Source organism: Hordeum vulgare, chromosome 3H, assembly GCF_904849725.1.
Source record: "Hordeum vulgare subsp. vulgare chromosome 3H, MorexV3_pseudomolecules_assembly, whole genome shotgun sequence".
NCBI classification, from domain to species: domain Eukaryota; kingdom Viridiplantae; phylum Streptophyta; class Magnoliopsida; order Poales; family Poaceae; genus Hordeum; species Hordeum vulgare.
This window is the reverse complement of record NC_058520.1, coordinates 45,156,726-45,300,904: the sequence shown is the minus strand read 5'-3', so window position 1 is coordinate 45,300,904 and position 144,179 is coordinate 45,156,726.

The following is a 144,179-nucleotide window of genomic DNA, read 5'->3' as shown; positions in this document are numbered from 1 at the left end:
TCTTTGCGTGACTTGACTACGATATCGTCCATATATGCCTCCACATTTCGATCGATCTGGTCAAGGAGGCATTTTTGGATTATGCGCATAAAAGTTGCTCCTGCATTCTTCAAACCGAATGGATAGTGATGTAGCAGAAACACCCGAATGGGGTGATGAAGGCTGTTTTTAATTCATCCGGACCATACAGACGGATCTGATGATAGCCCGAATAGGCATCAAGGAAGGATAAACGCTCGCAACCCGCAGTCGAATCGACAATTTGGTCGATGCGGGGGAGTGAGAAGTGATCTTTCGGACAGACCTTATTGAGATGCTTGAAATCGATGCACATACAGAGAGACTTGTCCTTCTTGGGCACCATGACCACATTAGCGAGCCACTCGGAGTGGTGCACCTCGCGAATGAAGTTGGCTGCCAAAAGTTTAGCCACCTCCTCTCCGATTGCCTTCCTCTTGTGCGCGGCGGACCGATGCAGGCGTTCTCGGACGGGTCGAGCAGCAGGATCCACATGCAGTCGGTGCTCAGCCAACTCCCTGGGTACACCTGGCATGTCAGCGGGCTTCCATGCGAAAATGTCCTAGTTCTCACGGAGGAATTGGATGAGCTCGGCTTCCTATTTTGGATCAACGGTGGTGGAGATGTTCGTCGGGGCGGCGGTGTCGTCTGTCGGGTGGATGCTGACTTTATTCGTGTCGCCCGCCGACTTGAACGCGGACTCGGAAGCTGGCTTCTTTGAACGCATCAGGTCAGCGGGGTCGGCGGTCTTCTTGTACTCATCCGGCTCGAGAATAGCCATCTGTTGATCGGCAATCCTGACCCCTGCTGCAAACACTCCTCGGCTCGCTGCCGATTGCCTGTAACCGTGATCACACCTTTGGGGCGTGGCATCTTCAGCTTCAAATACACGTAACATGGACGGGCCATGAAACGCACATACGCTGGACGGCCCAGAATCGCATGGTATGCACTCTGGAAATCCACCACCTTGAATGTCAGCTTCTCCTTGCGGAAGCTCTTGTCAGAGCCGAAGACGACATCCAACGCGATCTGGCCGAGTGACTTGGCCTTTCGTCCTGGGACGACTCCGTGGAACTGCATACTGCTCTCGCTAAGCTTGGACATTGGAATGCCCATTCCCTTGAGAGTGTCGGCGTACATGATGTTCAAACCGCTCCCACCGTCCATGAGGACCTTGCGCAGTCGGACTCCTTCCACCACCGGGTCGACGACCAGAGCTTGCCTCCGTGGGGTGGGCACGTGTGCTGGATGGTCCGACTGATCAAAGGTGATCGCAGTCTGTGACCATTTGAGGAACGTGGGGGTGGCTGGGGTTGCCATGTTCACCTCCCTATTCACCAGCTTCAGTCGACTTTTGCTTTCCACATCAGCAAAAATCATCAACGTTGCATGGACTTGGGGGAACGGATCCTCCTTGTCCTCATCATCCTGCTCGGTGCCCTTTTCACTCGGTTTCCCTTCACCGAATCCTTGGATCAGGAGACGACACTGCCGAGTGGTATGCTTCGGGAATATGGCGTTGCCTTCCTCGTCCATCTTCGTGTGGATTGGACACAGCTGATCCAGGATGGAATTTCCTGACTGCCTCTTCTTGGGGGTGCACTGAGCCTTCCCCTTGCCTTTGAACTTGGCATTTGTAACGGCTGCTGCCTCTGCCTGCGGAGTCGATTGAGCCTTCTGCTTCTGCTTCCGACTGCTGTTCCCATCTCCATCGGCGACTGACTTATGCTTGCCGCTACGTATGCGGTCCTCCTCTTCGCCATTTGCATAGCGTGCTGCTATCTCCATCATCTTGCTCATGGAGATGTCGCTTGTCCGACCGAATTTCAGGTACAGATCCCTGTACCGCACGCCTGCCTTGAAGGCGCAGACTGCTCGATGCTCCGTGACGTTCTCCACCGTGTGGTAGAGGGTTGTCCAGCGCTGGATGAAATCGCGCAAGGGCTCATTCTGATTTTGGACGCAGTGCTGGAGCTCCACGAGACCAGCAGGGCGTTTGCACGTGCCCTTCAAGGTCCTGATGAAGACTCGGGACAGATCTGCCCAGCTGTAGATGCTTGACGGAGCCAACTGGTTCAACCAAGCTCGCGTCGAGCCGTCGAGCATCAGGGGGAGATGTTTCACGGCGACCTGGTCATCTCCGCCACCGATTTGGACCGCCACTCTGTAGTCGTCCAACCACGTTTCTGGCTTGGACTCTCCCGTGAACTTGCTGATTCCCGTCGCCAATCGGAAGTTGGGAGGGATGTCAGCTGAACGGATGGCCCGACTGAAGCACTAGGGGCCCGAGACGACGGTCTTAACTCCTGTCGACCTTCTTCTGGGCGATGTACCCTCTTGCGTCGGGCCTTGAATCATGCGTGTCGCCGACTGAACGACGATCAACGTGATGCCGAGGTCCGCAGGGCCCACCCCGCGGAGGGGTGCGTGAACGGCGACGATCTTCGGGATTCCTGGAACGGCTGCCCCCTGTGCGTCGCTGATGAGAGTCGGGGCTGAAAACCGACCGATGCGTGTTCGCGTGAACATAACTGTTGTGGATTCTGTTGTGCGACTGGGAGACCACCGAATTTTGCTTCTGCGCCGTATGCAACAGGGCACGGATCTGCTCGATCCCTCTGCCAGCCTCCGAATCAGTCGGCTGGAGAGAATCGGCTATCCTGGCAGCCGCAGCCAGGTTGAGGACGGGTGTGCGGAACACCTCGACGTCGCTCTGGCGAGTGCGTCGACTGACAGAACGACGGTGTTGACGACGAGCGTCGGATGATTCTCCGACCTCATGCTCGTTCCGACCAGTCCGGAGGGGACTTTCATGGGAATCGGCCATGAGAACTTCGGTTGCAGGCCCGTGACGAGGTACTCGGAAGGTAGCTCAGTCGGAACCGAGTCCAAGCACTGGGATGGTGGCGCGACCACAACCGATTCGAGCACCGCCACTTGAGAGGACGCGCTCTGTCGCGCATGGGCGTGTCGCACCCAACGCTGGAGCTGGGGGCGACGGGATCGCTTGTTGCGACGCGTGACGGGGGCGAGGATCGACACCGGGGCCGATGGCTGGAGAAGAAGGATGCCGCGGGAACCGGCACAGAAGTGCGTAGCCCCGCGACTGGGGAGCGCCTCGACGTCGAGGGGCGCATCCCGAAGCCATGCCGAATCGTCGACGATGAAGGAGAGTGTGCCAAAGAGGATCTCATGACCCATGCACAGATCTCCGCCGGACGACATGATGAAAAGATGAAATCGCAAACTCGTCGGAAGTCGCTTAGACGCCTGCCCCACGGTGGGCGCCAACTGTCGTGGGTATAAGTCTGACAGTAGAAGTGTAGGGTACGAAAGGATGGGCAGAGCCTTAGCTACGGCGAGGATGTATGAGTTCAGGCCCCTCTACGGTGGAGGTAAAAGCCCTACGTCTCAGTGCTCTTGGGAGCTTAGTGTCGAGTGGAATATAGGATTACAGTAAAAGCCAACCCCCGCACCAGTGGGGAAGGGCAGCTTATATAGAGTGCGCTGCCCTTCATAATGGCCCGGTGGACAGGGGTGGAATAGTGGCGAACAAATGCATACGTTACACGTAACGTAAGCCTTAAATGTTAATAATGGTGTATGAAAACGTATGACCGTTGCCCTCGTGGAAGGTTACGATGTACAAAGTGGAATCCAGTCGGTACGTTAAATATGCTCCGAGTGCTCGTCACCGACTGGATGATGGGGGAGTCCTTAGTTCAGTCGGAACTGTCCAAGGGTCTCGTCCTCTATGAAGGGTAGTCCTTGGGTAGGACCTATAGGGCAGGCCTATGACCCTATCGTGGGACTATAACCCCATCAATGTCTATCTTGTAGAAACCATGAATATTATAGTGTATATGCCATGGCAAATCAACATGTGTCGAAGTGACAAATTTATTTTTTGCGTGTATGAACCATCACTTTTTTTTGTGTGTAATCCATGCAAAAATTATGTTCATTTTGTAGAGCACTATTTTTGTTAGTAAGAACATGATTTTTTTTAATTTAAAGAGCATTTCATGTTTTGTTAGAAAAAGCATTGCATTTTTTTACAAACTCATCACTTTTATTTGTAAGGAGTGTGCCTTTTTTTTAATTCTGAAGAGCATGAACGTTTTTATTTCAATGAGCATGCACATTTTATTACAAAGAGCATAGTTGTTTCATTTTGTAGAGCACGCCATTTTTTAGTTTAAAGAGCATGGCTTTTTTTATTACACAAAGCATGTCATTTTTTGTACAAGCTTGACACATTTACTTTTTTAAAGTTTGGCATTTTTATTACAAAGCGCATGTCATTTTTTTATACAAGCATGTCACTTCTATTTCTTAAAAGTGTGGCATTTTTATTACAAAGAGCATGTAATTTTTTTTTCAATTTTGTAAAGTATGACATTTCTCGTTAGTAAGAAAATGGCATTTTTTTTAGCCTATCATAGTAAAAAAATATTTTAATCATAAACATCAGGACCATCGTTTTTGTGCGCATAAGACATTTTCTAAATTTGATAGGGCAATTTTGTGTATAACACACCTACAACATTATATGACAAACTAGTGGACCTTCTGCACATTTTTTTGCAATTGTTTTGTTGCCACATGATCATTAGATACATTCGCTTTAAATTCTTTCCATGTTATCTCGTGAACAAGCTTTTCAATTCATAGGATTATTGTTTGTCACAAATAGACTACATTGTATATTGTTTACCATGGCAATTTATTGTCTTGTACAAGTTGTCAATTCTTCTAGTAATGCATGTTGTTTTTGCATACATCATGGCAAAAACCATTTTTTATTCTATTTTTTCAAAATCTGCATGTGGATCTATGACTGGCCGGGAGGCCTATAATATGGCCCGTGCGAACCGAAACGTTCGCTGGGATGGTTACACCAATGAACTTTGTTCTACTAAAAAAAACAATGAACTTTGTGTTCGCATTGGCCTCCCCAGAGGGGGATGTATTTGGTGCATCGGGGCAATTGGTGCTACCGGTGCACCGGAACACCGTTACACATATTAACATGTTTGAAAAAATCCGAGAAAAAAATAGTACATCTATACAATATCATTGCTTGTTGTAACAAAAAATTAAAATAAAATTCAAAACATTGCTGAAGATATAAAAATGAGAAATTCGGCATCAATGTGCTAATGGATCAAATCTGAAGCCTAACTTGTGTTATGTACTATTCAGTGTTAAATTTGTATCTCAAGCGATATTTCAAATATTGATTTGAATTTTTATGACAACATATATTGATGTTGTGTCAATGCACTAAATCTTTTTCAGATTTTATCAAATATTTTAAAATAGGTAACGATGACCGGGTGCACGGGTAGCATCAATTGGTCCGAGATACACTTCTCCCTAGAGGGAACGTCAGCTATCTTGCAAAAATGTAATAAAAGCAACAACGCTTTTTTTTTTTCTCGTCGGGGTAAAACAAACAACCCGTTACTCTTACGGAAAACGATTTGCTAGTGACCAAGTTTCAAGAAAGTGAAAGTTGCCCCATAATCCAAGGGTCCCAATCGGGACAGCGCCCGCAAGCGCCAAACATTCATTCGGGGCGGGAAACCATGCGCCACACGTAGGCGCCGCTCCCTCCACTCCATACCGCGGCCACAGCATCCGGCCTACGTCCGTGTCGCCACGCAGGTACGTGGTGTGATCTTCTTAAAGACTAAAGTTAGGAGCCAACAGATTAGGCAAGTCATCGGCTTAGCCACCATCTCCTGATTTCTCTCCCAGGTTTCGAATCCTCGTATTGACAAGGACATGCTAATTGATCTACTATCTTCTACGGAAGTGTAAAAAATAAGCATGACATGCGAATTGAGTTACGGAATCGACGCAGCAGGAGTACGCCACACTTTACGCTTTACGGGTGGAGTAGCTAACGTGGTGGAAGGGAAGGGAAGGGAGCCAAAACCGTCCGCCAACCGGCCGCGGAGCCGTGCACCGTACCGCCAGCCGGACACGACGCGTTCCCCCCCGCCGAAACGGACGCAACCAACAGTGGCGGGCCGCATTGATGGACGTACGTGACCAAAGCAAGACGTCGGCCCGGATGGAACGCCACATACACACCACCATAGAGAAAGAAACGAGACGGAACGCCACATACATACCATAGAGAAACGAGACGGAACGCGACAAAGCGAGCGAGGCAGCCGCACGGCGCGAAAACTCTGGAGCAGCAAGGCGTGGTGTGGTGTAGTGTAGAGTAACGAGGTCCAAAGAGAGGCCGGAGAAGGGCGAAAGCTCCTGAACGGTCCAATGGCCGAGAACGGACGTGTACGCACGCATGCGCAGGCAGCCAGTCCCGGACCACCGGCCGGCCGGCCAGCCAGCAGGACGTGGCATGTCATGCCATCATCTTCTTATCCTCATTTACAGTGCCCGTAACAGGGAGGGAACAGATCTGCCATGATGGAGAATTGGAGATCCAATCTACTCCGGCAGAGAAGATAGAGGAGAGAGGCGAGGAAGAAAGGGATCGTTCGACGCGGGGGAAGGCGGGGTTGGGGCGACGAGGCGTACGTCGTCGCTCCACGCGGCGCGGCCCATCACGAGATGTGGCGCGCGCGCGTACGGCCGGGTCCCTCCCTCGAACCACTCCCCCGAGGCCCGACACGGCGCCTGGCGTGTTCTCTCCCCCATAGCCCGCTGCTGTTGCACCCAGTCCCGGTGCCGCACGTCTCTCCGCTCCGCCCGTCGTTTCTTTCTCTTGGCCTCTACTGTTTACGATCATCCGGGCCTCGTTTTACGCCGCTCGTTCCACGCCGACGTCCTGTGCGGCGAACTAAAATGTCTTCCTGGTCGCTCTCGGTGCCCTGCTCGCTTCCGGGGTTTGCGTGATAGTTTCAGTTTTCTCGGCAGTGGCGGTGCACGAGGTTCACGCCCTTGGAACTGATGAGAAACGTCGTTGCTCTGCTGCTGATAGCCATAGCCCCGGCGCTGTGCGGTGCTGTCAGAGTTTTGACACAGGCGCGCCGTGCTGCCATAAATCGGACAGCCCGAGATAACTGTGGACTGTGGATGGATGGATGGATAGCTGGGGAGCAGCAGCGCGGACATTAAGAAGATCGGGGCCATGTTCACTGCTCATCTTCAAGACTTTGGTGCGCCACTAACTAAGCTCGCGGACCGAGCCCACCCACCGCGCGTCACATGCATCCTGAGCACCCCGTCGGTGCACTTCGTCCTGCTCCCCGTACGTACGTCAGTGTAAATTTTGTAATCAGATTTACTCCCTGGCTAGCTACTTTGCCATCTGTGTTTGTATACGCTAACCATGCATGCGATGCCAAGGGTAGAGACGAGCTCGAACACATACTACTGCTTTAGATGGATGGTATGCGATGTGGCTAGAGCACGGCAAGTACTGTACCTGGCTAGCCGGTAGAGGCTTCGTCAAGCAGCTAGATAGTTGGCTTTGGCTTAATTAGCAGTGACGTGCTAGTATCCAGCAACAGCAAGCAAGCAAGGCACCTTTGCTTGGCTGGCTTTGCTCCCTTGCGTAGAGCCTGTCCCCTCATTCCCTAGCTACGATCTAGCCCGTCCTCATCATTCCCACCCCGTTCGTTCTTTGCATCTTTGTCTCTCTTTCCCAATCTTTATCCCTGCGCTGCACCCACAGGCAGGCGTGACCGATCTGCGGCTTGATACACAAGGCTGGCTGGTGAGTGACAGTACAGAAGCGGTACCGCTGGTGATGCACATATGCATGCAGGTGGTTGCTTGCGCGGAGCCATGTCTCCCGAACCTTCATTTGCCCGGACGTTTCAGGAAAAAGCCCGTGTTCCCTTCCCTCCACACGCATATCCCGTTCTCCTTTGTTTCAAGGATGTGCGTAGTACGTCGAAGCGATCGGCAGTACATGTTGCGCCACCTTTCCTTCTTTGCCTTCTCTCTCCCGAGCCGAGTAACAACAACAGCACTGTTACGACGACAGTACATGGCCGTGCGACGGGTACGTACGACGGTACTGTACGAGTACGCACGGTTGTTTATTCACGTGCAAACGGTGCATGCACGAGCACGATGGCTCTGCTCTGTCGACCCGTCTAGTCCGTCGTCTGGATAAGCGCGCCTCCGTGTTTCGCGTACCCGGGAGGGAGCGGTGCGGTGGACGTGGACCGGGCACCGAACGAGGAAACGAGCCGTCCGTATCTGAGTCCAGGTACAGTGCTCCTTCGCCCCCCCGGCCTGCTGCTTTATTCAGAGTGGAGCCACAAGAGGCGATGGGGTGCTCTTTATCCTTAGCTTAGGCCTTTTGTTATGTCGAGCTGGGGGGAAATGCTTGCCCAGATTTGTTCGTGGCCAGGTTAGGTTCCGCCAGCTGCGCCCCCCCGTGCGGGGAACTTCAATATGAGTAATTTGATTCATGGACATGGCTCAAGATTTATTGGGTTCGCAGAACAATTTGATTCATGCAATTTTAAAGACGTGCAGGGAGTTGTAGTCCCACTTTTTTTTGAGAGAGAGGGCAGTCTCACTTAGGTATTTGTAAAACCGATCATTTATAACTGGTAACTTGAATAAAAATACCATTTTACTCCGTTAACCGACACCTAGCTGATCCCCAATCCGTTGTAAGGAAGTGTTTTTTTTTTAAAATTTCGACCGTAATTTTCTTCCCAAATATACTCTATTGCTTGGCGGCCCCATCGTCACCGCGTGAATCAAGGTTAAACGCCGTTGTCGTTTTCATTGTTGATTCGTCGGATTGCTTCGTTGCTTTTTCTTTTTGTGAACCGCCACATTTCATCTTGCTTGCACACGGCTACAAGCCATTCTTTCTCGTTGCCGCTGGCTTGATTGGTCTTAACGACACTGCCCGGTCGGTGCATCACCATCGCATCGCAAGTGTTTGAAGAATTACGTATGTGAGTTTTCTTTGTTCGTTTCTTTGTGAATCGGGTCAATTGGATTGAATCTAGCCATTTGAATTGTAGGCGAAGAGGTTGAGCGAGATGGTCTAGAGGACTCGTGGTCATTTGAAGAGGAATAAGACGGACGATGGCTTTGACACCATTTGACCTGTTTAAATTTGAATAATTCTTTTGTAAACTTTGAATTCGGTTTGTAAATTGGAAGATTTTACGGTACATTATAACATACGATAGCACGTGTATTATATAAGCGATCCAACGAATGATATTAATTGGACTTTATTAAAGCCCAAGGGTATTTTTGACCTAAAAATATTAAAGTTTAGGGTGGCCTAATTAAGTCTAGGGTTATTTTTATCCTAAAATTTCAAATTAATAATTGCATTAACATAAAACTTAATTATAACTAAACATCATCATCATCATCATCGTGCATGGACATTTGAATTACCATCGCAGCGGTTCGTCAGCTCCTCTCGAACCCTAGCCTCCGGCGAACACATCGCCGCCCTCGATCACCGTCGTGCACCACGCGCACTCATCGTCCCACTCCGTCCTCCTCCTTCTCCTCCTTCACCCCCTCATTCGCACCCGTCCCTCCTTCTCCTTCTCCTGCTCCACCCCCTCGCTCGCAGGCGACCCCCCTCGGGTTATGTGGCGCCATATCTTCCGAGGAGCCGCCTAATCCCTTCCTTTCCCGATTGGACGCCCCTTTCCTGACGCGAGGCCAGATCATCGTCATCGCCGTCCATCGCGCCGGATCTTCGCAACCACCTCTGAGATGTAAGTGTCGCTGAGATCTCTCATCTTGTCTGGTCCCTTTTGCATAGTACCAATACAATCATATTTGATTAGGGTTTATGCTTTCAGAAAATTTTGACGAGATTTTGATTGAAAGGAAGTGTAAATCAGATTTAGCTAGGACATATTGATGGAGTTTGTTAGGGTTATGTGGCATGAGAAAGTTGTAAGCAAATTTGGATTCAAATAAAGTTATTTTGGATTTAGTTAGGAGATAGGATTTAGGGGGGGGGTCGGATTTGATTAGGGTTTAGGATATGTCATGTGAGGTTTAGGGTTTATGGTTTCAGAAAGTTGTGACGAGATTTTGATTGAAAGGATGTGTAAGTCGGATTTAGCTAGGACATATTGATGGAGTTAGTTAGGGTTATGTGGCATGAGAAAGTTGTCAGTAGATTTGGATTCAAAGAAAGTTATTTTGGATTTAGTTAGGAGATACTTTTGAATTGAGTTTCCAGATATTTTGAATTTAGTTAGGAGATAATTAATATTGTAGGGAGTTTGGAGTTATTTTGGATTTAGTTAGGAGATAATTTGGATTTAGTTAGGTCATGATTTTGGATTTAGTTAGGAGGCAATTTTGAATGGAGTTTGGAGATAATTGATCTATGAGGGGACTTGAAGGATCCGTGGACTTTGGATTTAGTTAAGAGATCATCAATTACATCAACTACAATCAATTAAATATTTATGGATTCCATCATGGCATATTTTATACTTGCTTACATATTTTGAAGGAATGAGTTAGATACATGAATCTGATATGAAAAATTAAATCAATTATTTATGCAGAGTAATGCATAATTATTACTTATGCTATCCATCCGTAACATTGACTATCTATTTTCGTTGGCAGCATAACGACATGGATGATAAAGGCAACGATGACGAAAATTTGGGTGATACACGCAAGGATGACAAGGACATGGGTGATAGAGGATACGAAGGCAAAGGCATGGATGATAAGGATAATGATTTTGTAGCCATGGACCCCAAAGGAATGGATGGTACGTGCACGGATGATAATGATGAGGATGCATGTAAGGATGGCATAGACATGGATGGTGTACACTTGCAAGGTAAATGAATTGATAAAAAAGGCATGGCTGGTTCAGACCTGAATGAGTATATAGAATACTTAGAGATTGTGAATAAGACTTTCAGGACTGAGGAATAAGCCTACATGTTTTACGTAGACTATGCCAGAATAAAAGGGTTTGGTGTTAGAAAGGATGATCTGAAGTATAGGGGTTCGGGTCCGAAACAAAATGCATATAGAAGGACATACACGTGCTGCAAACAAGGATGACGGGCCCATAAGAACTTTAACAGAGCTGAAAGAAAAAAGAACACCGAGGGGTCTTTCTCGGTGTGGGTGTCCCGCTCTTTTTCAGGTTGAGCTACAAGATAGCACTGACCTCTGGTTCGTCAAGAATTTTGTGGACAAGCATAACCATGTGTTTGTCCCTGCTAACCAGAGTCCCTACTTATCGGCTCATCGTAGAATGACTGACGCACAAAAGGCCGATGTCATCGAGTATGTTGTCGGTGGACTTCGAACACATCATATTATGAATGTAATGGCGAAGAATACGGGAGGTCCCGACAAGTTCGGATTTATATATTGAGACCTATACAACCATGTTTCAATCCAGAAGAAGCGCAAGAGAAGGCAGTGACGCTAGATATTTGCTCACTAATACGTCTCCAACGTATCTACTTTTCCAAACTCTTTTGTCCTTGTTTTGGACTATAATTTGCATGATTTGAATGAAACTAACCTAGACTGATGCTGTTTTCAGCAGAATTGCCTTGGTGTTATTTTTGTGCAGAAATCAAAGTTCTCGAAACGTCCTGAAAATTTACGGGGAGCAGTTTTGGAAAATACCAAAAATATCTGCGCCAAGTTCCACCTCAGGGGGTGGGCCAGTGGGCCACAAGCCCCTTCTCCGCCACCACCACCCTGGTGGCGGTGGGCAGGCTTGTGGGGCCCACAGGCACCTGCCGCCCCCAACTCCAGCTCTATAAGTTGCCTTTCGTCCGAGAAAAAATAAAAAGAGAAGTTTTCGTCGCGTTTTCGATAAGGAGGCGCCGCCACCACCTGTTCTTCATGTGGAGGGCAGATCTGGAGTCCGTCTTGGGCTCCGTAGAGGGGAAATCGTCGGCATCGTCATCATCAACCTTCTTCCTTCTCCAATTCCATGAAGCGCTTCATGGTTCGTGAGTAATCTATTCGTAGCCTGGCTGGGCAGTGATGAGTAGGATGAGATCTATCTTGTAATCGAGTTAGTTTTGACGGGGATTGATCCCTAGTATCCACTATGTTCTGAGATTTGATGTTGCTACTACTTTGCCATGCTTAATGCTTGTCACTAGGGCCCGAGTGTCATGATTTCAGATATGAAATTATTATGTTGTCACCAATATATGTGTGTTTTAGATCCGATCTTGCAAGTTGTAGTTACCTACTATATCTTATGATCCGGCAACCCCGGAGTGACAATAACCGGAACCACTCCCGGTGATGACCATAGTTTGAGGAGTTCATGTGTTCACCAAGTGCTAATGCGTTGGTACGGTTCTTTATTAAAAGGAGAACCTTAATATCCCGTAGTTTCCTTTTGGACCCCGCTGCCATGGGACGGATGGACAATAGATGTCATGCAAGTTCTTTTCCTTAAGCACGTATGACGACACACGGAATGCATGCCTACATCACATTGACGAACGGGAGCTAGCCACTTATCTCTCCGTGTTATAGCTGTTGCATGATGAATATCATCCAAACAAATCACCGACCCATTGCCTACGAGTTTGTCCTACTGTTGCTACTGCTGTTACTTGTCTTGCTCTGCTGCTGCTACTACTGTTGCTACTGCTGTTACTTGTCTTGCTCTGCTGCTGCTATTACTGTCGCTTGCTACTGTTGCTACTTGCTACTGCTGTCACTACTGCTGTTCCTTGCCACCGCTATTGCTCGTTACACTACTGCTACCTGCTACACTGTTGGTTCACCTATCATTGACGGGAATTGACAACTTCCGTCAACGCGGCAAGAAGGCGCCATTGATACAATTGTTAGGAATAGTCTGCCGTGAATAGATCGTTTCTAACACCGTTGTTATCATACTACTTTGTTGTTACTACTGTGCTTGCATATACTAATCTTTCAGGTGTGGTTGAATCCGACAAATTCAGCTGCTAATACTCGAGAGTATTCTCTCACCTCCTTTAGGCGATCTACAAATTTGGGTCGAATACTCTACCCTCGAAAACTGCTACGAACCCACGCGCTGGTGGGCCGTCAACAACATTCTTCTAGTTTCATTACCGGGGAGTGCTATCAGCATTCTTCTGGTGCCGTTGCAAGAGAAGGTCGTTGTCATAAGCATTCGTCTAGCTAACGCCAGAGATTGTGCGATCAACATTTTTTTGGCGCCGTTGCCGGGGAGGTATTGCTATATTCTCCGAGTCACTTGGGATTTATATCTTACGATCACTATGAAGAATATGAAGGATCCGAAGACCAAAGTCTTGCCCTCAACTACGAGGTGAGGTAAGGAATTGCCATCTAGCTCTGCACTTGATTCACCTTCAGTTATGAGTAAGTTTGCGACATCACCTCCTGCTAGAAATCTTGATATGTCGCATGTGCTTGATACTATGCCTCATACTGCTAGAGATACAATGCCTGATACTACTAGAGATGCTGTGCCTGATACTGCTTTGCTTGATGATGCTAGAGATGTTATTTTGCCTGATTATACTATGCTTGATACTATGCCTGATACTGCTAGAGATACTATGCTTGATACTGCTAGAGATGCTATGCTTGATACTGCTTTGCCCGATGATGCTAGAGATGCTATTTTGCCTGATGATGCTATGCTTGATACTGCTAGAGATACTCCTTTGCCTGATGTTCCACTAGGAGTGTTCCTTGATGCTCATATTGCTAGAGTTACTGCCAATGCTCGTGATGCTTCTGAAATTGCCGATGCTATTGAGATATAACCTGCTTTTGCTCCTGTTAGATCTAGCTCTCCTAGATATGAATTGCCTGATATAACTGAGGGTTACGTTATGGAGGGAGAGATACCTGAGGATTTTCTTGCGTGTAAGGATGCCTATGACGCTGAGAAATTACTTCTCAAGTGGAAGGAAAAATCTCGTGAAGCTAGGATGAAAAATGACCTGAAGTTTGCCACTTCGCCTATCTTTGTCACCGATAAGGATTATGAATTCTCAGTCGACCCTGAGATAATCTCTCTAGTCGAATATGATCCTTTTCACGGTTATGAGTCTGAGACGGTCATAGCCCATCTTGCCAAACTATCCGAAATAGCCAACCTTTTCACTAATGAGGAGAAGATCCGCCACTACTATATCCTTAAGCTGTTTCCTTTCTCTCTAAAGGATGGTGCTAAAGCCTGGTTCACCTCTCTTGCTCCTGGATGTGTGCGTAGTCCCCAGGAGATGGTCTATTACTTCTGTGAGAAATATTTCCCTGCCCATAAGAAGCAAGCTGCCTTGCAGGAAATATACAACTTTGCTCAACTCCAAGAAGAGAGTCTTCCACAAGCTTGGGGGAGGCTCGTCCAGCTACAGAATGCTTTGCCTGATCACCCTCTTAAGAAGAACGAGATACTTGATATCCTCTATAACGGACTTACCGATGCCTCTAGAGACCACCTAGATAGTTGTGTCGGTTGTGTTTTTAGGGAACGATCTGTAGAACAAGCTGAGACCCTACTGAATAATCTCTTGATCAACGATAGTGCTTGGGTTATTCCCGAACCACCTCCTAAGCCAACTCCTAAGAAAAGAGGTATTCTATTCCTCAGTCCCGAAGATATGCAAGAAGCCAAGAAATCTATGTAAGAGAAAGACATTAGATCTGAAGATGTCAAAAATCTACCACCTATCGAAGAGATCCACGATCTCGATAACCCGATACAGGTAGTAGAAGTGAATTCTCTGCGTAGGTTTGATGAGAGTGATATTCCTTTTGATAAACCTTCTAGCCTATGCTTTGATGAATTTGACAACTTTGTTGCCAAACAACAGAGTTTCAATGATTATGTTAGCACACATTTGGAACAAAGTGCTCGTATGCTTAGCCATCTAAGTGCTTGTGTAGACAGAAATGTCAATGCTCTGAAGCTTCTGAGTAAACATGCCTCTATGATTACTACTCAGGTAGAACAAGTACTTAAAGCTCAGAATGACCTGCTCAATGAACTAAATGACAACTCTGTCAGAGTCATTACTAGAGGAGGCAAAATGACTCAGGAACCTTTGTATCCTCAGGGCCATCCTAAGAGAATTGATCAAGATTCTCAAGGAATCAATGCTGATACACCTAGTCATCCTAAGGAGAAGAAGAAGGATGATAGAAACCTGCATGCCAGTTCATCAAATACTGTCACACCTGAAGAACCTAATGATATTTCTGCGTTTGATGCGGAAACACAATCTCGTGATGAACATGAACCTGGTGACAATATGGACAGTGATGTTATATTTGACGGGAAAGCTGAGGATTTTCTTGCGTGTAAGGATGCCTATGACGCTGAGAAATTACTTCTCAAGTGGAAAGAAAAATCTCGTGAAGCTAGGATGAAAAATGACCCGAAATTTTCCACTTCGCCTATCTTTGTCATCGATAAGGATTATGAATTCTCTGTCGACCCAAGTGGGCTATTTCAGCCAAGAAGAAAAAATCAAGGAGAAAGAAAAAAAAGGAAAAAAAAGAGGAGGTGGGAAGGAAGGAAGGGACTCCTCCCTCTAAACCGACTTGGAGGAGGATCCCTCGTCCCTTCGGCCCGTGCCCCTAGGGCAAGCACCACCCCTTGGCTCCTCCTATATATACTTGAGGTTTAGGGCTTTTTGAGACACAACTTTGCCACGTGCAACCCTAAACCTCTACTTCGTAGTTCTTCCTCTAGATCAGTTTTCAGCGGAGCTCGGGCGGAGCCCTACAGGAATAGATCATCACCATCACCGGCGCGTCGTCATGCTGCCGGAGAACTCATCTACTTCCCCGTCTCTCTCGCTGGATCAAGAAGGCGGAGATCGTCATCGAGCTGTACATGTGCTGAACGCGGAGGTGCCGTCCGTTCGGCGCTAGATCGAAACGGATCGTGGGACGACGGTGATTTGCATCACGAAGCTGTTCCACTATATCAACCGCGTTTCTTAATGCTTCTCGCTTAGCGATCTACAAGGATATGTGTTGGAGCATATATTGAGCATATATCTCCATATGTGGTTTTGGTACTTGATGACAATTCCTATGGACTAATGGTTGCCTTAAGTTACATTTATAGGATTTGTCCATAGGCACTTCTTGAAGTCCATCTGTTGGGTTCAAGGAGTTTATATGATGACCAAGATGGTATCCAAGGTATTATCCAAAGAATGGTCATAGAGAGACATGGTTGATCAAGATCTCAGACAAAGAGTAAATCAAGATGATCAACACACAAAGCGTACAAGATGTACCGAGAGGGATCAAGTGATCCCATGGTATGGTAAGCATTGTCCATTACGTGTTTGTGTACTAACCCATGGTCTTCGTGAGAGTTCTATGTGGGGGTTAGGTGTGTTTCCATGAGCTTGCGTCAAAGGGAAGATCTCATACAACCCATGGAGTATGACGTCAAGTTGTGATCGTCATCAAGATTGCAACATGCAAGTTCACGAAGATAGCATGCTTGAAGCTTGCCGTCCATTATGGTGGCAATGGACTTGTTAAGATATGCTGAAGAGTGGCTCACCCATAGTGAGTATGGGGGAGCAATCAACTAGTATTCATCAAGCCAACACAATCAAGAAAGGTGGTCCATCCTGAGGAAGCCAAGATCATCATCATCTAGCTCAAGAGGATGAGGTGCAAGGTATAGGTTTGCCCTTGATAGGTTTTCTGGTTAGGATAGATTGTTGTTCTATCAAGGGGGGCTCTCAAGTGAGTAGCTTGATCGTATCGTTCGTTCAGAGCTCAAACCATTTGCATCCTTGCATCATACTTCTTGGTTCTTAGTTGGTGTTTCTCTTTGTGAGTTTTAGAGCTTATGGTCATCTTCATGACAAGCTCGAGTTCATCGAAAACGGAGTCCATATGCATCTACTATGATGTTTTCGATGTTGGAGTTTTTGCCGGTTCTTCATTCATAGAGATCTCACATCTCTATATCTTTGGCATATTCATAACCGCATGGTCTTAAGATTTCCAGTCGCTGTTTGGATAGCCCTTGTCATCCTGAATCCAACAAGCTTGGGTTTGCTCGATTCGGAGCTCGTATGCGAAAGTTATGGCTGTTTCAGTGGCGAGCGGTAGTACCGCTGGACCTAGCGGTAGTACCGCTCGACCTAGCGGTAGTACCGCTAGAGTTGGCGGTAGTACCGCTGGCCCTAGCGGTAGTACCGCTGGCTCGCGGTAGTACCGCCCCTGGTCAGCGGTAGTACCGCTCCAGGAGCTTAGTACCGCCTGCCTAGCGGTTGTTCGTGGACGGACCTTTTTGCGAAGACTTTCTTGGCGGTGGTAGTGCCTTTGCACTACCAGGGGCCAGCGGTAGTACCGCTGGAGTGCCAGCGGTAGTACCGCTGCAGCTAGCGGTAGTACCGCTAGCTGGCGGTAGTACCGCTGGAGTAACAGCGGTAGTACCGCTGGAGTGCCAGCGGTAGTACCGCTGCAGCCAGCGGTAGTACCGCTGGAGCTCGGGCAGAGAGTGGGGGTAACGGTCTGATTCTTCCCCCCACTATATAAAGGGGGTCTTCTTCCCCCTTGCCTGACCCTATCCGTTGAGCTCTTGTTCTACCTCCATTGTTGACATTCTTAGAGCTTGATTACTCTCAATCCCTCCAATGATTCTTGCTTTCTCTTGAGGGAAAAGAGAGAGGAGATCTAGATCCACATCTCCACCAATCACTTTCTCCTCTATGTGAGGGGAACCCCTTGGATCTTGATCTTGGAGTTCTTTGTGAGCTCCTTGTTCTTCCTCTCATATTTCTCCATAGCTTTTGTTGTTGTGGAGGGATTTGAGTGTGAGGGACTTGACCACTTCGTGTGTTCTTGCCATTGCATTAGTTGCATCGGTTTGAGTTCTCCACGGTGATACGTGGAAGTGAGAAGTTGAGAAGCTTACTACCTTCGGTACTTAGTACCCTTGATATTGTTCTTCGTGGATGCTTTGGCGTCCTAGAAGCTTGGTGGTGTCTCGGAGCTCAATCATTGTGGTGTGAAGCTCCGGGAAGCGTCGGGGTCTCCAATAAGGTTGTGGAGATTGCCCCGAGCAATTTGTACGGGTACCGGTAACCGCCCCCAAGGGTTGCCACGTGTACGGGTTCGGTGACCGCCCCCAAGGGTTGCCATTTGTACGGGTTCGGTGACCGCCCCCAAGGGTTGCCATTTGTACGGGTTCGGTGACCGCCCTCAAGGGTCCCTTAGTGGAATCACGGCATCTTGCATTGTGCGAGGGCGTGAGGAGATTACGGTGGCCTTAGTGGCATCTTGGGGAGCATTGTGCCTCCACACCGCTCTAACGGAGATTAGCATCCGCAAGGGTGTGAACTTCGGGATACATCATCGTCTCCCCGTGCCTCGGTTATCTCTTACCCGAACCCTTTACTTATGCACTTTACTTTGTGATAGACATATTGTTTATTGTAATATATCTTGCTATCACTTAGTTGTTTATCTTGCTTAGCATAAGTTGTTGGTGCACATAGGTGAGCCTAGTTGTTTGTAGGTTTTGTGCTTGACATATTAAACGTCAGTTTTATTCCGCAGTTGTTCAAGCCTAAACCTTAACTATTTTAAAGCGCCCATTCACCCCCCCCTCTAGGCGACATCCACGTCCTTTTCAATTGGTATCAGAGCTAGGTCTCTCTTTATCAGGTTTAACCACCTAGAGAGTAAGGATGTCGACTAAGGGTTTAGGATTCACTGACACTCTTAGTTTCGATGGCACAAATTTTGATGTTTGGGTAATTCGCATGCTTAATCACTTTAGGGTCATGGACCCAAATTTAGAGCGAATTGTAGATATGGGTTTTTCTCCTCCAAAGGATTCTCAAAGTATATCTTTAGAGGATGAGAAAAACTCTTATCTCAATGCTCAAGCTTCTAATGTGCTTTTTGATGCTTTGAGCAATGTAGTTATATTTCAACTCATGCCATTCCGGGATGCTCATGAGTTGTGGACAAAGCTTCAAGACAAATATGGTGTGTCCAAGATTTGCAGGGATGATTGTTCTCCATCCACCTCCGGTCGTGTGGTCTTCTCAACTTCATCTACTTCACCTACATGTGGATTGCCACAAGGTAATGATATGGTGAGTAGTGGTGACCATTGCAATAATGAAAGTGGGTTTATTGTTGATGATCCCTCATCACTATATTATTGCAATGCTTCATCTTTGGGCGTTAACACTTCGAGCACTCTAAATGTTTCACATGCTTGTGTTGATAGTCCGTGCATATCATGTAAAAACTGCCTGTCTAAATCTCATGATGATATGCCTCCTATATCTTGTTGCCATGATAAAAATGTATATATTTCCTCGAGTTGTTGTGCTAACAATGTAGAGGAAATTCATCACTCCATGGAACAAGATGTGGCCTTGAATGATGCTTCAAGGGATCCTACATCATCATCTATTGTGACTCACTTTTGCCTTATGGCTAAGGCTTCAAAGGTATCTCCTACTTTGAATTCCAATATATCTCATGATGATGATGTTGATGATAATGGGGATGAGGATAATGATAAAGAGAGTGATAATATTGCATCCTTAAAAATTAAGGGTGAAATGATTTTTAAATCTCTTTATAAGAATAAACTTGCTTGTTCCAACTTCTTGGAAATCATGTCTATTGCCACTGAGGGCAAGAAATACATTGAGGAGTTGGAAGCTCATCTTGAGGAGCATGAGGCCACCATTGAGACAATGCAAGGTCATGAGCGTGATTACGCTAATGAGATCGCAGAGCTATCTCAAGCTCTTGATAATGAACAAACCACCAAGGAATCTCTTGAGGAAACCTTTGCTCTAGAATTATCTAGATTAAAGGGATCCTATGATAGAGCTCTCGTGGTGGCTAATGATTTTCGAACTAAAAATGATAAGCTTCAAGTTGCACATGCTAAACTCCTTGAGGACTATGAGCACCTCGGAAATGGCTCAAGGGCTATTAAGAGCTCTCTCATCGAACTCACCGAGTCTCATGCTCAACTATACGAATCCGTTTCACTACTCATAGTTATTCAGATTAGTGTCAAAGCTTGCATCGACGTAACCCTTTACGACGAACTCTTTAACCACCTCCATAATCAAGAAAAATTCCTAAGTCCATCAGTTACTAAGGATAAATTTTGACCGCTGCTAGTGATTCAATCATGGATCACTCTCTGTACCTCTCAACAGACTTTGAGTCAAGGCACACATCAGGTGCGGTACCCAGCATGGCATAATTCAGATTCTACGACCAAGGCATAGAAGACGACCTTCGTCTATTCTCTTTATTCTGCCGGGGTCGGGTTTTGAGTCTTACTCAAATTCACAACTTACAACGCAACCAAGAACTCCTTCTTTGCTGATCTATTTTGAACTCCTTCAAAAACTTGTCAAGGCATGCATCTTGTTGAAACTTCTATTAAGCGCTTTCGATCTATCTCCATAGATCTTTGATGCTCAACGTTCAAGTAGCGCAATCCAGGTATTCCTTGAAAAACTCCTTTCAAACAACCTTGTATGCTTTACAGAAATTCTACATTACTTCTGATCCACAATATGTCAACCACATATACTTATCAGAAATTCTATAGTGCTCCCACTCACTTCTTTGGAAATACAAGTTTCTCATAAACCTTGTAGAAACCCAAAATCTTTGATCATCTCATCAAAGTGTATATTCCAACTCCGAGATGCTTGCACCAGTCCATTGAAGGATCGCTGGAGCATGCATACTTGCTAGTATCTTTAGGATCGACAAAACCTCCTGGTTGTATCACATACAATGTTTGCTCAAGGAAACCGTGGAGGAAACAATGTTTTGACATCCTATGTGCAATATTTCATAAATAATGCAGCAACTACTAACATAATTGTAACAGACTTTTAGCATTGCTACGAGTGAGAAAGTCCCACCATAGTCAACTGTTTGATCATGTCGGAAACATCTTTGCGACAAGTCGAGCTTTTCTTAATAGTGACTTATCACCATCGTCGTCTGTCTTCCTTTTAAAGATCCATCTTTACTCAATAGTCCTATGACCATCAAGTAGTTCTTCCAAAGTCTACACTTTGTTTTCATACATGGATCCTCTCTCGGATTTCATGGCCTCCAGCCATTTTTCGGAATCCGGGCCCACCATCGCTTCTCCACAGCTTGTAGGTTCATTATTGTTCAACAACATGACCTCCAAGACAGGGTTACCATACCACTCTGTAGTAGTACGCGACCTTGTCGACCTACGAGGTTTGTAGTAACTTGATCCGAAGCTCAATGATTACCATCATCAGCTCCCACTTCAATTGGTGTAGGCGCCACAGGAACAACTTCTTGTGCCCTGCTACACACTAGTCGAAGTGATGGTTCAATAACCTCATCAAGTTCTATCACCCTCCCACTCAATTCTTTCGAGATAAACCTTTCCTCAAGAAAGAACCCGTTTCTAGAAACAAACACTTCGCTTTTGGATCTGAGATAGGAGATGTACCCAAATGTTTTGGATATCCTATGAAGATGCATTAATCCGCTTTGGGTTCGAGCTTATGAGACTGAAACTTTTTCACATAAGTGTCGAAGCCCCAAACTTTCAAGAAGCGACAGCTTAGATTTCTCTAAACCTTAGTCTATACTGTGTCATCTCAACGGAAATACGCGGTGCCCTATTTAAAGTGAATGCGGTTGTCTCTAATGCATAACCCATAAACGATAGTGGTAATTCGATAAGAGACATCATAGTATGCACCATATCAAATAGGGCGTGGCTAAGACGTTCAGACACATCATCACACTATGGTGTTCGAGGTGGCATGAACTGCGAAACAATTTCCACATTGTCTTAACTGCGTACCAAAACTCGTAACTCAGATATTCATCTCTATGATCATATCGTAGACTGTTTATCCTCTTGTCATGACGATCTTCACTCTAAAATAGCTTTGAACTTTTCATCATTTCAGACTTGTGATTCATCAAGTAAATACTCCTGTATCTACTCAAATCGTCAGTGAAGTAAGAACATAATGATATCCAGTGCGTGCCTTAGCACTTATTGGACTGCACACATCAAAAATGCAGTACTCCCAACAAGTTACTCTACTTGTTTCATGTGGCATGTTTTGCATGTCTCAAGTGATTCAAAATCAAGTGAGTCCAAACGATCCATCAGCATGGAGCTTCTTCATGCATTTTACACCAACATGACTCAAGTGGCAGTGCCACAACTAAGTGGTACTATCATTATTACTTTTTATCTTTTGGCACTAATATTATGAACATGTGTAACACTACGATCGAGATTCAATAAACCATTGGGGGTAATTATTCAAGCAAATAGAATAACTATTATTCTTTTAAATGAATAATCATATTGCAATGAAAACGATCCAATCTTGTTCATGCTCAACGCAAACACCAAATAACAATTATTTTGGTTTCACCACCAATCCCGATGACAGAGGGAGCGTGCGATGTTTGATCATATCAACCTTGGAAACACTTCCAACACGTATCGTCACCTCGCCTTTAGCTAGTCTCCGTTTATGCCGTAGCTTTCATTTCGTGTTACTAATCACTTAGCAACCGAACCGGTATCCAATACCATCGAGCTACTAGGAGTACTAGTAAAGTACACATCAACATCATGTATATCAAATATACTTCTTTCGACTTTTGCCAGCCTTCTTATCTACCAAGTATCTAGAGTTGCTCCGCCTCAGTGACCGTTCCCCTCATAACAGAAGCACTTAGTCCTGGGCTTGGGTTTAATCTGGGGTCTCTTCATTAGTGCAGCAACTGCTTTGCCGTTTCACGAAGTATCCCTTCTAGCCCTTGCCTTCCTCGAAACTTAGTGGTTTTACTAACCATCAACTATTGATACTCCTTCTTGATTTCTACTCTCGCAGTGTCAAACATCGTGAATCGCTCAAGGATCATTGTATCTATCCTTGATATGTTATAGTTCATCATGAAGCTCTCACAGCTTGGTGGCAGTGACTTTGGAGAACCATCACTATCTTATCTGGAAGATCAACTCCCACTTGATTCAAACGATTGTCGTACTCAGATAATCTGAGCACACACTCAACGATTGAGATTTTCTCCTTTACTTCCTGGACAAATAATTTTGTCGGAGGTCTTATACCTCTTAACAAGGGCACAAGCATGAAATCACAATTTCATCTCTTTAGAACATCTCTTATGTTCCATGATGTTTCAAAACGTCTTCGGCGCCTTGCTTCTAAGCCATTAAGTATTTTGTACTGAACTATCGTGTAGTCATCAGAAACGTGTATGTCGGATGTTCACAACATCTACAGACGATGCTCGAGGTGCAGCACACGAGTGGTGCATTAAGGACATAAGCCTTCTGTGCAGCAACGAGGACAATCCTCGGTTTTACAGACTTAGTCTGCAAAGTTTGCTACTATCAACTTTCAACTAAATTTTCTCTAGGAACATATAAAAACAGTAGAGCTATAGTGCAAGCTACATCGTAATTCGCAAAGATCATTAGACTATGTTCATGAAAATTAGTTCAATTAATCATATTACTTAAGAACTCCCACTCAAAAAGTACATCTCTCTAGTCATTTGAGTGGTACATGATCCAAATCCACCATCTCAAGTCCGATCATCACGTGAGTCGAGAATAGTTTCAGTGGTTAGCATCTCTATGCTAATCATATCAACTATACGATTCATGCTCGACCTCTCGGTCTCATGTGTTCCGAGGCCATGTCTGCACATGCTAGGCTCGTCAAGCTTAACCCGAGTGTTCCGCGTGTGCAACTGTTTTGCACCCGTTGTATGTGAACGTTGAGTCTATCACACCCGATCATCACATGGTGTCTCGAAACGAAGAACTGTCGCAACGGTGCACAGTCGGGGAGAACACGATTTCGTCTTGAAATTTTAGTGAGAGATCACCTCATAATGCTACCGTCGTTTCTAAGCAAGATAAGGTGCATAAAGGATTAACATCACATGCAATTCATAAGTGACATGATATGGCCATCATCAGGTGCTTCTTGATCTCCATCACCAAAGCACCAGCACGATCTTCTTGTCACCGGCGTCACACCATGATCTCCATCATCATGATCTCCATCAACGTGTCGCCATCGGGGTTGTCGTGCTACTCATGCTATTACTACTAAAGCTACGTCCTAGCAATATAGTAAACACATCTGCAAGCACAAACGTTAGTTTAAAGACAACCCTATGGCTCCTGCCGGTTGCCGTACCATCGACGTGCAAGTTGATATTAACTAGTACAACATGATCATCTCATACATCCAATATATCACATCACATCGTTGGCCATATCACATCACAAGCGTACCCTGCAAAAACAAGTTAGACGTCCTCTAATTGTTGTTGCATGTTTTACGTGGTGACCATGGGTATCTAGTAGGATTGCATCTTACTTACGCAAACACCACAACGGAGATATATGAATTGCTATTTAACCTCATCCAAGGACCTCCTTGGTCAAATCCGATTCAACTAAAGTTGGAGAAACCGACACTCGCCGGTCATCTTTGAGCAACGGAGTTACTCGTAGCGATGAAACCAGTCTCTCGTAAGCGTACGAGTAATGTCGGTCCGAGCCGCTTCGATCCAACAATACCGCGGAATCAAGAAAAGACTAAGGAGGGCAGCAAAACGCACATCACCGCCCACAAAAAATTTGTGTTCTACTCGAGATTACATCTACGCGTGAACCTAGCTCATGATGCCACTGTTGGGGAACGTCGCATGGGAATTTTTTTTTTTCCTACGCGCACGAAGACCTATCATGGTGATGTCCATCTACGAGAGGGGATTTCCGATCTACGTACCCTTGTAGATCACACAACAGAAGCGTTAAGAAACGCGGTTGATGTAGTGGAACGTCCTCACGTCCCTCGATCCGCCCCGCGAACCGTCCCACAAACCGTCCCGCGATCCGTCCCACGATCCGCTCCGATCTAGTGCCGAACGGACGGCACCTCCGCGTTCAGCACACGTACAGCTCGACGATGATCTTGGCCTTCTTGATCCAGCAAGAGAGACGGATAGGTAGATGAGTTCTCCGGCAGCGTTACGGCGCTCCGGAGGTTGGTGGTGATCTAATCTCAGCAGGGCTCCGCCCGAGCTCCGGAGAAACGCGATCTAGAGGTAGAACCGTGGAGGTATGTGGTCGGGCTGCCGTGGCAAAAGTTGTCTCAAATCAGCCCTAAAACCCCACTATATATAGGAGGGAGGGAGGGGAGGAGGCAGCCTCAAAACCTAAAGGTTTGGCCGAAATTGGAGGTGGAGGAGTCCTACTCCAATCCTACTTGGAGTAGGATTCCACCTTCCCACTTGGAAACTCTTTCCACCTTGTGTTTTTTCCTTCTCAAACCTTATGGGCCTTAGTGGGAACTTATTCCAGCCCACTTGGGGCTGGTTTATCTCTTCTCATAGCCCATGAGACCCCTTGGGGCATGATACCCCTCCTGATGGTCCCCGGCACCCCTCCCGGCACTCCCAGTACACTACCGATGAGCCCGAAACTTTTCCGGTAATGCACGAAAACCTTCCGGTAACCAAATGAGGTCATCCTATATATCAATCTTCGTTTCCGGACCATTCCGAAAACCCTCGTGACGTCCGTGATCTCATCTGGGACTCCGAACAACATTCGGGAACCAACCATATAAATCAAATACGCATAAAACAACGTCGAACCTTCAGTGTGCAGACCCTGCGGGTTCGAGAACTATGTAGACATGACCCGAGAGACTCCTCGGTCAATATCCAATAGCGGGACCTGGATGCCCATATTGGATCCTACATATTCTACGAAGATCTTATCCTTTGAACCTCAGTGCCAAGGATTCATATAATCCCGTATGTCATTCCCTTTGTCCTTCGGTATGTTACTTGCTTGAGATTCGATCGTCAGTATCCGCATACCTATTTCAATCTCGTTTACCAGCAAGTCTCTTTACTCGTTCCGTAATACAAGATCCCGCAACTTACACTAAGTCACATTGCTTGCAAGGCTTGTGTGTGACGTTGTATTACCGAGTGGGCCCCGAGATACCTCTCCGTCACACGGAGTGACAAATCCCAGTCTTGATCCATACTAACTTAACGAAAACCTTCGGAGATACCTGTAGAGCATCTTTATAGTCAGCCAGTTACGTTGCAACGTTTCATACACACAAAGCATTCCTCCGGTGTCAGTGAGTTATATGATCTCATGGTGATAGGAACAAATACTTGACACGCAGAAAACAGTAGCAACAAAATGACACGATCAACATGCTACGTCTATTAGTTTGGGTCTAGTCCATCACATGATTCTACTAATGATGTGATCCCGTTATCAAGTGACAACACTTGCCTATGGTCAGGAAACCTTGACCATCTTTGATCAACGAGCTAGTCAACTAGAGGCTTACTAGGGACAGTGTTTTGTCTATGTATCCACACATGCACTGTGTTTCCAATCAATACAATTATAGCATGGATAATAAACGATTATCATGAACAAAGAAACATAATAATAACTAATTTATTATTGCCTCTAGGGCATATTTCCAACATTTATCATGTCACCTATTAACTTTTTCTTTAAACCACTTGGCATTTTCATATGCCCGAGTTCTCCATTCATCAAGTGAGCTAATATCAAATAACCTCTTCTCACCAGCAAGTTTAAAATCAAAGTTGAGCTCTTTGATTGCCCAATAAGCCTTATGCTCTAGCTCAAGAGGTAAATGACATGCTTTACCGTAAACCATTTTGTACGGAGACATGCCCATGGGATTCTTATAAGCAGCTCTATAAGCCCACAATGCATCATCAAGCTTCTTAGACCAATTCTTTCTAGACATATTAACAGTCTTTTGCAGAATTAGTTTAATTTCTCTATTACTTAGCTCTACTTGACCACTGGACTGAGGATGATAAGGAGATGCAATTCTATGGTTTACATCATACTTGGCAAGCATTTTACGGAAAGCACCATGAATAAAATGTGAACCACCACCAGTCATTAAATATCTAGGGACTCCAAATCTAGGGAAAATAACTTCTTTAAGCATCCTGATAGAGGTGTTATGATCATCACTACTAGTTGGGATAGCTTCTACCCACTTAGTAACGTAATCAACAGAAACTAGGATATGAGTATACCCGTTGGACTTTGGAAAAGGTCCCATATAATCAAAACCCCAAACATCAAATGGTTCAATGACAAGTGAATAATTAATAGGCATTTCCTGACCTTTACTGATATTACATGTTCTTTGACATTCATCACAAGACAAGACAAACTTACGGGCATCCTTGAAGAGAGTAGGCCAATAAAATCCGGATTGCAATACTTTGTGTGCAGTTCTATCTCCCGCATGGTGTCCTCCGTAAGCCTCGGAGTGACACTTCTGTAGGATCTGTCCCTGTTCATGCTCATGTACACAACGTCTAATAACACCATCTACTACTTCTTTATAAAGGTGAGGATCATCTCAAAAGTAATGTCTCAAATCAAAGAAGAATTTCTTCTTTCGTTGGTATGTGAAACTAGGTGGTATATATTTGGCAACAATATAATTTGCATAATCAGCATACCAAGGTGTACTACGTGAAGCATTGATGACATTCAATTACTCATCAGGAAAGCTATCATCAATAGGTTGTGGGTCATCAAGAATATTCTCCAGCCTAGACAAGTTATCTGCTACGGGTTCTCAACACCCTTCCTATCAACAACATGCAAATCAAATTATTGTAGCAAGAGAACCCATCTGATAAGTCTAGGTTTAGCATCTTTCTTTTCCATGAGATACTTAATAGCAGCATGATCAGTGTGAATAGTAACCTTGGAATCAACAATATAAGATCTGAACTTTTCACATGCCAACACGACTGCTAAAAATTCCTTTTCAGTAGTAGCATAGTTTCTTTGGGCAGTGACTAGAGTATTACTAGCATAATGAATAACATTCAATTTCTTATCAACTCTTTGTCCTAGAACAGCACCAACAACATAATCACTAGCATCACACATAATTTCAAAAGGTAGGTTCCAATCAGGTGGTTGAACAATAGGTGCAATTATCAAGGCCTTCTTAAGTATTTCAAATGCTTCCTCACAATCATCGTCAAAAACAAAAGGAATATCCTTTTGCAAGAGATTGTTAAGGGGCCTAGAAATCTTAGAGAAGTCTTTAATGAACCTTCTATAGAAACCAACATGACCAAGGAAACTTCTTATACCTTTGATGTGTGTGGGGCATGGCATTTTCTCGATCGCATCAACTTTAGCCTTATCGACTTTAATACCTCTTTCAGAAATTTTATGTCCTAAGACGATACCTTCATTAACCATAAAGTGGCACTTCTCCTAATTCAAGACAAGGTTGGTCTCTTTACATCTCTACAAAACTCGATCAAGGTTGTTGAGGCAATCATCAAAAGAAGACCCGTAAACGGAAAAGTCATCCATGAAAACCTCAACAATCTTTTCACAAAAGTCAGAGAATATAGCCATCATACATCTTTGCAAGGTGGCAGGTGCATTACAGAAGCCAAAAGGCACACGTGTGTAAGCAAAGGTACCGAAAGGGCAGGTAAAATTGGTTTTCTCCTAATCAAATTGTGCAACTGGTATTTGGGAGAAACCAGAATAACCATCTAGAAAGCAGAAGTGTGTGTGTTTTGACAATCTTTCTAGCATTTGGTCGATAAAAGGCAAAGGCTAATGATCTTTCCTAGTGGCTTTATTGAATTTCCTAAAATCAATTACCATCCTATAGCTAGTAACAATCCTCTGTGGGATCAATTCATCTTTATCATTAGGGACAACGGTAATACCTCCCTTCTTAGGGACGCAATGCACCGGACTTACCCAATCACTATGAGCAAAAGGATAGATAATACCTGCTTCCAGGAGCTTTAGTATTTCTTTTCTTACTACCTCCTTCATCTTAGGATTTAATCTCCGTTGATGATCGACAACTGGTTTGGAATCAGGATCGGTTTTAATTTTATGCTGGCATAGAGTGGGACTAATGTCCTTAAGATCATCAAGAGTATATCCGATAGCGGCACGGTGCTTCCTCAGAGTTTTCAATAACTTCTTTTATTCATGCTCTGAAAGGCTAGCACTAATAATAACAGGATATATCTCTTTTTCATCAAGATAAGCATACTTAAGAGTATCAGGTAACTGTTTAAGCTCAAACACAGGATCATCCTTTGGTGGGGGTGGATCTCCAAGTAGTTCAACACGCAAATTATTCTTAAGGATAGGATGTTGATCAAAGATAACTCTGTCTATCTCATTCCTTTCATCCATATGGATATCATTTTCATGCTCAAGCAAGTATTGCTCTAAAGGACCAGTAGGAGGCACAACAATAGAAGCTAGGGCAATAATTTCATCCTTACTAGACAATTCCTTTTCATGAGGTTGTATACCAAACTTGGAGAAATTGAATTCATGTGACACACCTTCAAAGCCAACAGTGACAGTTTGCTTTTCACAGTCAATGTGAGCATTGAAAGTATTGAGGAAGGGTCTGCCAAATATGATGGGACAAAAGCTATCTTGTGTGGTATCAAGAACGAGAAAATCAGCAGGATACTTAGTTTTACCACACAAGACTTCAACATCTCTAACAATTCCCAAAGGGCAGATAATATCTCTATTGGCAAGCCGAATAGTAACATCAATAGGTCCCATCTCGACAGGTGCAATCTCGTCTTTAATTTCATCATATAAAGATTGAGGTATTGCACTAACAATAGCACCTACGTCACATAAACCATGATAACAATGATCTCCTATCTTAACAGAAACAATAGGTGTGCCAACAACAGGCCTATGTTTGTCTCTAGCATGAGGTTTAGCAATTCTAGCAGCATGTTCACAGAAGTGAATATCATGCCCATCAACATTGTCGGACAGGAGATCTTTGATAGTAGCAATGCTAGGTTCAACTTTAATTTGCTCAAGGGGTGTAGTTGTTCTAATATAGCCCCTACGTATTACAGTTGAAGCTTTAGCATGATCCTTTATTCTAACAGGGAAAGGTGGTTTCTCAATGTAAGCACTAGGAACAATAGGATCATTATAAGCAATGACTTTCTCTTCAACTGGATTGGGTTTAACTATATTGACTTCTATGGGAGGATGATAATTATACCACTTCTCTTTAGGGAGATTAATATGAGCAGCAAAAGATTCACATAATGAAGCTACTATCTCATGCTCAAATCCATGTTTAGCGCTAAAATCGCAAAAAGTCTTTGTTTCAACAAAGGATTTAATGCAATCTAACTTAAGATTCATACCTGACTCCTTACCTTCATCAAACTCCCAATCTTCAGAGTTGTATTTAATTCTTTCCAATAAATTCCATTTGATGTCAATATGTGTCTTCATAAAAGAACCAGTACAAGAAGTGTCAAGCATGGTGCGATTATCATGAGAAAGTCGAGCATAAAAGTTCTGAATAATAATTTCTCTCGATAGCTCATGGTTGGGGCATGAATATAACATTGACTTAAGCCTCCCCCAAGCTTGAGCGATACTTTCTCTATCATGAGGCCAAAAAATATAAATATAATTCCGATCACGATGTACCAAATGCATAGGATAAAACTTTTGATGAAATTCCAATTTCAATCGGTTGTAGTTCCATGATCCAGTATCATCACATAGCCTATACCATGTCAATGCTTTATCCCTCAAAGATAAGGGAAAGACCTTCTTATTCGCCTCATGCTCGGGCAAACCTTCAAGCTTCAGTAAACCACAAACTTTATCTACATAGATTAGATGCAAGTCGGGATGTGATGTTCCATCACCTGTAAAAGGATTAGCCAACAGTTTCTCTAGCATACCCGAAGGAACTTCCTAATAAATATTTTCAGTAGGTGCAGTAGGGTGAGGAGAAACTCCTCATGCTTCCGTTCGAGGTGAAGGTACCCCGAACAAGCTCCTCAAAGGATTAGTTTCCATAGTGACAAGTGCAATAAATTTCAGCACACTATATAAATGTTTCCTTACCAAATTCCACTTACCAAAGGCGCTTCACTCCCCGGAAACGGCGCCAGAAAGGAGTCTTTATGACCCACAAGTGTAGGGGATCTATCGTAGTCCTTTCGATAAGTAAGAGTGTCGAACCCAACGAGGAGCAGAAGGAACTAACAAGTGGTTTCCAGCAAGTTATTCTGTGCACGCACTGAAATTATCGGTAACAGATAGTTGTGTGATAAGATAATTCGTAGCGAGTAGCAAGTAACAATAGTAACAAAGGTACAACAAGATGGCCCAATCCCTTCTGTACCAAGGGACAAGCCTGGACAACTCTTATATGAGGTGAAGCGCTCCCGAGGACACATAGGAATTTCTGTCAAGCTAGTTTCCATCATGTTCATATGATTCGCGTTCGCTGCTTTGATAATTTGATATGTGGGTGGACCGGTGCTCGGGTGCTGCCCTGTAGTGCCCCAAGTGTAAAGCTTTCCCTTTTTGTAACCTTCCATGTGGGACCACCTTGACATTGTCATGAGAGCTATCTATGCATGTATGATTTCATGTGTCACCTTGTATTCTTCTTTTGCATACATGCATCCATGCCATACCATCCTTGCCATACCTTGTGTTCACTTGTGAAGTAGAGATTGTAAACTTGTGGTTTTATGTGGTGATGCTCATGAGGTGTTGGAGTGTGTAGTAGTTGTGGTGGTTCTCACCTTCAAACCACTTTGGGTTGCAAAACCCTTTTCCTTTCCTTTTATCTCATGTTCAAAATTCCATCTTCCCAAAAGCTGTTTTAAAATGTCTTGTGTTTAGAGTTTATTGTGGAGATGATGATGTGATGATTTGGAGTTTTGTTCTTGGTCTTGAGGGTGAATATAAATCACAAAACAGAATAAATAAATGTTGTTTTGGATTTATGAAAGTAGCCCCATAAATGTTGGAAGTATTTTGTTTAAATAGCTGGTTCATTTTCAGGTCCAGGGCAATTTTCCATTTGATTTTATCCCTTTTATTTTGCCCTGTGCCTATTTTTCTTTCTCGGTTTTATTTTTAAATAGAAATAGACAGGGGGCTCTATTTCTCTATCTGGCGCACTAAGTGGGCTCCCTCCCACTTAGCGGCCCATCTCTCCTTCCCCCCTCGCACCCCGTCGCGCCCCGCCCGTCGTGAACCTCCTTTCCAGCGAGGCAGTGGGACCCTCCTCTCATTCTCTCTCTCTCGTTCCCCTCTGTTACCTGGAGAGAGCCGTGCACATGGTGCCGTCGCGCGTCCCTCGCTTCCCCCTCTCGCCCTATAAAGAGCCTTGGCGTTCGTGCAGAAACGCTAGGGTTCCTCCCCGCCGCCGCTCCATCCAGATCTTGATCCCCCTATCTCTCTCTCGTCGGAGCAAGGTAAGAAGAGGCTCGGCTCTGCCATGGCCGAGGGATGAAGGTCGTCATCGCCGTCGTTCTGCTTCCTCTTCTTCCTCTTCGAAGGGACCAGCAGCTCGAGGGCATCTCCAGGAGCCCGTTCCAGCCGCTGGATCGTCTTCCCCGGCACTGCTTCGTCTTCTTTCCGGAGGCGCACCTTCTCCGACGAGCTCCGCCGCTCCGCGCCCTTCTTCCTGCTACTTCCTCTACGGGTGCTTCTCCCTCGACCCGTACGTGAGGTAGCACTCCTCCTCCCTCCTCCCTGTGCTAGATCGAGCGCCGTAGCCGCGTAATCGAAGCGCGCGTGGTCTCTGTCACCAGAGCCGCCGCTTGCCGTGGAGTCGTTGTTGTAGAGCCCCTCGGGCGTAGTTAGGTGCAGGAATGGAACCGTGGGTGCTTCTGCATCCTTCCATCCAGTAGCCGTAGATCAATTGCTAGCATATCGCCGACGAGGTCCCTCCCCTGTTCCGGCAAGTCGACGGCAGTAGAGATAGCAGTAGGGTTATTTCTTCAGAGATACTGCCCCTACATAGTCAAGTATCGATTCGTAGCCTAGTGGTAGTGGGGTGTTGTTGCCTGTTGAGAGGGCGCGGGTTCGATCCCCCCTCGGCACTCTTTTGTTTTTCTGATTTAACTACACAGTAGCAACAGGGACATGTTACCTTGTTTACTTCCCCTACCCTATCGACAAAGTGGCAGTGGCGTAGTGGCTTGGTGCTGTTGCTGTGCACTAGAGGTGCTGGGTTCGATTCCCAGGAGCCCCTGTTTCCTATTTTTTCCTTTTCTTTTATTTTCTACTTGTTTTGATTGATCCAACACTTTGTGCCTAATTCATAGACATCAAAGTGGCCTTTTAGTTCTTCTTCCTGCTAGTGTGTCTAGGTGCAGGTTGTATTTGTGTGTGTGTTTTGCACACACTAGTAGAAGTGATATGTGTGTGTGAATGTGGCTTAATTTATGTGTGTGTGTATGTGATGTTGCTAGTATATGTTGGTGGTGTAATTGCAAGTAGGCATGTGTGCTTAGGAGTTGTGAGTGATGATGATGGTGTAGGTATGGAGATATGAGTGTAAGTAGTGCTCACGACATGTGGTACCTACTAGAAGTGATTGAGATATGATGCTTCCATGTTACTTGCATAGTAGTTTCCCCCCTCATGTTGTTCTTGGGTTCAAGTGCTTGTGATGAGGTTTGTGGTGATGATATGTTTGTGTGGTGAAACAGCCCCATGGGCAACACTTGTGCACCTCCTCATGTTCATATGAGAGAGGGCATGATGTGTGAGTGTGTGTGGGTGAACTAGTGCTTATCTTGATAGAAGTGCTTGTGATGTTGTTGTGCAAGACACAAACATGGGCTTCAAACCCTCATGTCTATATTGTCTTTGTGCACATGAGCATAGCTATGTGGTATTTGATCTGGTGAGTGCACATGAAATGTTGCACTATTCCATTTGTAGGAAGCTATGTAGTTTTCCTTCCTAGTTTGTGGCCACTTGCTCTAAACAAGTGTATGCATATTTTATATTATTTTGTGGTAGAATCTCCCAAGGAACCCATTGGTGAACTCAGTTTTGCCATTGGAACATTTTCTGTAGATGACATATTTTCATTTTCTTCTATGTTTGGAGCTTGGTTCCATGAGTTGTGGTGGGCCTTTGTGTATGTTTCTTGGTTGTGCTAGTAGAGGGTGACCCCCTCGACCTCTTGTTGGTTTCATATCATGAATAGGATTCCATATGTGCAAGTTATGCCCACTCAAAGTAGGCATGTGGCTGATTTTCACTAAGTCTGAGAATTTGTTTATATTTTCTTCTCCTGTAGATGAGGTTGTGCAGGTCAATGTATTGTGATCTAGCCTTAGCTTGAAACTAGAAAGTTGGACCTGATATATTTGTCTAGATCCTTGTAAAGTTTCATGTCATTTGGAGTCCTGTAGATATTGTTTTGGCTGCCGTCAAAATGCTTCACATCATAGACAGAAAGTGAGAATCTGGAATTTTCACTAAGTCCCTGAAAACTGATGTTTTTGGGCAAGTTTGCAGCCTTGTAACTTTCTGTGTTTAATCCTTTTTGTGTGATTCTTGCTTGTGCTTGTAGTATTCTTGGCTAGCTACAACCACATATATTATTTATCCTAGTTGGGTGGCTGTAGGTACTTTGCATGTAGCTCACAAAGTGCTATGATGCAGTTTATGGCCGATTGAGTAGTTTTGTCATTTTGATGTTTGTGAGTGCTTAGTTGATTATGTGGTGTTCTTCTTTGCTCCACCCCATCCATGATGGTTTTTTTTATGTCTTGGCAACCTGGGAATACCAGATTTGTGCCATTTGAGTGTGTGATGATGATTTTGCTACGTAGGGCTTCATATCTTGTTTCGTTGATTCCCATTGGTGCGTACCTCCATTTGTAATATTCTTTATATGCTTTTGCATCATTTTCTCGAGACGCATCTGATCATGTCATTCTCATGCATGTCAAATTAGCTTAGGATACAGTTCTTTCCAGGGACATGTATTAGCTTCTCATGATTGTGCTAGTGATAGAAATGGTGTTGCATGCTCATATTCATCTCATGCATCATGTGTTTGTTGCATCTTGAGGTGCTGTTGTTCATTCTGTGTTATTATTATGTTGGGTAGCACCGGGATCGGAGAACGAATACGTGGAGTAAGGAGAGTACGTGCAGGACGATCAAGAACCATTCCAAGCTGAGGATACCACAGGCAAGATGATATGACCTTGATTCCATCTCTAGACTTGTTATGCTAGATTACGTTTCCTTTGTCATATGCTCGCTGCCTACCACTGAAATATTTGCCTCTTGATATGCCATGAACCCAAACACTGATCCCTTCCTAGCGAACTTGAATTGCTAAGTAGGCTTTGCTCAACTACTAATGTTAGCGTTTCTAGATGCAGGTGTTTGACTCATGTGACAACTTGAGCTTGATATCATTATTCCAAATTCTGTTATTTAGTTAATGCACCTATATACTTAGTAAATAATGGAAGGCCTAGCCTTTTGCCAGGTGCTTTGTTCCGTTATTGCCGCCATAGTTACAGGCTACCGGTGTTTGATTCCATAATGATTGCTCCTAACACGTTCGGGGTTGTTATGGGGACCCCCTTGATAAATCACGTAGTGTTAAGACTTGTCCGGCAGGACCCAACATTGGTGTTAATTTGCTAATCACTTAACAATAATCTTTATAGGGAATAGCTACCCCGAGGAATTTAATCAACAACCCGGGCTAGTGCTCCTCATGAGTGTTGGTCCAAACTGGGCAGACTATGGGGCCACCACAGGGCATCCACAGGTTTGGTATACCTGTAGTGTGACTCATCCGGCGTGTCCTGAGACTGAGATACGCGGCTCTTATCAGGGTCGTCATCACGTCGGGTGGTCCTGCTAGTCTTGTCTTACCTTAGCGATATATCTTGCGTATAGGAATCCCGGTGAAGCTTTGGTTCTCCCCAGAGTTGAGGTTTTCCACTAAGGAATCCGACGAGATCACGAGATTCGTGATAGAGGATTACTTTGCGGCCTGTGTACGTTTGTAATGGACTAGTTGGAGCACCCCTGCAAGGTTTAACCTTTAGGAAAGCCATGCCCGCGGTTATGTGGCAACTTGGAATATTTTGTTAACATCCGGTAATAGATAACTTAAACATAAGCTAACAAAATTGCCAACTGTGTGCGTAACCGTTACTGTCCCCTCGAAGATCTCTCTTCGACCGGGAACACGGTGGGGTTATGATTGACGTAAATAGGTGTTCAGGATCACTTAGTGATCAAGTATTCTCGATCGTTAGTGTAGTCCACCTTCATAAATGTTTTACGTAAGATAGCCACCATATCAAGCTTAGGATGCTACAACCTTAAAGACTCCACCCTATCCAACCTAATAACTTGACTAGTTCTGGCACCAAGGTCTTAGATTGCTGAGTCCCCGTGGCTCATGGATTCCTCCACAATACCAACAGGTTCAGGTACCCCAGAGACAGGTGATCCCGACGGCACGTAGCTGGCGTGGCAGTACGATGAGGAGACCGGCCGCCTGTACGTGAACTATCCAGAAGATTGAGGCGTGGTCGTGATCGTGGGCCAGCAGGCAGGGTAGCATAGCCTTTTCTCTGTTTTGTAGTCTGTAGCGGAACTACTTTGGTTGTATGCGTGATGTACTCTGAGATATTTATGAGAAGGCAATTGAACCCCTGATTGTCTATCTTTTATTATTATGTATGTGTTGTGTTACCTGTTTGCGAGACGCTTAGATGCGCTCCTTTCCAATTCGGGGCCTCGATCCCCAGATCGGAAAGGACCGCATCTTGGTCGTTACAAGTTGGTAATCAGAGCCTTACGACCATAGGAGCCTTTGTGTGATCGTACTTGGCCGAGTCGAGTCTAGTAAAATGTTTTGAGTCTTAGTTATATCGGAGAGTAGGAATTCTTTTTTCTCCTCTTCCATGCTCTCGTGAGGTTCCCGACTTAGGAAATCTTTAATTCTACTCCTCTTCTCGCTCATTTTTTTAGGATCACGCGGGTACTTGTGAAATCTATATGATTTCAAAGTGACGGAGTCCTGTCTTGGTGCCTCCTGTCTGCTTTGAGTTTCTTACGGGGAGTTGAGCTCCAGGGGATTCTTACGCACATCGCCATCATTCAGATTTCTGAGTATCTAAGAATGAAGGATGTTCGTAATTGCTTCAATACTTGTAGTGGCGAGATAACCCCGATGTCCCCAGTACTGGTGCAGATTGTTCGGGGGTACTGCCATACTTAGTATCGTTGTGATCACGAGGGTCTGTTGTAGATGATGGTCTGAGATGCTGGTTGTGTGCTGACGGATGTGATACAGGTGACGGGTTAGTATAGGAGTTGTGTGATATTACTCCTTGTATCCGTGTACCAGATTGCATGACCAGTTATTTCGGGAATTCATAGGTGGGATATCAAGTAGTATCTTATAGGACTATCTTCCTACAGATGCATGATTGAGGTTGGGGAAATCTCGATCATATGTTTGTTCCGAGCAGTTCAAGCTCATACTTGTTCGCAGTGGTCTTAATCGGAATTTTGTCGTCCGTCACTTTGAGGAAGCATTCTTACTAATTTTTGTTCGAGTGCAATTGCTTTATTCCTCTTCAGATATTCCTGTCTTTTGATTCAGCAATATCTTCAATTATTCTGTGGGCTAATATGCTGTCCGTCTCCAGGATGGCTCCACCGACTCGTCAGAACCCAGGGCGTGAGGATATGCCGCCTCCACCTCCTCCTCCGGAGAACCCTCCGCCGCCGCCACCTCCTCCTACAGAGGTCTGGCAAGCGGTGATGGCTGCTACTAATGCAAACACCCAGATGCTGATGCAGTTGCTGCAAGAGAGTGCCAACCAACAACAAGGCAATTTTTAGCATGGTGGAAATCAGTTTGCGAGTCTGAGTCAGTTCCTGTCAAACCAGCCAAAGACGTTCAATTCATGCGACCAGCCATTTGATGCAGAAGATTGGATCCGTGATATGAACAAGCATTTTGAGTGTAGCAATGTGCGTCCGGAGGATTATGTCAAGTTTGCAACGTTCCAATTGAAGGGGCAGGCTTCTATATGGTGGCAGCAGCTGAAGGACTCCACAGGCGCCAGGGTGATTTCTTGGGATGAGTTCTGTCGTGACTTCAGGTCCCACTACATCCCTTCCAGCTTTGTGGAGGAGATGCGTGAGAAGTTCAGGCGTTTGAAGCAGGGTGGCAATTACGTGTCCAAGTACAACGTTGAGTTCCACGAGCTCGCCCGTTACACGCTGCAGGATATCCCTGATCAGAAGAGCAAGATTTATCAGTTCAGAGGTGGCTTGAAACAAGATTTGCAGTTAGCTCTTGCCTTGCACGATCCTGAGGAGTTCGACAAGTTCTAAAACCTAGCTCTCAGAGCAGAGGCAGCCTTGCTCAGGGTGGAGAATTCTAAGAAGCGCTTCAGAGATTCCAGCTCTTCCTCGACTCAGGTGGTTCAGAAGCAACAAAAGTTCTGGGTGTCTCCTCCTCCTCCTCGGCACTCGCAGCAGCTTAAGCACTCAGGTGGTCGTGGTTCTTCCCACCCACCCAACCCTGTCTTCCAGCAGAGATACCAGCATCAGAAGCAAGGGCCTCCTCAGACTTAGTACCGGCATCCAGCAGATATCACTTGTCACAAGTGTGGGCAGAAGGGTCACTATGCCAACAAGTGCACTTCTCAGCTCCGGCTGCCACCTCCTCCTCCAGGCAAACGTCCAAGCAACGCTCTTGTCAAGTTCAACCCCAGATCAGCTCGAGTCAACATGGTGAATGCAGCTGAGGCAGAAAACTCGTCAGATGTGATTATGGGTAACCTCCTCGTCAATGATATTCCTGCTAGAGTGCTATTCTTTTCTGGTGCATCGCATTCTTTCTTGTCATATCCTTTTGCGGCAAAGCATGATTTCCATCTTCAAGAGTTGGCTAAGTCTTTGGACATTGTTTCTCTGGGTATGCTTACGAGTTCTCGTTGGGTTGTTCCGGATGCTTCTGTCAAGATAGGAAGTTATTCTTTCCTGGCCTCTCCGTATGTCTTAGGCAATTCCGACATCGACTTGATTCTTGGTATGGACTGGCTGGCCATGAACAAGGCGTCAATTGATTGTGAAGCCAAAGAAGTGAAGCTTACCCACTCTTCGGAAGATGTGATTATATTCGCGGCGCGCGATGATACAATCCGACTGTTCTCCTTCAATGAAAAGGGTGAGATCAATCCTATTTTGCAAGTCCCAGTGGTATGCGAATATGAAGATGTGTTTCCTGAAGAGCTGCCAGGCATGCCTAAACACAGCGAAGTTGAGTTTGTGATTGAGCTAGAGCCAGGCACAGAGCCAGTGTGCAAACGGCCGTACAAGCTGGGTCCAGAAGAATTGAAGGAACTTAAGAGGCAATCGATGAGTAGGAGCGTTTGGGTTTGATCAGACCGAGCTCGTCTCCGTGGGGCTGTGGTGTTCTATTTGTCAAGAAGAAGGATGCAACGGACCGGCTGTGTGTCGATTACCATCCATTGAACAAGAAGACAATGAGGAACAAATATTCCCTTCCGAACATAACTGAGTTGTTAGAGCAGTTGAAAGGTGCTAAGGTCTTCTCCAAGCTTGATCTTAGGATGGGCTATCATCAAATTCGCATTCGCGAGGAAGATATTCCGAAGACTGCCTTCAGGACTAGTTTTGGCTCGTATGAGTATACGGTCATGTCTTTTGGTCTGGCAAATGCTCCTCCGACATTCTGTCGATTGATGAACTACATATTCTCTCCGTTCAAGAATGACTTTGTCTTGCTCTATCTCGATGACATTCTGGTCTTTTCTGGAACTAAGGAAGAACATGAAGAACATCTCAGGTTGGTGCTTGATAAGCTGAGAGAGTACAAGTTGTATGCCAAGTTTTCCAAGTGCGAGTTCTGGCTGAAAGAAGTGGTATATCTTGGGCACATTATCTCTGCCGAGGGCATTAAAGTTGATCCGTCCAAGGTTCAGGCCATTGTTGAATGGGAGCCTCCGCAGAATGTGAAGCAGCTTCGAAGCTTTCTCGGGCTTGCTGGATATTGCAGAAGGTTCGTTGAGAACTTCTCCAAGATCGCCAAGCCGCTCTCAAGTCTTCTTCAGAAGGGTGTTAAGTATGCTTGGTCTCCAGAGTGTCAATTGGCCTTCGATACACTCAAAGAGAAGCTTACCTCCACTCCAGTATTGGTCCCTCCGGATGATTCCAAGCCATACCAGGTCTTCTGCGACGCTTCTCTCCAGGGTCTTGGTGCAGTCCGGATGGAAGATAAGATGGTGGTTGCTTATACCTCCAGGCAATTGAAGCCTGCGGAGAAGAACTTTCCTGTGCATGATCTTGAGCTAGCAGCTGTGGTTCACGCTCTGATGACTTGGAGACACCTCTTGTTGGAACGTAAGATTGAAGTTTTCACCGATCACAAGAGTCTCAAGTACATCTTCACTCAGCCTAACTTGAATCTTCGGCAAACACGTTGGGTGGAAATGCTCCAGGATTTTAACCCGAGTGTTGAGTACACGCCACGCAAAGCTAATGTCGTGGCGGATGCTTTGAGCAGGAAGGCATATTGCAACAGTCTGATTCTGCAACCTCTCCAGCCTGGTCTTTGTGAGTCTTTCAGGAAGCTCAACCTTCAGCTAGTACCTCAGGGATTTCTTGCAAACCTTCAGATCTCTCCTACCTTGGAAGATCAGGTCCGAGCAGCACAACTTATTGACGCTATGGTGAAGAAGGTCAAGATTGGCATGGGAAAGAGTCTCCCCAAGTATAAGTGCTTCACTGTTGATGCCAGAGACACGTTGTTCTTTGAGGATCGCCTTGTCGTCCCGAAAGGTGATCTCATGAAGGTAATCATGGAGGAAGCTCATAACTCTCTGCTCTCTACTCATCTTGGAAGCTCCAAAATGTACCATGACTTGAAGCAGACCTTCTGGTGGACTCGTATGAAATGTGAGATTGCTCAGTTCGTAAATGAATGTGATGTATGTCGAAGGGTGAAAGCAGAGCATCAACGTCTAGCAGGTCTTTTGCAACATTTGCCGATTCCCGAGTGGAAGTTCGATCACATTGAGATGGATTTCGTCACCGGGTTCCCGAAGTCCAAGAAGGGTAATGATTCCATCTTCATCGTCATCGACAAGTTGAGTAAAGTGGCTCATTTTCTTCCAATCAAGGAGTCCATTTCACCAGCTCAACTGGTAGAGTTTTACACCTCCAGGATTGTCTCTTTGCACGGCGTGCCTATGATGATCTCTTCAGATCGCGGAAGTATCTTAACTTCCAAGTTCTGGGACTCCTTTCAGTCTGCTATGGGCACGAAGATCCGCTTCAACACAACGTTCCATCCTCAGACTAGTGGTCAAGTGGAGAGAGTGAATCAAGTTCTTGAGGATATGCTGAGAGCCTGTGCTATCTCTTTTGGCATGAAGTGGGAAGATTGTCTGCCTTTCGCGGAGTTCTCTTATAACAACAGTTATCAAGCTAGTTGTGGCAAGGCTCCGTTTGAAATTCTCTATGGCAGGAAGTGCCGTACCCCTCTCAACTGGTCCGAGACCGGCGAGCGTTAGATCCTTGGGAATGATATGGTAGAAGAAGCTGAGGAGATGTGTTGGATCATTCGCGACAACCTCAGAGCAGCTCAGTCCCGTCAGAAGAGCTATTATGATAGCAAGCACCGTGACATGTCTTATGAGCTTGATGACTTTGTCTATCTCAAGGTGTCGACTATGAAGGGTATGCAGCGCTTTGGCATCAAAGGCAAGCTTGCACTTCGCTTCGTTGGTCCGTTCAGAGTGGTTGGCAAGAGAGGTGACCTTGCGTACCAGCTCGAGCTTCCGGCAAACTTTGCAAATGTCCATGATGTGTTCCATGTTTCTCAGCTTCGGAGGTCTTTCAAGACCCACGAGCGCACAGTTCATCTTCAAGACATCGACCTTCAATCTGACCTTTCTTATCGTGAGCATCCAGTTGCGGTTCTCGAGGCGACTGATCGCAAGACCGTAACAAGACTGTCAAATTTCTCAAAGTGCAGTGATCACACCATTCCGATAAAGAGGCTACGTGGGAACGCGAGGAACACCTCCGTTCCGAATTTCCCAATTTCTTTCAGTCTTAGATCCCGAGGACGAGATCTTCTTTGTAGTGTGGGAGAGTTTGTAGTGCCCCAAATGTAAAGCTTTCCCTTTTTGTAACCTTCCATGTGGGACCACCTTGACATTGTCATGAGAGCTATCTATGCATGTATGATTTCATGTGTCACCTTGTATTCTTCTTTTGCATACATGCATCCATGCCATACCATCCTTGCCATACCTTGTGTTCACTTGTGAAGTAGAGATTGTAAACTTGTGGTTTTATGTGGTGATGCTCATGAGGTGTTGGAGTGTGTAGTAGTTGTGGTGGTTCTCACCTTCAAACCACTTTGGGTTGCAAAACCCTTTTCCTTTCCTTTTATCTCATGTTCAAAATTCCATCTTCCCAAAAGCTGTTTTAAAATGTCTTGTGTTTAGAGTTTATTGTGGAGATGATGATGTGATGATTTGGAGTTTTGTTCTTGGTCTTGAGGGTGAATATAAATCACAAAACAGAATAAATAAATGTTGTTTTGGATTTATGAAAGTAGCCCCATAAATGTTGGAAGTATTTTGTTTAAATAGCTGGTTCATTTTCAGGTCCAGGGCAATTTTCCATTTGATTTTATCCCTTTTATTTTGCCCTGTGCCTATTTTTCTTTCTCGGTTTTATTTTTAAATAGAAATAGACAGGGGGCTCTATTTCTCTATCTGGCGCACTAAGTGGGCTCCCTCCCACTTAGCGGCCCATCTCTCCTTCCCCCCTCGCACCCCGTCGCGCCCCGCCCGTCGTGAACCTCCTTTCCAGCGAGGCAGTGGGACCCTCCTCTCATTCTCTCTCTCTCGTTCCCCTCTGTTACCTGGAGAGAGCCGTGCACATGGTGCCGTCGCGCGTCCCTCGCTTCCCCCTCTCGCCCTATAAAGAGCCTTGGCGTTCGTGCAGAAACGCTAGGGTTCCTCCCCGCCGCCGCTCCATCCAGATCTTGATCCCCCTATCTCTCTCTCGTCGGAGCAAGGTAAGAAGAGGCTCGGCTCTGCCATGGCCGAGGGATGAAGGTCGTCATCGCCGTCGTTCTGCTTCCTCTTCTTCCTCTTCGAAGGGACCAGCAGCTCGAGGGCATCTCCAGGAGCCCGTTCCAGCCGCTGGATCGTCTTCCCCGGCACTGCTTCGTCTTCTTTCCGGAGGCGCACCTTCTCCGACGAGCTCCGCCGCTCCGCGCCCTTCTTCCTGCTACTTCCTCTACGGGTGCTTCTCCCTCGACCCGTACGTGAGGTAGCACTCCTCCTCCCTCCTCCCTGTGCTAGATCGAGCGCCGTAGCCGCGTAATCGAAGCGCGCGTGGTCTCTGTCACCAGAGCCGCCGCTTGCCGTGGAGTCGTCGTTGTAGAGCCCCTCGGGCGTAGTTAGGTGCAGGAATGGAATCGTGGGTGCTTCTGCATCCTTCCATCCAGTAGCCGTAGATCAATTGCTAGCATATCGCCGACGAGGTCCCCCCCCTGTTCCGGCAAGTCGACGGCAGTAGAGATAGCAGTAGGGTTATTTCTTCAGAGATACTGCCCCTACATAGTCAAGTATCGATTCGTAGCCTAGTGGTAGTGGGGTGTTGTTGCCTGTTGAGAGGGCGCGGGTTCGATCCCCCCTCGGCACTCTTTTGTTTTTCTGATTTAACTACACAGTAGCAACAGGGACATGTTACCTTGTTTACTTCCCCCACCCTGTCGACAAAGTGGCAGTGGCGTAGTGGCTTGGTGCTGTTGCTGTGCACTAGAGGTGCTGGGTTCGATTCCCAGGAGCCCCTGTTTCCTATTTTTTCCTTTTCTTTTATTTTCTACTTGTTTTGATTGATCCAACACTTTGTGCCTAATTCATAGACATCAAAGTGGCCTTTTAGTTCTTCTTCCTGCTAGTGTGTCTAGGTGCAGGTTGTATTTGTGTGTGTGTTTTGCACACACTAGTAGAAGTGATATGTGTGTGTGAATGTGGCTTAATTTATGTGTGTGTGTATGTGATGTTGCTAGTATATGTTGGTGGTGTAATTGCAAGTAGGCATGTGTGCTTAGGAGTTGTGAGTGATGATGATGGTGTAGGTATGGAGATATGAGTGTAAGTAGTGCTCACGACATGTGGTACCTACTAGAAGTGATTGAGATATGATGCTTCCATGTTACTTGCATAGTAGTTTCCCCCCTCATGTTGTTCTTGGGTTCAAGTGCTTGTGATGAGGTTTGTGGTGATGATATGTTTGTGTGGTGAAACAGCCCCATGGGCAACACTTGTGCACCTCCTCATGTTCATATGAGAGAGGGCATGATGTGTGAGTGTGTGTGGGTGAACTAGTGCTTATCTTGATAGAAGTGCTTGTGATGTTGTTGTGCAAGACACAAACATGGGCTTCAAACCCTCATGTCTATATTGTCTTTGTGCACATGAGCATAGCTATGTGGTATTTGATCTGGTGAGTGCACATGAAATGTTGCACTATTCCATTTGTAGGAAGCTATGTAGTTTTCCTTCCTAGTTTGTGGCCACTTGCTCTAAACAAGTGTATGCATATTTTATATTATTTTGTGGTAGAATCTCCCAAGGAACCCATTGGTGAACTCAGTTTTGCCATTGGAACATTTTCTGTAGATGACATATTTTCATTTTCTTCTATGTTTGGAGCTTGGTTCCATGAGTTGTGGTGGGCCTTTGTGTATGTTTCTTGGTTGTGCTAGTAGAGGGTGACCCCCTCGACCTCTTGTTGGTTTCATATCATGAATAGGATTCCATATGTGCAAGTTATGCCCACTCAAAGTAGGCATGTGGCTGATTTTCACTAAGTCTGAGAATTTGTTTATATTTTCTTCTCCTGTAGATGAGGTTGTGCAGGTCAATGTATTGTGATCTAGCCTTAGCTTGAAACTAGAAAGTTGGACCTGATATATTTGTCTAGATCCTTGTAAAGTTTCATGTCATTTGGAGTCCTGTAGATATTGTTTTGGCTGCCGTCAAAATGCTTCACATCATAGACAGAAAGTGAGAATCTGGAATTTTCACTAAGTCCCTGAAAACTGATGTTTTTGGGCAAGTTTGCAGCCTTGTAACTTTCTGTGTTTAATCCTTTTTGTGTGATTCTTGCTTGTGCTTGTAGTATTCTTGGCTAGCTACAACCACATATATTATTTATCCTAGTTGGGTGGCTGTAGGTACTTTGCATGTAGCTCACAAAGTGCTATGATGCAGTTTATGGCCGATTGAGTAGTTTTGTCATTTTGATGTTTGTGAGTGCTTAGTTGATTATGTGGTGTTCTTCTTTGCTCCACCCCATCCATGATGGTTTTTTTTATGTCTTGGCAACCTGGGAATACCAGATTTGTGCCATTTGAGTGTGTGATGACGATTTTGCTACGTAGGGCTTCATATCTTGTTTCGTTGATTCCCGTTGATTCGTAGCTCCGTTTGTAATGTTCTTTATATGCTTTTGCATCATTTTCTCGGGACGGATCTGATCATGTCATTCTCATGCATGTCAAATTAGCTTAGGATACAGTTCGGTCCAGGGACATGTATTAACTTCTCATGCTTGTGCTAGTGATAGAAATGGTGTTGCATGCTCATATTCATCTCATGGATCATGTGCTTGTTGCATCTTGAGGTGCTGTTGTTCATTTGATGTTATTCTTATGTTGGGTAGCACTGGGATAAGAGAACGAATATGTGGAGTCAGGAGAGTACATGCAGGACGATCAAGAACCATTCCAAGCTGAGGATATGACATGCAAGATGATATGACCTTGATTCCATCTCTAGACTTGTTATGCTAGATTACATTTCCTTTGTCATATGCTCGCTGCCTACCACTGAAATATTTGCCTCTTGATATGCTATGAACCCAAACACTGATCCCTTCCTAGCGAACTTGAATGGCTAAGTAGGCTTTGCTCAGCTACTGATGTTAGCGTTGCTAGATGCAGGTGTTTGACTCATGTGACAACATGAGCTTGATATCATTATTCTAAATTCTGTTATTTAGTTAATGCACCTATATACTTGGTAAATAACAGAAGGCCTAGCCTTTTTCCCGTTGCTTTGTTCCGTTATTGCCGCCATAGTTACTGGCTACCGGTGTTTGATTCCATAATGATCGCTCCTAACGCGTTTGGGGTTGTTATGGGGACCCCCTTGATAATCGCGCAGTGTTAAGACTTGTCCGGCAGGACCCAACATTGGTGTTAATTTGCTAATCACTTAATAATTATCTGCATAGGGAATAGCTACCCCGAAGAATTTAATCAACAACCCGGGCCAGTGCTCCTCATGAGTGTTGGTCCAAACTGGGCAGACTATGGGGCCACCACAGGGCAACCTGAGGTTTGGTATACCTGTAGTGTGACTCATCCGGCGTGTCCTGAGACTGAGATACGCGGCTCTTATCAGGGTCGTCGACACGTCGGGAGGTCCTGCTAGTCTTGTCTTACCTTAGCTATATATCTTGCGTATAGGAATCCGGTGAAGCTTTGGTTCTCCCCAGAGTTGAGGTTTTCCTCTAAGGAATCCGACGAGATCACGAGATTCGTGATAGAGGATTACTTTGCGGCTTGTGTACGTTTGTGATGGACTAGTTGGAGCACCCCTGCAGGGTTTAATCTTTCAGAAAGTCGTGCCTGCGGTTATGTGGCAACTTGGAATATTTTGTTAACATCCGGTAATAGATAATTTTGAACATAAGCTAATAAAATTGCCAGCTGTGTGCGTAACCGTGACTGTCCCTCGAAGATCTCTCTTCGATCGGGAACACAATGGGGTTATGATTGAGGTAGGTAGGTGTTCAGGATCACTTAGTGATCAAGTATTCTCAACCGTTAGTGTAGTCCACCTTCATAAATGTTCTACATAAGATAGCCACCATATCAAGCTTAGGATGCTGCAACCTTAAACACTCCACCCTATCCAACCTAATAACTTGACTAGTTCTGACACCAAGGTCTTAGATTGCTGAGTCCCCGTGGATCACGGATTACTCCACAATACCAACAGGTTCAGGTACCCCAAAGACAGGTGATCCCGACGGCACGCAGCTGGCGTGGCAGTACGATGAGGAGACCTACCGCGTGTACGTGAACTATCCAGAAGATTGAGGCGTGGTCGTGATCGGAAAGGACGGCATCTTGGTCGTTACATGCTCTTACTTGGACAAACATCCCACTTATGATTAACCCCTCTCGCAAGAATCCGCAACTACGAAAGAAGAATTAAGACCAAGTCTAACCATAACATTAAACTTGTGGATCCAAATCAGCCCCTTACGAAGCAACGCATAAACTACGGTTTAAGCTTATGTCACTCTAGGAACCCATCATCTACTTATTACTTCCCAATGCCTTCCTCTAGGCCCAAACAATGGTGAAGTGTCATGTAGTCGATGTTCACATAACACCACCAGAGGAAAAGACAACATACATCGCATCAAAATATCGAACGAATACCAAATTCACATGACTACTTATAGCAAGACTTATCCCATGTTCTCAGGAACAAAAGTGACTACTCACGAAGCATAATTATGTTCATGACTAGAGAGGTAATGAATAGCATTAAGGATCTGAACATATAATCTTCCACCGAGTAATCCAACTAGCATCAACTACAAAGAGTAATTAACACTACTAACAACCTTACAAGTACCAATCGGAGTCGTGAGACGGAGATTGGTTACAAGAGATGAACTAGGGTTTGGAGATGAGATGGTGCTCATGAAGATGTTGATGGTGATGAGTCCCCTCCGACGAGAGGAGTGTTGTTTCTATGCAAGTTCCGTCTCCCGAAAGCCTCCTCTTCAGTTTTTCTCGGACGAAACCCTCCTTATAGCAGAAGATGCGAGCCGGAGGGGCAACAAGGGGCCCACAGGCCACCCAGGCGCGGTTAGGGGGGTAGGCCGCACCTGGCAGGCTTGTGGCCTCCTGGTAGCTCCCCTCCCGACTTCTTTCGCCCAGTATTTTTTATTAAATCCAAAATAATTCCTCGTTGATTTTCACGGCTTTTGGAGTTGCGCGGAATAGGTATCTCAAACTTGCTCCTTTTTAGACCAGAATTCCAGGTGCCGGCATTCTCCCTGTTCATGTAAACCTTATAAAATAAGAGAGAAAAGGCATAAGTATTGTACCGTAAAGTATAATAACAGCCCATAAAGCGATAAATATCAACATAAAAGCATGATGCAAAATGGACGTATCAGCGCCAGTGTGGAAGACACCTACTTGTTGAGCCTAGGAGTCCTCCTGGTTCGATAAACCTTACATTCCCCGTGTAAGGGAAATTTGCTGCTGACTACATCTCCATCTTCCACTTGGGCTAACCAACGATGGGTGAGAAGTATATCCATCAACTCGTCATCAAGGAAATTTGTGGCGCCGTTGCCGGGGACTCTAGTCTTCAAGATAGGGGAGTTGCACACTATCCTTTACCTTTGCTTTTTAGTCTTGTTAATTTGCTTTCTAGTTTTTTGCTTTAGAGTGTTATACCAAAAACCACCAAAAAATTCAGTGCTTTGTTCTTGCTTGTTGCCGCTGCTATGGGTTCCACTAAGAACACCAAGTTGTGTGACTTCACTAGTCACAACAACAATGACTTTATCTACACTCCTATTGCTACTCCTCCCACTGGAGCTATGTCCTATGAGATTAAACGTGCTTTACTGAACCTAGTTTTGAAAGATCAATTCTCCGGTGGTGGAGATGATGCTGCCTTGTACTTGAACAATTTTGTTGAGCTCTGTGATATGCAAAATATAAATAAGTAGATGGTGATATTGTTAAACTTAAGCTTTTTCCTTTCTACTTGAGAGGAGGAGCCAAAGTGGGGCTTCAATCTTTGCCTAGGAATAGCATAGATTCTTGGGATAAGTGCAAAGATGCTTTTATTGGGAAGTATTACCCGCCTGCTAAGATTATCCAGTTGAGGACTAACATTATGAATTTTAGACAATTGGATAATAAACATGTTGCTCAAGCTTGGGAACGTTTGAAATCTCTTGTTAAGAATTGCCCTACACATGGTTTGACTACTTGGATGCTTATCCAAACTTTCTATGCAGGATTGAACTTTACCTCCCGGAATCTGTTAGACTTGACCGCGGGAGGAACCCTTATGTCAACTACACTTGGTGCTGCCACAAAGATATTGGATGAGATGATGACAAATTAATCTCAATGGCACACCGAGAGAGCTCCAACAGGTAGGAAGGTAAACTCTATTGAGGAGATCTCCTCCCTTAATGATAAGGTTGACATGATCATGACTCTACTTACTAAGCAAGCTCGTATTGATCCTCATGATGTTCCTTTAAATTCTTTGGTTGCTCAAGAAAGAGGGAAATTTTGTTTATTTTATCTCTAGGAACAACTTTAATAACAATGCCTATAGGAGTAATTTTGGTAGCAATCCTAGACCGTTTCCATCCAAGAACTGTGGGAACAACAACAATTATCTTAGCACCAAAAACTCCACTACCGAATTAGAGAGCATGCTTAAAGATTTTATCACCTCTCAAAAATCCTTCAACAAAAGTATAGAAAAGAAACTAGAAAAATTCGACAGCCTCTCTTTGAAGGTGGACAACATAGCTCATGATGTAGATATGCTTAAAATTACAACTCCCCCCTTGAGGAAAGGAACACCACACCCATGAATGCTATCCAAGTCCAAATTAATGAGAACATAATAATGCTAGCCAAACTTAAAGAGAGATGGGCTAGAGAAAAGGAAGAGGAAGAGAGAATTAAGAGCATTCCTACACACACTACCATTGCTACTATACAAGTTGTTGAGGATCTCAAAACTTTTAGCACCCATTGCACTCCTAGTCCCAATGGGCCTATTAATGGTGATGCTAATACCTCAACTATAGGACAAGAAGGTCCTTTGAATTTAGAGACTACCAAAAGAATGAGCTTAGATGACATTACTACCACTTTAATTAATGGTAGTAACCTTGGTTTTGACAATTGTAGTTTCTCCGAAGTTATCACCTTTTTTTGCAAAGAATGGCTAAAGACCCCCACACTAGTACACTCAATATTGCCTTCACCGAGCATATTACCAATGCTCTTATCAAAGCTAGGGAGGAGAAGCTGAAGCTAGAGACTTCTATTCCTAGGAAACTAGAAGATGGTTGGGATCCTATGGTCAAAATAAAATTGAATAATATATCTTGCTTTGCTTTGTGTGATGTTGGAGCTAGTGCCTCCGTTATGCCCAAAAGAATGTATGATATGCTTGATTGGAAACCTTATGATCCATGTTATTTTGGTGTTCGTCTGGTTGATTTTTCCATAAATAAACCTTTAGGGAGAATTGAGGATGTTCTTATTATTGTCAATGATAATTATGTGCCCGTTGATTTTCTTATTATGGACATAGAATGTGATCTTTCATGTCCAATTATTTTGGGACATCCTTTTCTCCGCACAATTGGTGCTATGATTGACATGAAAGATAGAATTATTAAATTACAATTTCCTCTTAAAAAGGGAATTGAATACTTCCCTAGAAAGAAGATTAAGTTACCTTATGAGTCCGTTACTCGGGCAAGTTATTCTTTTGGAGTAGATAACACTTGATCTTCTTGCATTATGTCTAGCTCAAAGGCATAAAAGAAAGCGCTTGTTGGGAGGCAACCCAATTTGTTTTTACTTTCTGTTTTAGTGGTCTTGATGCTTGTAACTACTGTAGCAACATCATTGTATTGTTATTTTTAAGCTTTGTGCCAAGTTATAGCCTCCGATTGCACGAAAGTTCAAAAATTGTAACATGTCGTCCAAAAACAGATTTTGTCTGCTTGATGGAACAATTCGCCAAAAATCACCAGGTCATGTTTTTTATATGAATTATTTTGACAGAATGCTCTATGTAATTGCCTTTCTGGCATTTGTTCTCAGTTTTTTGATTTGAGTTGCAGAAGTGCCCTGAATAAATTATTTACTACCCGTTCTTCTGTTTTTCACACATTCTACCATGTTTTGCAAATCCTAAGCTTACTTTTTATTTGCCAAAACCTTTTGGCATTCATAAGAAGCAGGTACCGGATTATTTTATTAAGGGAACTAACCACTCTAATCAGCTTATGATGAGTTTCGTATGAAGGGTGTTTTCAAGTATGCGATGGGAGATGATGAAAGAAGATACGGGAGTGTCAAGCACTCAAGCTTGGGGATGCCCCCATGCACCCCAAGAAATATTCAAAGGAGACTCAAGCGTCTAAGCTTGGGGATGCCCCCGTGCATCCCCTTCTATATCAACAATCATCAGTTCGTCTATCTCCATGCTATATTTTTATCACTTCATATGTTATGTGCTATGCTTGGAGCGTCCCGCCATTTACTTTTTAGTTTGTTTCCGTTTTGCTTGCTGTTCATAACAAGTCGGAACCTAGCCTACCTTGTTTGGGAGACAGACACGCTCCATTCCACTCTAGAACACAACATAGGTTTTCATGCTTATCTCATTTATGTGTTCTTCATCTTTTCGTAGCTACTGTCATGCTTAGCTCTTAGTTTTCATGCTTATCTTTTTAAGAGCTATTATTTAGGTTTGCTTCTGGAACTCTCTTGAGTTATCACAGTTTTCTTGTTTAGAGAGTTGACTCATTGCACTGAGTTGTGTGTCTTGCATGAGTAGGTAATTGAGGTTGCTATTTAAGTATAGTAGTAACTTGCAATAGTTTTGAGGTATTGATTTGAGTAATGTTTGGACTATTGGTGCCAAGCGCTTGAGCCTATTAGTGATAGGTGTCGTATTTTGGGAAATCCGTGTGTTTTTCAAAAACTAAAATTAGTTGAGAATTCTAGCTACCAAATTGATCGCTAACCTCTCGAGGGGTTGGAATATATAGAGTACCCTCACGTTACCATGAGTCGAGGATGCGCAAGGATAACCAAACCCCCAAACACTCCTCCTCGGGGTACTTGTCTCTTTGTGAATTTCCTAACTAGATAGAGAGTTACCGATAATAAATGTATGAGTTCTTCACACTAATGTGAGTATTCGATTGTTGGCACTTCCACCATCCATATTTTACCAGCCTCTTCGGTACCGTGCATTGCTCTTTCTCACATTGAGAGTTGGTGCAAACTCCGCCGGTGCATCCAAACATATGACATGATACACGCTGTAATACATAAGCGTCATTATATCTTTCCTCAAAACAACCACCATACCTACCTATTAAGGCATTTCCATTGCCTTTCCGAGATACATTGCCATGCAACATCCACCATGTCATGACTTGATCTTCATGTTATACATGCTTTTGCTTGATCATAGAGCCGCATGATAGTTGGGCCTTTCTCCAATTATTGCTACATGACGCGCTAGTATCATTGCATATCCTGCTACACTCGCAGAGGCATACATTTGCATACATCATGATAGTTTTCACTTGTCTTTATGTTGAGTACATGTTATAAAGTGTGATGGTCTTCTTTTTATTCATGTAAAATATAGAGTGTTGCCCTAAAGAGAGGAAAAGATCCCAAATAGGACAAACAAAAGATCCCAAAGAGGACAAATGAGAGATAAAATAAAGAGCCAAAGAGGACACAACAAATGAGAAAAAGAAAGAGAAATAAAAAGAGAGAAGGGGGAACACTACTATTCCTTTTGAATATCCACACTCGTACTCCATTATTATATTGGAACTACATAGAGATTATCATTCATGCATAACTATGTGGGGACCCTTACACTATAGAACTTGGTTTGCATATTCCAATGATGAGCCTCCTCAAATGAGGTCTAGGTCTTCATGAGCAAACAAGTTGGATGCACCCCCACTAGTTCCATTGGAGAGCTTACCTTAGCTCATATGTGCATGTGTTACATGGCAATACCTACTCCTCACATCATATCTATCATTTGGCTTTCTCTCGCCTATGGTTGTCCTCATTGATGTTTGCCTTTCACACCTTTTTGTCATCCTTCCACATCATTATTCTATTTGCCATCGAAAGTGCCAACATATCTTGCTTACGCTCATCCATTGCATGAGTGCTCAAAATCGAAAGGGAGAGGATCATTTTGACTTGTGCCTGACTAGTGGTCTGGGGATGAGTCAAAATAAGTTTTTGAAAGGAGATTAAGTGTGAAATTTTGTAGATTTAAGTTCTCAATTAAAAAAAAATGTTTTATGACCTCAACCCATCTCCCACTTCTTGCACGCAAACACCATTTGGAGACATTCGAGTCACACACAGTGAGAGCTCTTGCACCTTTATGTTTTAACTTTGCTAACCTCAATACTAGATATAGACTCTTGCTTGTTATTGCCTTGACTTGAACTTCATATCTCACTAGCTTTACATTGAAGTTCTTATATGTGTGTTAGCATGTCACCACAGAAATTATTGTGTTATCATTTATCTACTCGAGGACGAGTAGAAATTAAGCTTGGGGATGTTGATACGTCCCAGACGTATCTATAATTTCTGCTTGTTCCATGATATTTTGGGTGGCATTGTTATATGTTTTGCTACACATTTATATCATTTTACACATATTTGGACTAACCTACTAACTTAGTGCACCCAGTGTTAGTTTTGTCTGCTAATATCTATTTTGCAGGGGCTTTTACCCAATTTTCCGAAGCCCGAAAAATTCCAGATTTTTTTAAAAAATCAGCGAAAGAGAAGCTTCCGGATCACCGAAGATGGGACAAAGGGAGCCGAGGGGCCTCCCAGGCGACCTGCTCGCACGGCCAGGCCCTAGGTCGCGCCAAGAGGCCGCTTGGGTGGGTCCCACCTCCCCCAGTGCCCTCCTTTGGCCTATATTTAGATTCCCGATAGGAAACCATTCCACAACTTCTGGAATCGCGAATTTCTCCATCGTTCCGCCGCCGCAGCGCTTCAGAGATCGGGAGCGTCAGGAGACCTCTTCCCGGCACCCTGCCGGAGGGAGGATTGACCTCCAGAGCTTCTCCACCGCCATGGACGCTTGCCCGGACGTGCCGTGAGTAGTCCTGCTCGGACCATGAGTCCATGACCAGTAGCTATGTGATGTCTTCTCTCCAATCTTGTGCTTCAATGGTTAGTCCTTGTGAGCTGCCCTATGATACGTCTCAAACGTATCTATAATTTTTGATGGTTTCACGCTGTTATCTTGTCTTCCTTGCTTGTTTTATGTACCTTTTATATATTTTTTGGGACTAACTTATTAATTCAGTGTCAAGTGCCAATTCTTGTTTTTTCCGTGTTTTTGACTCTTTTTAGATCTGATTTTGGAACGGAGTCCAAACGGAAGAAAAACCATGAAATGATTTTTTCCCGAACGGAAGAAGATGAGGGGGCCTTTGGGCTAGGCCAGGTGGGCTCCAGGGAGCCCACAAGCCTCCACTCCGCCACCAGGGGGAGGCGGCGGTGGGCAGGCTTGTGGCCTCCCTGGCCGCCCCTGACCTAGGTCTTTGGCCTATAAATTCCCAAATATTCCGCAAAAAATCAGGGGAGCCTCGAAAATACTTTTCCGCCGCCGCAAGCTTCCGTTTTCGCGAGATCTCATCTGGAGACCCTTCCCGGCGCCCTGCCGGAGGGGACTTTGGAGTTGGAGGGCTTCTTCATCATCATCATCGCCCCTCCAATGACTCGTGAGTAGTTCACTTCAGACCTACGGGTTCGGAGTTAGTAGCTAGATGGCTTCTTCTCTCTCTTGGATCTTCAATACAAAGTTCTCCATGATCTTCATGGAGATCTATCCGATGTAATCTTCTTTGGTGGTGTGTTTGTCGAGATCCGATGAATTGTGGATTTGTGATCAGATTATCTATCATATATATTTGAGTCTTTGCTGATTTCTTATATGCATGATTTGATATCCTTGTAAGTCTCTCCGAGTTTTGGGTTTTGTTTGGCCAACTAGATCTATGATTCTTGCAATGGGAGAAGTGCTTGGTTCTGGGTTCTACCATGTGTTGACCTTTCCCAGTGACAGTAGGGGCAGCAAGGCACACATCAAGTAGTTGCCATCAAGGGTAAAAAGATGGGGTTTTTATCATTGGTTTGAGATTATCCTTCTACATCATGTCATCTTGCTTAAGGCGTTACTATGTTCTTATGGACTTAGTACACTAGATGCATGCTGGATAGCGGTTGACGTGTGGAGTAATAGTAGTAGATGCAGAAAGTATCGGTCTACTTGTTTTGGACGTGATGCCTATAGATATAATCATTGCATAGATATCGTCACGACTTTGCGCGGTTCTATCAATTGCTCGACAGTTATTTGTTCACCCACCGTCTACTTGCTTTCATGAGAGAAGCCACTAGTAAACACTACGGCCCCCGGGTCTATTCACATCCATCGTTTACACCTGCGCTTTTACTTTGCTTTGTTACTTTGTTGCTTTCAGTTCTCACTTGGCAAACAATCTATAAGGGATTGACAACCCCTTCATAGCGTTGGGAGCAAGCTTTTGTGTTTGTGCAGGATCTTGAGATACTCCTCCACCGGATTGATACCTTGGTTCTCAAACCGAGGGAAATACTTACCGTCACTGTGCTACATCACCCTTTCCGCTTCAAGGGAACACCAACGCAAGGCTCCAAGGCCACGGGGGAAATCCTTTGCATACTTGCCTAGGAAGTCCCTTAAGGCGTAGCCGCAGCTGAAGGATTCCTGGTGCCGTCGACACACCTGTTTTCTGGCGCCATTGGAAGGACTTTTGTGCATTAGCATAGCTGACATCAGAAGCATTTCTGGCGCCGTTGCCGAGGAGGAGGATCGTCAAGAATATTCTCCCGACAACGTGCCCATTTCTGGCGCCTTTGCCGGGGAGCAGAAAGCAAGATCTATCCAAGTAGGTCTCACAAACTCTTCTCTTGCATTTACTTTTGTTTCGAGTTGCCTCTCGTTTTCCTCTCCCCCACTTCACATTTGCCCTTTTCTTTTGCCTTTGCCATTCCCTTTCGCCCGTCCGCTCTTAGTTTGTTCGTGAGAGACCTTTCCTCATGGCCAAACTAAACTATTTCAGAAAATTGGAAGAGATTGAAACTAATGTCAAAAGTTTCATGTCTTCTCAGTTTGACCAAAATAGTTACTTCCGTAGGGAATTAAAAGAGCAAAATTCCTTTTTGGTCTGTTTGAATGAAGAGGTTGATGATATGGCCAATTATTTTCTTGCACTTAGTTCTCAGTTTGCTCACCTGGAAAAATTGGTGGGCCAAATTTCTGACAAGCAGGCTACCTTAGTCAAGAAGATGGCAGCTAAACCTGAAATTTGTGATGCAAATCACGAAGATCTTAAAGTGCTTGGTGTGTCTCCTCTTGAATCTTTGTTTTCGCGTGTCAAACCTACTTATGGAGGGGCTGGATATGAATCCACTTTGGTTGAAAACGCCCCAATGATTTGGAGTCCACCTATCTTGATGATAAAGGTGTGGAGAGTGGAGTAGAAGAAGTCAAAATTTTGGGTAGTAATGAAACTCCTACTTTGGATTTCAAGGAATTCAATTATGATAATTGCTCCTTGTTTGAATGTATTTCTTTGATGCAATCCATTGCAAACTCTCCACATGTTTATAGCCAAAGCAAAGCCTTTACCGTGCATATCGTAGATGCTATGATGAAATCTCTTGAAGAGAAGCGCAAACTAGAAGTCTCTATACCTAGAAAACGTCATGATGAGTGAGAACCTACTATCAAAATCAAGATCAAAACTATGAGTGCAATGCTTTGTGTGATTTCGGTGCTAGTGTTTCCGCGATTCCAAAGTCTTTATGTGATATTCTTGGTTTTCATGAGATTGAAGAGTGTTCTCTTAATTTGCATCTTGCGGATTCTAATGTCAAGAATACCATGGGGAGGATCGATGATGTTCTTATTGTTGCAAATAAGAACTATGTACCCGTGGATTTCATTGTACTTGACATAGATTGCAATCCTTCATGTCCCATTATTCTTGGTAGACCTTTCCTAAGGACTATTGGTGCTATCATCGATATGATGGAAGGGAATATTAGATTTCAATTTCCTTTAAAGAAGGGCATGGAGCACTTTCCTAGAAATAAAATAAGATTGCCTTATGAATCTATGATGAGGGCTACGTATGGTTTGAGCACCAAAGATGACTATACGTGATTTCATCACCTTTCGCCTAGCTAAGGGCGTTAAACAAAAGCGCTTGTTGGGAGGCAACCCAACGAATCTATCCTTTTTCTTTCTGTTTTGTGTTTTCCACACTTTCATAATTCTGTTATGATTGTGTTTTTGTGTTTCTTTTTTGCGTTTGTGCCAAGAAAAACCGTTATGATTAGTCTTGGGGATGATCGTTTGGTCATGCTGGAAAAGACAGAAACTTTCTGCTCACGAAAAGAATTTTCATTTTTGTTCTGTAAGAGCTTTTGAGTTGATTCTTTCTGCTGCTGATTGCTACGCAAATTCGTCAGACTGTCGTAATCTTTAAGAATTTTTGTAGTACACAGGTATACGAAATATACAGATTGCTATAGACTGGTCTGCTGTTAACAGATTCTGTTTTTGTTGTGTTGGTTGCTTATTTTGATGAAACTATGGATAGTATCGGGGGGTATTAGCCATCGAAGATTGAAAGTACAGTAACCCAACATCAGAACAAGTAGAATTCAAGTTTTATACAGTACCTAAGGAAGTGGTGGTTTGCTTTCTTGTACTAATGTTATCACGAGTTTCTGTTTAAGTTTCGTTTTGTGAAGTTTTCAAGTTTTGGGTGAAGTTCTTATGGACAAAAATGTAAAGAGTGGCAAGAGCTCAAGCTTGGGGATGCGCAAGGCACCCCAAGTTGATTCAAGGATGCCGTAAAAGCCTAAGCTTGGTGATGCCCCGGGAAGGCATCCCCTCTTTCGTCTTCAATCCATCGGTAACGTTACTTGGGGCTGTATTTTTATTCACCACATGTTATGTGTTTTTGCTTGGAGCGTCTTGTATCGTAGGAGTATTTTATTTTTGTTGTGTCACAATCATCCTTGCTGCACATCTAGAAAGAGAGACATGCACACACCGTGATTTTGTCGAGCTTCACTTATATCTTTCGGTATACAATTCAGCTCACATGTGCTTCACTTATATCTTTTGAGCTAGATACTTTTGCTCTTTGTGCTTCACTTATATCTTTAGATCATAGCGGTGCGTGGCTTGGTAGTTCATCTATGCTTTGAAAGTAGTCTCAAAAGGGGTAGTTATCTAAAGGGATACGAAAACTTCCACCTTCATGTGCATTGAATAGTTAGGGAAATTTGATTCATCTGAGTTAGTTTTGAGTTGTGGTTATGGTAATATTGAAGTCATGGTAGTAAGGTGTTGTGGATCTAGAAATACTTGTATTGAAGTTAGTGATTCCCGTAGCATGCACGTATGGTGAACCGCTATGTGATGAAATCTGAGCATGATTAGTATATTGATTGTCTTCCTTTGCGTGGCGGTCGGGATCGCGCGATGGTTTATACCTACCAACCCTTCCCCTAGGAGTATGCGTTGAATGCTTTGTTTCGATTACTAATAAAACTTTTGCAACAAGTATATGAGTTCTTCATGACTAATTTTGAGTCCATGGTTTAGATGCACTTTCACCTTCCACCATCACTATCTTCTTAGTGCCGTGCAACTTTCGCCGGTGCACAAAACCCACCATTAGCCTCCCTCAAAGCAGCCACCATACCAACCTATTATGGCTTTTTCAAAGTCATTCCGAGATATATTTCCATGCAACTACCACCATGACATGTGCCACCACATCTACTTTGCCTTTAAATGATCGTAAGATACCTAGCATGATGTTTCCATTGATGTCTATGCCATGCTAGATCATTGCCACGGTACACTACCGAAAGCATTCTATATAGAGTCATAGTTGCTCTAACTTTTGAGTTGAAAGTGTGATGATCATCATTAATGGAGCATTGTCCCATGTGAGGAAATAAAAGAGGGCAAAGAAGCCCACCAAAATAAAAAATAAATAAAAAAATAGGCCAAAGAGCCCACCAAATAAAAAAAAATGAGAGAAAAAGAGAGATGGGACAATGCTACCACTTTTTCCACACTTGTGCATATTAAGCACCATGATCTTCATGATTGAGAGTCTCTCGTTTTGTCACCACCATATAGCTAGTGGGAAATTTTCATTATATAACTTGGCTTGTATATTCCAATGATAGGCTTCCTCAAAATTGCCTTAGGTCTTCGTGAGCAAGCAAGTTGGATGCACACCCACTAGTTTTCTTTAAGAGCGTTCACATACTCGTAGCTCTAGTGCATCATTTGTATGGCAATCCCTAGTCATTCACATTGATATCTATTGATGAGAATCTCCACAGCTTATTGATATGCCTAGTTAATATGACTATCTTCTCCTTTTTTGTCTCGCAACCTCCACTACATTCCACACCATCTATAGTGCTATAACTATGGCTCACGCTCATGTATTGCGTGAGAGTTCAAAAGGTTTGAGAAAGTAAAGGTGTGAAACAATTACTTGGCCAATAACGGGGTTGTGCATGATTTAAATTCGTTGTGCAATGATGATAGAGCATAGCCAGACTATATGCTTTTGTAGGGATAACATTCTTTTGGCCTTGTTACTTTGAAAGTTCATGATTACTTTGCTAGTTTGCTTGAATTATTATTGTTTCCACGTCAATAGCAAACTATTGTTTTGAATCTAATGGATCTGAACATTCACGTCACATAAGAGGAATTACAAAGGACACCTATGCTAGGTAGCATGAAAGCATCAAAAATTCATTCTTATCACTTCCCTACTCGAGGACGAGCAGGAGTTAAGCTTGGGGATGGTTGGTACGTCTCAAACGTATCTATAATTTTTGATGGTTTCATGCTGTTATCTTGTCTTCTTTGGTTGTTTTATGTACCTTTTATATCTTTTCAGGGACTAACTTATTAATTCAGTGCCAAGTGCGAGTTCCCGTTTTCCGTGTTTTTGACTCTTTTCAGATCTGATTTTGGAACGGAGTCCAAATGGAAGAAAAACCCCGAAATGATTTTTTCCCGAATGGAAGAAGATCAGGGGGCCTTTGGGCCAGGCCACGTGGGCTCCAGGGAGCCCGCAAGCCCCCACTCTGCCACCAGGGGGGAGGTGGCGGTGGGCAGGCTTGTGGCCTCCCTGGCCGCCCCCTGACCTAGGTCTTTAGCCTATAAATTCCCAAATATTCCGCAAAAAATTAGGGGAGCCTCGAAAATACTTTTCCGCCGCCGCAAGCTTCCGTTTCCACGAGATCTCATCTGGAGACCCTTCCCGGCGCCCTGCCGGAGGGGACTTTGGAGTTGGAGGGCTTCTTCATCATCATCATCGCCCCTCCAATGACTCGTGAGTAGTTCACTTCAGACCTACGGGTCCATAGTTAGTAGCTAGATGGCTTCTTCTCTCTCTTGGATCTTCAATACAAAGTTCTCCATGATCTTCATGGAGATCTATCCGATGTAATCTTCTTTGGCGGTGTGTTTGTCGAGATCCGATGAATTGTGGATTTGTGATCAGATTATCTATGATATATATTTGAGTCTTTGCTGATTTCTTATATGCATGATTTGATATCCTTGTAAGTCTCTCCGAGTCTTGGGTTTTGTTTGACCAACTAGATCTATGATTCTTGCAATGGGAGAAGTGCTTGGTTTTGGGTTCTACCATGTGGTGACCTTTACCAGTGACAGTAGGGGCAGCAAGGCACACATCAAGTAGTTGCCATCATGGGTAAAAAGATGGGGTTTTTATCATTGGTTTGAGATTATCCCTCTACATCATGTCATCTTGCTTAAGGCCTTACTCTATTCTTATGGACTTAATACACTAGATGCATGCTGGATAGCGGTCGATGTGGGGAGTAATAGTAGTAGATGCAGAAAGTATCGGTCTACTTGTTTTGGACGTGATGCCTATAGATATAATCATTGCATAGATATCGTCACAACTTGCGCGGTTCTATCAATTGCTCGACACTAATTTGTTCACCCACCGTCTACTTGCTTTCATGAGAGAAGCCACTAGTAAACACTACGGCCCCCGGGTCTATTCACATCCATCGTTTACACCTGCGCTTCTACTTTGCTTTGTTACTTTGTTGCTTTCAATTCTCACTTGGCAAACAATGTATAAGGGATTGACAACCCCTTCATAGCGTTGGGAGCAAGCTTTTGTGTTTGTGCGGGATCTTGAGATACTCCTCCACCGGATTGATACCTTGGTTCTCAAACTGAGGGAAATACTTGTCGTCACTGTGCTACATCACCCTTTTCGCTTCAAGGGAACACCAACGCAAGGCTCCAAGGCCACGGGGGAAATCCTTTGCATACTTCCCTAGGAAGTCCCTTAAGGCGTAGCCGCAGCTGAAGGATTCTTGGTGCCGTCGACACACCTGTTTCTGGTGCCATTGGAAGGACTTTTGTGCATTAGCATAGCTGACATCACCCTACATGATCAAGGCATCTATGTAATTCTCTTGCTATTGCTATGCTCGGTTTTTTGGGATACGATGGATTATGAGATTATGTTCATATTGTTATAAGTTATATATTTTATTATCCTTTTATATTATGTTCCTTATTGATTCATGCATGTTCTCTGTTGCTATTTATTGCTTTGGCCGAGTAGTAGATTGTAACTCCTAGAGGGAGCGTTATGCATGATTGTGGGTTGATGCCCCTCGATGTCTAGCTTGAGTGAAATAAACATAATACTAGGGGATGTTCTTGTTGCCACCAGGGAGAAAACAGCGGTGCTTGTGACCACGGTTGCAAGGATTGTTTACCTTATGCATAGTTCATTAATGCAGTTGTCTATTGCTTTGAGTTTACACTTTCGGTGTGGCTCGCAACTTATTACCGGCGAGATGTTTTGGACAGATATCTCAAGGTGGATGATTAGTAAGTAGATGCTGATGAATAAACGGTCTACTTGTCTTGGTGTACCGCCCATTACTATTGAACCTCTAACTATCAAGTAGCATAATTAGCATTGCGGTGCAATCATAATTCTGTCAATTTCCCAACTGTGATTTTTTACCCTAGCATAGTTGTTTATCGTCTTTTGGGAGAGAGACATCACTAGTGAACGTCATGTGACTCTGGTCCATATCACCATCATTGTTTACACCTCCATCATTTACCGCTTTCATTTACTTTTCCGTTGCAATCACTATTACTTTCCCTCTTGTGTTTTGATCCTTTGCAAACTACAAGGCCGGAGAGATTGACAACCTCTCTGTACTCATTGGGAGAAAAGTTATTTGTTGTATGTGCAGGTCCACGTCTTCTGCTAGCGCCAGGGTGGAAGACACCTACTTGTTGAGCCTAGGAGTCCTCCTAGTTCGATAAACCTTACAGTCCCCATGTAAGGGTAATCTGTTGCTGACTACATCTCCACCTTCCAATTGGGGTAACCAACGAGGGGCGAGAAGTATATCCATCAACTCGTTATCAGCATGCAACTCCATGCAACGTAGGCTCACTCATGCGCATGCAATGGGACATCGCTCGGTCCAACGGGTGGGCTTCTTTACACAGCCCAACAACGCGCTTGCATGGCAGTCCACCCTCGAGCGCAGAAAAAAAACAGGCACAGAAAAAAACAACGTAAGTATTATATGATTTATCACCACGAAAGCCTTATAAAATCCTTACGACGTCAAAAACCGACAAAACTTAGCAAGGATGCTAGTCATGTTGGTACAAGGCTGTTGGTCCACTTCAAGGATGTCGACAAAAACATGCTTCGAGATGGACCCTTCCCGTCCTACCCGAAAGGCCTCTCGTGAAGCACGTTCAGAATGACACCAAATTTTGCCAAGATGTATGTTCAATGAGATCAACACTTGTTCATGTTGGCCAATGTGGCACTAACCGTCGAAGGAGATAAAGATTGATACTTGTTCATGTGGGCCCATATTTTTTGTACATCTGGTGTCGACAGAACACAAAAAAAAACATTACTGTATGCTTTTAGGTCTTCGCCCTCCCCAATTTGTTGGCCAACTCAGCAGGTTTTGCCTTAAGATGCTACCTCTTTCTATAAGCTGCAATTGATGTGGTTTTGGAATCCTGGTTCTCTTTCCCGCAGAACAGGCATTTATAGCGACTTACGCCGGTACACAATGTTTGCAGCCATGAACCACTTGAAGATATTCTTTCGGAAAGCTTCCCTCGGCTGTAGGTAGTTCTCACATTCTTCCAAATCTGCAATCTGTAGGTAGCCATGTTCTTAGTCCAGTGTGGATTAATCAAGTTGTAATACTTCACAGTACTGGTTCCAAATACTAAGCTTAAAATAAATTTGGTTTGCATGGGAGACGCTGAAACATACATTTGCTTTGTACAACCAGGACTTTTGAAGCTTAGGAAGGTTAACTGAATTCTTAAACTTATATTTAAGTTTCATCGGAGTCTCGACAAGATTCACAACAATTACATCTCTAGTTACAAGGTTCTGAATTTTTTTCCATCACTAGTTAGAAGTTTCAGAATTTTTGTCCAACATCGTCTTAGATGGTTTCGGCATATTCAATGTAGGCCTCCAGAAGCCCCAGTGCATAGCGGATGGCTAAAGCATGTTGATAATGTCAAGAGGGGTCGGGGTTGACCGAACTTGACATGGGAAGAGTCCGTAAAGAGAGATCTAAAGGATTGGAGCATCACCAAAGAACTAGCCATGGACAGGGGTGCGTGGAAGCTTGCTATCCATGTGCCAGAACCATGAGTTGATCGCGAGATCTTATGGGTTTCACCTCTAGCCTACCCCAACTTGTTTGGGACTAAAGGCTTTGTTGTTGTTGTTGTTGTAGTTGCAAGTTTCAGAAAAATTTCAGCGAGTGCTAAAATATTTTGGCCGAAATTCAGTGAGGCTGAAATATTTTGGCCGAACATCATATTGATAATAATTTGTGTGGGGGGACAGATGATGATTGAATGGAGTCGATTCATACAATGCAATACCTTTGATATTTAGAGGAAGGACTCATGGTTTTATTGTCCGCAGTTCAAACCTCGAGGGTCTAGGCACTTCGTTTGCCAACAATACACATGCGCTCAAATGAAAGCATACAACAATAAGAATCAAAGAAAAGAAATATTGTGGGTAATGAAGGGATGGATGTTTTGTGTCACCAACATACAAATGTATAGAAAAATCTATGGAAGCAAATTATTGAGAGTTTGGAAGCGTCTTGATTGCAACTTAGATCCGACAAATGTGGGATGAGCTTGCAGGGCGGGGCCGACCAAATTAGGGGCCATGTGCCAAACTTTGAAATAGGCTCACCACTAGAGGAAGAACGTCTAGCGAAGAGACGCACTACAACACATGACAAAGTCGTCATCCACCAGCACGCTACAAGCACCTCGAAATAACGCGGTTGTCAATCAAGGGTCTTTTTTGTAATATTCCGTAAAAATCACATCAATGTTACATTTGAAATATTTTTATAAAACGCTTCAAATAATCTTTTAATGACGATTTCTTCAAAATAAGTCAAAAACTTCAATATTAGAGCAATCAGGAAAAAAAAATTATACTTAGGATTTTTTTCATTATGCTGCAAATAATTAGAAAATAGCTCAAACAAAATGCTAGATATGCAGTTAAAAATCTCCGAATACCAGCAAAACGTGGCGTCTTTATATACTCGTGATAGTATTTATATGGCTATTCCTCAACATACTCTATAGTGCTGATTATTGAGATGGTTGCTATTCCTTTTCACTAGCACGAGGTCGGACCATTGCTACCTCTTGAGCTTGTGTTGGTTTTTGTCTTGAAGAGGAAAGGGTGATGCAGCACAGTAGCGATAAGTATTTCCCTCAGTTTGAGAACCAAGGTATCAATACAGTAGGAGTATCAAGATGAGGCACCAATGTTCCTACGCAAAAAAAAACAAACTTGCACCCAACGCTATAAAGGGGTTGTCAATCCCTTCACGATTATTTGCAAGGTGAGATCTGAAGGTGGAAAGTGCAACAAGGTAATTTTGAGGATCTGAAAATATGATGTGAAGTAGACCCGGGGGCCATAGTGTTAACTAGATGCTTCTCTCATGATAGCAATTATTATGGTGGGTGAACAAATTACTGTCGAGCAATTGGTAGAATCGCGCAAAGTCATGATGATATCTAAGGCAATGATCATACATATAGGCATCACGTCTGAGACAAGTAGACTCATACTTTCTGCATGTACTACTATTACTCCAGACATCGACCGCTATCGAGCATGCATCTAGTGTATTGAGTTCATAACAAACAGAGTAACGCCTCAAGCAAGATGACATGATGTAGAGGGATAAATTCATGCAATATGATATAACCCCCATCTTTTTACCCTTGATGGCAACAACATGATGCGTGCCTCGCTACCCCTTTTGTCACTAGGTGAGGACACCGCACGGTATGAACCCAAAACCAAGCACTTCTCCCATTGCAAGAATTATAGATCAAGTTGGCCAAACAAAACCCACAACTCAAAGAGAATTACAAGGGTACAAAATTATGCATATAAGAGATCAGAGGAGACTCAAATAATATTCATAGATAATCTGATCATAAATCCACAATTAATTGGATCTCAACAAACACACCGCAAAAGAAAGTTACATCGGATAGATCTCCATGAAGATCATGGAGAACTTTGTATTGAAGATCCAAGAGAGAGAAGAAGCCATCTAGCTACTATCTATGGACCCGAAGGTCTGTGGTGAACTACTCACGCATCATCGGAGAGGCAATGGTGTTGATGAAGAAGCCCTCCGTTTCTGAATCCCCCCTCCGGTAGGGCACCAGAACGGTCCCCAGATGGGATCTTGCGGTGACAGAAGCTTGCGGCGGTGGAAAAGTATTTTCGTGGCTCTCTCTCATGGTTTTGGATTTTTAGAGAATTTATAGGCAAAAGAGGTAGGGCAGAGGAGCCACGTGGGGCCCACAAGCCTGTCAGGCGAGGCCCCCCGAGGCCGTGGCTATGGGGCTTGTGACCTCCCCTGAGGTCTCCTCCCTTGGTTCTCAAGTCTCCTGTGTATCTTGTGTTATGGAAAAAATCACCCCGCATGTTTTATTCCGTTTGAACTCCGTTTAATATTCTCCTCTGAAAAAGGTCAAAAACACGGAAAAAACAGAAACTGGCACTTGGCACTGAGTTAATAGGTAAGTCCCAAAAAAGATATAAAATAGCATATTCATGCATACAAAACATACAAAGTTGACATGATAATAGCATGGAACCATCACAAATTATAGATACGTTGGAGACGTATCAAGCATCCCCAAGCTTAACCCTTGCTCGTCCTCGAGTAGGGAAGTGATAAAGACTGAATTTTTGATGTGGAATGCTACCTAACATATTTGTCCTTTGTAACTTCTTTCTTGTGGCATGAATGTTCAGATCCGTAAGATTCAAAACAATAGTTTACTAATGATATGAAAACAATAATACTTCAAGCATACTAGCAAAGTAATCATGAACTTTGAAATAACAAGGCCAAAGAAAGTTATCCCTACAAAATCATATAGTCTGGCTATGCTCCATCATCCCCACACAACGAATTTAAATCATGCACAACCCCGGTATTGACCAAGTAATTGTTTTCGCACTCTTACTTTCTCAAACTTTTTCAACTCTCACACAATACATGAGTGTGAGCCATGGATATAGCACTATAGGTGGAATAGAGTGTGGTGGAGGTTGTGAAGCAAAAAGGAGGAGATGGGCACATCGACTCGGCGTGTCAATGGTCTATGGAGATGCCCGTCAATATATATCAATGTGAATGAGTAGGGATTGCCATGCAACGGATGGACAAGAGCTATAAGTGTGTGAAAGCTCAAAAGGAAAACTAGTGGGTGTGCACCCAACTTGCTTGGTCACGAAGACCTAGGGCAATTTTGAGGAAGCCCATCATTGGAATATACAAGCCAAGTTATATAATGAAAATTCCCAATAGTATATGGAGGTGACAAAACAAGAGACTCTCTATCATAAAGAACATGGTGCTATTTTTTAGGACAAGTGTGGAAAAAGATAGCAGCATTGTCCCTTCTCTCTTTTTCTCTCATTTTTTGGGCTCTTTGGCCTCTTTTTTATTATTATTTTTGGTGGGCATCTTTGGCCTCTTTTTTTATTCCTCGCATGGGACAATGCTCTAATAATGATGATTATCACACTTTTATTTACTTACAACTCAATACTTACAACAAGGATGACTCTATAGGAAATGCCTCCGGCAGTGTACCGGGAAGTGCAACGATCTAGCTGAGCGTATGACGTTGAAACATCTCGCTAGCTATCTTACGATTATGCAATGGCAATATGAAAGTGACGGCACATGTCATGAGACAGAACAGTGGGAGTTGCATGGCAATATATCTCGGAGTGGCTATGACAATGCCATAGTAGGTAGGTATGGTGGCTGTATTGAGGAAGGTATATGGTGGGTTTGTGCACCGGCCAAAGTTGCGCGGCACTAGAGAGGCTAGCAATGGTGGAAGATGAAAGTGCATCTATACCATGGACTCACATTAAATGAAGAACTCATATACTTATTGGGAAAGTTTTATTAGTAATCGAAACAAAGTGCTAAACGCATACTCCTAGGGGAAGGGTTGGTAGATGTTTAACCATCGCGCGATCCCGACCGCCACACAAAGGATGACAATCAATAAATCAATTATGCTCCGACTTCCTAACATAGCGGTTCACCATACGTGCATGCTACGGGAATCACTAACTTCAACACAAGTATTTTTAGATTCACAACACCCTACTAACATAATTCCAATATTACCATATCCATAGCTCAAAACCAATTATGAGAAATCACACTTCTCTTACTAATCAAAGCACTACAATATGGAAGTTTTTATTATATCCTCTTTGGATGCCTATCATCTTTAGGACTACTTTCATAGCACACGCCAATTACCAAGTTACTTAGAGAGAGCACTCTCAAAAAGATATAAGTGAAGATCGAGAGTTTTTATTTCTTCAAAATATGACACCGCCGTGCTCTAAAAAGATCTAAGGGAAGCACTAGAGAAAAGTTATCTAGCTCACAATATATAAGCGAAGCACATGCGAGCTAAATTGCCTAACTCAAAAGATATAAGTGAAGCTCAATGAGTACTCTAGCAAATTCATGATGAGTGCATGTACCTCTCAAAAATATGTGCAGCAAGGATGATTGTGACAAAAAAAAGTAAAGACTCCTATAATATACGACGCTCCAAGCAAAACACATATCATGTGGTGAATAAAAATATAGCTCCATGTAACGTTACCGATGGATTGAAGACGAAAAGAGGGGATGCATTCCCGGGGCATCCCCAAGCTTAGTCTTTTTGGTGTCCTTGAATTTGGATTGGGATGTTTTGGGCATCACCAGGCTTTAGCTCTTTCCACTCTTTATTCCATTGTCCATGAGAACATCACCCAAAACTTGAGAACTTCACAACACAAAACTTAAACAGAAACTCGTGATATTATTAGCATAAGAAAACAAACCACCAACTCTTTAGGTACTGTAGTAAACTTGATTTATAATTATATTGATGTTATATTACTATATTCTCACTTTTCCATGGCAAGTACCCCCTGATACTAACCATAGTTTCATCAAAATAAACAATCAACACAACAAAAACAGAATCTGTCAAAAACAGACCAGTCTGTAGTAATCTGTATACTTCGGATACCTCTGTTATCCCAAAAATTCTGAAACATCATCACAATTAGGGAAATTCACATATAAACCAGAAGAAAAAAGAATCAACTCAAAATCTCTTCCTGGATAGGAACTAAAAATAATTTCGTGAGCACAAAGTTTCTGTCTTTTTCAGCATGATCAAACAACTATCACCAAAACTAATCATAAAGGTTCTACTTGGCACAAGCACAAAAAGAAACATAAAAAACACAATCATAACAGAATTATGATAGTGTGGACACAACAAAACAGAAAGTAAAAAGCAAAAATAAATTTATTCATTGGGTTGCCTCCCAACAAGCGCTATCTTTTAACGCCCTTAGCTAGGCATTGATACTTCAATGATGCTCACACAAAAGACAAGAATTGAAGCATAACGATAGCATCATAAAGCATGTGAAAATCACATCTAAGTCTAACATACTTCCTATGCATAGGCATTTTATAGGGAAACAAATTATCAAGACAAGCAATAACTACTATATGCAAGGAAGAAGAAAGAGACAATATCAATCTCAACAAAACGAGAGGTAATTTAGTAATATGAAAGTTTCTACCACAATATTTTCCTCTCTCATAACAATTGCATGTGTGATCATAATCAAATTCAATAATATAACTATCACATAGGATATTCTTTTCATGATCCACATGCATGCAAAGTTGATGCTCTTAAAAAATAGTGGGATTATCATCAACTAAATTCATGACTTCTCCAAACCCACTTTCAATCTTATTGCAAACATTATTATCAATATCATATTCATCATGAGGGTTAAACAAATTTTCAAGATCGTAAGAAAAATCATCACCCCAATCATGATCATTGCAACAAGTAGTGGACATAGCAAAACTACCATCCCCAAGCTTAGGGTTTTGCATATTTTTAGCATGATTGTCATTAATAGAATTTATAGTGAAACCATTGCAATCATGCTTTTCATTCAAGGATCCCTCGCAAATCACTTCATAAATTTCTTCAACACAATTTTCAGATTCACACATCTCAAGCAAAACTACATAAAGATAATCTAGTGCACAGAACTCACTAGCAATTGGTTCAACATAATTGGATGTCTTAAAGAGATTAGCAAGTGTGTGATGATCCATATCAATAGATTTTCAGCAAGCAAAGATGCAAGCATATTGAAGGCACATAGCACACAAGCAAAGGAAAGGCAAAAGAAAAAGGCAAATATTTTTGTAAATTTTGATTTTTAGAAGTGGGGGAGAGGAAAACGAGAGGCAAAAGGCAAATAATGTAAATGCAAGAGATGAGTTTGCGATAGTTACTTGGATATGCTTCACTTTGAATACTCCCCGGCAACGACGCCAGAAATTCGCATGTTGACGGGAGACTATTCTTGACTTGATCCTCCCACGCAACGGGGCCAGAAATTGGCACGTTGACGAGAGACTATTCTTGACTTGATCCTCCCTAGCAACAGCGCCAGAAATCCTTCTTGCTACCTCTTGAGCTTGTGTTGGTTTTTCCCTTGAAGTGGAAAGGGTGATGGAGCACAGTAGCAATAAGTATTTCCCTCAGTTTGAGAACCAAGGTATCAATCCAGTAGGAGTATCAAGATGAGGCACCAGTGTTCCTGCGCGAAAACAAACAAACTTCCACCCAACGCTATAAAGGGTTGTCAATCCCTTCACGATTATTTGCAAGTTGAGATCAGAAGGTGGAAAGTGCAACAATGTAATTTTGAGGATCTGAAAATATGATGTGAAGTAGACCCGGGGGACATAGTGTTCACTAGAGGCTTCTCTCATGATAGCAAGTATTACGGTGGGTGAACGAATTACTCTCGAGCAATAGATAGAACCGCGCAAAGTCATGACGATATCTAAGTCAATGATCATACATATAGGCATCACGTTCGAGACAAGTAGACTAATACTTTCTGCATCTACTACCATTACTCCACACATCGACCTCTATCCAGCATGCATCTAGTGTATTTTGTTCATAACAAACAGAGTAACGCCTTAAGCAAGATGACATGATGTAGAGGGATAAATTCATGCAATATGATATAAACCCCATCTTTTTACCCTTCATGGCAACAACACGATGCTTGCCTCGCTACCCCTTCTGTCACTAGGTGAGGACACCGCATGGTATGAACCCAAAACCAAGCACTTCTCCCATTGCAAGAATTATAGATCAAGTTGGGCAAACAAAACCCACAACTCGAAGAGAATTAGAAGGATGCGAAATCATGCATATAAGAGATCTCAGGAGACTCAAATAATATTCATAGATAATGTATCATAAGTCCACAATTCATCGGATCTCGACAAACACACCGCAAAAGAAAGTTACATCGGATAGATCTCCATGAAGATCATGGAGAACTTTGTATTGAAGATCCAAGAGAGAGAAGAAGCCATCTAGCTACTAGCTATGGACCAGAAGGTCTGTGGTGAACTACTCACGCATCATCGGAGAGGCAATGGTGTTGATGAAGAAGCCCTCCGTGTCTGAATCCCCCCTCAGGCAGGGGACCAGAACGGTCCCAGATAGGATCTTGCGGAGACAGAAGCTTGCGGTGGCGGAAAAGTATTTTCGTGGCTCTCTCTCGCGGTTTTGGATTTTTTTGAGAATTTATAGGCGAAAGAGGTAGGGCAGAGGAGCCATGTGGGGCCCACAAGCCTGCCAGGCGCCCCCAGGCCGCGGCTAGGGGGCTTGTGACCTCCCCCGAGGTCCCTTGCCTTGGTTCTCAAGTCTCCTCCGTATCTTCTGTTATGGAAAAAATCATCCTGCGGGTTTTATTCCGTTTGGACTCCGTTCAATATTCTCCTTTGAAAAAGGTCAAAAACACGGAAAAAACAGAAACTGGCACTTGGCACCGAGTTAATAGGTTAGTCCCAAAAAAGATATAAAATAGCATGTTCATGCATACAAAACATCCAAAGTTGACATGATAATATCATGTATCAACCATCAGCCGGCCGCACGTGTAATCAATGTTGCTGTAATACGTGGCTGATCGTGCTTTATCCCTGAGCAGTGTTCAGGCCAGTTGCATTGACTAGTCTATCTCTTGTGCATTGAACTGAGAAGTTGCTATAAAAAAATTTGGAGCCCCTAAAAATTAGAGGCCCTGTGAGGCCCGCACTGTTGCACATCTGGTTGACCCGACACGTGGCGGCTGATGTTGCCAGAAGTGTCCCATCATTTAAGAGGTGGGGAACCGCCTCCAGGCGCATCGCCCCCATCATTTTCCCCCAAATCACCTCCCTCGCCGCCTCGCCTCCCGCTGCTCCCACTATGTATTCTCGCTCTCTCTCATCGCATCTTCTCCCTGTTGCTATCGTCTCCCCGTTGCTCTTGTCTCCCTCACCCAATGGCCGGCGCTCGTCGCGTTGTCGTCGGGATGTGTTGGAGGAGAAGCCTCGCGCGACGACCGCGACAGAAGTGGTGCAGGATGTTGGCGGCGCTATTGTGGGTCTTGAGAAGGAGGTTCCGGAGCAGAAGGTCACCTCCTCGAGCGGTGCTGCGTAGGCTGGCGACGAGGAGGTAGTTCTATTTCTTTCTAATATTTAGAATGCAGGGTGGTTTTTTAGATGGTGATTTGTAGATGGGATCTTCTCTAGATGGGGTTCTAGATGGGGGTTCCGAGATGGGGATTTATAGAAGGGTTTTTTTTGGATAAGGTTTTCTGGGTTAATGTTTGACATGTCTCTAGACTACTGTTTTTGTATTTGACACCAAACAGAAAAACAAGGGATGTGGTTGTATTTGACAGCAAATTCAAAAACAAGGTAGAGGTTTTTGTAGATGTAGTTGTCTCAATAAATACAAAAACTAGGGATGTGCTTGAATGCTACAAAGATTTAATAAAACATCAGTTTTTTAATTAGAATCTTGATTGCTGCATGTGGATGTGGTAACGCTTCCTGTTCCCCATTACCTTGCCTTTTCCCCAAACATATTTGGTTTTCCCCCCATCAGATATAATGATGGATGATTGGAAGTTAGAAAAAAATGTTGATTATGAAGACTAGTTTTCATATGGATGAATAACTATGATCTGCTGAAACTGGATCGTATGGCAATCGATACTTCTCGAAGTGATTTTGATATGTGGCAAGCAATTGAAACTCATATTTCAATGAATTGTTGCAAGTTGTGAAACTATTTTCTTGAACTAAATTCTTTAAATGCATGAAACTAATATTTATTTTATTTGTAATTTGTTATTTCAGTGTGATATGTATTGAAATAGATGTTGAAATATAATTTCACTCTTCTTTGGGTGAAATGAATTTGGAATGAATTATGAAAGGTGTGTGAAATTCATTGAGACATGGTTTGCAAGACATGATTTATGAACTGTGGAATCCAGTGAAATCAATTGAATTCATTGAGAAGGTGATAAATGAATACAATTGTTTGTTATTTGATTGTGTGAAATCAAGATTTTTGTTTCAAAAATTGATTGTAGAACTGAGCTTTGATTGTAGAACTGAACTTTGTTGGAGATAGAATCAATTGACTACTGCAATTAAATATGTTACTAGTAGAAGATATATGCATTTATAGGGGCTGTTCGGCAATCCACCGGCTCCCTGTAATTCAAGAATCTGAGGAGTGCCTATTGGCCAGCTCCACAGTTTTGAACGGCAGCTCCACCCGCTCCTCGAGCGGAGTAGTGGAGTGGAAGGTTTCTGAACACGCCTATAGTTTACTATCATATTGCATAATGTATTCTATTGCTTCCACAAAGTTTAAGATGTTATATCCAACTAGTGTCTTAAGTTATCTGTTCTTTGTTGGAGATGTATTGCATATATTGAGAAGGTAGACGCGATGTGATTACGAGAAGGTAGCATGATGGTTTTATGGGTTAATATTAGTTTCTTCCTTCTCTTTTGATAAATTTTGTGTTCTGACATGTAAAACTAGATCATGCCTTGTATGCTATTGTGTCGATGGAATCAAACGAGTAGAGGTTGTACAACACGACCATGTGTTTTTAGCAAGATTATGAAACAACAAATTAAATTTGTAACACACCAGGAAATTGTGCAAAATGTGTTGATAATCATATGTATTCGGCTTCAGTGGTAATATTTGAGTCATGGCACCACTACTACATGTAAGGATCTGGTATAAGGATGTGGAGATTTATGTAAATGCTAGTACAACTTAAGGTAGTGAACTATCCCATTGGAGGAGATTGATCTTGAGGACAAGAAGAGGAAGCTCGACATGACTGGCTTCCGTGACCCATATGATCGAGACTCTCACGACGAACCCTATGAGGTTTAGCCCTAGTTGAAATTTTATTTGTTCATCTAGTTCCTTTCACATGTTTTACTATATCAATGCATAATATATTAATGTAATTTATTTGTGTGTGCAGTGTCACTGTGATGATGATGTGGACAAGGGGAACATCGAGTCCTTCGTAGCGAAGGAAGTCGAGAAGATCAAGGCCAAGGGATCCTCTATGTACAAAAAGGGGAAGAAATACGTGTGCTCCTGCTGTACCACAAAGAGAAAGCACAAGGATGGGCTCTATGAGCACCTTCTGTCGCATGCACGGGATGCATCGATTCATTTCGACGACTACAAGGTCCGAGGACAACATGGTGCCCTCCTGAAGGCTCTGTATCCCAACTAGGCCTACTCATGATCTTTCTCATCTGAAGTTACAAGTGCCACTCATCATCAATATATGTGATGATGTTTTACTTTTGTTAATATGCATGGGGTTGTGAACTGTTGGAAACTTCGTTTGCTTTTGTATTATATTTATATACGGTTTTAATATAGTATGTCTTTGAACTAGATGCCCTGTTTAAAAGACCTGGATGGTATTAATCTAGGAAGATATCTAAATTTTTGTCTCATGAAATTTATTTCTGAGGTATGCTTCCTTCTTACTAGATTACACAACGAATGACCATTTTAAAAAAAAGTGTGTGAATCTTGGAGTGAAATATAGAAGTGTAAGAAAGTAGTTAAAACGGTGCTTGCAAACTGTCATTAGAAGTAATTGATTATTCTATGAATTGAGTGAAATATAAGACAACATATTATCATACAATCATGAATTTAAAAACTGCAATAATAATAAAAGGGAAAATTTGAAAAAAAGGAAAAATAAATATAGTAGTGTAAGAAAATGTTTTGTAAAAAAAGGGTGGGTGCAAACAAGAACAATTGAATTAGAAGTGAAGGATTTTTGTATGAAATGGTCGAAATATAAAACACATAGAAAATGGGCCACCCCAACCATCTATAGGATGTGCGGTCTAGCACACTCGTGAGGCTAGCCTCAGTCAGCCCACCAAAATTGGGCCCAACCGTTGAGCTACACCAGGAACAGCTGACGGGTGGTGGGAGTTTAGTCCCACCTCGCCAAGCAAGAGGCGCACGCACCTAGTTATATACGTGGCTGAGAGACCATTGGCATGAGCCTCTCTCACTTAAACAACATGTTCTCTATCGAGTTCTGTGTATGCCATGTGGGGCTTACTGGCAGGAATAAAATTTTTTGAATTGATTTTTTTGACCATCTCCAAATCACCCCAAATTTATTGTACATGGTGGCATGCATGTAGTAAACAAGATTATCAAAGAAATTTCAACAATAATGAAGTCTACATTGCCCCCCTATGGCAACGTATGACATATGCCCCTTTGTTTCACCGAGCCACTATAAATTAAAAAAAGGAAAACTTCTATATTCTATATATGCTTATAGAAGAGAAGGGGTGTGCAAAATTTTAAGTGATTTGGAGGAGGTCAAAAAATCACCTTGTTAGAAAAAATAGCTTAATTAAAAAGACCAAACGGTCCCGTCCGTAATGAGGTGATTTTTTGACCATCTCTAAATCACCCCAAATTTGTTGTACATGGTGGCATGCATGTAGTAAACAGGATTATCAAAGAAATTTCAACAATAATGAAGTCTACATTGTCCCCCTGTGGTAACGTATGACTTATGTCCCTTTGTTTCACCAAGCCACTATAAATTATAAAAATATAAAAAAAAATGGAAAACTTCCATATTCTATATATGCTTATGGAAGAGAAGGGCTGTGCAAAATTTTATGTGATTTGGAGGAGGTCAAAAAAAATATGCTTTGGTAAAAACAATCTAGAATTTTTGTCCAACATCGTGTGAGATGGTTTGGGCATATTCAGCGTAGGCCTCCAGAAGCCCCAGTGCATAGCGGACAGCTAAAGCATGTTGATAATGTCAAGATAGGTCGGGGTAGACCGAACTTGACACGTGAAGAGTCCGTAAAGAGATATCTAAAGGATTGGAGCATCACCAAAGAACTAGCCATGGGGAGGGGTGCGTGGAAGCTTGCTATCCATGTGCCAAAACCATGAGTTGGTCGAGAGATCTTATGGGTTTCACCTCTAGAGTACCCCAAATTGTTTGGGACTAAAGGCTTTGTTGTTGTCGTTGTTAGAAGTTTCTGAAAAATTTCAACGAGTGCTGGAATATTTTGGCCGAAATTCAGTGACGCTGAAATATTTTGGCCGAACATCATATTGATAATAATTTGTGCATGGGGGGCGGATGATGCTTGAATGGAGTCGATTCGTAGAATGCAATACCTTTGATATTCATAGGAAGTACTCATGGTTTTCTTGTCCGCAGTTCAAACCTCCAGGGTCTAGGCACTTCGTTTGGCAACAATACACATGCGCTCAACTAGAAGCATACAAGAATAAAAATCGAAGAAAACAAATACTGTGGGTAATCAAGGGATGGATGTTTTGTGTCACCGATATACAAATGTATAGAAAAATCTATGGAAGCAAATTATTGACAGTCTCGAAGCATCTTGATTGCAATTTAGATCCGACAAATGCAGAATGAGCTTGTCCGGGAGGGAGGCGAGATGGGGACGTGTTGTTGTTGTTACCTCGGGCCGGCGAGATTTCCGTGGATAGGGATGCGTTAAGGAAAAATCAGGGGGTTAATTAATATGGATGGAGAATCGCTTGGACTATCGATCGTGAGATGAAAATGCATCAACGATGGAGGAGTGGTCTCACAAAAGCTTCCTATCAGATGTATGACGTAGGTATATCTCCATGTAATGTGATTGTTACGATCCCCTACCTTTCCTCTAACCGACGTAGGTATATCTCCATGTAACGGATGTTACGATCCCCTCCCTTTCCTCTAACCGACATAGGTATGATGACGAGGTGATGTATATACTTCTCGCCCCTCGTTGGATACCCCAAGTGAAGGTGGAGATGTAGTCAGCAGCAAATTTCTCTCACACAAAGACTGTAAGGTTTATCGAACCAGAAGGACTCCTAGGCTCAAAAAGTAGGTGTTTTCCACCTTGTCGCTAGCAGAAGATGTGGACCTGCACACACAACAAATAACTTTGCTCCCAACGAGTATAGAGAGGTTGTCAATCACTCCGCCCTTGTAGTTTAAAAAGGATCAAAATACAAGGGGGAAGGTAATAGTGATTCCAACGAAAAAGTAAATGAAAGCGGAAAATGGTGGAGGTGTAAACAATGATGGTGATATGGACCGTAGTCACATGATGTTCACTAGTGGTGTTTCTCTCCCGAAAGACGATAAACAACTATGCTAGGGTAAACAAATCACAGTTGGGCAATTGACAGAATTATGATCGCACCGCAATGCTAATTATGCTTCTTGCTAGTTAGAGGTTCAATAGTAATGTGCAATACGCCAAGACAAGTAGACCGGTTATTCATCAGCATCTACTTACTAATCATCCACCTTGAGATATCTATCCAGAACATATCTCCGGTATTAAGTTGCGAGCCCCACCTAAAGTGTAAATCAAAGCAACGGACAACTACATTAACAAACTATGCGTAAGGTAAACAATCCTTGCAACCTTGGTCACAAGCACCGTTGTTTTCTCCCTGGTGGCAACAAGCACATCCCCTAGTCTCATGTTTATGTTACTCAGGCTAGACATCGAGGGGCCCGAACCCACAATCATGGATAACGCTCCCTCTTGGAGTTACGATCTACTACTTGGCCATAGCAATAAAAAGAAACGGAGAACATGCATGAATCACTAAGGAACATAATATAAAAGGATAATCAAATATATAACTCATAACAATCTGAACATAATCTCATAATCCATCGGATCCCAACAAACCGAGCATAGAAATAGCAAGAGAATTACATAGATGCCTTGATCATGTAGGGCAGCTCACAAGGATTAACCATTGAAGCACAATATTGGAGAGAAGACATCACATAGCTACTGGTCATGGACTCATGGTCCAAGGGAAACTACTCACGGCACATCCGGGAAGCGTCCATGGCGGGGGAGAAGCTCCCGGAGGTCAATCCTCCCTCCGGCAGGGTGCCGGGAAGAGGTCTCCTGACGCTCCTGATCCCGGAAGCGCTGCGGCGGCGGAACGATGGAGAAATTGGCGATTCAAGAAAGTCTGCGAGGGTTTCCTCATGGAACACTAAATATAGGTCAAAGGAGGGCACCAAAGGAGGTGGGGCCCACCCAGGCGACCTCTTGGCGCGGCCTGGGCCCTGGCCGCGCCAGCAGGTTGATGACCCACAAGTATAGTGGATCAATCGTAGTCCTTTCGATAAGTAAGAGTGTCGAACCCAACAAGGAGCACAAGGCTCTGATAAACGGTTTTCAGCAAGGTAATAACTGCAAGCACTGAAAGTAGCGGTAACAAGTGATGGTGTAGTGAGGTGAAACATAGCAAGTGAAAAGTAACAAGTAACAAGAGTAGCAACGGTGCAGCAAAGTGGCCCAATCCCTTTTGTAGCAAGGTACAAGCCTGAACAAAGTCTTATAAGAGGAAAAGCGCTCCCGAGGACACACGGGAATTTTTGTCATGCTAGTTTCATCATGTTCATATGATTCGTGTTCGTTTCTTTGATAGTTTGATATGTGGGTGGACCGGCGCTTGGGTACTGCCCTTACTTGGACAAGCATCCCACTTATGATTAACCCCTCTCACAAGCATCTGCAACTACGAAAGAAGAATTAAAACAATGTCTAACCATAGCATTAAACTAGTGGATCCAAATCAGCCCCTTACGAAGCAACGCATAGACTGGGGTTTAAGCTTCTGTCACTCTAGCAACCCATCATCTACTAACTACTCCCCAATGCCTTCCTCTAGGCCCAAATATGGTGAAGTGTTATGTAGTCGATGTTCACATAACACCACTAGAGGAAAAGACAACATACAACATGTCAAAATACCGAACGAATACCAAATTCACATGACTATTATCAGCATGACTTATCCCATGTCCTCAGGAACAAAATTAACTACTCACAAAGCATAATCATAATCATGATCACAGGTGTAATGAGTTGCATCAAGTATCTGAACATAAACTCTTCCACCAAGTAATCCAACTAGCATCAACTACAAAGAGTAATCAACACTACTAGCAACCTTACAAGTACCAATCGGAGTCGCGAGACGGAGATTGGTTACAAGAGATGAACTAGGGTTTGGAGAGGAGATGGTGCTGATGAAGATGCTGATGGAGATGACTCCACTCCGACCAGAGGAGTGTTGGTGATGACGATGGCGACGATTTCCCCCTTCGAGAGGGAAGTTTCCCCGGCAGGGTCGTCCAGCCGGAGACCTAGATTGGTTCTGCTCAAGTTCCGCCTCGTGGAGGCGGAGAATCGAGGAAAAAGCTCCACCCTCATTTTTTTCTGGACGAAACCCTTCAAATAGGAAAAGAGGGGGGCCAGTGGGCCACCAGGGTGCCCACAAGCCTTGTTGCCGCGGCCAGGGGCGTAGGCCGCGGCCACCAGGCTTGTGGGCCCCTAGCAACTCCCCTCTGGCACTTCTTTCGCCCAATATTTTTTATATGATCCAAAAAAATTCCACGTTGATTTTCAGGGCATTTGGAGCTGCGCAGAATAGAGGACTCAGACTTGCTCCTTTTCCAGTCCAGAATTCCAGATGCCGGTATTCTCCCTCTTCAAATAAACCTTGCAAAATAAGAGAGAAAAGGAATAAGTATGATACCACAAAGTATAATAACAGTCCATAAAGCGATAAATGTCAACATGAAAGCATGATGCAAAATGGACGTATCAACTCCCCCAAGCTTAGACCTCGCTTGTCCTCAAGCGAAAACCAAGATCCAAAAACATGTCCACATGTTTAGGGATGAAGGTGTCAGTAAAACATAATACGGACATGAGGGCATTATGATCACACATAGACCAGCAATATATCATAAAGATCCTTATTGGAAAGTAACAATTCCTTCACAAAGCAAGGCATGAAACAAAAACCTTACCGAGAAGTAGCCAACAATAGTCCATAGTCATTGAAGCAATTGCAATTTATCATATCATCAGAAAGAGTCAAATAAGAACTTGTAAAGCAAATCCACATACTCAATCATCTCTTTTGTTTTCCACAATTGTTACAACTCACGTGGTACTCATGGTATCAAAGTTTCAGTTGGACACAGAGAAAGATAGGGGCTTATAATTTTGCCTCACAACCGTTTACCTCAAGGGTAAAGTCAACAATAATAAAGCATAAGTACTCATATCGAAGTTGATATATGAATATAGATCTTTCCCAAGCATATGACGATAGCCAAGACGAAGGCAAAAGAGGGAATTGGTGAAGAACACCATGACTCTTTCAAGGGCAAAAAGTAAAGGTACAAGATAGGCCCTTCGCAGAGGGAAGCAGAGGTTGTCATGCGCTTTTGAGGTTTGGATGCGTGTCTAATTAGTGCGGAGGAACGTCACTTTATATTGCCCCGTGTGATAAAGAACTTTATTATGCAGTCTGTCGCTTTTATGTCTTCCTCATCGCAGGTTCGTATAAAGCTTATTTTCCACACACTAATAGATCATACAATATAGAGAGAAATTTTTATTGCTTGCACCGATGACAACTTACGTGAGGGATCTTATTCAATCCATAGGTAGGTATGGTGGACTCTCATGGCAAAACTGGGTTGAAGGTTTATGGATGCACAAGTAGTATCTCTACTTGGTGCGGGAGTTTTGGCTAATATGAGGTGGAAGCAATCGTCACATGCTAAGGGATCTCTAAACATATAACATTGTTTGGAACCAAGCAAACACAATTCATTATGTTGTTTTCCTTGTCCAACATCTACTTCTAAGCATGTAATAGTTTGATGAGTGCTCGCAATTATAGAAAGTGTCTAAGATGATGTATTTATATGTGAACCTATCTTTCCTTATTACTTCTTATTAATTGCAATAATGACTGGGGTCTATGTTGGTCTATTCTCAACAAGTTTCAATCATCATACTTGTTGTATGTGAAGCTATCACTTTCCATAAGATCATCTCATGATCTTTTCATGCTATCGTTCATTTCATACTTTTGATCACGGCACAAAAGAAAGCCCTTGACTAGGATACTCTTTATTATATAGCTCACAAGCTCGAATACATCGGGGGACACACAAGGCAAAAGACTCAAACTAAACACTAAAGACTTATTCCACTAAGAGAAGAAATAAAAACTTAAAAGGAAACAACTAAAACAAAGGTAAAAGCAAAAGATATAAAGGTGATACGATACCAGGGCAACTCCCCCAAGCTTGGCAAAAGCCAAGGGGATTGCCCATACTAATGCTTAGTTGTCTTCCTTTGGTGGTGATGGTGGTGGAGTTGCAACATGAGTCTGATCCTCCGTCTTCCAAGGCATAGGTGTTCCATCATGGCAGGATGAACGAGTCGCTGGAATCCTCAAATCTGCAGCCAACCATATTGATTTAAATCTATACTCATACTCACAGTTTTGGTTCTGCAGGTCATAGATTTGGCCCTGGAGTTGATCAACCCTGTCATAGAGCCTGCAGAGGTTCTTCCCAATGTCAATGGCATCCATCTTGTGCTTGTTGGTGAACTCCGTGACCATCATGTGGTTGGCATTGAGTCCACGCTCCACCATCCCTTGGCATTTGAAGACTTGTTGCTCCATTGCTTCGAGCCTCGTCTCCACGCTTTCGGTCTTCTTAGGCCCCTCAACATCACGGATGTGCAACATCCCCTCACTCATCTTGATAGATTGAGGGTGCTGCAATACTTCTGTGAGGTAGGGATTGATGACTTTCTCGAAGATCTTATCCTTAGGAGCTTTTGGGGAAGTCATGACGGTCTAGATGTGCAACAGAAACAGGCTCGAAACGAAAACAGAGGAAAACTACGTGATACGGAGATCAAAACCCTCGGGCGTATATATAATGATTTTTTCTGGACGAGGAGTGCTCCGCAAGAAAACGGAGTCTAGGAGGCACACGAGGTGCCCACAAGCCTTGTTGCCGCGGCCAAGGGGAGGCCACGGCGACCAAGCTTGTGGCCGTCTCGTGCGGTCTCCGGACTGCTTTTTATTTTTCTAATTTTCCATAAATTCCAAAATGGAGAAAAATTCCTATTGGAAAAGTTTCGGAGTCCAATTACTTACGGAAACACATACCTCTTCATTTTCATGGTCTGAAACAGGCTGATAAACATCCCTTATGTACTCCTCTGGAGTTATGATATTGATGATATTGGTCTCAACATTTATGGGAGTACTAGAGATATAATGTTTGATTCTTTGCCCATTTACCACTCTAGGAAAATTATCTTCCATGTTGTTGATTTTGATGGCACCGGAACGATATACTTCCATGACAACGTAGGGACCTTCCCATTTAGAGAGAAGCTTGCCTGCGAAGAATCTTAAGCGAGAATTGTATAGCAGGACATAATCACCTACATTGAATTCTCGTTTTTGTATTCTTTTATCGTGCCATCTCTTAACCTTTTCCTTGAACAACTTGGCATTCTCATATGCCTCGGCCCTCCATTCATCTAATGAGCTGATATCAAACAACCGCTTCTCACCGGCAAGTTTGAAATCGAAGTTGAGCTCTTTGATTGCCCAATAAGCTTTGTGTTCTAGCTCAAGAGGTAAATTACATGCCTTACCGTAAACAATTTTATACAGCGACATGCCCATGGGATTCTTATAAGCAATCCTATAAGCCCATAGTGCATTGTCAAGTTTGCTAGACCAATTCTTTTGAGATATATTGACAGTCTTTTGTAAGATCAATTTGATCTCCCTATTACTCAACTCCACTTGACCACTAGACTGAGCATCTTGCGGAAAACACCATGAAAGAAGTGTGAACCGCCATCAGTCATCAGATATCTAGGGACTCCAAATCTTGGGAAAATGACTTCTTTAAGCATCTTAATAGAGGTGTGGTGATCAGCATTTCTAGTGGGGATAGCTTCTACCCACTTAGTGACGTAATCCACGGCAACTAAGATGTGAGTATACCCATTGGAACTCGGGAAGGGTCCCATATAATCAAAGCCCAGACATCAAATGGTTCAATGACAGGTGAATAGTTCATAGGCTTTTCGTGACGCTTACTTGTTGGAATTATGCCCTAGAGGCAATAATAAATATAGTTATTATTATAATTCTTGTATCAAAATAATCGTTTATTATCCATGCTATAATTGTATTGAATGAAGACCCATTTACATGTGTGGATACATAGACAAAACACTGTCCCTAGCAAGCCTCTAGTTGGCTAGCCAGTTGATCAAAGATAGTCAGTGTCTTCTGATTATGAACAAGGTGTTGTTGCTTGATAACTGGATCACCTCATTAGGAGACTCACATGATGGACTAGACCCAAATTAATAGACGTAGCATGTTGATCGTGTCATTTTGTTGCTACTGTTTTCTGCGTGTCAAGTATTTGTTCCTATGACCATGAGATCATATAACTCACTGACACCGGAGGAATACTTTGTGTGTATCAAACGTCGCAACATAGCTGGGTGACTATAAAGATGCTCTACAGGTATCTCCGAAGGTGTTAGTTGAGTTAGTATGGATCAAGACTAGGATTTGTCACTCCGTGTGACGGAGAGGTATCTCGGGGCCCACTCGGTAATACAACATCACACACAAGCCTTGCAAGCAATGTAACTTAGTGTAAGTTGCGGGATCTTGTATTACGGAACGAGTAAAGAGACTTGCCGGTAAACGAGATTGAAATAGGTATGCGGATACTGACGATCGAATCTCGGGCAAGTAACATACCGAAGGACAAAGGGAATGACATACGGGATTATATGAATCCTTGGCACTGAGGTTCAAACGATAAGATCTTCGTAGAATATGTAGGATCCAATATGGGCATCCAGGTCCCGCTATTGGATATTGACCGAGGAGTCTCTCGGGTCATGTCTACATAGTTCTCGAACCCGCAGGGTCTGCACACTTAAGGTTCGACGTTGTTTTATGTGTATTTGAGTTATATGGTTGGTTACCGAATGTTGTTCGGAGTCCCGGATGAGATCACGGACGTCACGAGGGTTTCCGGAATGGTCCGGAAACAAAGATTGATATATAGGATGACCTCATTTGATTACCGGAAGGTTTTCGGAGTTACCGGGATTGTACCGAGAATGACGAATGGGTTCCGGGAGTTCACCGGGGGGGGCAACCCACCCCGGGGAATCCCATAGGCCTTGAGGGTGGCGCACCAGCCCTTAGTGGGCTGGTGGGACAGCCCAAAAGGGGCCCTATGCGCATTGGAAGAAAAATCAAAGAGAAAGAAAAAAAAGAGGAGGTGAGAAGGGAAGGAAGGACTCCCACCCACCAAATCAAGTCCAACTCGGTTTGGGGGGGGAGACCTTCCCCCCTTGGCTCGGCCGACCCCCTTGGGGCTCCTTGAGCCCCAAGGCAAGGTCCCCTCCCTCCCACCTATATATACGGAGGTTTTGGGGCTGATTTGAGACGACTTTTCCACGGCAGCCCGACCACATACCTCCACGGTTTTTCCTGTAGGTCGCGTTTCTACCGAGCTCGGGCAGAGCCCTGCTGAGACAAGGTCATCACCAACCTCCGGAGCGCCATCACGCTGCCGGAGAACTCTTCTACCTCTCTGTCTCTCTTGCTGGATCAAGAAGGCCGAGATCATCGTCGAGCTGTACGTGTGCTGAACGTGGAGGTGTCGTCAGTTCGGTACTAGATCGTGGGACTGATCGCGGGATTGTTCGTGGGGCGGATTGAGGGACGTGAGGACGTTCCACTACATCAACCGCGTTCACTAACGCTTCTGCTGTACGGTCTACAAGGGTACGTAGATCACTCATCCCCTCTCGTAGATGGACATCACCATGATAGGTCTTCGTGCGCGTAGGAAATTTTTTGTTTCCCATGCGACATTCTCCAACAGTGGCATCATGAGCTAGGTTCATGCGTAGATGTCTTCTCGAGTAGAACACAAAAGTTTTTGTGGGTGGTGATGTGCGTTTTGCTGCCCTCCTTAGTCTTTTCTTGATTCCGCGGTATTGTTGGATTGAAGCGGCTTGGACCGACATTACTCGTACGCTTACGAGAGACTGGTTTCATCGCTACGAGTGACCCCGTTGCTCAAAGATGACTGGAAAGTGTCGGTTTCTCCAACTTTAGTTGAATCGGATTTGACCGAGGAGGTCCTTGGATGAGGTTAAATAGCAACTCGTATATCTCCGTTGTGGTATTTGCGTAAGTAAGATGCGATCCTACTAGATACCCGTGGTCACCACGTAAAACATGCAACAACAAAATTAGAGGACGTCTAACTTGTTTTTGCAGGGTATGCATGTGATGTGATATGGCCAACGATGTGATGTGATATATTGGATGTATGAGATGATCATGTTGTAATAGATAATATCAACTTGCACGTCGATGGTACGGCAACCGGCAGGAACCATAGGGTTGTCTTTATACTAACGTTTGTGCTTGCACATGCGTTTACTATTTTGCTAGGATGTAGCTTTAGTAGTAATAGCATGAGTAGCACGACAACCCCGATGGCAACATGTTGATGGAGATCATGGTGTGGCGCCGGTGACAAGAAGATCGTGACGGTGCTTTGGTGATGGCCATATCATGTCACTTATGAATTGCACGTGATGTTAATCCTTTTATGCACCTTATTTTTCTTAGAACGACGGTAGCATTATGAGGTGATCTCTCACTAAAATTTCAAGACGAAATTGTGTTCTCCCCGACTGTGCATCGTTGCTACAGTTCGTCGTTTCGAGACACCACGTGATGATCGGGTGTGATAGACTCAACGTTCACATGCGACGGGTGCAAAACAGTTGCGCACGCGGAACACTTGGGTTAAGCTTGACGAGCCTAGCATGTGCAGACATGGCCTCGGAACACATGAGACCGAAAGGTCGATCATGAATCATATAGATGATATGATTAGCATAGGGATGCTTACCACTGAAACTATACTCAACTCACGTGATGATCGGACTTGAGCTAGTGTAAGTGGATCATGAACCACTCACATGACTAGAGAGATGTACTTTTTGAGTGGGAGTTTAGCGAATAATTTGATTAAGTTAAACTCTAATTATATTGAACATAGTCTAAGTCCACTTTGAATATATTTGTGGTGTAGATCATGGCTCACGCGACAGTCACCCTGAATTTTAATAAGTTCCTAGAGAAAGCTAAGTTGAAAGATGATGGAAGCAACTTTGTAGACTGGGCTCGTAATCTTAAGCTAATCTTACAAGCTAGGAAGAAGGATTATGTCCTTAATGCTGCGCTAGGAGATGAACCACCCGCTACGGCTGATCAGGATGTTAAGAACGCTTGGTTAGCACGTAAGGAGGACTACTCAGTAGTTCAATGTGCAGTCTTGTATGGCTTAGAACCGGGACTTCAACGTCGCTTTGAGCGTCATGGAGCATTTGAGATGTTCCAGGAGTTGAAGTTTATCTTTCAGAAGAACGCCCGGATCGAGAGGTATGAGACCTCCGATAAATTCTATGCTTGCAAGATGGAGGAAAACTCGTCTGTCAGTGAACATGTGCTCAAAATGTGTGGGTACTCAAACAGTCTAGCTGAGCTGGGGATTGAACTCCCGCAAGAGGCTATCACTGACAGAATCCTTCAATCACTGCCGCCAATCTACAAGGCTTTGTGTTGAACTACAACATGCAAGGGATGAAAAAGTCTCCCGGCGAGTTGTTTGCGATGCTGAAAGTCGCAGAGTCTGAACTCAGTAAAGAGCATCAAGTGTTGATGGTGAATAAGACCACTAGTTTCAAGAGAAACGGCAAAGGCAAGAAGGGTATTTCAAATAAGAGCGGCATGCCTGTTGCCAATCCGACGAAGAAACCCAAAGCTGGACCTAAGCCTGAAACGGAGTGTTACTATTGCAAGGGTATGGGTCACTGGAAGCGCAATTGCCCCAAGTATCTGGCAGATAAGAAGGCGGCCAAAGAAAAATCAGGTATATTTGATATACAAGTTATTGATGTGTACTTAACCGGCTCTCGTAGTAGTGCCTGGGTATTCGATACCGGTTCTGTTGCTCATATTTGCAACTCAAAACAGGAACTGCGGAATAGACGAAGGCTGGCGAAAGATGAAGTGACGATACGCGTAGGAAATGGTTCCAAAGTTGATGCAATCACCGTCGGCACAGTTTCACTTCAGTTACCATCAGGATTAGTTATGAACTGAAATCATTGTAATTTAGTGCGTGCGTTGAGCATGAACATTATATCTGGATCTTGTTTATTGCGAGACGGTTACTCTTTTAAGTCAGAGAATAATGGTTGTTCTATTTCTATGAGTAACATCTTTTATGGTCATGCACCCAATGTGAGAGGATTGTTCATATTGAATCTTGATAGCGATACACACATACATAACATTGAGACCAAAAGAATTAGAGTTAACAATGATAGCGCCATATTTTTGTGGCACTGCCGCTTAGGTCATATTGGTGTAAAGCGCATGAAGAAACTCCATGCTGATGGACTTTTGGAGACTTGACTTTGATTCACTTGACACGTGCGAACCATGCATCATGGGCAAGATGACTAAGACTCCGTTCTCCGGAACAATGGAGCGTGCAAGTTACTTATTGGAAATCATACATACCGATGTGTGTGGTCCGATGAGCATGGAGGCACGCGGCGGATATCGTTATTTTCTCACCTTCACTGACGATTTGAGTAGATATGGTTATGTCTACTTGATGAAACACAAGTCTGAAACATTTGAAAAGTTCAAGCAATTTCAGAGTGAAGTTGAAAATCATCGTAACAAGAAGATCAAGTTCCTACGGTCTGATCGTGGGGGTGAATATCTGAGTTTCGAGTTTGGTGCTCACTTAAGACAATGTGGAGTTGTTTCACAGTTAACACCGCCTGGAACACCACAGCGTAATGGTGTGTCCGAACGTGGTAATTGTACTTTATTAGAGATGGTGCGATCTATGATGTCTCTTACCGATTTGCCGTTATTTTGGGGTTGTGCATTAGAAACAGCTGCATTCACTTTAAATAGGGCACCATAAAAGTCCGTTGAGACGACGCCATATGAACTATGGTATGGCAAAAGGCAAAAGTTGTCGTTTCTTAAAGTTTGGGGATGTGATGCTTATGTCAAAAAGCTTCAGCCTGAAAAGCTGGAACCCAAAGCGGAAAAGTGTGTCTTCATAGGTTACCCAAAAGAGACAGTTGGGTACACCTTCTATCTCAAATCTGAGGGCAAAGTGTTTGTTGCTAAAAACGGAGCTTTTCTCGAGAAGGAGTTTCTCTCGAGAGAATTGAGTGGGAGGAAGATAGAACTTGACGAGGTTGTCGGACATCTCATCCCTCTGGATGGTGTGGTAGGGCACGGGGAAACCTCTGTCGTTGCGACGCCGGTTGAGGAGGAAGTTAATGATGATAATCATGAAACTCCGGTTCAAGTTTTTGTCGAACCACGCAGGTCGACGAGACCACGTGCTGCTCCAGAGTGGTACGGTAATCCCGTCTTATCAATCATGTTGTTGGACAACAATGAACCTGCAAATTATGAAGAAGCAATGGTGGGCCCAGATTCCAACAAATGGCTAGAAGCCATGAAGTCCGAGATAGGATCCATGTATGAGAACAAAGTGTGGACTTTGGAGGTACTACCTAAGGGCCGCAAGGCTATTCAGAACAAATGGATCTTTAAGAGGAAGACGGACGCTGACGGCAATGTGACCGTTTATAAAGCTCGACTTGTGGCAAAGGGTTTTTCACAAGTTCAAGGAGTTGACTATGATGAGACATTCTCACCCGTAGCGATGCTTAAGTCCGTCAGAATCATGTTAGCAATAGCTGTATTTTTCGATTATGAAATCTGGCAAATGGATGTCAAAACGGCGTTCCTTAACGGTTTCCTTAAGGAAGAATTGTATATGATACAGCCCGAAGGTTTTGTCGATCCTAAGAATGCTAACAAGGTGTGCAAGCTCCAGCGATCCATTTATGGACTGGTGCAAGCATCTCGGAGTTGGAACAAACGCTTTGATGAGGTGATCAAAGCATTTGGGTTTATACAAGTGGTTGGAGAATCTTGTATTTACAAGAAAGTGAGTGGGAGCTCTGTGGCGTTTCTAATATTATATGTTGACGACATATTGCTGATTGGAAACAACTTAGAGTTTTTGGAGAGCGTAAAGGATTACTTGAATAAAAGTTTCTCTATGAAAGACCTAGGAGAAGCTGCTTACATTCTAGGCATTAAGATCTATAGGGATAGATCAAAACGCCTGATAGGACTTTCACAAAGCACATACCTTGATAAAGTTTTGAAGAGGTTCAAAATGGAACAGTCCAAGAAAGGGTTCTTGCCAGTTTTACAAGGTACGAGATTGAGTAAGACTCAGTGCCCAGCAACTGATGAAGATAGAGAGCATATGCGCTCCGTCCCCTATGCTTCAGCCATAGGTTCTATCATGTATGCAATGTTGTGCACTAGACCGGACGTTAGCCTGGCCATAAGTATGGCAGGTAGGTTCCAGAGTAATCCAGGAGTGGATCACTGGACAGCGGTCAAGAATATCCTGAAGTACCTGAAAAGGACTAAGGAGATGTTTCTCGTGTATAGAGGTGACGAAGAGCTCGCCGTAAAAGGTTACGTCGATGCAAGCTTTGACACAGATCCGGACGACTCTAAGTCGCAAACCGGATACGTATTTATTCTTAATGGGGGTGCGGTAAGCTGGTGCAGTTTCAAGCAAAGCGTCGTAGCAGATTCTACATGTGAAGCGGAGTACATGGCTGCCTCGGAGGCGGCTAAGGAGGGTGTCTGGATGAAGCAGTTCATGACGGATCTTGGAGTAGTGCCAAGCGCACTGAATCCAATAACCTTGTTCTGTGACAACACGGGTGCCATTGCCTTAGCAAAGGAACCACGGTTTCACAAGAAGTCTAGACACATCAAACGACGCTTCAACCTCATCCGCGACTATATCGAAGGAGAGGACGTAAATATATGCAAAGTGCACACGGATCTGAATGTAGCAGACCCGCTGACTAAACCTCTTCCACGGGCTAAGCATGATCAACACCAGAACTGTATGGGTGTTAGATTTATTACAATGTAATTCGCATGATGATGTGAGGACTAGATTATTGACTCTAGTGCAAGTGGGAGACTGTTGGAATTATGCCCTAGAGGCAATAATAAATATAGTCATTATTATAATTCCTGTATCAAGACAACCGTTTATTATCCATGCTATAATTGTATTGAATGAAGACCCATTTACATGTGTGGATACATACACAAAACACTGTCCCTAGCAAGCCTCTAGTTGGCTAGCCAGTTGATCAAAGATAGTCAGTGTCTTCTGATTATGAACAAGGTGTTGTTGCTTGATAACTGGATCACGTCATTAGGAGAATCATGTGATGGACTAGACCCAAACTAATAGACATAGCATGTTGATCGTGTCATTTTGTTGCTATTGTTTTCTGCGTGTCAAGTATTTGTTCCTATGACCATGAGATCATACAACTCACTGGAATACTTTGTGTGTATCAAACGTCGCAACGTAACTGGGTGACTATAAAGATGCTCTACAGGTATCTCCGAAGGTGTTAGTTGAGTTAGTATGGATCAAGACTGGGATTTGTCACTCCGTGTGACGGAGAGGTATCTCGGGGCCCACTCGGTAATACAACATCACACACAAGACTTGCAAGCAATGTAACTTAGTGTAAGTTGCGGGATCTTGTATTACGGAACGAGTAAAGAGACTTGCCGGTAAACGAGATTGAAATAGGTATGCGGATACTGCCGATCGAATCTCGGGCAAGTAACATACCGAAGGACAAAGGGAATGACATACGGGATTATATGAATCCTTGGCACTGAGGTTCAAACGATAAGATCTTCATAGAATATGTAGGATCCAATATGGGCATCCAGGTCCCGCTATTGGATATTGACCGAGGAGTCTCTCGGGTCATGTCTACATAGTTCTCGAACCCGCAGGGTCTGCACACTTAAGGTTCGACGTTGTTTTATGCGTATTTGAGTTATATGGTTGGTTACCGAATGTTGTTCGGAGTCCCGGATGAGATCACGGACGTCACGAGGGTTTCCGGAATGGTCCGGAAACAAAGATTGATATATAGGATGACCTCATTTGATTACCGGAAGGTTTTCGGAGTTACCGGGAATGTACCGGGAATGACGAATGGGTTCCGGGAGTTCACCGGGGGGGCAACCCACCCCGGGGAAGCCCATAGGCCTTGAGGGTGGCGCACCAGCCCTTAGTGGGCTGGTGGGACAGCCCAAAAGGGGCCCTATGCGCATTGGAAGAAAAATCAAAGAGAAAGAAAAAAAGAGAGGAGGTGGGAAGGGAAGGAAGGACTCCCACCCACCAAACCAAGTCCAACTCGGTTTGGGGGGACCTTCCCCCCTTGGCTCGGCCGACCCCCTTGGGGCTCCTTGAGCCCCAAGGCAAGGTCCCCTCCCTCCCACCTATATATACGGAGGTTTTAGGGCTGATTTGAGATGACTTTTCTACGGCAGCCCGACCACATACCTCCACGGTTTTTCCTCTAGATCGCGTTTCTGCGAAGCTCGGACGGAGCCCTGCTGAGACAAGGTCATCACCAACCTCTGGAGCGCCGTCACGCTGCCGCAGAACTCTTCTACCTCTCCGTCTATCTTGCTGGATCAAGAAGGCCGAGATCATCGTCGAGTTGTACGTGTGCTGAACGCGGAGGTGCCGTCCGTTCGGTACAAGATCGTGGCACTGATCGCGGGATTGTTCGCGGGGTGGATCGAGGGACATGAGGATGTTCCACTACATCAACCGCGTTCACTAACGCTTCTGCTGTACGGTCTACAAGGGTACGTAGAATACTCATCCCCTCTCGTAGATGGACATCACCATGATAGGTCTTCGTGCGCGTAGGAAATTTTTTGTTTCCCATGCGACGTTCTCCAACATTACTGATGTTCCCTATTCTTTGACATTTGTCACAAGACAAGACAAACTTACGAGCATCCTTGAAGAGAGTGGGCCAATAGAAACCTGATTGCAATACCTTATGAGCAGTTCTATCTCCAGCATGGTGTCCTCCGTAGGCTTCGGAATGACACTTCTGCAAGATCTGTCCCTGTTCATGTTCAGGCACACAACGTCTAATAGCACCATCTACTTCTTCCTTATAAAGGTGGGGATCATCCCAAAAGTAGTGTCTCAAATCAAAGAAGAATTTCTTCTTTTGCTGGTAGGTGAAACTGGGTGGTATGTATTTGGCTACGATATAGTTTGCGTAATGAGCATACCACGGTGCACTATATGAAGTGTGGATGACATTCAATTGCTCATCAGGAAAGCTGTCATCAATAGGTCGTGGGTCATCAAGGACATTCTCTAGCCTGTACAATTTATCTGCTACAGGGTTATCAGCACCCTTTCGGTCAACAACGTGCAAATCAAATTCCTGTAGCAGGAGAACCCATCAAATTCCTGTAGCTTGATCAGAGTGAATAGTGACTTTGGAGTCAACTATATAAGATCTGAACTTCTCACATGCAAACATGACTCCTAAAAACTCCTTCTCTGTAGTGGCATAGTTTCTTTGGGCACTGTCTAGAGTCTTACTAGCGTAGTGAATGACATTCAACTTCTTGTCAACTCTTTGTCCTAGAACAACACCAACAACATAATCACTAGCATCGCACATGATTTCAAAGGGCAAGTTCCAATAAGGTGGTTGAACAATAGGTGCGCTTATCAAGGCCTTCTTAAGTATTTTGAAAGCTTCCTCACAATCCTCATCAAAAACAAAAGGAACATCCTTCTGCAAGAGGTTGGTAAGAGGCCTATAAATCTTAGAGAAGTCTTTAATGAACCTTCTATAGAAACCAGCATGACCTAGAAAACTTCGTATACCTCTGATATTTCTGGGGCAAGGCATTTTCTCAATTGCATCAACCTTAGCCTTATCAACTTCAATGCCTTTCTCAGAGATTTTGTGTCCTAAGACGATGCCTTCATTAACCATGAAGTGGCACTTCTCCCAGTTCAAGACGAGGTTGGTATCTTTGCATCTCTATAAGACTCGATCAAGGTTGTTGAGGCAATCGTCAAAGGAAGAACCATAAATGGAGAAATCATCCATGAAAACCTCAACAATCTTTTCACAAAAGTCGGAGAATATTGCCATCATACATCTTTAAAAGGTGGCAGGTGCATTGCATAAGCCAAAAGGCATACGTCTATAAGAAAAGGTACCGAAGGGGCACGTGAAAGTGGTATTCTCCTGATCAGATTGTGCAACAGGTATTTGCGAGAAACCTGAATAACCGTCTGGAAAGCAGAAGTGTGTGTGTTTTGATAGCCTTTCTAATATTTGGTCGATAAACGACAAAGGATAATGGTCTTTCCTGGTTGCCTTGTTCAGTTTTCGGAAGTCTATCACCATCCTATAGCCAGTAATAATCCTTTGGGGGATTAGTTCATTCTTATCATTAGGAACGACGGTGATACCTCCCTTCTTAGGTACGCAATGTCTTGACTTACCCAATCACTATGAGCAACAGGATAAATGATTCCTGCTTCCAGAAGCTTAATATTTCTTTTCTCGCGACCTCTTTCATCTTCAGATTTAATCTCCGTTGATGATCAACAACTGGCTTAGAATCAGGATCAGTTTTAATCTTGTGCTGACATAGAGCGGGACTAATACCCTTAAGATCATCAAGAGTATATCCAATAGCAGCATGGTGCTTCCTCAAAGTTTTTAATAACTTCTTCTCTTCGTGCTTCGAGAGGTGAGCACTAATAATAACAGGATATATCTCCTTCTCATCAAGATAGGCATACTTAAGAGTTTCTGGTGGCTGTTTTAGCTCGAACACAGGATCACCCTTTGGTGGGGGAGGATCCCCAAGCAGTTCAACAAGAAGATATTGCTCTAAAGGATCTGTAGGAGGTACGGCAATAGAGGCAAGAGCAATGATTTCATCCCTACCAAACGACTCTTTTTCATGGGGTTGTCTTCCAAACATGGAGAAGTTAAATTCATGAGACACACCCTCGAAACAAACAGTGACAGTCTGCTTAATGCAATCAATATGAGCATTGACAGTGTTGAGAAAGGGTCAACCAAATATGATGGGACAAAAGCTATCTTGTGCAGTAGCAAGGACGAGGAAATCAGTAGGATACTTTGTCTTACCACACAAGACTTCTACGTCTCTCACAATTCCCACAGGGCAGATAGTGTCGTTATTAGCTAGTGACATCAATGGGTTCTAACTCAGTAGGTGCAATCTCATCTCTGATTTCATCATATAGGGACCGGGGTATTGCACTAACACTAGCACCCATATCACATAAACCATGATAATAGTGATCTCCTATCTTGACAGAAACAACGGGCAGGCCAACTACAGGTCCGTATTTGTCTTTCGCGTGAGGTTTAGCAATTCAAGCGGAGTCCTCACAGAATTTGATAACATGCCCGTCTATGTCTTCGGCTAAGAGATCTTTGATAATAGCAACACTAGGTTCAACTCTAATTTCCTCAGGGGGTGCAAGTGGTCTAACGTAACCACTACGTATCACAGTTGGAGCTTTAGAATAATCCTTTTTCCTAGCAGGGTAAGGTGGTTTCTCAGCGTAGGCACAAGGAACAATAGGATCACTAAAGGCAATGACTTTCTCTTCAACTAGATTGGGTTTAACTATGTTGACTTCTACAGGAGGATGATACTTAAACCACTTCTCTTTGGGAAGATCAATATGAGCAGCAAAAGATTCACAAAGAGAAGCTACTATGTGAGAGTCAAGTCCATACTTAGTGCTAAAATCTCTAGAAGTGTTTGTTTCAACAAACGATTTAACGCAATCAAACTCGAAGTTCATACCTGACTCCTTACCTTCTTCAAGCTCCCAATCTCCAGAGTTACGTTTGATTCTTTCCAATAAATTCCACTTGTGTTCAATATCCTTCTTCATAAAAGAACTGGTACAAGAAGTGTCAAGCATGGTACGATCTTCATGAGAAAGCCGAGCATAAAAGTTTTCAGTGATAATTTCTCTCGAGAGCTCATGATTGGGGCATGTATATAGCATTGATTTAAGCCTCCCCCAAGCTTGAGCTATGCTTTCCCTGTCACGAGGCCAAGAGTTATAAATATAATTCCGATCACGATGTACTAAATGCATAGGATAAAACTTTTGATGAAATTCCAATTTCAACCGATTGTAGTCCCATGATCCAGTATCATCACATAGCCTATACCATGTCAACGCCTTATCCTTCAAAGATAAAGGAAAGACTTTCTTCTTTACCTCATCCTCGGGCAACCCTGCAAGCTTAAATAAACCACAAACTTCATCTAGATAGATCAGATGCAAGTCTGGATGTGATGAACCATCTCCTGTAAAAGGATTAGCCACCAGTTTCTCAAGCATACCCGAAGGAATTTCATAAAAGATATTTTCAGTAGGTACCTTAGGTTGAGGAGCAACCCCTCGTGCTTCCGTTCTTGGTGAAGATACCCCGAACAAATTCCTCAAAGGAACAGTTTCCATAGTGACAAGTGACCATAAATTTCAGCACAGTATATAAATGTTTCCTTTCCAAATTCTACTTACCAAAGGCGCTTCACTCCCCGGCAACGGCGCCAGAAAAGAGTCTTGATGACCCACAAGTATAGGGGATCAATCGTAGTCCTTTCAATAAGTAAGAGTGTCGAACCCAGCGAGGAGCAGAAGGCTCTGATAAACGGTTTTCAGCAAGGTAATAACTGCAAGCACTGAAAGTAGCGGTAACAAGTGATGGTGTAGTGAGGTGAAACGTAGCAAGTGAAAAGTAACAAGTAACAAGAGTAGCAACGGTGCAGCAAAGTGGTCCAATCCCTTTTGTAGCAAGGGACAAGCCTAAACAAAGTCTTATAAGAGGAAAAGCGCTCCCGAGGACACACGGGAATTTATGTCATGCTAGTTTCATCATGTTCATATGATTCGCGTTTGTTACTTTGATAGTTTGAAATGTGGGTGGAACGGCGCTTGGGTACTGCCCTTACTTGTACAAGCATACTACTTATGATTAACCCCTCTCGCAAGCATCCGCAACTACGAAACAAGAATTAAGACAACGTCTAACCATAGCATTAAACTAGTGGATCCAAATCAGCCCCTTACGAAGCAACGCATAGACTGGGGTTTAAGCTTCTGTCACTCTATCAACCCATCATCTACTAACTACTCCCCAATGCCTTCCTCTAGGCCCAAATATGGTGAAGTGTTATGTAGTCGACGTTCATATAACACCACTAGAGGAAAAGACAACATACAACATATCAAAATACCGAACGAATACCAAATTCACATGACTATTATCAGCATGACTTATCCCATGTCCTCGGGAACAAAAGTAACTACTCACAAAGCATAATCATAATCATGATCAGAGGTGTAATGAGTAGCATCAAGGATTTGAACATAAACTCTTCCACCAAGTAATCCAACTAGTATCAACTACAAAGAGTAATCAACACTACTAGCAACCTTATAAGTACCAATCGGAGCCGCGAGACGGAGATTGGTTACAAGAGATGAACTAGGCTTTGGAGAGGAAATGGTGCGGATGAAGATGTTGATGGATATTACTCCCCTCCGACGAGAGGAGTGTTGGTGATGACGATGGCGACGATTTCCCCCTCTCGGAGGGAAGTTTCCCCGGCAGGATCGTCCTGCCGGAGCCCTAGATTGGTTCTGCTCAAGTTCCGCCTCGTGGCGGCCGATAATCCACGAAAAAGCTCCACCCTAATTTTTTTCCGAACGAAACCCTTCATATAGCAAAATAGGGGGGCAATGGGCCACCAGGATGCCCACAAGCCCTGTTGTCGTGGCCAGGGGGTAGGCCGCGGCCACCAGGCTTGTGGGCCCCTGGAAGCTCCCCTCTGGCACTTCTTTCACCCAATATTTTTTATATAATCCAAAAAAAATCCACGTTGATTTTCAGGGCATTTGGAGTTGCGCAGAATAAAGGACTCAGACTTGCTCCTTTTCCAGTCCAGAATTCTAGCTGTCGGTATTCTCCCTCTTCAAATAAACCTTGCAAAATAAGATAGAAAAGGCATAAGTATGATACCACAAAGTATAATAACAGTCCATAGAGCGGTAAATATCAACATGAAAGCATGATGCAAAATGGACGTATCACAGGCCACCTGGGAGGCCCTTGGCCCCCCTCTGGCCCTCCTTAGGTGATCCCGAAGCTTCTGTTTCGCTGATTTTTTTAATATATTTTTCTGGATTTTTTCGGGCTTCGGAAGATTGGGTAAAAGCCCGTGCAAAAAAGACATCAGCAGACAAAAACTGGCATTGGGTGCACTGAGTTAGTAGGTTAGTCCAAATATGTGTAAAATAATATAGAAGTGTTGGAAAACATATAACATTGTCACCCAAAAGATCATGGAACAAGCAGAAATTATAGATACGTTTGGGACGTATCAACATCCCCAAGCTTAATTTCTCCTCGACCTCGAGTAGATAAATGATAACACAATAATTTATGTGGTGACATGCTAACACACATATAAGAACTTCAAAGTAAAGCAAGTGAGATATGCAATTCAAGTCAAGACAATAACAAGAAAGAGTCAATATCTAGTATTGAATTTAGCAAAGTAAGAACATAAAGGTGCAAGAGCTCTCGGTGTTCGGGTCTCAAATGTCTCCAAATGGTGTTTGCATGCAAGAAGTGGGAGATGGGTTCAGAGATAAACCATTTTTGAATTGAGAACTCAATCTACTAAACCTCACACTTAGTCTCCTTTGGAATCTTATTTTGACTCATCGCCAGACTACTTGTCAGGCACAAGTCAAAATGATCCTCTCCCTTTCGAATTTGAGCACTCATGCAATGGTTGAGCATAAGCAAGATATGTTGGCACATAGGATGGCAAATAGAATAATGATGGGAAGGAAGACAAAAAGGTGTGAAAGGCTCACTACAATGAGGACAACCATAGGCGAGAGAAAGCCAAATGATAGATATGATGTGAGGAGTAGGGATTGCCATGTAACGGATGCTCATATGAGCTAAGGTAAGCTCTCCAATGGAACTAGTGGGGGTGCATCCAAGTTGTTTGCTCATGAAGACCTAGAGCTCATTTGAGGAGGCTCATCATTGGAATATGCAAACCAAGTTATATAGTGTAAGGGTCCCCACATAGTTATGCATGACTGATAATATCTATGTAGTACCAATATAGCAATGGAGTACGAGTGTGGATCTTTCAAAAAGAATAATAGTGTTGCCCCTTCTCTCTTTTTATTTCTTTTTATTTTTATTTTTCTCTTTTTTATATTTTTGTGGCCTCTTTGCCTCTTTCTTTTTATCTCCCATTTGTCCTCTTTGGGATCTTTTGTTTATCCTCTTTGGGTTATTTTCCTCACTTAAGGGCAACACTCTGTATTTTACATGAATAGAAAGAAAAATCACCACACTTTATAAGAAGTACTCAACATAAATACAAGTGAAAACTATCATGATGTATGCAAATTTATGCCTCTGCAAGTGTAGCAGGATATGCAATGATACTAGCGCGTCATGTAGCAGTAATAAGGACAAGGCCCAACTAGCATGCGGCTCGATGATGAAGCAAAACCATGTATGACTTGAAGATCAAGTCATGAGATGATGGATGTTACATGGCAATGTATCTCGGAAAGATATGAAAATGCCTTAATAGATAGGTATGGTGGTTGTTTCGAGGAAAGATTTAATGAGCCTTATGTATGACAAAGTGTATCATGTCATGCGTTTGGATGAACCGGCGGAGTTTGCACCAACTCTCAATGTGAGAAAGGGCAATGCACGGTGCCGAACAGGCTATTAAAATATGGATGGTGGAAGTGCCAACAATCAAATACTCACATTAGTCTGAAGAACTCATACACTTATTATCGGTAACTCTCTATCTAATTAGGAAATTCACAAAGAGACAAGTACCCCGAGAAGGAATGTTTGGGGGTTTGGTTATCCTTGCGCATCCCCAACTCATGGTAGCGTGAGGGTACTCTATATATTCCAACCCCTCCAGAGGTTAGCGATCAATTCAGTAGCTAGAGTTCTCAACTAATTTTAGTTTTTGAAAAACACACGGATTTCCCAAAATACGACACCTATCACTAAGAGGCTCAAGCTCTTGGCACCAATACTCCAAACATTACTCAAATCAATACCTCAAAACTATTGCAATTTACTACTATACTTAAATAGCAACCTCAATTACCTACTCATGCAAGACACACAACTCAGTGCAACGAGCCACCTCTCTAAACAAGATAAGCATGATAATTCAAGAGAGTTCCAAAATCAACCTAAATAAAATCTCTTAAAAAGATAAGCATGAAAACTAAGAGCTAAGCATGACAGTACCTACGAAAAGATGAATAACACACAAAAAAGATAAGCATGAAAAGCTATGTTGTGTTCTAGAGTGGAATGGAGCGTGTCTCTCTCTCCCAAACAAGGTAGGCTAGGTTCCGACCTGTTATGACCAGTGATACATCTCCAACATATCTATACTTTTTTATGGTTCCATGCTATTATTTTGTCAACTTTGGATGATTTATATGCATGAATATGCTATTTTATATCTTTTTTGGGACTAACCTATTAACTCAGTACCAAGTGTCAGTTTCTGTTTTTTCCGTGTTTTTGGCCCATTTTTAGACGGGGTCCAAATGGAATGAAACTTTACGATGATTTTTTTGACCAAAAGAGACCCCCGAAGGTTTAAAAGAAGGCCAGAAGAGCCACGAGGGAGTCACAAGCCCTGACGCCGCCACCACCCCCCTAGGTGGTGGCGACCAGGCTTGTGACCTCCTCATGGGCCCAACCGACGTAATTCCACCGCCATAAATTCCTATAAATTCAGAAACCCCCAAAAAGAAACTTAGATTGGGAGTTCCGCCGCCGCAAGCCTCTGTAGCCACCAAAAACCAATCTGGAGCCCGTTCTGGCACCCTGCCGGAGGGGGAATCCGTCTCCGGTGGCCATCTTCATCATCCCGGCGATCTCCATAACGAGGAGGGAGTAGTTCTCCCTCGGGGCTGAGGGTATGTACCAGTAGCTATGTGTTTGATCTCTCTCTCGTGTTCTTGAGATGTCTTGATCTCGATGTACCATGGGCTTTGCTACTATAGTTGGATCTTATGATGTTCTTCCCCCTCTCCCTCTTGTAATGGATTGAGTTTCCCCTTTGGAGTTATCTTATCGGATTGAGTCCTTCAGAACACTTGATGTATGTCTTGCACGTGTCTATCTGCTATGATCAACTTGCGGGTTTGTGACATTGGGAACCTATGCATATGGGTTGGCACACGTTGGATTTATGTGAGTACTTGATGTATGTTTTGGTGATCAACTTGCGGGTTCGTGACATTGGGAACCTATGCATAGGGGTTAGCACACGTTTTGACTCTCTGGCAGAAACTTTGGGGCACTCTTTGAAGTTCTATGTGTTGGTTGAATAGATGATTCTGAGATTGTGTGATGCATATCGTATAATCACGCCCACGGATACTTGAGGTGACAATGGAATACCTAGGTGACATTAGGGTCTTGGTTGATATGTATCTTAAGGTGTTATTCTAGTACGAACTCTATGATGGATCGAACGGAAAGAATAGCTTCGTGTTATTTTACTACGGACTCTTGAATAGATCGATCAGAAAGAATAACTTTGTGGTGGTTTCGTACCCGACAATAATCTCTTCGTTTGTTCTCCGCTATTAGTGACTTTGGAGTGACTCTTTGTTGCATGTTGAGGGCTAGTTATATGATCCAATTATGTTATCATTGTTGAGAGAACTTCACTAGTGAAAGTATGAACCCTAGGCCTTGTTTCCACGCATTGCAATACCATTCGTGCTCACTTTTACCATTTGTTACCTTGCTGTTTTTGTAATTTTAGATTACAAAAACCTAAATCTACCATCCATATTGCACTTGTATCACCATCTCTTCGCCGAACTAGTGCACCTATACAACTTACCATTGTATTAGGTGTGTTGGGGACACAAGAGACTCTTTGTTATTTGGTTGCAGGGTTGCTTGAGAGAGACCATCTTCATCCTATGCCTCCCGCGGATTGATAAACCTTAGGTCACCCGCTTGAGGGAAAATTGCTACTGTCCTACAACCCTCTGCACTTGGAGGCCCAACAATGTCTACAAGGAGAAGGTTGCGTAGACATCAAGCTCTTTTCTGGCGCCGTTGCCGGGGAGGTTAGCGCTTGAAGGTATATCTTTAGATCTTGCAATCGAATCTTTTTGTTTCGTGTTCTTTCGCTAGAAAACTACAAAAAAATGGAATTGAGGGTGCCTCATATGCTCCATCTTTTCAATGTCTTTCGTGAGCATGATGGGAAGGAAAATTGTGCTCAAGTGCTGAAAGAAGAATTACATAGAATGCTTGGCATAGAATATGTGAATGATGAGCATGATTGCAATGTTCTTAGCATGAATTCTTTGAATACCCATGATGCTAATGATATGCAAAGCCACAAGCTTGGGGATGCTATATTTGATAAAGATGATCTTTTTAGTTCTTCCACTTTGAATGATCAAAATTATTTTGATGAAAGCATGCCCCCTATCTATGATGATTATTGTGAGGATACTTATGCTTTAAAGAAGAGGGATATTAAAACTTTACGATACTCCCACTACTACTCTTGAGAATAGATTTCCTTATGTGGAGAGTAGTAAAATTTCTATGCTTGTAGATCATGAAAAGAAAGCCTTAGGTGCTGGTTATATTGTTGAATTCATTCATGATGCTACTGAAAATTACTATGAGAGATGATCATATGCTTCTACTTATTGCAATAGTATCAAGCTTCCTCTCCATATGTTGAAATTTTTGAAGCTATGCTTGTTTTGCCTTCCTATGCTAGTTGATTCTTGCTCCAATAAATTGTTTGATCACAAAATACCTATGCATAGGAAGTGGGTTAGACTTAAATGTGCTAGCCATTTGCTCCATGATGCTCTCGTTGTGTTTCAATCCTTACCTTTTATGTGAGCATCATTGAAATCAATAACTAGCTAAGGGCGTTAAACGATAGCGCTTGTTGGGAGGCAACCCAATGAATAAATTTTTCTTTGCTTTTTGCTTCATGTTTTGTTTTCTCCACACCATCATAATTCTTTTATGATTGTGTAATTTGTGTTTCTTTTTGTGTTTGTGCCAAGCAAAACCGTTATGATTAGTCTTGATGATGATTGTTTGATCATGCTGGAAAAAGACAGAAACTTTCTGCTCATGAAAAGAATTTTAGTTTTTATTATGTAAGAGCTTTTGAGTTGATTCTTTTTCTTCTGATTCCTATGGAATTTCTTCACACTGTCGTAAATTTTCAGATGTTTTGAAGTAACAGAAGTATACAAAGTATATAGATTTCTACAGACTGGTCTGCTGTTAACAGATTCTGTTTTTGTTGAGTTGGTTGCTTATTTTGATGAAACTATGGATAGTATCGGAGGGCACTAGCCATGGAAAAGTGAAAATACAGCAACCCAACATCAACATAAGTAGAATTTAAGTTTTCTACAGTACCTAAGGAAGTGGTGATTTGCTTTCTTATACTAATGTTATCACGAGTTTCTGTTTAAGTTTCGTGTTGTGAAGTTTTCAAGTTTTGGGTGAAGTTCTTATGGACAAAGAGATAAAGAGTGGCAAGAGCTCAAGCTTGGGGATGCCCAAGGCACCCCAAGAGATTCAAGGATGTCGTAAAAGCCTAAGCTTGGGGATGCCCCGGGAAGGCATCCCCTCTCTCGTCTTCAATCCATGAGTAACGTTACTTGGGGCTATATTTTTATACACCACATGTTATGTGTTTTGCTTGGAGCGTCTTGTATCATAGGAGTCTTTTATTTTTGTTGTGTCACAACCATCCTTGTTGCACACCTAGAGAGAGAGACATGCACTCACCGTGATTTTGTCGAGCTTCACTTATATCCTTTGGTAGACAATTCAGCTCACATGTGCTTCACTTATATCTTTTGAGCTAGATACTTTTGCTCTGTGTGCTTCACTTATATCTTTTAGAGCGCAGCGGTGCATGGCTTGGTAGTTGATCTATGCTTTGAAAGTAGTCTCAAAAGGGGTAGTTATCGAAAGGGATACGAAAACTTCCACCTTCATGCGCATTGAATAGTTAGAGAAGTTTGATTCATCTCAATTAGTTCTGAGTTGTGGTTTTGGTAATATTGAAGTTATGCTAGTAAGGTGTTGTGGATCTAGAAATACTTGTGTTGAAGTTAGTGATTCCCGTAGCATGCACGTATCATGAACCGCTATGTGATGAAGTCTGAGCATGATTAGTCTGTTGATTGTCATCCTTTGTGTGGCGGTCGGGATCGCGCGATGGTTTATACCTACCAACCCTTCCCCTAGAAGTATGCGTTGAATGCTTTGTTTCGATTAATAATAAAACTTTTGCAACAAGTATATGAGTTCTTCATGACTAATGTTGAGTCCATGGTTTAGATGCACTTTCACCTTTCACCATCACTATCTTCTTAGTGCCGTGCAACTTTCGCCGGTGCAAAAAACCGACCATTGCCTCCCTCAAAACAGCCACCATACCTACCTACTATGGCGTTTTCAAAGTCATTCCGAGATATATTGCCATGCAACTACCACCATGACATGTGACTGTTGGAAATATGCCCTAGAGGCAATAATAAATTAGTTATTATTATATTTCTTAGTTCATGATAATCGTTTATTATCCATGCTATAATTGTATTGATTGGAAACACAATACTTGTGTGGATACATAGACAAAACACTGTCCCTAGTAAGCCTCTAGTTGACTAGCTCGTTGATCAAAGATGGTCAAGGTTTCCTGGCCATAGGCAAGTGTTGTCACTTGATAATGGGATCACATCATTAGGAGAATCATGTGATGGACTAGACCCAAACTAATAGACGTAGCATGTTGATCGTGTCATTTTGTTGCTACTGTTTTCTGCGTGTCAAGTATTTATTCCTATGACCATGAGATCATATAACTCACTGACACCGGAGGAATGCTTTATGTGTATCAAACGTCGCAACGTAACTGGGTGACTATAAAGATGCTCTACAGGTATCTCCGAAGGTGTTAGTTGAGTTAGTATGGATCAAGACTGGGATTTGTTACTCCGTGTGACGGAGAGGTATCTTGGGGCCCACTCGGTAATACAACATCACACACAAGCCTTGCAAGCAATGTAACTTAGTGTAAGTTGCGGGATCTCGTATTACGGAACGAGTAAAGATACTTGCCGGTGAAACGATATTGAAATAGGTATGCGGATACTGACGATCGAATCTCGGGCAAGTAACATACCGAAGGACAAAGGGAATGACATACGGGATTATACGAATCCTTGGCACTGAGGTTCAAACGATAAGATCTTCGTAGAATATGTAGGATCCAATATGGGCATCCAGGTCCCGCTATTGGATATTGACCGAGGAGTCTCTCAGGTCATGTCTACATAGTTCTAGAACCCGCAGGGTCTGCACACTTAAGGTTCGACGTTGTTTTATGCGTATTTGAGTTATATGGTTGGTTACCGAATGTTGTTCGGAGTCCCGGATGAGATCACGGACATCACGAGGGTTTCCGGAATGGTCCGGAAACGAAGATTTATATATAGGATGACCTCATTTGATTACCGGAAGGTTTTCGGAGTTACCGGGAATGTACCGGGAATGACGAATGGGTTCCGGGAGTTCACCGGGGGGGCAACCCACCCCGGGGAAGCCCATAGGCTTTGGGGAGACACACCAGCCCTTAGTGGGATGGTGGTACAGCCCCAAAGGGGCCTATGCGCCAAGAGAAGGAAATCAAAGGAAAAGAAAAAAAAAGAGGGAGGAAGTGGGAAGGTAGGGGGACTTTGTTGGGGAACGTCGCATGGGAAACAAAAATTTTCCTACGCGCACGAAGACCTATCATGGTGATGTCCATCTACGAGAGGGGATGAGTGATCTACGTACCCTTGTAGATCGTACAGCAGAAGCGTTATAGAACGCGGTTGATGTAGTGGAACGTCCTCACGTCCCTCGATCCGCCCCGCGAACAATCCCGCGATCAGTCCCACGATCTAGTACCGAACGGACGGCACCTCCGCGTTCAGCACACGTACAGCTCGACGATGATCTCGGCCTTCTTGATCCAGCAAGAGAGACGGAGAGGTAGAAGAGTTCTCCGGCAGCGTGACGGCGCTCCGGAGGTTGGTGATGACCTTGTCTCAGCAGGGCTCCGCCCGAGCTCCGCAGAAACGCGATCTAGAGGAAAAACTATGGAGGTATGTGGTCGGGCAGCCGTGAGAAAGTCGTCTCAAATCAGCCCTAAAACCTCCGTATATATAGGTGGGAGGGAGGGGAGGAGGCAGCCTCAAAACCTAAAGGTTTGGCCGAAATTGGAGGTGGAGGAGTCCTACTCCAATCCTACTTGGAGTAGGATTCCACCTTCCCACTTGGAAACTCTTTCCACCTTGTGTTTTTTCCTTCTCAAACCTTATGGGCCTTAGTGGGAACTTATTCCAGCCCACTAGGGGTTGGTTTATCTCTTCCCATATCCCATGAGACCCCTTGGGGCGTGACACCCCTCCCGATGGTCCCCGGCACCCCTCCCGGCACTCCCGGTACACTACCGATGAGCCCGAAACTTTTCCGGTGACCAAAACAGGACTTCCTATATATCAATCTTTACCTCCGGACTATTCCGGAGGTCCTCGTGACGTCCTGGATCTCATCCGGGACTCCGAACAACATTCGGTAACCAACCATATAACTCAAATACACATAAAACAACGTCGAACCTTAAGTGTGCAGACCCTGCGGGTTCGAGAACTATGTAGACATGACCCGAGAGACTCCTCGGTCAATATCCAATAGCGGGACCTGGATGCCCATATTGGATCCTACACATTCTACGAAGATCTTATCGTTTGAACCTCAGTGCCAAGGATTCATATAATCCCGTATGTCATTCCCTTTGTCCTTCGGTATGTTACTTGCCCGAGATTCGATCGTTAGTATCCGCATACCTATTTCAATCTCGTTTACCGGCAAGTCTCTTTACTCGTTCCGTAATACAAGATCCCGCAACTTACACTAAGTCACATTGCTTGCAAGGCTTGTGTGTGATGTTGTATTACCGAGTGGGCCCCGAGATACCTCTCCGTCACACGGAGTGACAAATCCCAGTCTCGATCCATACTAACTCAACTAACACCTTCGGAGATACCTGTAGAGCATCTTTATAGTCACCCAGTTACGTTGCGACGTTTGATACACACAAAGCATTCCTCCGGTGTCAGTGAGTTATATGATCTCATGGTCATAGGAATAAATACTTGACACGCAGAAAACAGTAGCAACAAAATGACACGATCAACATGCTACGTCTATTAGTTTGGGTCTAGTCCACCACATGATTCTCCTAATGATGTGATCCCGTTATCAAGTGACAACACTTGCCTATGGCCAGGAAACCTTGACCATCTTTGATCAACGAGCTAGTCAACTAGAGGCTTACTAGGGACAGTGTTTTGTCTATGTATCCACACAAGTATTGTGTTTCCAATCAATACAATTATAGCATGGATAATAAACAATTATCATGAACTAAGAAATATAATAATAACTAATTTATTATTGCCTCTAGGGCATATTTCCAACAGTCTCCCACTTGCACTAGAGTCAATAATCTAGTTCACATCACCATGTGATTCCAATGAATCCAACACCCATAGAGTTATGGGGTCTGATCACGTCTTGCTCGTGAGAGAGGTTTTAGTCAACGGTTCTGAAACTTTCAGATCCGTGCGTTCTTTACAAATCTTTATGTCATCTTATAGATGCTGCTACTACGTGCTATTCGGAAATGCTCCAAATATCTACTCTACTATACGAATCCGTTTCACTACTCATAGTTATTCGGATTAGTGTCAAAGCTTGCATCGACGTAACCCTTTACGACGAACTCTTCAACCACCTCCATAATCGAGAAAAAATCCTTAGTCCATTAGTTACTAAGGATAAATTTTGACCGCTGCTAGTGATTCAATCATGGATCACTCTCTGTACCTCTCAACATACTTTGAGTCAAGGCACACATCAGGTGCGGTACACAGCATGGCATACTTTAGATTCTACGGCTAAGGCATAGAAGACGACCTTCGTCTATTCTCTTTATTCTGCCAGGGTCGGGTTTTGAGTCTTACTCAAATTCACACCTCACAACGCAACCAAGAACTCCTTCTTTGCTGATCTATTTTGAACTCCTTCAAAAACTTGTCAAGGCATGTATCTTGTCGAAACTTCCATTAAGCACTTTCGATCTATCTCCATAGATCTTTGATGCTCAACGTTCAAGTAGCTCAATCTAGGTATTCCTTTGAAAACTCCTTTCAAACAACCTTATATGCTTTACAGAAATTCTACATTACTTCTGATCAACAATATGTCTACCACATACACTTATCAGAAATTCTACAGTGCTCCCACTCACTTCTTTGGAAATACAAGTTTCTCATAAACCTTGTACACACCCAAAATCTTTGATCATCTCATCAAAGTGCTTATTCCAACTCCGAGATGCTTGCACCAGTCCATTGAAGGATCACTGGAGCTTGCATACTTGCTAGTATCTTTAGGATCGACAAAACCTTCTGGTTGTATCACATACAATGTTTGCTCAAGGAAACCGTCGAGAAAACATTGTTTTGACATCCTACGTGCAATATTTCATAAATAATGCATCAACAACTAACATAATTCTAACAGACTTTTAGCATCGCTACGAGTGAGAAAGTCTCATCATAGTCAACTGTTTGATCTTATCGAAAACATCTTTGCGACAAGTCGAGCTTTTCTTAATAGTGACTTATGACCATCATCGTCTGTCTTCTTTTAAAGATCCAATTTTACTCAATAGTCCTATGACCATCAAGTAGTTCTACCAAAGTCTACACTTTGTTTTCACACATGGATCCTCTCTCGGATTTCATGGCTTCCAGCCATTTGTCGGAATCTGGGCCCACCATCGCTTTCTCCATAACTCGTAGGTTCACTGTTGCTCAACAACATGACCTCCAAGACAGGGTTACCGTACTATTCTACAGCAGTACGCGACCTTGTCGACCTACGAGGTTTGTAGTAACTTGATTCGAAGCTCAATGATCATCATCATCAGCTTCCACTTCAATTGGTGTAGGCGCCACATGAACAACTTCCTGCGCCCTGCTACACACTGGTTGAAGTGATGGTTCAATAACCTCATGAAGTTCTACTACCCTCCCACTCAATTCTTTCAAGAGAAACCTTTCCTCGAGAAAGGATCCGTTTCTAGAAATAAACACTTTGTTTTCGGATCTGAGATAGGAGATGTACCCAACTGTTTTTGGATATCCTATGAAGATGCATTTATCCGCTTTGGGTTCGAGCTCATCAGACTGAAACTTTTTCACATAAGTGTCGAAGCCCCAAACTTTCAAGAAACGACAGTTTAGATTTCTCTAAACCTCAGTCTATACTGTGTCATCTCAACGGAAATACGCGGTGCCCTATTTAAAGTGAGTGCGGTTGTCTCTAATGCATAACCCATAAACGATAGTGGTAATTCGATAAGATACATCATAGCATGCACCATACCAAATAGTGCGTGGCTATGACGTTCAGACACATCATCACACTATGATGTTCCAGGTGGCATGAACTGCGAAACAATTTCCACATTGTCTTAACTGCGTACCAAAACTCGTAACTCAGATATTCATTTCCTGATCATATCGTAGACAGTTTATCCTCTTGTTACGACGAACTTCACTCCGAAACAGAATTGAACTTTTCAATATTTCAGACTTGTGATTCATTAAGTAAATACTCTAGTATCTACTCAAATCGTCAGTGAAGTAAGAACATAATGATATCCACTACGTGCCTCAGCACCCATTGGACTGCATACATCAAAATGTATCACTTCCAACAAGTTACTATCTTATTTCATCTCAATGAAAACAAGGCCTTGCTCATGTGGTATGATTCGCATGTCACTAGTGATTCGAAATCAGGTGAGCACAAAGATCCATCAGCATGGAGCCTCTTCATGCAATTTATACTAACATGACTCAAGCGGCAGTGCCACAAGTAAGTGGTACTATCATCATCAACTCGTATCTTTTGGCACCAATATCATGAACATGTGTAACACTACGATCGAGATTCAATAAACCATTGAAGGTGAATATTCAAGAAAATAGAGTAACCATTATTCTCCTTAAATGAATAATCGTATTGCAATAAACACGATCCAATCATGTTCATGCTTAACGAAAGCACCAAATAACAATTATTTAGGTTTAACACCAATCTCGATGGTAGAGGGAGCGTGCGACGTTTGATCATATCAATCTTGGAAACACTTCCAACACGTATCGTCACCTCGCCTTTAGCTAGTCTCCGTTTATGCCGTAGCTTTCATTTCGCGTCACTAATCACTTAGCAACCGAACCGGTATCCAATACCCTCGTGCTACTAGGAGTACTAGTAAAGTACACATCAACATCATGTATATCAAATACACTTCTTTCGACTTTTGCCAGCCTTCTTATCTACCAAGTACCTTGAGTTGCTCCGCCTCAGTGATTGTTCCCCTCATTACAGAAGCACTTAGTCTCGGGTTTGGGTTTAATCTTGGGTCTCTTCATTAGTGCAGCAACTGTTTTGCCGTTTCACGAAGTATCCCTTCTAGCCCTTGCTTTTCTTGAAACTTAGTGGTTTTACAAACCATCAACTATTGATGCTCCTTCTTGATTTCTACTTTCGAAGTGTCAAACATCGCGAATCGCTCAAGGATCATTGTATGTATCCTTGATATGTTATAGTTCATCATGAAGCTCTCACAGCTTGGTGGCAGTGACTTTAGAAACTATCACTATCTCATCTGGAAGATTAGCTCCCACTTGATTCAAGTGATTGTCGTACTCAGACAATCTGAGCACATGCTCAACGATTGAACTTTTCTCCTTTACTTTGTGGTCAAAGAATCTTGTTGGAGGTCTAGTACCTCTTTAACAAGGGCACAAGCATGAAATCACAATTGCATCTCTTCGGAACATCACTTATGTTCCGTGACGTTTTACAATGTTTTCGGCGCCTTGCTTCTAAGCCATCAAGTATCTTGCACTAAACTATCGTGTAGTCATCAGTAATGTGTATGTCGGATGTTCATAGCATCCACAGACGACGCTCGAGGTGCAGCACACCGAGTGGTGCATTAAGGACATAAGCCTTCTGCGTAGCAACGAGGACAATCCTTGGTTTTACAGACTCAGTCTGCAAAGGTTGCTACTATCAATTTTCAACTAAATTTTCTCTAGGAACATATAAAAACAATAGAGCTATAGCGCAAGCTACATCGTTATTCGCAAAGACCATTAGACTATGTTCATGACAATTAGTTCAATTAATCATATTACTTAAGAACTCCCACTCAAAAAGTACATCTCTCTAGTCATTTGAGTGGTACATGATCCAAATCTGCTATCTCAAGTCCGATCATCACGTGAGTCGAGAATAGTTTGAGTGGTAAGCATCCCTATGCTAATCATATCAACTATACGATTCATGCTCGACCTTTCGGTCTCATGTGTTCCGAGGCCATGTCTGCACATGCTAGGCTCGTCAAGCTTAACCCGAGTGTTCCGCGTGTGCAACTGTTTTGCACCCGTTGTATGTGAACGTTGAGTCTATCACACCCGATCATCACGTGGTGTCTTGAAACGAAGAACTGTCGCAACGGTGCACAGTCGGGGAGAACACAATTTCGTCTTGAAATTTTAGTGAGAGATCACCTCATAATGCTACCGTCGTTCTAAGCAAAATAAGGTGCATAAAAGGATTAACATCACATGCAATTCATAAGTGACATGATATGGCCATCATCACGTGCTTCTTGATCTCCATCGCCAAAGCACCGGCACGATCTTCTTGTCACCGGCGCCACACCATGATCATCCATCAACGTGTTGCCATCGGGGTTGTCGTGCTACTTATGCTATTACCACTAAAGCTACATCCTAGCAAAATAGTAAACGCATCTGCAAGCACATATGTTAGTATAAAGACAACCCTATGGCTCCTGCCGGTTGCCGTACCATCGACGTGCAAGTCGATATTTCTATTACAACATGATCATCTCATACAGCCAATATATCACATCACATCATTGGCCATATCACATCACAATCATACCCTGCAAAAACAAGTTAGACGTCCTCTAATTTTGTTGTTGCATGTTTTACGTGGTGACCAAGGGTATCTAGTAGGATCGCATCTTACTTACGCAAACACCACAACGGAGATATATAAATTGCTATTTAACCTCATCCAAGGACCTCCTCGGTCAAATCCGATTCAACTAAAGTTGGAGAAACCGTCACTTGCCAGTCATCTTTGAGCAAAGGGGTTTACTCGTAACGATGAAACCAGTCTCTCGTAAGCGTACGAGTAATGTCGGTCCAAGCCGCTTCAATCCAACAATACCGCGGAATCAAGAAAAGACTAAGGAGGGCAGCAAAACGCACATCACCGCCCACAAAACCTTTTGTGTTCTACTCGAGAAGACATCTACGCATGAACCTAGCTCATGATACAACTGTTGGGGAACGTCGCATGGGAAACAAAAATTTTCCTACGCGCACGAAGACCTATCATGGTGATGTCCATCTACGAGAGGGGATGAGTGATCTACGTACCCTTGTAGATCGTACAGCAGAAGCGTTAGAGAACGCGGTTGATGTAGTGGAACGTCCTCACGTCCCTCGATCCGCCCCGCGAACAATCCCGCGATCAGTCCCACGATCTAGTACCGAACGGACGGCACCTCCGCGTTCAGCACACGTACAGCTCGACGATGATCTCGGCCTTCTTGATCCAGCAAGAGAGACGGAGAGGTAGAAGAGTTCTCCGGCAGCGTGACGGCGCTCCGGAGGTTGGTGATGACCTTGTCTCAGCAGGGCTCCGCCCGAGCTCCGCAGAAACGCGATCTAGAGGAAAAACTATGGAGGTATGTGGTCGGGCAGCCGTGAGAAAGTCGTCTCAAATCAGCCCTAAAACCTCCGTATATATAGGTGGGAGGGAGGGGAGGAGGCAGCCTCAAAACCTAAAGGTTTGGCCGAAATTGGAGGTGGAGGAGTCCTACTCCAATCCTACTTGGAGTAGGATTCCACCTTCCCACTTGGAAACTCTTTCCACCTTGTGTTTTTTCCTTCTCAAACCTTATGGGCCTTAGTGGGAACTTATTCCAGCCCACTAGGGGCTGGTTTATCTCTTCCCATAGCCCATGAGACCCCTTGGGGCGTGACACCCCTCCCGATGGTCCCCGGCACCCCTCCCGGCACTCCCGGTACACTACCGATGAGCCCGAAACTTTTCCGGTGACCAAAACAGGACTTCCTATATATCAATATTTACCTCCGGACCATTCCGGAGCTCCTCGTGACGTCCTGGATCTCATCCGGGACTCCGAACAACATTCGGTAGCCAACCATATAACTCAAATACACATAAAACAACGTCGAACCTTAAGTGTGCAGACCCTGCGGGTTCGAGAACTATGTAGACATGACCCGAGAGACTCCTCGGTCAATATCCAATAGCGGGACCTGGATGCCCATATTGGATCCTACATATTCTACGAAGATCTTATCGTTTGAACCGCAGTGCCAAGGATTCATATAATCCCGTATGTCATTCCCTTTGTCCTTCGGTATGTTACTTGCCCGAGATTCGATCGTTAGTATCCGCATACCTATTTCAATCTCGTTTACCGGCAAGTCTCTTTACTCGTTCCGTAATACAAGATCCCGCAACTTACACTAAGTCACATTGCTTGCAAGGCTTGTGTGTGATGTTGTATTACCGAGTGGGCCCCGAGATACCTCTCCGTCACACGGAGTGACAAATCCCAGTCTCGATCCATACTAACTCAACTAACACCTTCGGAGATACCTGTAGAGCATCTTTATAGTCACCCAGTTACGTTGCGACGTTTGATACACACAAAGCATTCCTCCGGTGTCAGTGAGTTATATGATCTCATGGTCATAGGAATAAATACTTGACACGCAGAAAACAGTAGCAACAAAATGACACGATCAACATGCTACGTCTATTAGTTTGGGTCTAGTCCACCACATGATTCTCCTAATGATGTGATCCCGTTATCAAGTGACAACACTTGCCTATGGCCAGGAAACCTTGACCATCTTTGATCAACGAGCTAGTCAACTAGAGGCTTACTAGGGACAGTGTTTTGTCTATGTATCCACACAAGTATTGTGTTTCCAATCAATACAATTATAGCATGGATAATAAACAATTATCATGAACTAAGAAATATAATAATAACTAATTTATTATTGCCTCTAGGGCATATTTCCAACAGACTCCTCCCACCAAACCAAGTCCAACTCGGTTTGGGGGGGGAGTCCTCCCCCCCTTGGCTCGGACGACCCCTTGAGGGTCCCTTGGACCCCAAGGCAAGGTCCCCCTCCCTCCTCCTATATATATGGAGCTTTTAGGGCAGATTTGAGACGACTTTGTCACGGTTGCCCGACCACATATCTCCATAGTTTTTCCTCTAGATCGCGTTTCTGCGGAGCTCAGGCGGAGCCCTGCTGAGACAAGATCATCACCAACCTCCGGAGTGCCGTCACGCTTCCGGAGAACTCTTCTACCTCTCCGTCTCTCTTGCTGGATCAAGAAGGCTGAGATCATCGTCGAGCTGTACGTGTGCTGAATGCGGAGGTGCCGTCCGTTCGGTACTAGATCGTGGGACTGATCCCGGGATTGTTCGCGGGGCGGATCGAGGGACGTGAGGATGTTCCACTACATCAACCGCGTTCTCTAACGCTTCTGCTGTACGATCTACAAGGGTACGTAGATCACTCATCCCCTCTCGTAGATGGACATCACCATGATAGGTCTTCGTGCGCGTAGGAAAGTTTTTCTTTCCCATGCGACGTTCCCCATCAGTGGCATCATGAGCTAGGTTCATGCGGAGATGTCTTCTCGAGTAGAACACAAAAGTTTTTGTGGGCGGTGATGTGCGTTTTGCTGCCCTCCTTAGTCTTTTCTTGATTCCGCGGTATTGTTGGATCGAAGCGGCTTAGACCGACATTACTCGTACGCTTACGAGAGACTGGTTTCATCGTTACGAGTAACCCCCTTTGCTCAAAGATGACTGGCAAGTGACGGTTTCTCCAACTTTAGTTGAATCGGATTTGACCGAGGAGGTCCTTGGATGAGGTTAAATAGCAACTCATATATCTCCGTTGTGGTGTTTGCGTAAGTAAGATGCGATCCTACTAGATACCCTTGGTCACCACGTAAAACATGCAACAACAAAATTAGAGGACGTCTAACTTGTTTTTTGCAGGGTATGCTTGTGATGTGATATGGCCAACGATGTGATGTGATATATTGGATGTATGAGATGATCATGTTGTAATAGAAATATCGACTTGCACGTCGATGGTACGGCAACCGGCAGGAGCCATAGGGTTGTCTTTATACTAACGTTTGTGCTTGCAGATGCGTTTACTATTTTGCTAGGGTGTAGCTTTGGTAGTAATAGCATGAGTAGCACGACAACCCCGATGGCAACACGTTGATGGATGATCATGGTGTGGCGTCGGTGACAAGAAGATCGTGTCGGTGCTTTGGTGATGGAGATCAAGAAGCACGTGATGATGGCCATATCTTGTCACTTATGAATTGCATGTGATGTTAATCCTTTTATGCACCTTATTTTGCTTAGAACGACGGTAGCATTATGAGGTGATCTCTCACTAAAATTTCAAGACGAAATTGTGTTCTCCCCGACTGTGCACCGTTGCTACAGTTCGTCGTTTCGAGACACCACGTGATGATCGGGTGTGATAGACTCAACGTTCACATACAACGGGTGCAAAACAGTTGCGCACGCGGAACACTCGGGTTAAGCTTAACGAGCCTAGCATGTGCAGACATGGCCTCGGAACACATGAGACCGAAAGGTCGAGCATGAATCGTATAGTTGATATGATTAGCATAGAGATGCTTACCACTGGAACTATTCTCGACTCACGTGATGATCGGACTTGAGATAGTGGATTTGGATCATGTACCACTCAAATGACTAGAGAGATGTACTTTTTGAGTGGGAGTTCTTAAGTAATATGATTAATTGAACTAATTGTCATGAACATAGTCTAATGGTCTTTGCGAATTACGATGTAGCTTGCGCTATAGCTCTACTGTTTTTTATATGTTCCTAGAGAAAATTTAGTTGAAAGTTGATAGTAGCAAACTTTGCAGACTAAGTCTGTAAAACCGAGGATTGTCCTCGTTGCTGCACAGAAGGCTTATGTCCTAAATGCACCACTCGGTGTGCTGCACCTCGAGCGTCGTCTGTGGATGCTGTGAACATCCGACATACACGTTTCTCATGACTACACGATTGTTCAGTACAAAATACTTGATGGCTTAGAAGCAAGGCGCCGAAAACGTTTTAAAACGTCACGGAACATAAGTGATGTTCTAAAGAGATGAAATTGCGATTTCATGATTGTGCCCTTGTTAAGAGGTACGAGACCTCCAACAAGATTCTTTGTCCACAAAGTAAAGGAGAAAAGCTCAATCGTTGAGCGTGTGCTCAGATTGTCTGAGTACGACAATCACTTGAATCAAGTGGGAGTTAATCTTCCAGATGAGATAGTGATGGTTCTCAAAAGTCACTGCCACCAAGCTGTGAGAGCTTCGTGATGAACTATAACATATCAAGGATAGATACAATGATCCTTGAGCGATTCGCGATGTTTGACACTGCGAAAGTAGAAATCAAGAAGGAGCATCAATAGTTGATGGTTTGTAAAACCACTAAGTTTCAAGAAAGGCAAGGGCTAGAAGGGATACTTCGTGAAACGGCAAAACAGTTGCTGCACTAATGAAGAGACCCAAGATTAAACCCAAACCCGAGACTAAGTGCTTCTGTAATGAGGGGAACAGTCACTGAGGCGGAGCAACTCTAGATACTTGGTGGATAAGAAGGCTGGCAAAAGTCGAAAGAAGTGTATTTGATATACACGATGTTGATGTGTACTTTACTAGTACTCCTAGTAGCATGAGGGTATTGGATACCGGTTCGGTTGCTAAGTGATTAGTAACACGAAATGTAAGCTACGGCATAAACGGAGACTAGCTAAAGGCGAGGTGATGATACGTGTTGGAAGTGTTTCCAAGGTTGATATGATCGAACATCGCACGCTCCCTCTACCATCGGGATTGGTGTTAAACCTAAATAATCGTTATTTGGTGCTTGCGTTAAGCATGATAATGATTGGATCGTGTTTATTGCAATACGATTATTCATTTAAAGAGAATAATGGTTACTCTATTTTCTTGAATAATCACCTTCAATGGTTTATTGAATCTCGATCGTAGTGTTACACATGTTCATGATATTGGTGCCAAAAGATACGAGTTGATGATGATAGTACCACTTACTTGTGGCACTGCCGCTTGAGTCATGTTGGTATAAATTGCATGAAGAGGCTCCATGCTGATGGATCTTTATACTCACTTGTTTTTGAATCACTAGTGACATGCAAATCATACCACATGAGCAAGGCCTTGTTTTCATTGAGATGAAACAAGATAGTAACTTATTGGAAGTGATACATTTTGATGTATGCAGTCCAATGGGTGCTAAGGCACGAAGTGGATATCATTATGTTATCACTTCACTGACGATTTGAGTAGATACAAAAATATTTACTTAATGATTCACAAGTCTGAAATATTGAATAAGTTCAATTCCATTTCAGAGTGAAGTTCGTCGTAACAAGAGGATAAACTGTCTACAATATGATCATGGAAATGAATATCTGAGTTACGAGTTTTGGTACGCAGTTAAGACAATGTAGAAATTGTTTCGCAGTTCATGCCACCTGGAACATCATAGTGTGATGATGTGTCTGAACGTCATAGCCACGCACTATTTGGTATGGTGCATACTATGATGTCTCTTATCGAATTACCACTATCGTTTATGGGTTATGCATTAGAGACAACCGCACTCACTTTAAATAGGGCACCGCGTATTTCCGTTGAGATGACACAGTATAGACTGAGGTTTAGAGAAATCTAAACTGTCGTTTCTTGAAAGTTTGGGGCTTCGACACTTATGTGAAAAAGTTTCAGTCTGATAAGCTCGAACCCAAAGCGGATAAATGCATCTTCATAGGATATCCAAAACGGTTGGTTACATCTCCTATCTCAGATCCAAAAGCAAAGTGTTTGTTTCTAGAAACGGATCCTTTCTCGAGGAAAGGTTTCTCTCGAAAGAATTGAGTGGGAGAGTGGTAGAACTTGATGAGGTTATTGAACCATCACTTCAACCAGTGTGTAGCAGGGCGCAGGAAGTTCTTCCTGTGGCGCCTACACCAATTGAAGTGGAAGCTGATGATGGTGATCATCGAGCATCAGATCAAGTAACTACAAGCCTCGTAGGTTGACAAGGTCGCGTACTACTACAGAGTGGTATGGTAACCCTGTCTTGGAGGTCATGTTGTTGAGCAACAGTGAACCTACAAGTTATGGAGAAAGCGATGGTGGGCCCAGATTCCGACAGATGGCTGGAAGCCAGTAAATCCGAGAGAGGATCCATGTATGAAAACAAAGTGTAGACTTTGGAAGAACTACTTGATGGTCAGAGGACTATTGAGTAAAGATGGGTCTTTAAAAGAAAGACAGACGATGATGGTGATAAGTTACTATTAAGAAAAGCTCGACTTGTCGCAAAGATGTTTCCGACAAGATCAAACTGTTGACTATGATGAGTCTTTCTCACTCGTAGCGATGCTAAAGGTCTGTTAGAATTATGTTAGTTGTTGATGCATTATTTATGAAATATTGCACATAGGATGTCAAAACATTGTTTTCTCAACGGTTTCTTTGAGCAAACATTGTATGTGATACAACCAGAAGGTTTTGTCGATCCTAAAGATACTAGCAAGTATGCAAGCTCCAGTGATCCTTCAATGGACTGGTGCAAGCATCTCGGAGTTGGAATATACACTTTGATGAGATGATCAAAGATTTTGGGTTTGTACAAGGTTTGTGAGAAACTTGTATTTCCAAAGAAGTGAGTGGGAGCACTATAGAATTTCTGATAGGTATATGTGGTTGACATATTGTGGATCAGAAGTAATGTAGAATTTCTGTAAAGCATACAAGGTTGTTTGAAAAAAGTTTTCAAAGGAGTACCTGGATTACGCTACTTGAACATTGAGCATCAAAGATCTATGGAGATAGATCAAAAGCGCTTAATAGAAGTTTCAACAAGATGCATGCCTTGACAAGTTTTTGAAAGAGTTCAAAACAGATCAGCAAAGAAGGAGTTCTTGGTTGCGTTGTGAGGTGTGAATTTGAGTAAGATTCGAAACCCGACCACGGCAGAATAAAGAGAATAGACGAAGGTCGTCTTCTATGCCTTAGCTGTAGAATCTAAAGTATGCCATGCTGTGTACCGCACCTGATGTGTGCCTTGACTCAAAATCTGTTGAGAGGTACAGAGAGTGATCCATGATTGAATCACTAGCAGCGGTCAAAATTTATCCTTAGTAACTAATGGACTAAGGAATTTTTCTCGATTATGGAGGTGGTTAAATAGTTTGTCGTAAAGGGTTACGTCGATGCAATCTTTGACACTAATCCGGATAACTATGAGTAGTGAAACGGATTCGTATAGTAGAGTAGATATTTGGAGCATTTCCGAATAGCATGTAGTAGCAGCATCTATAAGACGACATAAAGATTTGTAAAGAACGCACGGATCTGAAAGTTTCAGAACCGTTGACTAAAACCTCTCTCAGGAGCAAGACGTGATCAGACCCCATAACTATATGGGTGTTGGATTCGTTGGAATCACATGGTGATGTGAACTAGATTATTGACTCTAGTGCAAGTGGGAGACTGTTGGAAATATGCCCTAGAGGCAATAATAAATTAGTTATTATTATATTTCTTAGTTCATGATAATCGTTTATTATCCATGCTATAATTGTATTGATTGGAAGCACAATACTTGTGCGGATACATAGAAAAAACACTGTCCCTAGTAAGCCTCTAGTTGACTAGCTCGTTGATCAAAGATGGTCAAGGTTTCCTGGCCATAGGCAAGTGTTGTCACTTGATAATGGGATCACATCATTAGGAGAATCATGTGATGGACTAGACCCAAACTAATAGACGTAGCATGTTGATCGTGTCATTTTGTTGCTACTATTTTCTGCGTGTCAAGTATTTATTCCTATGACCATGAGATCATATAACTCACTGACACTGGAGGAATGCTTTGTGTGTATCAAACGTCGCAACGTAACTGGGTGACTATAAAGATGCTCTACAGGTATCTCCGAAGGTGTTAGTTGAGTTAGTATGGATCAAGACTGGGATTTGTTACTCCGTGTGACGGAGAGGTATCTCGGGGCCCACTCGGTAATACAACATCACACACAAGCCTTGCAAGCAATGTAACTTAGTGTAAGTTGCGGGATCTTGTATTACGGAACGAGTAAAGAGACTTGCCGGTGAAACGAGATTGAAATAGGTATGCGGATACTGACGATCGAATCTCGGGCAAGTAACATACCGAAGGACAAAGGGAATGACATACGGGATTATACGAATCCTTGGCACTGAGGTTCAAACGATAAGATCTTCGTAGAATATGTAGGATCCAATATGGGCATCCAGGTCCCGCTATTGGATATTGACCGAGGAGTCTCTCGGGTCATGTCTACATAGTTCTCGAACCCGCAGGGTCTGCACACTTAAGGTTCGACGTTGTTTTATGTGTATTTGAGTTATATGGTTGGTTACCGAATGTTGTTCGGAGTCCCGGATGAGATCACGGACGTCACGAGGGTTTCCGGAATGGTCCGGAAACGAAGATTGATATATAGGATGACCTCATTTGATTACCGGAAGGTTTTCGGAGTTACCGGGAATGTACCAGGAATGACGAATGGGTTCCGGGAGTTCACCGGGGGGGGCAACCCACCCCGGGGAAGCCCATAGGCTTTGGGGAGACACACTAGCCCTTAGTGGGCTGGTGGGACAGCCCCAAAGGGGCCTATGCGCCAAGAGAAGGAAATCAAAGGAAAAGAAAAAAAAAAGAGGGAGGAAGTGGGAAGGGAGGGGGACTCCTCCCACCAAACCAAGTCCAACTCGGTTTGGGGGGGAGTCCTCCCCCCCTTGGCTCGGCCGACCCCTTGAGGGTCCCTTGGACCCCAAGGCAAGGTTCCCCCTCCCTCCTCCTATATATATGGAGCTTTTAGGGCAGATTTGAGACGACTTTCTCACGGTTGCCCGACCACATATCTCCATAGTTTTTCCTCTAGATCGCGTTTCTGCGGAGCTCGGGCGGAGCCCTGCTGAGACAAGATCATCACCAACCTCCGGAGCGCCATCACGCTGCCGGAGAACTCTTCTACCTCTCCGTCTCTCTTGCTGGATCAAGAAGGCCGAGATCATCGTCGAGCTGTACGTGTGCTGAACGCGGAGGTGTCGTCCGTTCGGTACTAGATCGTGGGACTGATCGCGGGATTGTTCGCGGGGCGGACCGAGGGTAGTGAGGACGTTCCACTACATCAACAGCGTTCTCTAACGCTTTTGCTGTACGATCTACAAGGGTACGTAGATCACTCATCCCCTCTCGTAGATGGACATCACCATGATAGGTCTTCGTGCGCGTAGGAAAGTTTTTGTTTCCCATGCGACGTTCCCCATCAGTGACACCACGTGTACATTTCCATTGCATGATCGTAAGATAGCTAACATGATGTTTCCATTAATGTCTATTCCATGCTAGATCATTGTCATGGTACACTACCGAAGGCATTCCATACAGAGTCATCGTTGCTCTAAGTTTTGAGTTGAATGTGTGGTGATCATCATTGATGGAGCATTGTCCCATGTGAGGAAATAAAAGAGGCCAAAGATGCCCACCAAAATAAAAAAACTATAAAAAAAGAGGCCAAAGAGCCCACCAAAAAAAATATGAGAGAAAAAGAAAGAAGGGACAATGCTACCACCTTTCCACACTTGTGCATATTAAGCACCATGATCTTCATGATTGAGAGTCTCTTGTTTTGTCACCACCATATAGCTAGTGGGAAATTTTCATTATATAACTTGGCTTGTATATTCCTATGATGGGCTTGCTCAAAATTGCCTTAGGTCTTCGTGAGCAAGCAAGTTGGATGCACACCCACTAGTTTTCTTTAAGAGCTTTCACATACTCTTAGCTCTAGTGCATCATTTGTATGGCAATCCCTACTCATTCACATTGATATCTATTGATGAGCATCTCCACAGCTCATTGATATGCCTAGTTAATGTGACCATCTTCTTCTATTTTGTCTTGCAACCTCCACCACACTCCACACCACTTATAGTGCTAAAACCATGGCGCACGCTCATGTATTGCATGAGAATTGAAAAGGTTTGAGAAAGTAAAGGTGTGAAACAATTACTTGGCCAATACCGGGGTTGTGCATGATTTAAATTCGTTGTGCAATGATGATAGAGCATAGCCATACTATATGCTTTTGTAGGGATAACTTTCTTTTGGCCTTGTTATTTTGAAAGTTCATGATTACCTTGCTAGTTTGCTTGAAGAATTATTGTCTCCACATCAATAGCAAACTATTGTTTTGAATCTAACGGATCTGAACATTCATGTCATGTGAGAGAAGTTACAAAGGACAACTATGTTAGGTAGCATGCAACAACAAAAAATCATTCTTTATCACTTCCCTACTCGAGGACGAGCAGGAGTTAAGCTTGGGGATGCTTGATACGTCTCCAACGTATCTATAATTTTTTATGGTTCGATGCTATTATCTTGTCAACTTTGGATGTTTTATATGCACGAATATGCTATTTTATATCTTTTTTGGGACTAACCTATTAACTCAGTGCCAAGTGCCAGTTTCTGTTTTTTCGTGTTTTTGGCCCATTTTCAGACGGAGTCCAAATGGAATGAAACTTTATGATGATTTTTTTTGGGACCAAAAGAGACCCCCGAAGCTTTGAAAGAAGGCCAGAAGATCCACAAGGCAGTCACAAGCCCTGACGCCGCCACCACCCCCCTAGGTGGTGGCGACCAGACTTGTGACCTCCTCGTGGGCCCAACCGACGTAATTCCACCGCCATAAATTCCTATAAATTAAGAAACCACCAAAAAGAAACCTAGATCGGGAGTTCCGCCGCCAAAAGCCTCTGTAGCCACAAAAAACCAATCTGGAGCCCGTTCTGGCACCCTGCCGGAGGGGGAATCCATCTCCGGTGGCCATCTTCATCATCCCGGCGATCTCCGTGACGAGGAGGGAGTAGTTCTCCCTCGGGGCTGAGGGTATGTACCAGTAGCTATGTGTTTGATCTCTCTCTCGTGTTCTTGAGATGTCTTGATCTCGATGTACCATGGGCTTTTCTACTATAGTTGGATCTTATGAAGTTCTTCCCCCTCGCCCTCTTGTAATGAATTGAGTTTCCCCTTTGGAGTTATCTTATCGGATTGAGTCTTTGAGAACACTTGATGTATGTCTTGCACGTGTCTATCTGATGTGATCAACTTGCGGGTTTGTGACATTGGGAGCCTATGCATATGGGTTGGCACACGTTGGATTCATGTGAGTACTTGATGTATGTTTTGGTGATCAACTTGCGGGTTCGTGACATTGGGAACCTATGCACAGGGTTCGCACACAACTTGCGGGTTCGTGACATTGGGAACCTATGCACAGGGTTCGCACATGTTTTGACTCTCTGGTAGAAACTTTGGGGCACTCTTTGAAGTTCTATGTGTTGGTTGAATAGATGATTCTGAGATTGTGTGATGCATATCGTATAATCATGCCCACGGATACTTGAGGTGACAATGGATTATCTAGGTGACATTAGGGTCTTGGTTGATATGTATCTTAAGGTGTTATTCTAGTACGAACTCTATGATGGATCGAACGGAAAGAATAGCTTCGTGTTATTTTACTACGAACTCTTGAATAGATCGATCAGAAAGAATAACTTTGTGGTGGTTTCATACCCGGCAATAATCTCTTCGTTTGTTCTCCGCTATTAGTGACTTTGGAGTGACTCTTTGTTGCATGTTGAGGGCTAGTTATATGATCCAATTATGTTATCATTGTTGAGAGAACTTCACTAGTGAAAGTATGAACCCTAGGCCTTGTTTCCACGCATTGCAATACCGTTCGTGCTCACTTTTACCATTTGTTACCTTGTTGTTTTTGTAATTTCAGATTACAAAAACCTATATCTACCATCCATATTGCACTTGTATCACCATCTCTTCGCCGAACTAGTGCACCTATACAACTTACCATTGTATTAGATGTGTTGGGGACACAAGAGACTCTTTGTTATTTGGTTGCAGGGTTGCTTGAGAGAGACCATCTTCATCCTACGCCTCGTGCAGATTGATAAACCTTAGGTCACCCACTTGAGGGAAAATTGCTGCTGTCCTACAACCCTCTGCACTTGGAGGCCCAACAACGTCTACAAGGAGAAGGTTGCGTAGTAGACATCAACCAACAAACTAAACTATAACGAAACTAAAAAGCAAATAGTGGGACGCTCCAAGCATAGCACATATCATATGAAGTGATAAAAATATAGCATGGAGGCGGACAAACTGATGATTGTTGATAGAGAAGGGGATGCATGGGGGCATCCCCAAGCTTAGACACTTGAGTATCCTTGAATATTTCTTGGGGTGCATGGGGGAATCCCCAAGCTTGTGTGTTTGACACTCCTTTATCTTCTTTCATCATCTCTCCCATTGCATACTTGAAAACTTCCTTCCTAAAAACTCATCATAAGCTGATTAGAGTGGTTAGTTCCCTTAATAAAATTAATGCATTACCTGCTGGAAATAAAGATATTCATGAAAAGCTACTGCTTCTTATGAATGCCAAAGGATTTTTGCAAATAAAAAGCAAGCTTAGGATTTACAAAACAATGAAAACGCAAAACATGGCAGAATTTGTGAAAAACAGAACAACAGGTAGCAAATAATTTATTCGGGGCACTTCTGCAACTCAAATCAAAAAACTCATAACAGATGCCAGAAAGGAAATTATGTAGAGCGTGCTTTAAAAACAATTCAGATCAAAAAGAGGATCTGGTGATTTTTGGCAAAGTTTTCCGTCAAGCAGACAGAATCTGTTTGTGGACATCATGTCACAACTTTTGAACTTTCTTGCAATCGGAGGCTAAAACTTGGCACAAGGCTTGAAAATAAAGATAGAATGATGTTGCTACAGTAGTAACACACATCAACACCACTAAAAACTGAAAGTAAAAACTCAAAGTAAAGATAACAAGGGTTGTCTCCCTAGAGCTCTTTCTTTATAGCCATAAAGATACGCTTAAGATTTTAATGATGCTCTCGTAGGAATAAGAGCTGTAGAACAAAAGAGAGCATCAAGAAGAAAATAACAAACACATTTAAGTCTAACATGCTTCCTATGCATTGGAATATTGCAATAGAATAATTCATTGAAGCACAAAGCAATAAGCATAGGAACGCAAAAGAAGTGCAGCTTCAAAACCTTCAACATAAAGAGAGGGAACTTGATATTATTGAAACATCTATAAGCATATGTTCCCGTCTCATAATAATTTTCAGTGGGCTCACGAATAAACTCAATAATATAAGTATCACATAAATCATTGTTAGCATGATCCACATGGACTTCATGAAGAGGATAAAACTTGGAGTAAAAGAGAGACTGATCCCTTCCCAATTCCGTAGGTGAGAATCATCTAGTAGCCTATACCATTCCAATGCTTTTCCTTTTAGTGAAAGGCAAATAATTTCCTCATGAATCCATCTCTTGTCAAACCTAAAATCTTAAACAACTCACAAAGTTTTGTGAGTTTCAACAAATGAATACTAGGACTGATTGCTCCATCTCCTGCATAACAATCATTCCTAATTATTTCAATTATCCCAAGTGGTATTTTGAATGGGATACATTCAGTAGCTGGAGGAGACTTTTCTACCACGGGTGTTGTAAAGCAGCCTTCCCCAAGCAGCAAACTAAGAGTGCAGTTTTTCATAAGCCTAACTAGTGAAGTCACACAACTTAGTGTTCTCAGCGGAACCCATAACAGCAACAACAAGTAAGAGAAAATCAACTATTTTTTGGATTCTGGTATGAGACTCTAAAGCAAAAACTAGAAAGCAAACTAACAAGACTAAAAAGCAAAGGTAAAAGATAGTGTGCAACTCCCCTATCTTGAAGAGTGGAGTCCCCGGCAACGGCGCCAGAAATTCGCTTGATTACGAGATGGTGTATATACTTCCCGTCCCTCGTTGGATACCCCAAGTGGAAGATGGAGATGTAGTCAGCAGCAAATTTCCCTCACACAGAGACTGTAAGGTTTATCGAACCAGAATGACTCCTAGGCTCAACAAGTAGGTGACTTCCACCCTGGCGCTAGCAGAATACGTGGACCTGCACACACAACAAATACCTTTGCTCCCAACATGTACAGAGAGGTTGTCAATCTCTCTGGCCCTGTAGTTTGCAAAGGATCAAAATACAAGCGGGAAGGTAATAGTGATTGCAACGGAAAAGTAAATGAAAGTGGTAAATGATGGAGGTGCAAACAATGATGGTGATATGGACCAGAGTCACATGATGTTCACTAGTGATGTCTCTCTCCCAAAAGACGATAAACAACTACGCTAGGGTAAACAAATCACAGTTGGGCAATTGACAGAATTATGATCGCACCGCAATGCTAATTATGCTCCTTGATAGTTAGAGGTTCAATAGTAATGTGCAATACACCAAGACAAGTAGACCGTTTATTCATCAGCATCTACTTACTAATCATCCACCTTGAGGTATCTATCCAGAACATCTCTCCGGTATTAAGTTGTGAGCCCCACCCAAAGTGTAAACTCAAAGAAACGGACAACTGCATTAACGAACTATCCGTAAGGTAAACAATCCTTGCAACCTTGGTCACAAGCACCGTTGTTTTCTCCCTGGTGGCAACAAGCGCATCCCTACTATCGTGTTTTTGTCACTCAAGTTAGACATCGAGGGGCCCGAACCCACAATCATGCATAACGCTCCCTCTTGGAGTTACGATCTACTACTTGGCCAAAGCAATAAAAAGCAACGGAGAACATGCATGAATCGCTAAGGAACATAATATAAAAGGATAATAAAATATATAACTCATAACAATCTGAACATAATCTCATAATCCATCGGATCCCAACAAACCGAGCATAGCAATAGCAAGAGAATTACATAGATGCCTTGATCATGTGGGGCAACTTACAAGGATTAACCGTTGAAGCACAAGATTGGAGAGAAGACATCACATAGCTACTGGTCATGGACTCATGGTCCAAGGGAAACTACTCACGGCACTTCCGGGAAGCGTCCATGGCGGTGGAGAAGCTCTCGGAGGTCAATCCTCCCTCCGGTAGGGTGCCGGGAAGAGGTCTCCTGACGATCCCGATCTCGGAAGCGTTGCGGCAGCGGAGCGATGGAGAAATTTGCGATTCCAGAAAGTCTGGGAGGGTTTCCTCATGGAACACTAAATATAGGCCAAAAGAGGGCACCGGAGGAGTTTGGGCCCACCCAGGCGACGTCCTGGTGCGGCCTGGGCGCTGGCCGCGCCAGCAGGCCGCCTCGGAGGCCCCTGGTCCCTCTCTCGCCCTCCTTCGGTGATCCCGAAGCTTGTGTTTCGCTGATTTTTTTTTTTTTGGATTTTTTTGGCTACGGAAAATTGGGTAAAAGCCCGTGCAAAAAAGACATCATCAGACAGAAATTGGCACTGGGTACACTGAGTTAGTAGGTTAGTCCAAATATGTGTAAAATCATATAAAAGTGTAGCAAAACATATAACATTGTCACCCAAAAAATCATGGAACAAGCAGAAATTATAGATGCGTTTGGGACGTATCAAGGTATATCTCCATGTAACGCGGTTATTATAAATAGGATCGTCCTTCTGCGCCGCCCAAACCAGCGAGACCAAAGGACGTCCTTCTGCGCCGCCCATACCAGCAAGACCGAAGGACGGAGCAACCCAGGAATCCAGCAAGACTGAACGATGGAGCCAAACATGAATCCTCTAGTAACTCCCCAGGATCTCTGGCTGCAACCGCTGCTTTTTTTCGTGCCACGATCATTCTCCCATGATCTCTTGCTGCAACCCCACTCATAGTTTGCATCGATGGCCCATGTTTTAATTAAGTACTACTGGCCATGATTAGCACCTAGAGTTGAGGAGACCACGGATCTGGTAGTCGTATCTATGATTAGCGCCTATTGCAGCGAGCGCTTCCCTTCTTTTTTCCTTCTGCGGTAGTCGTTTGTATGAGTGTTTAAATTGTATACCATGCTGAATCTAATCACACTTGCACATCCATTGAACCCAGGATGCTTCTTTGCCCCCATATGAGGAATTCATAAACGGATTGAACATGCAGCAAAGGATGTACATCTAGTTGATAGGACTGGGTGGACTTCTCAAGAAACCTAGCATCAAAATTAGACGTGTACTGTGCCTGGCCATCGCTAATTCATCTGATAAAGAGCAGGATGCCTTTATCATAAATGGGAGACCATGTAGGATCACACTAGAAGATGTAGCGCATACAACAGGCATGCCCTGCGATGGGAATAAGCACATCCCTTGAAATCTTGATGATAATATGGAGTTGTGGAAGAAACTGAAAGACCGTAATGACACAAAAAGAACTTTCAAAGGATTGCTAGCCAAGATGAAAGGAGACAACACACCAAATTTTGTCAGGCCATTTGTCTTGTACACCTTAGGCAAATATGTATGCCGAACAAAAGAGGAGTATGTGCATATCAAATATATTGGGATTGTTAGAAATGTTTAGACTATAAAGGGCACAAATCTTGGACAACTAACGCTTGACTATCTTATGGATAGCGTGAAGAATTATGTAACTGGTGAGGCAATTCTGGAGAGGAATCTACGACTGCTGCTGGTAATTCGCAGTAGTACAATTATTAGTTACCTAACTGTTAGAGCATATATCTCCATATGCCGTTTTGGTAATTTATGACAATTCCTATGGACTAATGGTTGCCTTAAGTTATATTTATAGGATTTGTCCATAGGAACTTCTTGAAGTCCATCTATTGGGTTCAAGGAGTTTATATGATGACCAAGGTGGCATTCAAGGTATTATCCAAAGAATGGTCATAGAGACACAAGGTTGATCAAGATCGTCAGACAAAGAGTAAATCAAGATGATCAACACACAAAGCGTACAAGATGTACCGAGAGGGATCAAGTGATCCCATGGTATGGTAAGCATTGTCCAGTATGTATTTGTGTACTAACCCATGGTCTTCTTGAGAGTTCTTTGTGGGGTTAGGTGTGTTTCCATGGGTTTACATCAAGAGGAATATCTCATACAACCCATGGAGGATATCGTCAAGTGATGGAGGATGGTGGCAATGGACTTGTAAAGATATGCTGAAGAGCGGCTCACCCATAGTGTGTATGGGGAAGCAATAAACTAGTCTTCATCAAGCCAACGCAAGCAAGAAAGGTGGTCCATCTTGAGGAAGCCAAGATCATCATCATCTAGCTCAAGAGGATGAGGTGCAAGTTATAGGTTTGCCCTTGATAGGTTTTCTGTTTTAGGATAGATTGTCATACCGTCAAGGGGGGCTCTCAAGTGAGTAGCTTGATCATATCGTTCGTTGAGAGCTCAAACCATTTGCATCCTTGTATCATACTTCTTGGTTCTTGTTTGGTATTTCTCTTTGTGAGTTTTAGAGCTTATGATCATCTTCATGACACGCTCGAGTTCATCAAAAACGGAGTCCATATGCATCTTCTATGATGTTTTCGATGTTGGGAATTTTTATCGGTCTTATTCAAAGAAGGGTTCTCACCATATTCTTATGGGACTTTTCTCACTTGCTTCTTATTGATATTTCTATCAAGATTGTGTTATCCCATGTTTTTAGCTTTCCAACAAACTTTCTTTTGTTGAATTCGGAGTCCGTATGCAAAAGTTACAGCAGTTTAAGTATCCAACGGTAGTACCGCTCCTGGTGCCAGCGGTAGTACCGCTCATGTAGCGGTAGTACCGCCCCCGGAGAGGTAGTACCGCCCCCGGAGCGGTAGTAATTTTTTACTACCGCTCCCTAGCGCTAGTACCGCCGGAGGAGCGGTAGTACCGCTCCGTTGGACTGTTTTTTGCATCATTTTTCGCGTCAGCATGGTTGGTGAACCTACCGAGCGGTAGTACCGCTCTGTGCGGGTTGTGAAGCTTAATGGTTGGATTTTACCCCACCTATAAAAGGGGGTCTTCTTCCCCATTTAACCTTATCTCTTAAGCTTGTGTTGTTCCCCCATTGTTGACCTTCTTCGAGCTTGCTAACTCTCAATCCCTCCAATGATTCTTGCTAGTTCTTGAGGGAAAAGAGAGAGGAGATCTAGATCCACATTTCCACCAATCACTTTATCCTCTAAGTGAGGGGAACCCCTTGGGTCTAGATCTTGTAGTTCTTCGTGTTCTTCTTCGTTCTTCCTCTCATTTTCCTCCCTAGCATTAGTTGCTTTGGTGGGATTTGGGAGACAAGGGCTTGGGCACTCCGTATGCCCTTGCCATTGCATTAGTTGCATCGGTTTGAGTTCTCCACGGTGATACGTGGAAGTGAAGTTTGAGAAGCTTATTACCTTTGGTACTTAGTACCCTAGATATTGTTATTCGTCGATACTTTGGCGTCCTGGAAGCTTGGTGGTGTCTCGAAGCTCAATCATTGTGGTGTAAAGCTCCGGGCAAATGTCGGGCTCTCCAATTAGGTTGTGGAGATTGCCCCGAGCAATTTGTACGGGTACCGGTGACCGCCCCCAAGGTTTGCCATTTGTACGGGTTCGGTGACCGCCCTCAAGGGTCCCTTAGTGGAATCACGGCATATTGCATTGTGCGAGGGCGTGAGGAGATTACGGTGGCCTTAGTGACATCTTGGGGAGCATTGTGCCTCCACACCGCTCCAACGGAGATTAGCATCCGCAAGGGTGTGAACTTTGGGATACATCATTGTCTCCGCGTGCCTCGGTTATCTCTTACACGAACCCTTTACTTATGCACTTTACTTTGTGATAGCCATATTGTTTATTGTCATATATCTTGCTATCACTTAGTTGTTTATCTTGCTTAGCATAAGTTGGTTGTGCACATAGGTGAGCCTAGTTGTTGTAGGTTTTGTGCTTGACAAATTAAACGTTAGTTTTATTCCGCATTTGTTCAAGCCTAAACCATAATTATTTTAAAGCGCCGATTCACACCCCCCCCCCTCTAGGAGATATCCACGTCCTTTCAATTGGTATCAGAGATAGGCCTCTCTTTATTAGGTTTAACCACCTAGAGAGTAAGGATGTCAGCTATGGGTTTAGGATTCTCTAACACTCTTAGTTTCGATGGCACAAATTTTGATGTTTGGGTAATTCGCATGCTTAATCATTTTAGGGTCATGGACCCAAACTTGGAGAGAATTGTAGATATGGGTTTTTCTCCTCCAAAGAATTCTCAAAATATATCTTTAGAGGATGAGAAAAATTCTTATCTCAATGCTCAAGCTTCTAATGTGCTTTTTGATGCTTTGAGCAATGTAGTTATATTTCAACTCATGCCATTCCGGGATGCTCATGAGTTGTGGACAAAGCTTCAAGATAAACATGGTATGTCCAAGATTTGTGGGAATGATTGTTCTCCCTCCACCTCCGGTCGTGTGCTCTTCTCAACTTCATCTACTTCACCTACATGTGGATTGCCATAAGGTAATGACATGGTGAGTAGTCGTGATCATTGCAATGATGATAGTGGGTTTATTGTTGATGCTCCTTCTTCACTATATTATTGCAATGCTTCATCTTTGGGCATTAACACTTCGAGCACTCTAAATGTTTTACATGCTTGTGTTGATAGTCCTTGCATATCTTGTAAAAACTGCTTGACTAAATCTCATGATGATATGCTTCCTATATCTTGTTGCCATGATAAAAATGTATATATTTGCTCGAGTTGTTATGCTAACAATGTAGAGGAAATTCACCACTCCATGGAACAAGATGTGGCCTTGAATGATGCTTCAAGGGATCCTACATCATCATCTATTGTTACTCACTTTTGCCTTATGGCTAAGGCTTCAAAGGTATCTCCTACTTTGAATCCCAATGTATCTCATGATGATGATGTTGATGATAATGAGGATGAGCATAATGATGAAGAGAGTGATATTATTGCATCCTTCAAAATTAAGGGTGAAATGATTTTTAAATATATTTATAAGAATAAACTTGCTTGTTCCAACTTCTTGGAAATCATGTATATTGCCACTGAGGGCAAGAAATACATTGAGGAGTTGGAAGCTCATCTCGAGGAGCATGAGGCCACCATTGAGACAATGGAAGGTCATGAGCGTGATTACGCTAACGAGATCACGGAGCTATCTCAAGCTCTTGCAAATAAACAAACAACCAAGGAATCTCTTGAGGAAACCTTTGCTATAGAATTATCTAGATTAAAGGAATCCCATGATAGAGCTCTGGAGGTGGATAATGATTTTAGAACTAAAAACGATAAGCTTGAAGTTGTACATGCTAAACTCGTTGAGGACTATGAACACCTTGAAAATGGCTCAAGGGCTATTAAGAGTTCGCTCATCGAACTCACCGAGTCTCATGCTCAACTTGAAGCTTAATATGCTAAAGAGCTTGCCAAGTTGGCTTCTCCTCTTATTGTTAGTAATGATGCTTGTGCTACTAACTCTACTTCTTGTGAAGCATCCATTTTAAAGGAGAATGTTGAGCTAAGGGCTCAACTTGAGTTGCTATCTAGCAATTATGGGAAATTGGAAGAAAGTAATGTAATGCTCACAAGCTCTCATGATGATCTTCTAGTATCCCAAAATGTGCTAAAAATAGCTCATGAGGCTATTACTACCAAGGTAACATCGAGTGAGCCTCATGTGGACATTAGCACTACTTCTAGTCAAAAAGCTATATTGCCATGTGCTAGTCCTCGTAATTCATCTACTCATAATGTTGCTACATCTTGTAATGAATTACTTTACATGCCTTGTTTCTCTAACAATGAAGCTTATACTTCCTCTAGTGCTTGGGTTGATACTAACCATGTAGAGGAAATCAAAGAGCTCAAGGCCCAAGTCACCTCCTTGAAGAAAGACTTGGAAAAGATTCATGAAGGAATGTTCACACTCAACAATGTCTTGTGTGGGCAAAATTCCCCAAATGACAAAGATGGACTTGGATTCAACTCCAACAAGAAGAATAAGTCCAAAAGCTTCAATAAGAAGGGCCAAGAGCAAGTCAAGAATTTGGCCAAGATTATTTGCTTCAAGTGCAAAATTGAAGGGCACCATGTTAGATCTTGCCCACTAAAGAAGAAGCCCCAAAGTCACAAGCAACAAGGGAAGCGGCCACAAGTTCAATCACACACTCAACTACAAGTTGAAGAAAGGCCCCTTCCCAAGAAGACCCAAGCCAACACTCCTCATGTTGAGAAATCAATAGTGAAGAAATTAAAGGGTAGATGTTGCTACTTATGTCGTGAGAAGGGTCACTTCGCTTCTTCTTGCATGAGAGGTAATTTATCCAACCCAATCATTATTGATGATATCTATTTTCTTGGGAAGGATAATGTCGACAATGTGTTTGCCAAGTTTGTTGGTACTCAAAGTGCTGTCAAGAAAAGTACCATTTGGGTTGCCAAGCCTATTGTGGCTACCCTCTTAGGACCCAACGTGGTTGGGGACCAACAAGCTCAAACTTGATCAATAGGTGAATGTGGAGGACATTAGAGACTTGGATACATAATGAAGAATTAAGGGTTACTCATCATTCATATTATCTCAAGCCAAGTCATTTGGATTATCGAGTTTCTATCATATATCCAATGTGCCTCCTTACGGTAACTCGTACTTAAACTGTTTAAATTGTTAGTTGCTTGCCCCTTTGCATGTTGTGGTTTTGTACCTTGCATGTGTTTGTATATGTTGTGCTTCTAACTTGCTTATATTGAGTAATCGAGTATGTGTATGTTGGTTTGCATATCATGTACATGTGAGTCTTGTATTGAGCCTTTTTGCATATTGTTTGTATCTTTGTTGGCTCTTGTGAGAGATTAATGGATTATCCCATTGTGGGGGAGTGATGTGCTTTGCACACCTCACAATCCTATAAATGTGTATACATGGGGAGTACCACTTAGTATTGATATTTCAAGATTATCTAGTTTCTATGTGGTATGTCTTACTCATGAGAAATTCAAATTCTATATTGTCCATTAATTATCTCTTGTTGGTTTTAATTTGCCACTTGTTAATATTGTTAGGTTATCACATTATGGGGGAGTAATATGCTATGTGCATATTACAAGCCTAGAAAATGTGTACATTTGAGGTATTGCCACTTAGTGTTGATATTGTAAATTGTCTTGTTCCTAGGTGGCATGATAGCTCTACAAGTGTAATTTTCTTGTGTTTTATTGGTAAAGATTATGTTGGATATATTTGCGATCTACTAATGAGTATTATTTCCAAAATACTTCTTGTCCTTGACAATTGGCATTCCCATCATGTGGTAGGAATTGCTAATCGTCTTTACATCGGATTTTGTGTTTCGTTTGTCTTCCTTGCCTCTTGTGGATCTATTTTAACATGTCTAGAGTTTTTATAGATATAGATAAAGTGATGATCCCATCTTGTGCATTTTTTATTTAAATGCAAATTCTATATAATACACATCCCTTGAGGGAGCTATCCTATTTTCTTTAGAACACTCTCTTTATTCGCCCATCATAAAATCTTTTGATCCCCATCAAGTGTGTGTTGATGGGAGGCAAGTCTTGATCTTTATGATGCTTTGTGCCATCATGAAAAAAAATTAGGGTTTGGTGTGTTGGAACCTAGCTCTCTTTTGGAAACTAGATACCTCGTGTTTGTTTTCCTTCAATTGGTATCTTGTTTTCTTTTATTTTGCATGTGTCAATGGATATCTCATTCCTTGAGGTATCTTTTAATTGTTATCCTTCAAGTGATAGGTTTTCATTTGGTATCTTATTATCACTTGATACCTTGTCTTTTGGTGTATTATCAACTTTGTGTTGAGTTGATTCTTGAAAGCCTTGAGCATGCATATTTACTATATATAGCTTCTTTTGCTTGCTTTCTTTCTTTGACCCAATATATAGAGAAAACTCCACCTTGTCATAAATTGGCTAAAGTGTGCATGAAATTCAAATTCATGTCCTTGTGCACATATGTATGTGGAGTTTGTCCTATGTATTGTTGGTTTTCTAACTCTTTGGTCCCAATGAGCTTGGGCACCATTTTGTTTGTTTTGTTGTTCCAGGAACAATTGGAGATGCGTTGGATGCTCGGCTCACCTACAAGTAAGGTGTTGAGACCATGTGATTATTGGAGCCAAGTTAGGATGATCAACGAACAACTATCTACTACATCAATCCATTAATGTCTCGGTAACAAGTATCTACTTCATGCATTCATTTCTTGCAAAGGCCCAAACCTGTCTTTTCTTTTCCAGGTTGCATCATGGCATGAATCTCTTGATTCGTTCTTGTAGTACTTGTTTCCTTTCTCAAAGCATCCAAACGATGATGTCTTATTGCTAATTGGGATGTCTTTGATGTTCGTATGTTGGAATTTCATATTGTACAATAAGAAAATATTAGGACATGTGCTATGCTTCCAAGCAAAGATCTTATTGATATATTTATGACTTCCTTTTCGATATCTTGTTTGCTCCTTCTTGTAACCATTTCGTGTGTACATCCTTCTTTGTGGATATATATCATCATGATTGTCTTCTACTTAGAATCTTTTACACATGAGAGAAGTTACATCCCTAATTGATATCATCTTTTCTTTCACGTCCACCATTGCATTTCCTTTTTTAGTTTTGGTGGCTTCATGAAAGGATTTTTCTTGAGTGTGTATCTTATTTTCCTACAACTTGATGCACTCTTTGGCCGTGAAGATTATTTTTGCTCATGCTTGTCTTGATGAGGGTTTTGCCATTTCGATTGGTATTCCTCCTCTTGACAAGGTTCTTATTTCCTATCTTCACCATGGGTAGTCACAAGCATTGGTTCTTATTTTGTTTATTAGTAAGCTTCTGAACCCATTTTCTAGTATGTGTGTGTGGGAATGATATGTCTTGCACTTTGTTTCTCATTTCATCAAGACTATGTTGATGAGTAATGCTCATCCTTATCTTAGTCCTCTCAAGTGCTTTGCCATGACTCACACACATTATTTTGGTTGAGCCTATTCTTAAGTTGCTTCTTTTACATGTTGGTCAACCATTTGTTTTGTGCAAGTGATATGCTTATTGTCTCATCTATCTTATTTCACTCGTTGTGTGTTTGTATTAATTTTGAGGGACCAACGATCCTATTTTGTGCACTTGTATCAAATACAAAAATCTCTTATTAGTGCACAAATCATGGGGAGCTTCTCTAGTTTTGATAAAACACTCATTTGCCTTTATCATAGTATCTTTTATTCATGTGGTTCGAAGGACCATGTGATAATTTGTTCCATATGGTATCTTTTGACTACTTGCTTCTATTTTGTATGTCTTTGTGCCATACGATCCTTCTTTTTTCAATCTTTGGGTCCTCAATATAGTTTGTTTTCCTCCAACTACTTATCATTGTATTTGTGTATTTCTTTGCACTCATTTGCTGAGAAGTACACACTTTTGGAGGACCACCTACTATATTGGCTTTCTAAACTTTTTGTCCATTTTGGCAATCGATGCTAATGGGGGAGAAGTTTAGAGAGTTTACTTTGGATATGTTTAGAGGGTTTTGCTTTTATTGCGTAAGCATTTACATCTTGCACGCATGCATTATTGCTTTCTATGTGTGCGCTTGGTTATGCTTATTTCCTTATATAAACTCTCTTGAAGTGGTTGTCATCAATTACCAAAATGGGGGAGATTGTTAGAGCACATATATCCATATGTGGTTTTGGTAATTGATGAAAAATCCTATAGACTAATGGTTGCCTTAAGTTATATTTATAGGATTTGTCCATAGGCACTTCTTGAAGTCCATCTGTTGGGTTCAAGGGGTTTATATGATGACCAAGGTGCTATTCAAGGTATTATCCAAAGAATGGTCATAGAGACACAAGGTTGATCAAGATCGTCAGACAAAGAGTAAATCAAGATGATCAACACACAAAGCGTACAAGATGTACCGAGAGGGATCAAGTGATCCCATGGTATGGTAAGCATTGTCCAGTACGTATTTGTGTACTAACCCATGGTCTTATTGAGAGTTCTATGTGGGGTTAGGTGTGTTTCCATAGGATTGCGTCAATAGGAATATCTCATACAACCCATGGAGGATGATGTCAAGTGATGGAGGATGGTGGCAATGGACTTGTGAAGATATGCTGAAGAGCGGCTCACCCATAGTGTATATGGGGGAGCAATCAACTAGTATTCATCAAGCCAACGCAAGCAAGAAAGGTGGTCCATCTTGAGGAAGCCAAGATCATCGTCATCTATCTCAAGAGGACGAGGTGCAAGGTATAGGTTTGCCCTTGATAGGTTTTCTGTTTTAGGATAGATTGTCGTACTGTCAAGGGGGGCTCTCAAGTGAGTAGCTTGATCGTATCGTTCGTTGAGAGCTCAAACCATTTGCATCCTTGCATCATACATCTTGGTTCTTGTTTGGTATTTCTCTTTGTGGGTTTTAGAGCTTATGTTCATCTTCATGACACGCTCGAGTAAATCGAAAACGGAGTCCATATGCATCTTCTATGATGTTTTCGATGTTGGGAGTTTTTACCGGTCTTATTCGAAGAAGGGTTCTCACCATTTTCTTATGGAACTTTTCTCACTTCCTTATTATTGATATTTCTATCAATATTGTGTTAGCCCGTGTCGTTAGATTTCCAACAAACTTGGTTTCGTTGAATTCGGAGTCCGGATGCGAAAGTTACAGCAGTTTAAGTATCCAGCGGTAGTACTGCTCCTCGTGCCAGCGTTAGTACCGCTCATGTAGCGGTAGTACCACCCCCGGAGAGGTAGTAATTTTTTACTACCGCTCCGTTGGACTCTTTTTTCATCCTTTTTAGCCTCAGCATGGTTGGTGAACCTACCGAGCGGTAGTACCGCTCCCATGAGCGGTAGTACCGTTCTGTGCGGGCTGTGAGGCTTAATGGTTGGATTTTTTCCCACCTATAAAAGGGGGTCTTCTTCCCCATTTAACCTTATCTCTTTAGCTCGTGTTCTTACCCCATTGTTTACCTTCTTCGAGCTTGCTAACTCTCAATCCCTCCAATGATTCTTGCTAGTTCTTGAGGGAAAAGAGAGAGAAAATCTAGATCCACATTTCCACCAATCACTTTCTCCTCTAAGTGAGGGGAACCCCTTGGGTCTAGATCTTGGAGTTGTTCGTGTTCTTCTTTGTTCTTCCTCTCATTTTCCTCCCTAGCATTAGTTGCTTTGGTGGGATTTGGGAGAGAAGGACTTGGGCACTCCGTGTGCCCTTGCCATTGCATTAGTTGCATCGGTTTGAGTTCTCCATGGTGATACGTGGAAGTGAAGTTTGAGAAGCTTATTACCTTTGGTACTTAGTACCCTAGATATTGTTCTTCGTGGATGCTTTGGCGTCTTAGAAGCTTGGTGGTGTCTCGAAGCTCAATCATTGTGGTGTAAAGCTCCGGGCAAGCGCCGGGGTCTCCAATTAGGTTGTGGAGATTGCCCCGAGCAATTTGTACGGGTACCGGTGACCGCCCCCAAGGTTTGCCATTTGTACGGGTTCGGCGACCGCCCTCAAGGGTCCCTTAGTGGAATCACAACATCTTGCATTGTGCAAGGGCATGAGGAGATTACGGTGGCCTTAGTGGCATCTTGGGGAGCATTGTGCCTTCACACCGCTCCAACGGAGATTAGCATCCGCAAGGGTGTGAACTTCGGGATACATCATTGTCTCCGCGTGCCTTGGTTTTCTCTTACCCGAACCCTTTACTTATGCACTTTACTTTGTGATAGCCATATTGTTTATTATCATATATCTTGCTATCACTTAGTTGTTTATCTTTCTTAGCATAAGTTGTTGGTGCACATAGGTAAGCCTAGTTGTTGTAGGTTTTGTGCTTGACAAATTAAACGTTAGTTTTATTCCGCATTTGTTCAAGCCTAAACCGTAAATATTTTAAAGCGCATATTCACCCTCCCCCTTCTAGGCGACATCCACGTCCTTTCACTAACATACATTACATAATGTACGAGAATGTTTGTTTACTGCTTTTGTTGTCATACAGACATGGTACTACAAGAAGTTCAGAGTGCGCCAATTGGACTCTAGCATCTCGTATGAATCAAGGTTAAGGCAGCTGATCCAGAACTGGAGCGAGGAGAAGGCAAAAAAGGTTGACAATATAATCCAGAATAATTATCTGGGAGTTGGAGAGGTAAAATGTGACCACATTGCTTGGATTATGTAACATATATATATTCTAAATGGTACTAACGACACTAAACTGCAGTATGTTGAGGACCTGATGATGCCTTTCATTCCAGCACAAGATGGTACGCTGGCCAAACCGAAGACTGACGCTCGGGTAAATGAGTTACATGAGGCACAAATATATATTGTAACATTCCAAATAGTATCTAGTTATATGATTCTAACTGTTTCAAAGGCTCAGATTAAGGTACTTGCCAGACGTGTATTGACTGATTTGCAAGAAGTTGCCTCCCTCGTGTGGGACGCCGGTGTAGAACAAGTTGATAGGATGTACACCCTTGCAAAGAAAATGGATGAGTACCTTAGGCGTACCTATACAAACGGCAAGCTCACGAAGGACCTCATCAAAGAATTGAACGCAAGCATAGAATTATGAGATTAGTATATATAATTGGAAATTTACGTGTACAAGGTTTTTTCTAAATTGGTTTACTACGAAAACACCCCAGACTAACATGTATTTTTTAAATAAAAAACGCGATTGGATATTTCCAGGAGTGGAGAACATACATCTTTCTGACCTCGGGGCACCTTCACACCCAATGGAGGCCTCTGTTGAGAATGCTCAACAGGCTTTTGACCAGGGGAAACAAAAGGATGTCACGGAGGTCGCTGCTAAGTACCATTGTAAGCAGGGAATAAAAAATGATGACATGGATCCCCCCATGAAGAACCTTGATGAAGATTTTGACGTACGCATGTTAACTTAATTATAAAAACAATCATTGTCGTTTCAGAAATAACATGTGATATTCCATGTACAGGATGAATCAGTTGAAAGAATTGCTGTAAAAATGAAACAGAATCTCAATGATATTCATAAGCTTTTGAAAGAGGCGGATGATATCCAGGGTGCTCTTAGTTTGGAACGGCAAATGCATTCCAAAGCCACGACAAGCCTTGAAACTTTCCAAGTGACGCACGTTTTACCTATAATTGAGCAAGAATCTGCTAAAAGATAACACGCGGTTTATTTTGTATGATAGAATCGGTTCAACACACGGAGTAAGCACCACTCTGTAAAGGCTACGGGATCGCGAGGGCCTGAAGAGCCCCGTGCCTTCATAGATGAGGGCAGCCATGATGAATACTTTCGAAAGCAGCAAGAAGTAAGTGTGGTTGAATTCACGCCAGCAAATCATGAAGGTGGAAAGAAAAGAATGGGATTGCAACTATTTAAGAATGATGAGTATGTTTCATACTCTACTGAGAAGAAAAAAAGAAAAAACAAGAATCCATCAGATTCTACAAATGATTCCGAGGACACGAACAATAAAAAGAGGAAAATCGGCTCTAGCAACTTAAAAAAGGTCAGAAGTTCCTGAAACCCAGAGGTACCAGCTAGATGTGATTCGACAGGATTTCGTGGCGTCACTGATCAAGACTACAAATCATGAAGAACAAATGGTCTTATTTGATGACATTGTCGTGCTAACGAAGCATTTGCAATGCATCACCCAAAAAGATGAATCAACTGTCGTCCCATGGTTGGGTGACGAAGTAAGATATTTCACAAATTAGTTTATGAAGTTCCATTTTTGTACGATACAATTAACTTGATTATTGTTTTAGGTGGTTGATGCTGCGATCCAGATCATGCGTCATGATGAACCAATTGACACAAGGGACGGCCAATTCGTTTACATTGAGAGGGTGGCCGTCGTCGCTAAGCTCGAAAGAGATGGTAGGATAGAGAAGTGCTACGAGGACGCTTTGGCAGGCATTGCTGGAACAACACAAGGCACCAACTACTTGAAACATGATATGGTATTTTAACCTGGCGTGGAACGGATTGTTTTATTACTGTACACGTTAATCTAATTATCTGTGCACTCCAGGTTTTCCTACCTACTCGTAGTTTATATGTCCACTGGTTCCTTGTGGTTGTAAATCCCAGAAGGAAGGAGATTCAGGTTCTTGATTCACTTTTATACTGTATGCTACCCAGAGAAGTAAATAACGTGGTGAGAATTTCAACACATTTAATTATAACAAAGTATTTAACATCGTATGTAAGTATTAGCCATAGGCAACTTCTCATCTCATTAGGCTTGCAGGTACGTGGGATGGAAGCACATCTGAGAGCAGCGATGCGAATCAATGGGATAGAAATCAATGCATTGGAAGACATTAACGTGACGCAATGGCTAGTACGTGATATTATAGTGTCAAAAGGCAATGAAAGGTGAGTCAACAATATTAGCTTTTGTTTTTGTTTTAGATTGTTAATATCTCAAATGCTGATCTAACAAAATAAAATGTTGTAGTGCATTGTACATGCTGAAGAACATCGAATTATTTACGGGAGAAAAACTAAGGATGCAATATGACCAAGTACGTAGAGTAACACCTAAAATTGTGTCATTTTCTGAAACTTATGAAACGATACTAACATATCCTTGCATGCAGGCCTACATCAACAAATTCAGAAGAGAGCTACATGTTGTGCTTGTTGGTTCACGCTACAACAAAATTAAATACAAGAAAAGGTTCAAGCAGTACCATGCTAGGCTATCGGATGCAGCTGCGGTTGAAGACGACGAAGATGCAAGGAGTTAGTCCAGCAGTGTGGTTCATTCTTACATGTGGAGTGTACACTTGGCCATAAAGCGATAGAGTAGGGTGTGGTTGGGTTTTATCCCCGAAGAAGGTTTCCTAGCCGTGTTCTTAGTCCATTGCGGATGAGTCAAGTTGTAAAAATTCAATAATAATGGTTACAATACTTTGCTTGAAATAAATATCTCCTTTTTGTTCATTGTATTGCTCTTGACTATAAAGTATTTTTGTAGTTTTACCCCTATTTCCTTTTGATCTGAGATCAGGTCACGAGGAACATTCTCTACCGAGGTATATGTGTGCATGGGCTCTAGCCGTTGATTCCCAAATTTACAAGCTTCAATAAACAAGTTTGTCGTGTCATCAAACTTTCTTCAGAACAGTGGCATGCAAGATTAAGACATCCATCTTTTATTATTGTTCAAGAAGTGCTTAGGAATAATCAGCTCCCATGTGTTGGTGAGCATAGTCTTGAAACTATATATGATTCTGGTTAACAGTTCACAAAAAACACTTTTTATGGGATGGCGAGAGCTGCGGTAAAACAGAATATTTGTGATGTGGTTTCTGTTCTACCGCGGCCCTTGCAACCCACACATTGTAAAATTTGACATCAATTCGGCTGTTTTACAGCAAATTTAAACAATCAAACATAATTTGCGCACAAATTGAGCCATAGTTTTCGATCAAGACACTAAAGGACGTCATTCAAGAGGCAAAACTTTCCACGCCTTGGTAAAGATTTGATCTTCCAATGGAGTTTAGTTTTTGGATCTTGCACTTTTTTTTTGCTAGTTCTTGGTCGAACGCCGCCTTGTCTTCCTGACCATAATCATGCATGCCACCATCCAACTCACTATAACCATAATAACCGATTGGTGCTTGCTCAATGTGGATAGTGTTGTCGGCCAACAAGTTCACAAACTCGACAGTCGCATTGTGCAAGTCGTCCCTACAATTATGATTTATAAATGACCAATAAACGTAAATGGCGTATAAAGAGACAAGTTAAAAAAGTTTAATTCCTTTAGCCCATTTCATAGAAGAAGTTGGATGCGGTAGTAGCATAGTCGTCCACGGGCATCGTCGGTGTTCCTCTAGCCGGTGCAACCGGACGAGGCGTTGGCAGGGTTGCACTGAAGCCCACCTTCTTGCCCGTGACACCAGAGACCTTGGCTTACCAGGAAGGCGCAGGCCTCCCCAGAATCACAAACAGCGGCTGATTCGCGTGCCTGCCCTGTAGGGGCTGCGGATCTGGCGCCCTAGACGACGACACTGCCATGTCGCTTGCGGGGTGGCACGGACGAGGTTTGAACGACCTGGGGTGCAACATGGCCGGCGACGAGATCTGGCAGAGAGTTTGGCACGTCGCTGAGAACGTGAGGGAATTCGGGAGGGGCCGCGAAGTGCCGACACTCCCCGTCGGCCCCTACCCGCGAGCGATCTTGCCGCGGCCCCTCCCTGCCGGCAAGGATCTTGGCCGGCGAGGATCTTGCCAACACCTTGCCGCGGCGAAACCCTAGCGAATGGGATAAAAATCGACCCGAAAATTCTCCTGAAATTGATACCGAAAATGCCTTCGAAATATTTTGGGAGGGAAGCCGCTGACAGTTCGAAATATTTCTTCTCTCAAAAATGCCCCTCGGGGTCAGATATAATACACCTCAAGTCTATGTATTCCATCGGATCTGGGTCGTCGAATTCGCTCCGACGGACGATCCATATCGACGAGATGTCCATGATTTCGTTGCACATTCAAATGTATGTTTAGTTTATATATGCGTGCTAATATGTAATTTAAATTTAGGGTGTGTCTATGTTTCTGTCGACTGAGACTTTGCGAAATCTCAGTCAAGTAGTATAGTATGCAAGAAGAAAAAAACAAAATTATCTGTACAAATCTCAATGCAAAATCAACGGATTATAGTATTGACTGAGTCTTCGCGAAGTCTGAGTCAACTGATTTTTAGCAAAGCCGTTTAATTTATACTAGAATTGTAAATCTTAGAAGCTTTTCTTACTTCGTTATATTTAGGAATAGGTTAGGTCGGGCCAAAATTGAGTGGAGCAAATATACCCCACTAAGGATTTACTTCAGCGGATACTTCACTATTTTTAGGGATAGGATGGAAATGCCCTTATAACTACGAGGACTGTACTCTTCATAAACTAATGGAATGCATATGTTTTGATTGATTAAGAATTAACTTTCTATATAAACGGTTTTAACTCCTTTTTTATGGTGAATATTTAAACCATGGCTTTGCATGTGTGAGTGATAGGGGGGCCATCCCATACGACACAAAAAGTTTATCGGTAATGATGAAGGATGAACTTCATCACACACGATCTATCAAACATAATCGTGTGCAGTGACAGCCCGAGACCGACGCCCAGAAGATTCCCTCTTTATTTCCATTTTCGTTGTGTGGTTAGTTTTATTTGTTGCATCATCATGTAGTTTGCATCATCGCATCATACATGGCATCTTGCATCGCCTGTCGCGTGTGGTGTATTGAGTGTTGTGCTTCGAGTGATCACCGAGTCGTAGTGCGATAGTAGTTCCCCTCTCTCTCCTCTTGTTTCATTTTGTGGTTTTGCTAAAGTTTCGTTTTAACCCCTTTTAAAAATTCGTCTTCTTTTAAAATGTCCTTTTATTAAATGTGGGGGCAACCCCTTGGGTTTCTTTATCTTCTCATTTTGTGTTATTTTAAAACCCTCTCACTTTCTTTTCTCTTTTAAAGAGCCTTTATTTTAATCTTTAAATAAAAGGGGTATGATTTTTATTCTTTAGTAAACGGGTTTTAATTTTAACTCTTCAAAGGTTTTATTTTATTTCTTTTAAA